The sequence below is a fragment of the Somniosus microcephalus genome, chromosome 1 (genome assembly GCF_052327205.1).
Source record: "Somniosus microcephalus isolate GS21.2 chromosome 1, FLI_Smic_1.0, whole genome shotgun sequence".
NCBI lineage: Eukaryota > Metazoa > Chordata > Chondrichthyes > Squaliformes > Somniosidae > Somniosus > Somniosus microcephalus.
Genome location: NC_140987.1, coordinates 409,893,958 through 410,028,474, shown reverse-complemented (window position 1 = coordinate 410,028,474; position 134,517 = coordinate 409,893,958). Strand labels below are relative to the sequence as shown.

The 134,517-nt window shown below is 47.3% G+C and overlaps 1 protein-coding gene across 2 annotated transcripts; it reads left to right on the top strand.

Annotated features, from left to right (window-relative positions):
- Positions 1 to 36,913: 36,913 nt before the first annotated feature.
- fdx1b (ferredoxin 1b) lies at positions 36,914 to 92,230 on the top strand. Of its 2 annotated transcripts, none has more exons than XM_085998881.1 (4): positions 36,914 to 37,288; positions 78,425 to 78,549; positions 79,004 to 79,133; positions 86,140 to 92,230. In XM_085998881.1, exons 1-4 carry the CDS (start codon positions 37,128 to 37,130, stop codon positions 86,249 to 86,251), a joined length of 528 nt encoding a protein of 175 aa, XP_085855007.1. In that variant the 5' UTR covers positions 36,914 to 37,127; the 3' UTR covers positions 86,252 to 92,230. The 2 variants fall into 2 exon arrangements, with proteins under 2 accessions (XP_085855007.1, XP_085854997.1); XM_085998871.1 differs by having other exon boundaries at positions 36,915 to 37,288; positions 78,422 to 78,549.
- Positions 92,231 to 134,517: the final 42,287 nt, after the last annotated feature.

The following is a 134,517-nucleotide window of genomic DNA, read 5'->3' as shown; positions in this document are numbered from 1 at the left end:
AACCCAAGACCAACTCCTAGAGAGGGTTCCATACTTCTTGATTAACTGCACTTTAGGCAATTTCACACCTGAATTAGGCTATGCAGTTTGCAGTGAAGCAAATCCAAAAGCATTTTGCATCAATGCTAACTGATGTAACTGCATCATACTGGGCTATAGTTAGTGTAGTGTAGCACAAAATTGTGCACTTTTTAAAATTAATTCTTGGGATATGAGTGTTGCTAGCAAGGCCAGCATTTATTGCCCTTCTCGGTGCTCTTGAACTGCTTTTTTGAACCATTGCAGTCAGTGTGGTGAAGGTAGGGAGTTCCAGAACTTGTATCACTGTTCTATCATGATAGCTGGATAAATGTCCCCAGTTCTTCACTGCTTATCTATTTGCCTGTCTTCCTGAATGTTTTCACCATCCTGTTTGCTCACCCACTTAGCCAAGGAGAGCTTCCTGGCCTGCCTATCCACCTACTCGACTGCCCTTCCTGAGTGTTTCCAAGACCTACCCCAGTGTTTTCCACCCTGCTGAGACATGAAAGAGGCGCACCAGAGAAAGGGGAAGAAGCAGAAAGAACTGGTGTAGAAGAGAGAAGTAGAGGGAGGGGGGTGAGAAGACAAATGAAGGAGACACAAGTGGAGGAGAGAAAAAAAAGTCTGAAGATTTGCTGGTGTTCTTGGCTAGAGTGATGTGAAGAGTTGGTGTTTTTTGGAGGGCTTCAGCCCCCCAAAAATTAACTATTCGATGAGTTTTGGTGAAATATGTTGCTTGTATGAGCTGTGAACTAAGGAGGGCTTAAAATATGAAAACTTATCTAATTCTGGAGTTTCAGGATTTTGCTCAAGATATTCGGTGAAACCACTCGGCCCCTCCCAAGGGTCTGGGCTCATTTAATTATGCTCATTTCCCCTCTAGCATCTCTGAAATGCACCCCATCTAAAAAATATCATAACCTCTTCTGCTCTGCCTTTCGTGCAATAACACTGCCTGACTCTTCTTCCTGACCATTGCTGCCGATTATGCTATACTCTACTGTGGCGTCCCTATTGTACTCCCAACTGGTAGCTGTGCCCTGTTCCAGGGTCTGGCTACTCCCGATCTGAGCGTGAGCATAGGCCAGTAGTCCCAATGTGAGCTTATACATAGGATCCAGCTGTGTGTCCCATCTTCCTCTGTTACATTACTAGGCCTCCCTGGTTCTACCCTCCATAAACTTGAGGTCATCCAAAACTCTCTCGCCCGTGTCCTAATTTGCACCAAGTCCTGCTCATCCATCTCCCCTGTGCTCACTGACCTACATTGGCTCCCAGTTATGCAACGCCTCAATTTTAAAGTTCTCATCCCTGTTTTCAAATCCCTCTAAGGCCTCACCCCTCCTGATCTCCGCAATTTCCTCCAGCCCTATAATCCCCTGAGATCTCGGCGCTCTGCCAATTCTGGCCTCTTGAACATCCCTGCTTTTAATCGCTCCGCCATTAGCGGCCGTGCCTTCAGCTGTCTAGGTCCTAAGCTCTGGAATTCCCTCCCTAAACCCCTCTGCCTCTCTTTTTCCTCCTTTAAGACTCTCCAACACCTACCTCTATGACCAAGTCTGCCCTAACATCATATTTGGCTCTGTCAAATGTTTTTGGATAACCCTCCTGTGAAGCGCCTTGGGTTGTTTTATTGAATTAAAGGCATGATCTAAATGTAAGTTGTTCAAAGTGCTTTGTGATGTCTCAACATAAGATACTATCAATATATATAAGCTGGCTGTATAAATGTACCTTTCAAGATTAGAAATGTTTAGAATTCTCAAGAGACTAGATAAGGTAGACCATGACTAGCTATTTTACCTTGTCCAGAGGACATGGCCTGCACTTGAAGTGGGGTAAATTCAAAATTTACAGAATCAGCGGCAGCAATATTTCAGTGAGCGAGTGCTCAATCTATGGAACAGGCTCCCTAGGAAACAGTGCAGGTAGTGTTGATCAGTTCAAATGCGAATTAGATAGATTTCTTTCAGAAAATTGTTGTGTATGTACCTTTAAGAGAATAACTGGTCTCGGACTGCAGTACCGGCAGTGACCACCCCTGTTATAAAAGGCGCTAGGGAGCCTCTGTTTCAGTTTCATTATTGACTTCCATCAGTAAAGATGTAATAAATAACATTTAGGAATACAGTATGAGTAATTTAAGACATGACATAGGGTAAGTGTAACGTGCTTGGGAGGAACTGGTGACTTTGGACCAATGGTTCCCAAAGCTCCACCAATGGGGATTTTGACATATAATGTCTGGGTCTGTTGTAGACTAATTGATGAGAGTAATTGCCAGGAGTAGTCAACAGCTCCATTATTATAGTAGCATGCAACTACCAGGATGGTAGAAGAACTAGATGGACTTTGGTCAGTTTTCATTTAGCAATTCTTATTTACCTATGTTCCTTTCAGTTTAATATTCTTTGAAACATGTTTTGTGTGAAGAACATTTGTGAAAGTAAATGTTGCTTGTTATCTCCGTCATGTGGTAAAAGAGTAATGGCAAGGGATAGTTTTCACTTTATTGAGCATAGAGAATGTGTCACTGCTTCAAACATTTTGGAGTCTGATTTCCACTGGCAGCACAATGGTTAACATGATTGCATAAAATTCTGTTGTGCACTGCTTAAAATCACTTCTTAACCTGTTTATTTAGACGTATTAATCAGTGCACTATCAGAGGAAGTTAAATTCCTTTGTTCTGGAATAAAACACTAATTTTCTTTGATAGCTGTGTGTGACCGTGGTATCAAGTGTTAGTGAAATTCCATCAGTTTTAAAAAGATTGAACAATATATTAGGCTACATGAGTGTGTATTTAGATTTAGACTGCTATCTCTAATGTCAATATTCCCCTTGCCTCATTGCCTGGTAGCGCTGACTTGCTGGAGTACTGTTCCACAGGCTGGGGAGACCAATTTCCACTTGCGATTTCCTGTGCCTGATCTCCCCTAGAAGTGCACCGGCTACCAAATTGGAAGCCAGCAATTTCTAGGTGTGCTTGGCGCCTGCCAGAAACTGGCATTAGGTGCCCTGCATATACAAATCGGGGTCCTAATGCTGGGTATAGGACCCCAAACAAAAAAAAATTGGTTAGCAAATCCGAGGAGCTTGTCGAGTATGTCGTTCCAGATCTTGAGTGGCCTAACTAACTGACCTTAAATGGGCTGCTGGAGGCTGCCTCAAACAGGTACGAACATGTTTTACTACTTTCATTTCTATGGAACCAGGAGGGGCAGGAGCTGCCCGCCTGGGCTTGTCCTCCTAGCTTCGCTTCCCCCTTTTTATAACTTATGCAAACAACTAGACAATCAGCATATCATTTTACTGAGAGGTGTGAGGAGAGGATGTGCAACTCTCCTGTGATAAGAGTCATAATCCAGGGGACACGCAGCAGCCTGCTGTGAGCACCAACCTCCGTGCTTGCTCACCACCTCACCACCTCCCCTCCACAACTCACATCATGGCTCAGGTGGGAAAAGAAGACAACGAAATTCAGTTCTTATGAACTGTAAATACCACTCTCAACTAATATTATACAGGACGAAAATACTGCAGATGCTGGAAATCTGAAATAAAAACAAAATGCTGGAGATAGCAGGTCAGGCAGCATCTGAAGAGAGAAAGTTAACATTTCAGGTCGATGACCTTTCGTCAGTTGTGACGAAAGGTCATCAACCTGAAATGTTAACTTTCTCTCTTCACAGATGCTGCCTGACCTGAGTATCTCCAGCATTTTCTGTTTTTATTTAATATTATACAGGACCTTGCTGTAGCTAAAGAACGAAAAGTTGATTTCTGAGTTGTCATGTAGTGACATCGGTGTTTCAAGACCTTTTATAATCGTTCTATGTCACCTACTCTTGTGTTGTCGCTTATCATTCGGTCAACTATTTTTGTTACCTATCGCAAAGGTGCCATTTCATGACCATGTGTGTGTATCATTGTCTAATAAAATGTAGGGGTCCCAATCCGAAGCTTTGCATGGGGCACCAGCAAGGCAATCGTCGCTCCTGGCCCTGACCGACAAGCTGCAACGGATACCCGATCGGTGGCCACAACCTGCCAGCTGCATGCAGATGAGGCCCAATTTTGATCAGGTTTTGGGCCGATGTCCTTGAGCGCGCAATCATATCACGCCACCGCGCCAGTTGAATTTCCCACCCCAGACCCGAGCCCATCACTTCTATTTCCACTTTTTTCTCCCCCTTTTTTCTTTTCCCATTACCCCTCCTAGATACCTCTGTCCTGTCATCACGCCTCCTTTCCTTTCTCCCCCCTCGGATACTCTGCCCTTCCCCCAACCCTTCAGCACTCCTCGATCTCCCTACTTACTTGTCACCGTCCCAGGCTTGACCCCCTCTTAAATAAATCTACAGCTTCCCTCTGTGCCTCTCTGGCATCCTCCAAAGGGCCATTCGAGGCACTCGTCACTGCCTCCTTACGAGCAGTAACCCCAACTGCCCCATCCTACTCTCTTGCTAACTTTCCTTTCCAGCGTGTTCGCTGGGGGCTAATCTTTACTATCTGCTTCCCATCCCACTCACCCCTCCCAATGCTGACCCTGTGGACACTGCCAGTGGATCAGCTATAACCACCCTCTCCGCATCTCCCTCCAGAATGTCTCTTTACTTGTGAATAAGGCCCTTGCCATCCATGAGCTTATTGTGGATGATTGGATTGACATCATAGCCTTGACAGCAACCTGGCTGAGAAGTGATGACACCTTTGTGATGAAATATTTCCATTCATCACTGCCTGTGACTGAGATCGGTTTCAGTGTCATTTCCCTTCCCCCAGACCTCATTGTATTGTGTGCTGTGTGTAGGGCTCCGCCCATACCTGGCCCCGTTTGTAAGCTAGCTTTCAGTCTAGCCCCAATCTCCAGAAGGACGACATCTCTCTCGCTTACGTGTTTCGTTCTAAGTTAATAAAAGCCTTGTTTTGTTCTGCTACCTTCGAGTCTCGGAATTATTGAGGCATATCAATTTTATTAACTTATTTTCAACACTATGGATCAACTCCTGAAACCCGAACGTTTGGATTTGGATCAACATGCTCCGGACGCATCAGCACGCTTCGGACACTGGTTTGATGTATGGAATTCTTCCTGGACAATTCCGCAGCCGTCAAAGACGCTACGGACGCTGCAAGGATGAGACTCGGAATTCTGCGGAATTGGGTAAGCCACCGGGTTTACCCCCTCATCCAAGACGCCGAGACGTACCTGGCCGCCTGCGACATCTTAAAGGCGCATTACCAGCAGCCTACGAATGAGGTGTATGCTAGGCACCTGCTCGCCACCCGCGCACAGCGACCTGGGCAATCGGTGGAGGAGTTCCTAAGCACCCTGAAAATGCTTGGCAAAGACTGCAAGTGCCGAGATGTAAAAGCCGCAGTGTACACTGACGAGCTTGTTCGCGATGCCTTCATCACAGGCCTCAGCTCCACTTACATCCGGCAAAGACTGCTGGAAAAAACGGGGTTGGACCTGAAACAGGCTGCGGACACCGCGCGATCCCTGGATGTGGCCCAGAGAAACTCGGACACCTACTCTTCAGCCCGCGCCGTCCACGCCGCCACGTGTGCACCGAGGGCGCCGCCATCTTGGAAGGCATCTTCCCCGCCCGACAGCCCGACACCGGCTGGGCCCCGCTCTCCCCCCAGAAGCCCTACGACAGCCGCGACGCGTCAGGGACCCAACTGCTACTTCTGCGGGCAGCCAAAGCACACCAGAAACCCGTGCCCGGCGAAAGGCACCACCTGCTTTAAGTGCAGTAAGAAGGGGCACTTCGGGAAGGTGTGCAGAGGGAACCCCGCCGGAAAACCAACCGCCGGAAAACCCGCCACCGCCGCGTGTGCGCCGTGGGAGCGGCCATCTTGGACGCCATCTTGTGAGCAGACAGCGTGGACGCCATCTTGTACCGATCAGGGCCCTACAGTGGCATCGGTCACAGTGGACCAGACCAGGCCGCACCCGCTATCCAGATCAATGGTGGACATCGAGGTAAACGGGTGCCGGGTTAAATGCTTAATTGACAGTGGAAGCACGGAGAGCTTTATCCACCCAGAACTGGCACAACAACTCTCCCTAAAGGTGGTCCCTACTCAGGGTACCATCTCTATGGCTGACAAAACCCAGACATCGACCATTCTGGGTTACTGCACGGTACAATTGTGCGTTAACGGAACTGTATATGATAATTTTAAAGTATTAATCATAGGTTCTTCATGTGCGAGCGTGATCTTGGGCCTGGATTTCCAGTGCAACCACCAAAGCATCACGCTCCAGTACGGTGGGTCCCAGCCGCCCCTCAGTGTGCGGTCTGGCTACCCTGAAGGTAAAGCCGCCTTCGCTATTCGCGAACCTTACCCCTAACTGCCGGCCAATAGCGACCAAAAGCAGGAGGTACAGCTGGGAGGACAGGCGGTTTATCGCGGCCGAGGTAGACAGGCTCCTGAAAGAGCGCATTATTGAACGCAGCAACAGCCCGTGGCGCGCCCAAGTGGTAGTGGTAAGGGGTAGCGAGAAGAAACGGATGGTGATCGACTATAGCCAAACGATCAACAGGTACACCCAACTAGACGCCTACCCGCTACCCCGCATATCAGAAATGGTGAACCAAATCGCCCAATACCGGGTGTTCTCCACCATCGACCTCAAGTCAGCGTACCACCAGCTCCCTATCAGACCAGAGGACCGCCCGTACACCGCCTTCGAGGCGAACGGACGCCTCTACCAATTCCTCAGAGTCCCCTTTGGGGTGACGAATGGGGTCTCGGTCTTCCAGAGGGAGATGGACCGCATGGTCGATGACCACCACTTGCAGGCAACCTTCCCCTACCTCGACAACGTCACCATCTGCGGCCACAACCAGCAGGATCACGACTCGAACCTCGAGAGGTTCCTGAAAACCGCACAAAAACTCAACCTCACCTACAACGAGGACAAGTGCGTTTACAACACCACGCGCCTCTGCATACTAGGCAGCGTGGTGGAGAATGGGGAAATCGGGCCAGACCCCGACCGATTGCGCCCCCTACGGGAGCTGCCCCTGCCCAACACTCCCAAAGCCCTGAAAAGGTGCCTGGGGTTATTTTCTTATTATTCCCAATGGGTCCCCAACTACTCCGACAAAGCCCGCCCCCTCTTGAAAGCATCCTCTTTCCCGCTCTCTGCTGAGGCCCACGCCGCCTTCAAAAGCATTAAGCAGGATATTGAGTGGGCCACGCTACAGGCAGTGGACGAGAACACTCCATTTCAAGTGGAAAGTGATGCGTCTGACTTTGCCTTGGCGGCCACCCTCAACCAGGCGGGGCGGCCCGTAGCTTTCTTCTCGAGGACCCTCCAAGGGCCCGAGATCAGACACTCCTCCGTGGAAAAGGAGGCCCAAGCCATCGTGGAGGCAGTGCGCCACTACCTAGCCGGCAAACGCTTCACCCTACTTACCGACCAGCGGTCGGTAGCGTTTATGTTCAATAATAAACAGAGGGGGAAGATTAAAAATGATAAGATTCTTAGGTGGCGGATCGAGCTCTCCACCTTCGAGTACGACATCATTTACCGGCCAGGGGCCCTTAACGAATCCCCTGACGCCCTCTCACGAGGGATGTGTGCCAGCGCCACCGGGGATCGGCTACAGACCCTCCACAACGACCTCTGCCACCCAGGGGTCACGCGGCTGTTCCACTTCATAAAGTCCCGTAACTTACCCTACTCGATTGAGGAAGTTCGGTCCCTGACCAGGAACTGCCGCACTTGCGCTGAGTGCAAGCCTCGGTTCCACCGCCCAGATAGAGCCCACTTAATCAAAGCTACACGGCCCTTTGAGCGGCTCAGCTTAGATTTCAAGGGCCCCCTCCCGTCCGTCGACCGCAATGTTTACTTCCTGAACATTGTGGACGAATACTCCCGGTTCCCATTCGCCTTCCCCTGCCCAGACATGACCAGCGTCACGGTCATTAAATGCCTCAACAGCCTGTTCTGCCTGTTCGGTATGCCGAGCTACATCCATACGGATAGGGGGGCGTCCTTCATGAGTGAAGAGCTACGCCAGTACATGCTGTCCAGGGGGATCGCCACGAGCCGTACCACCAGCTACAACCCCCGGGGTAACGGCCAAGTGGAGCGAGAGAACGGGACAGTATGGAAAGCAGTCACTCTAGCTCTAAGGACCAAGGGCCTCCCTATCTCCCGCTGGCAGGAAGTCCTCTCGGATGTGCTCCATTCGATACGGTCGCTATTGTGTACGGCCACTAATACCACGCCTCATGAACGAATGTTTGTCTTTCCCCGGAAATCCACCTCGGGCGTATCCATGCCGTCATGGCTCTCCACCCCAGGTCCGGTACTCGTGCGAAGGCATGTGAGGGGCCACAAGACTGACCCTCTCGTGGAGCCAGTACACCTACTCCACGCCAACCCCCAATACGCATATGTCCGGCATGCCGACGGAAGGGAGGACACCGTGTCCATAAAAGACGTCGCCCCAGCCGGCATCGACAACAACCACGGCAATAGCGGCAACGACGATCACAGCAACTCTTACCCACCCACTACTCTTTCATCACCCCCGGAAGAACACCGACCAACGGCACCCCCACCAACTACCCCTTCAACAACCCTGGCGGCACCCCCGGCAGAGACCCAGGAGGCTACCGGGGACACCCAGCCGACACCCGCGGCACCGCAACAGCCACGTCGGTCGCAGAGGACTATCAAACCCCCGAACAGACTAAATCTATAGAAGGGGTGAATGTGATGAAATATTTCCATTCATCACTGCCTGTGACTGAGATCGGTTTCAGTGTCATTTCCCTTCCCCCAGACCTCATTGTATTGTGTACTGGAATGTGCTGTGTGTAGGGCTCCGCCCATACCTGGCCCCGTTTGTAAGCTAGCCTTCAGTCTAGCCCCAATCTCCAGAAGGACGACATCTCTCTCGCTTACGTGTTTCGTTCTAAGTTAATAAAAGCCTTGTTTTGTTCTGCTACCTTCGAGTCTCGGAATTATTGAGGCACATCAACCTTCCCCCTAAATGAAGCCTCTCTGCCTGGCTATACCTACTAGTGCTTGCTCCGCCCAAATCGCCGCGGTGATGCTGTGGCTCTAATCACCAAAACACACCTTGGTCTGTCACCCATTTCCTCTGGCACCTTTTCCTCCTTTGAGCATCTCACCTTGTTCCATCTCTCTCACCTATCATTTAACATCCTTGTTTCTACCGCCCACTCAAGTAACATGCCAAGTTTCTCACCGATATTTTCACTGCTTTCCTCCCTCAGCTTCTGCACTGAGCGACTTCTCATCCTCGGTGATTTCAAACTCCATCTCAACTTATCATGCTGTCTCTCCTCTGAGTTCACTGCCCTCCTATCCTTCCTTAATCTCTCCCTCCATATAAACTCTCCAACCCATATTCATGGCCACCCCCTGGACCTTACCATCTCACGTGGTCTTGTTACTCCCATCATGTCAATTGCAGATAAGGCCATCTCTGATCACTTCCTTGTATTGCTCTCCAAACACATCCCCCTTCCCCTTCCCAACCCCATTTCCTTCTGTGTCCGCCCCTGGAAAAAGCACTCTGCCAAGTCACTTACAACTGTACTTTCAAATTCCCAACTCTCTAGCCTTTGGCCCGTCATTCACCACAACATTTCTGCAGCTACCGATCTGCTCAATCACAGTATTTCTCATATGCATGCTGCCCCTCAGTGACATCATCCAAAAACACGATGTCAGGTTCCACATGTACGCTGACAACACCCAGCTCTACCTCACAACCACCTCTCTCTACCTCTCCACTTGTCCAACATCCAGTTCTGGATGAGCAGAAATTTCCTCCAACTAAATATTGGGAATACCAAATGTCTTCGGTCCCCGCCACAAACTTCATTTCCTAGCCACCAACTCCATCCTTCTCTCTGGCAACTGTCTGAGGCTGAACCAGACTGTTGGCAGCCTTGGGGTCATATTTGGCCCCGAGATGAGCTTCCGAACACAGAGCCGCGCCATCATCAAGACCGCCTATTTCCACCCGTCTCTTCCCCTGCCTCGGCTCATATGCTGCTGAAACCCTCATCCATGCCCTTGTTACCTCCTAGACTTGATTATTCCAATGTTCTCCCAGCTGGCCTTCCATCTTCCACCCTCCATAAATTTGAGCTCGTCCAAAACTCTGCTGCCCGTATCCTAATTCGTCCCATTCACCCATCACCTCTGTGCTCGCTGACCTACATTGGCTCCCGGTCTGGCAATGCCTTAATTTTAAAATTCTCATCCTTGTTTTCAAATCCCTCCATGGCCTCGCCCCTCCCTATTTTTGTAACCTTCCCCAACCCTACAACTCTCGAGATCTCTGCGCTCCTCCAATTCTGGCCTCTTGCACATCCCCGATTTTAATCGCTCCACGATTGGCGGCCATGCTTTCAGCTGCCGAGGCCCTAAACTCTGGAATTCCCTCCCTAAATCTCCCTGCCTCTCTACCTCTCTTTCCTCCTATAAGATGCTTCTTAAAACTACCTCTTCAACCAAGCTTTTGGTCACCTGTCCTAATATCTCCTTATGTGACTTGGTGTCAAATTTTGTTGATGACGCTCCTGTGAAGTGGCTTGGATCATTTTAGCACGTTAAAGGCGCTATATAAATGCAAGTTGTTGTTATTGGGCGCGCGATCGCATCTTGCCACCATGTGAGTAGAATTTCTCCCCGAGTGTCACAGCTGAGCAAGATCCTGTCCTCATCCAACATCCATACACGTAGTGATCAGGGGCGAGAACCCAGGCTGGTTTGCTCTTCCCTATGTTCGGTCAATTGTAATGCCCAATTGCTGCCCCAGCACAGATCTTGGAACTTTCTTGTCTAGTGTTATAGTTTGCAACATTTGTATCAATGATTACAAATGACGTGGAGACGTTTTGCATTTCTCCTTCAAACCTGTGGGCAAGTTAGCACCTCAGAAGGCTCATTTGGAAAGTACATGCAACAGTATGTATTCTTAATGTTGACTATCAATCCAGTTTGCAATGCATCCAATGCATTAGCAGCAGCAGAATTTTACACATGCCACTTCTCTTGCCTGTGGACGTCTTGATGCCTGGTGTGTGTGGTGAGTTAGTTGTTAGCTAGGGTGGCAGCAGAGGCATTATAATTGGCTTCAGTGCCTTAGACTAGGAAGGGAAGATCAGCTGGGATTCCTGATTCTGATTGCTATCCAGTGACCCCTAGTGGTCTGCTCGTGTATGGATGTGAAGGCGAGCTAAGGACAGAATTGGGGTTGGCTTTGATGCCGCCCCACATTGGAATAGCCTACTGACACTCCCGTCTAGGCTTACAAGAGCAGAACAGGCAGATGAGGTATTGGAGGGCTGCCACCTCCTGTGGATCCATACCCCAGCCGATCTTCAGGAGGGAAGCAGAGAAAAGCTGTGCACAAGTTGTTCCTGCAGTGGACTGAATGTTCTCTTCCCAACCATTTCTTCTGGTTTCTTACACAATAAGTCATATTTATGCACCCATATGAATAATATTAAAAATTGAAAGTGTTGCTTTTAAATACAGTTTTAACTTGGTTACTCCCAAAACAGGAAATGATACAATGAAGCTTCCTCCAGACACAGTTCTGAAGTACAAAGACAAAATGGCGTCTTCATTGAGTTTAACATCTCAAAGGATCTATGTAGAATTTTTCCAGACAAACAACTTGGACACCAAAATTGTTTTTTAAGACTAACTCATCAAGAGTCTAAATGGAATAGAGGAGCAAAGGGATCTAGGGGTACAGATATACAAATCACAAAGTAGCGACGCAGGTTAATGTGCCATATAAAAAGCAAACCAAGTACATTTCTAGAGTTATGTTAACCTTGTGTCGAATCCTGGTTAGACTATACTTGGAGTACCGTGCACAGTTCTAGTCTCCATATTATAAAAAGGATAGAGTCACTGGAGAATGGGCAAGAAAGATTCACATTGATGATACAAGAACTGAGAGGATATACTTATCAAGAAAGGTGGAACAGGCTGGGGCACTTTTCTTTAGAAATGAGAAGGCCGAGGGGTGACCTGATGGAGGTCTTTAAGATTATGAAAGGGTTTGATAGGGTAGACCTAGAGAAGATATTTCCACTTCTGGGGGAGTCCAAAACTAGAGGTCATAAATATAAGATAGTCTCTGATAAACCCAATAGGGAATTCAGGAGAAACTTCTTTACCTAAAGAGCGGTAAGAATGTGGAACGCGCTACCACAAGCAGTAGTTGAAGTGAATAGCATAGATGCATTTAAGGGGAATCTAGGTAAACACATGAAGTAAAAAAGACTGGAAGGATATGCTGTTAGGATTAGATGAAATGGGGTGGAAGCAGGCTTGTGTGGAGCATAAACGCCAGCATAGACCAGCTGGGCCGAATGGCTTGTTCCTGTGCTGTAGACTCCAGGCAAGTTACATAGGGGGGAATTTTGCCAGCCCTGGGGAGGCGGGTATGGAGGCTGGACTGTCAGGAAAATGGCAGAAACTGGGAGCAGGTACTGAACCCGCTCCCAACCTGCCTCCGTGCCATCTTCCCGGGAGGCAGGTCCCCGACTCGCACAGAGACCCATCTCCTCAAGGCAGGAAGGGGATTACAGCCAATTATCCCCATGAGGCTTATCCCCATTTTACACGTGCAAGTGCGGGCTTCCCGATGGCTGCGAACTCGCCAGGGTCAGCGAGGTGAGCAGTGGGTTTGCGGGGGTGAGGGGGATTGAAAATTCCGCTGTGGAGGTGAGTGATGGGTGCAAGTGTGGAGAGTTAAGTATGCGAGGTGAGTGTAAAGTGTTACAAAAAGTTTACTTACCTTTGCTTCTTCCTGCAGACTTCAAGCCTTGGGGACCCAGAGGTGCTTCATCTCAACGGCAGAGATGACAGAATGGCTGCATTCTCAGATGCAGCATCCATCTGATTTCTGCTGAGGAAAGAGGTTTGGTGAGCCTTCAGCACAAGGGCTCACCATAGAACAGAGATTGTCAGTGTTTGACAGTTTCTCTAAGCTGTCAAACGCTGACAATTCATCTGTCAAAATTTTTTGACAGATGAAATGTCATATGCTGACTTCCTCTGTCACCGGCTTTCCCTTAATTGGCCAGCCAAGCCCGCAGGGTGGGCTTAACAAGGTCAATCAAGGGAAAATAGCGTGGGTTGGCCGGACGTCATTGGGGGCGGGACTGAAACCCAACAACCAGCAGTCCCGCCCCCAACGTGCCTCCATTGACAAAATCCAGCCCATAGTCACCAAGAGTATATTAGCAACAGTTAAAATTTGTAAGAAAAATATCGTGCACCGGATTGTAAATTTAGACTGGAATGAAAGTGAATAAGGAGGGAACGCATTCAGGTAACAAAGTAACATAAGGGGTGATTCCCTGATCCAGCACTCCCAGTGAGGAGTTGCACTCTCGGAGTGCTGGCTGAGACCAAGTAATGTGAAAGATAGCAGTTGAAATCCAGAAAGTATTTTGTTCGGAAACATCGAGGGATGGGCTGGGAATGTGAAAACCTTGCTGAGAACATTTTAAGGAGGTTACACGGTGGGAAGGCTTTGTATTATCAGCAAGTGAAATGAGTCAAATATTCACTTCCTTCCAAATCTCTGAAATGTTGAGTAAAGCTCAAAAGGATTTTTGACATTTAAGACAAGCTAGAAATGGCTGACACCTGACCCCTGACACACAACTGTTAAAATAAAAAGAACTGTCACTTCAGTCTTTTAGGAGAGTCTGCACTGTCTTAGCTCCTGTATGTAGTGCACCAACAATTTCTGCTGTCTGATTATCTTAATATTGGGGTAGATTCTGAGGTGCTGCAGGCACAGGGGAATCGCAGAACAAATCTCGTGCTCATTTCCGACTGGGCTGCAATTCTGTGGCCTACTGCTTTTTGGGCCTTAACTTCATTAAGGGACAGATTTAATGCAAATGGAGAGCTAGCACAACTCTGTGGAATGCACTCGGTTTACAGTTAATTTCTTGTATCGATTTGGTGTGGGAGAAGGGAATTTTGTGGGTGAAGTATCTCTTAAATTGCTATAGGCTGTCTTGTTTTGCACACTTTGTACAAAATAATAAATTGCAGGACAACGGAGTATTACAGTTTAACTCTTTTAATGAAGCATTAGGTCTGATCTGACTCTCAACAGCACAGTGGGGACAAGATGGAGTTAGGACCCTGGGTCTTCCAAAACAATAGCAGTCCTTACAGATGCCTGCAGGCCAATGACAACTCAGCATGTGATCACGTGAATATAATAGGTATTCCTTACAGATGCCTGCGGGCCAATGACAATTCAATATGCAAATGTTACATCCCCTTTTAAAAGAAAAATGTTATGCATTACTTTTAAACCTTTCTTCTACATAATGTTCTAGGTAGCATAAACATATAAGTAAACACAGCATTTAACTAGCGCTGAAAACATCTCAACGTTTCAATAACGATGTACAGTTTTTTAGGGCAGCGATCCACCTACACCCTTTGACAGTTCACAAGTCAAGGATAACTCTAGGCTTGACCTCTCGTCCCGACCTTGTGTGGTATGGAACTGAGCATGCACCTGAATCGGTCAACAATTCCGGTTCAGGTTTAGGTTCAGGTAAGTATGATGTGTTTTGTGTATTGCTCTGTTCACACTCTGTTGAACTGATCCTCTCGTCGGAATGACGGTGTTGTTCCTTGGTGTTCAGGAGGTGCCTGCGATTGCGGCGGTACACCTGTCCTTCTGGGGTGCGGACGTGATACGATCGCTCAGTGTCAGCTGGCTGGATGATGACTGCTGACTTCCAGTAGTCATGCTCCTGGATTCTGACGGATTCTCCATTGTGCAGTGGCGGCAGTAGTCTAGCTGACCTGTCATAGTATCTCTTTTGGCGTTGCTGTCTCTGTACACGTTTTGCATGCACTTGCTTGCAGTTGACGACCTCTGGCTGCAGCTGCTGGTTGGTGCTTGGAAGGATTGAGCGAAGTCTGCGGCTCATCAACAGCTGTGCTGGTGACTTGAAGTTGTCAACCTGAGTGTTGCGGTACTCAAGGAGACTGATGTAGGGGTCTCTTTTGTCCACTTTGGCTTTGTCCATGAGTGTTTTTGCAATCTGGACAGTTTTTTCAGTAAGGCCATTACTTTGAGGGTAATGTGGGCTTGATGTGTATGTGTGAAATCCCATGCCTTGGCAAACGACTCGAACTCTTTTGATTTGTATTGGGGCCCATTGTCTGAGACTAAGGTCTCTACAATGCCATGCCTGGCAAAGGCTGCCTTTAGCTTGTGGATCACAGCTGCAGATGTGGTGCTGTGAAGCTTGTCCAATTCAAAAAATCTGTTGTAGTAATCAACAGTCACTATGTAGTCCTCGTTGTTCCATGTGAACAGATCCGTTGCCGCGACCTGCCAGGGCCTGTCTGGGATACAGTGAGGTATCATGGGCTCTTTGACATTTGATGGGCGGTGTTCTAGACAAATGGAACATTTTCTGACAATGTCCTCAATGTGTTTGCACATTCCGGGCCAAAACATAATGTCACGTGCTCTTTGTTTGCATTTTTCCATGCCCATATGTCCAGTATGAATTTTTGTCAACATCTCTTCTCTGAGACTGGTAGGACTGATGATTTTCTCCCCTTTGAAGATGTAATGAAATCTGTTTGTCTTGATCCTGTATTCGTTTTGCACTCATGTATATTACCCTCCCCCACTGTGTATAGTTTCACTTCCTCTTTCCCGACTAACCTGGGAGGTTCCAGGTCTTGGCTCTTGGCTCCGCCCCTGACTTCTCTTACATAAAGATCCCAGGATCTGGATGACTCATTCCTGTGAACCAGTCGGCGTGTTGAGATGTTAGCTCTGATCTTAGTGATTAAAAGCCAACTTGTTTAAGTCTATAACTTCTAGTTTTGTGGTTATTGAAGGCCCATCAATTTTAATCACTAAAGAATACTAGGATGGATCGACTCCTAAAACCAGAGCGTCTGGACTTGGATCCACATTCTGCTGAAGCATCAAATCAATTTGGACACTGGCTCAAATGCTTCGAACTCTTCGCGGGGGCCTCATCTGCTAGCGAGGTAGATAAACTGAGTCTACTGACTACTCGCGTAAGTCATCGGCTTTATTCGTTCATCCGGGACGCCACCTCTTACACGGAGGCCATCACTATCCTGAAGGCCCAATACCAGAGGCCGGTAAACGAAGTGTACGCCAGACATCTGCTGGCTACACGCAGGCAGCGACCAGAGGAATCAATGGACGATTTCTTACAGGGCCTAAAGGACCTGGTCCGGGACTGTAACTGCAAGGCCGTGATGGCCAACGTGTACTCTGATGAATTGGTCCGCGATTCCTTCATCACGGGCCTCAAATCGAATTATATCCGGCAGAGACTGCTGGAGAAGGAGGTCCTGGACTTAAAAAAGGCAGTGGCCACTGCGCAATCGCTGGACGTGGCCCAGAAAAACTCTGACTCTTATTCTTCCGGCCATGCGGCCCTCACCGCCTCGTGCGCGCCGAGGGGGCCGCCATCTTGGGATCAGCCATCTTCCCCATCCAGGTCTCAGACCAGCTCTACGCCGCCGGAGTCCCCACACAGAAGTTCACCCAGGAGTCCTACTACAGCGGCAATGTCTCGAGGCCCGAAATGCTACTTCTGCGGCCAGGCCAAGCACCCCAGACAGCGATGCCCAGTGAAGGACGCTACATGCTTCAAATGTAAGAAAAAGGGGCATTTTAGCAAAGTCTGCAGGGGGAATCCGATTTCCAACTCAGTCACTGCCTCGTGCGGGCCGCCATCTTGGGATCCGCCATCTTTTCCCAACTCAACGGCCGTCCAGGGCCCAACAGTGGCTTCGATCACGGTGGATCAATCCAGGCCACACCCGTTGACAAAATCCATGATGGACATACAGGTAAACGGGAATTTAACTAAATGTTTAATTGACTGTGGGAGTACCGAGAGTTTTATCCACCCTAGCCTGGTACGGCGGCACTCATTAACGGTAACCCCTACACGGAGCAGAATTGCTATGGCTGCTAAGCCCCACACTTCGGACATTTTGGGCTACTGTGTGGTAACACTGACTGTAAAAGGCACGGACTACAAGGATTTTAAACTCCTCGTGATGCCAGAACTCTGTGTTAATGTAATCTTGGGCCTGGACTTCCAGTGCCACCACGAAAGTGTCACGCTAGCATATGGCAGGTCCCAGCCGCCACTCACAGTCTGTGGCCTATCAACCTTAAAAATCAGCCCACCCTCTTTATTCGCTAATCTCGCTCCGAACTGTAGGCCCATAGCGACCAAAAGTAGACGGTACAGTCTGGAAGACAGACACTTTATCAAGGCGGAAGTGGACAGACTCCTGCGGGAAGGCATTATTGAATGCAGTACCAGCCCGTGGCGTGCCCAAGTAGTCATAGTTAAAAATAGCGAAAAGAAATGGATGGTAATTGACTACAGCCAGACTGTTAATATTTATACCCAGCTGGACGCCTACCCTTTACCCCGCATATCAGAAATGGTCAACCAGATTGCGCAATACCGAGTCTTCTCGACTATCGACCTCAAATCCGCGTATCACCAGCTCCCCATTAGAACGGAGGACCGCCCATACACCGCCTTCGAGGCGAACGGGCGCCTCTACCATTTTCTCAGAGTGCCCTTCGGAGTAACAAATGGGGTCTCGGTCTTCCAACGTGAGATGGACCGCATGGTTGACAAGAATAAGCTACAAGCTACCTACCCCTATCTGGACAATGTCACTATCTGCGGGCACAACCAGCAAGACCACGATCTAAATCTTGCGAGATTTTTAAAAACTGCCCTAAAGCTGAATCTAACCTACAACGAAGACAAATGTGTCTTCAACACAACCCGTCTCTGTATCCTCGGTTGTGTGGTGGAAGATGGGGTAATTGGACCGGACCCTGACCGATTACGCCCCCTAAAGGAACTGCCCCTGCCACACAATCCCAAAGCTTTAAAAAGGTGCCTGGGATTTTTTTCGTATTATGCCCAATGGGTGCCCAATTTCTCTGATAAGGCCTGACCTCTCATTAAATCAACGTCCTTCCCACTATCAGCTGAAGCTCGGGAGGCTTTCACCAGTATTAAACAGGACATTGAAAGGGCTGCAGTGTGTGCAGTGGACGAATGCATTCCCTTTCAAGTCGAAAGCGATGCGTCAGACTTTGCCTTAGCTGCGACCCTCAATCAGGCTGGGAGACCTGTGGCCTTTTCCCGAACCCTTCAGGGACCTGAAATCAGGCACTCTTCTGTCGAGAAGGAGGCACAGGCTATAGTGGAGGCAGTGCGGCACTGGAGACACTACCTAGCCGGCAAACGTTTCACCCTGCTCACCGACCAGCGGTCGGTGGCTTTCATGTTTAATAACAAAGGGGGAAAATCAAGAATGACAAAATACTCAGGTGGAGGATCGAACTATCCACGTTCGACTATGATATTATGTACAGGCCGGGAGCCCTTAATGAACCCCCAGACGCCCTATCGCGGGGAATGTGTGCCAGCATTCATACGGACAAATTACAGGGTCTCCACAACGACCTCTGTCACCCAGGGGTCACCCGACTATACCATTTTATAAAGTCCTGCAATCTGCCCCACTCCATCGAGGAGGTCAGGGCAATGACCAGAGCCTGCCGCATCTGTGCCGAATGCAAGCCTCGTTTCTACAGGCCTGACCGTGCACACCTTATCAAAGCCACACGGCCATTCGAGCGCCTAAGTCTGGACTTCAAGGGACCCCTTCCCTCTGCCGACCGTAACGTATACTTCCTCAATATCATTGATGAATATTCCCGCTCCCCCTTCGCCATTCCCTGCCCAGACATGACCAGTGCCACGGTCATCAAGTGTCTCTGTAATCTATACTGCATGTTTGGCATGCCGAACTACATACACAGCGATAGGGGGACGTCATTCATGAGTGACGAGCTGCGCCAGTTCTTGCTCTCGAAGGGGATAGCCACTAGCAGAACCACTAGCTACAACCCCTGGGGTAATGGGCAAGTGGAAAGGGAGAATGCTACTGTTTGGAAGGCTGTCACGTTAGCCTTAAAGTCAAAAGGCCTTCCGACCTCCCGCTGGCAGGAAGTCCTCCCAGACGTGCTCCACTCCATAAGGTCTCTGTTATGTACTGCCACTAACGCTACCCCTCACGAAAAGATGTTCGTTTTCCCCCGGAAATCCACCTCGGGCATATCTCTACCCGCGTGGCTGACGTCTCCAGGGACAGTACTATTGCGGAAGCACGTGAAAGGCCATAAAACGGACCCCCTTGTGGAAAAGGTACAGCTCCTCCATGCAAACCCTCAGTACGCCTATATCGAATACTCTGACGGGCGAGAGGACACTGTTTCCATAAAAGACCTCGCTCCCTCGGGGAGCGGAGAGAACGATGGGAGACTACCCGATGAAGACCTACACTACAAAGAGACAGGACGCCCAGAGGTATCAATACCCAACTTTAACCTGGAGGACACTGCAGATAACCTGGAAGATACTGCGGAGGCCCGGACAGCGGAAGAACCAGAATCCACTCCCCTAGAGGCACCCCAACCGGCTTTGCGCCGATCACTGAGAACTGCAAAACCTCCTGACAGACTCACTTATACCAACTTTTAAGAAACATCACCCCGATGGACTAAATCTATAGAAGGGGTGAATGTAATGAAATCTGTTTGTCTTGATCCTGTATTCGTTTTGCACTCATGTATATTACCCTCCCCCACTGTGTATAGTTTCACTTCCTCTTTCCCGACTAACCTGGGAGGTTCCAGGTCTTGGCTCTTGGCTCCGCCCCTGACTTCTCTTACATAAAGATCCCAGGATCTGGATGACTCATTCCTGTGAACCAGTTGGCGTGTTGAGATGTTAGCTCTGATCTTAGTGATTAAAAGCCAACTTGTTTAAGTCTATAACTTCTAGTTTTGTGGTTATTGAAGGCCCATCAGAAGATGATTCCGTTGATTTGTGACGGTTCGTCTCTGTGGTTCCAGAATTCAGATATGCTCTGAGGGCATTTCCTCCTTTCCTCAGGCCATCCTTCATGTATGACTTTGCTCAACAGTGTGAGTTGTGCATCTTTCTCTGTTCCTGCTTGGATCTCCTTCAGTTTTGAGTCACTCACAGGTAAGCTGTTGTACACCATGTGCACCTGCACATCCATGCCTTCACTGAGGCTGCTGTCCTGGTAGCTAAGAGACTTTCTGGAGAGCGTGTCTGCGACAGGAATGTCTTTGCCTGGACGGTGAATGATTGTGAAGTCGTACTTCTGTAGCTGAAGGATCATTCTCTGTAGCCTTGGTGGGGCTGCGGCTAGTGATTTCCTCATGATTGACTTGAGGGGCTTGTTAAGTATGTGTATTGTATTGAACAATTAACACAAAGACTTAAACGTATAACTCAAACAGGTCTTTACGGGTTGGAGGTAGGGACTACACTGAATACAAGATTACTGCACAGTGCTTATATACCGGTGTGTTCACCCCCGGTATTACGTCTACAGCAGCCTGAGAAAGTAGTACATCTCTTAAGGTGGAACAGGCTTAAGCTCTCTTAAGGTGGAACAGGTTACATACACAACACTCCTCCCTTCTTAGCTTTATAGTCATCCCCCCCATTTAACATAACGTAATAACATATATACATATATAACTTCATGTTTAACGTAACATATCACAGATTCAGTCTCTGCGGAAAACAGTTCACAGATTCAATCTCTGTGGTGTAGTCGGTTCACGTTACTCATTCAATAGTCCTTTCATGGATTTAACAGCTTGAACTTCCGAACTGATTTGGCTCCGTTCGGAGGGACCACGTGTGTGATCTGGTAGAGGTGATAATGGTTCAGATGGGTCATCTTCTGTTTTTACTTTTCCTTTTCTGCTTCTTGGAGACTCTCTGGGCTCCATTGTCAGCTGCCACAGCTGCCAGCTGCATGCGCAGTTCCTCCTTCTCTTCCTCCTTTTTTCGTAGTAGAGCCACCTTCTCCCGATGTTCCGTAGACTTTCGGTGCTCCTCCATGATTTCTGTATGGTGGGAGTCGAAGTTACAAGTTGGGCAGGACAGGACATAGTAATATTCGGAGTCGTCCGACAGGTCAGCGAGAGGGTCGTCTATTTCCTCCATACCCAGCTGGACGTTAGCCAGCTCTTGTTCCAAATCCAGACATCTTTCCTGAAGAGACTTCTTCATGTGTACCTCTGCATCCAGCTTTTTCTGGGCTTTCAGCAAGTCGTTTACTAGTGACCTCATTTGTGATTTTAATACTTCAACTTCCTTTGGAGATTGATTGATCGGACTATGCAATCCCTCTACTGGAGCAGCTGTTTCAGCGGTCTGTTGTTCTACATTGACGTGAGTCAGCGTACTTTTGGCATCCAATGGCTGCTCTGTTGCAGTCGTTTCAGTCTGTGTCGTCACATCAGCCATCTCAATGACTTTTGAGAGCTCCGAACCCTTTTCCTTTGAAGATCGCAGCTCGTGTTCAAGTTTTTCCCATTTCAGAGTCTTGTCCCTCAGCATATGAAGAAGTTGGCTGACCGTTAACTCTTCTGACACCAGATTATGGCACGCACCTTCAGAGCCTGAATCAGCTTTGATTCGTTCGGCCTCCTCGCGCAGATGGTTGGTGTGCTCCTGCTCCATTTTCTCCATCAGTTGCTTCTGTTGCCTTTCCAGATTCTCCCACTCTGTAACAAAGAACTTTTTTATTTCATTCATCTCTTGCTCAAAACGGCGAATCATTTGTTCTAATCACAACAGAAATCACAGAAACCCCACAGTGCAGATAGAGGCCATTTCAGCCCATCGAGCCTGCACCGACACATATCCCACCCGATCCCCGTAATCCCTAAACCAACACATGTTCCACCCTATCCCCGTAACCCCACGTATTTAATCCCCCTAACACGAAGGGTCAATTTATCATAGCCAATCAACCTAACCCGCACATCTTTGGACTGTGGGAGGAAACCGGAGCACCCGGAGGAAACCCACGCAAACACGGGGAGAATGTGCAAACTCCACACAGACAGTCACCCGAGGCCGGATTCGAACCCGGGTCCCTGGCGCTGTGAGGCAACAGTGCTAACCACTATGCCACCGTGCTGCTGTTGTAGTTTGAAATGGAGTTGAGTTCGAGCCCAGTGTCCCTCAAAAATGTGCATATCAGTAGACTTGACAGACTCAGAATTCTCTGTTAAACTATGTTGTTGTTGCTCAGTGGAATTCTGTGCTGAAACTTTGTCTTTTGCACATGGGTTGGTCTTACCATCATCAGTTCTAGAGTCTGGGCTGATTATCTGCACCGAGTTCTCACTCTTTATGGCTTTTAGCGAATGCCAGTCCATATTTATGTTTCTAAACCACTCCCGGCCTAGTAGTGGTGGACCTCCCTCCGGTAGCACATATAAGTCCATTATTTGACTTCCTTCGCCCTTGTTGGCCACTGCAACCTTTATTGTCCCGATGGGGTACACTCTCTGCCCCGTGTAGGTTGTCAATATAATCTCCGTATCCTGTAGGGGAATATGTTGGAATAACCTTCTGTAATCTTTCTTATTCATGACCGACAATGCCGATCCAGTGTCCAATTCCATTTTTACTTGGACTCCTTCTATCTGAAGAGTAACCCAAATTGTCTGGAGGTCTGCACCCTTACCAACGTTGAGTACCCTTAAGCTAGCCAGTTCAATACTGCTTGCGTCTGAATCGGACTCCTGTTCGGCCACCTTGTGTACCTTTGCGTATTTCCCTTGCGGTGACTTCTTGTTGCTGGTCTTCTTCGCTGACCTGCATACTCTAGCTATATGTCCAAGCCTACCACAAGTTCTACATTCTTGGTTTTTAAACCAACACTGGTTCTGATCATGCGTTGTCTTTCCACAACGATAACATTTGCCAGAACTCACACCCAATTTGTGTGCACTGAGTTCCGGTGACCGTAGCTGCATTACTGCCGTGCCTCTCGCTGCGGCTTCGTGTGCTGCTGCCATAGTGACCGCCTTCTCAAGCGTCAGCTCATTCTCCTCGAGCAGTCGCTTTTGTGTATCCTGTTTAAATAAACCACACACAAATTTGTCTCGAAGTGCCTCTGTCAGTCCCGTTCCAAACTGACAATATTTCGCTAATTTACGCAATTCCAGCAAATATTCAGCATTGCTTTCATGCTGTAGCTGCCTTCTGTCGTAAAATTTAAATCGTTCCGCTAGCACCAGCGGCGTGGGGTTTAGATGATCTTTCAGGACAGTAACAATCTCATCGAACGTCTTATCCGCCGGTTCATCTGGTGATAACAGGTGTTTCAATTGCCCGTATGTCTTCGCACCCATTAAATTTAATAATGTTAGTGCTTTATCAGCCTCACGAATTTTATTGGCCTTACAATAATTTTTAACTCGTTCAACATATATGGCCCAATCTTCGATGTCACTATCAAAGTTGCTAATATTCCCGTGTTTAGGCATTGTAGTACTTTATCAGATTTGCAATTTCTCAGATTTTTTTTAAATTTTTTACTGCTATCCAAGATGGCGGCTTCCCGCTCTTGCCGTCGTCCTCCGCCCACAAAATGGCGGTTTTCCCGCGCTTGGCGGTCTTCACCCGTCCCCCGACGCCGTCTCCCTTCAGCCCCGAGTGTGGCCCTTATCTCCGCCGCGATCGATGGCCCGCGCTTTTCACCGCGGCTCTCACGCCTTCAGTGTCTGCCGACGCTGCGCCTTTCAGCCCGAGTGCGGCCCTTATCAGGGATTTCGATCGATCGCCCTTCTACCTCCGACTTCCCCCAGCCCTGTCTTGGCAGCCAACGCTGCTTGGCTTACCCACCACCGAGGTTGAAAAAGCTGCAGGATGTCTTCTGTCCTCCCGTTTTCAGTCGCTGATGGAGGCTTCAGGGTCCTAATGCCTGTCGCTTCCAGTGGGGTGGTGAGATTTGAAACCTCTCTTCAACGTCCTGTCTGTGGACGAAGCCGCCGTGGAATAACTGCCGCAGGGTAAGAACCTGACTCGTCGCCAGTGTTAAGTATGTGTATTGTATTGAACAATTAACACAAAGACTTAAACGTATAACTCAAACAGGCCTTTACTGGTTGGAGGTAGGGACTACACTGAATACAAGATTACTGCACAGTGCTTATATACCGGTGTGTTCACCCCCGGTATTACGTCTACAGCAGCCTGAGAAAGTAGTACATCTCTTAAGGTGGAACAGGCTTAAGCTCTCTTAAGGTGGAACAGGTTACATACACAACAGGGCTTGTGGTCGGATTCCACAATGATTTGTCGGCCATAGACGTACTGGTGGAAACGTTTACATCCAAACAGAATTGCATATAGCTCTTTCTCGATTTGAGCATAGTTGATTTCACTGTCTGAGAGATCTGGAAGCGTAGGCGATGGGCTTTCCTTCTTGCAGTAATACTGCGCCTAGTCCGTACTTTGACGCGTCCACTTGTAGTCTGAGCTCTTTGTTGGGGTCGAAGTAGGCAAGAACTGGTCCTGGTCCTCTGGTGATTAGGTCTTTCATTTTCTGAACTCTGAAACACGCTCTCTGGGTGGTGATTTTTGGTGTGCGTCTATTAACTGCGTGCATTGTCTGTTCACTCGAGCTGCTCGTGGCACCGGTTATGGTTTTCAACTGTGCTTGGGCTATCTCGTGCGATTTAGCTATGTCTATAGCTTTGTCCAGCGTTAGCCCGGACCCAACATTCAAAAGTTTCTCACTTTCACTGAATGTATTCCAAACACGATGCGGTCTCTGACCATCTCATCTTTATCTGCATATTCACAGTCATTTACCAGCAGTTTTAACTCAGTCACGAACTGTTCAAACGACTCACTAGCTCCTTGTACTTTCTCCTGAAACTTGTACCTAGCGAATATCGTATTTGTCTTGGGCATCACATATGCTTCAAAACGGTCAAAATAACTTTTCAGTACCTTTGCTTCATCCGCAGTGAGAGACCATGTGTTGAAAATGTCTCTCCCTTTTTCTCCGAACCACAGGAGTAGGTAGCTGCATCTTTCTTCCTCCCCTTTGCTTTTCAATGGACCCGAAAACATCAACTCCACGTGTTGCTTGAACTTGCGCCATTCTCTATGTAAGTTCAAAGATTCCCAATTCATTCGAGGTAAGGGAGCTCCAACGATGTCCATTTCAAATCCCTGTTCTGACACCGTGTCTTGTTTTGCACACTTTGTACAAAATAATAAATTGCAGGACAACGGAGTATTACAGTTTAAACTCTTTTAATGAAGCATTAGGTCTGATCTGACTCTCAACAGTACAGTGGGGACAAGATGGAGTTAGGACCCTGGGTCTTCCAAAACAATAGCAGTCCTTACAGATGCCTGCAGGCCAATAACAACACAGCATGTGATCACATGTGAATATAATAGGTATTCCTTACAGATGCCTGCGGGCCAATGACAATTCAATATGCAAATGTTACATAGGCTTTACAGCTTTTTTTGGGGCCATGTTTACAACAACAACAACTTGCATTTATATAGTACCTTTAACGTGGTAAAATGTCCCAAGGCGCTTCACAGGATAGTTATCAAACAAAATTTGGCACTGAGCCACATAAGAAGATATTAGGGCAGGTGACCAAAAGCTTGGTCAATGAGCTAGGTTTTAAGGAGCATCTTATAGAAGGAGAGAGAGCTGGCGAGATTTAAGGAGGGAAGTCAAGAGCTTAGGGCCTAGGCCCAGTTTACAATACTTTTAAGTACAGTGATTTTTTTATTAGACTTTTTTTCAAAATTTCTTGAAATCAGCTACACTAGCAGCTTATGCCGCAGATTGCTGTCACCCGATTGCAAATTGAAATCTATTCCCCCTTTTTTGTACCTGCCAACAAATATCACCCTCCTGCCACTTTCCTGCTCTGTGACACTGACACCATCCTGCTGCATGTCACACTCATCAGCATGCCTCACACAAATTCACAAGCCTTTGATGAAGTCGCACACTAATAAGCTTCCCTTGCGATTGGCAATCCCGACAAAATTGGTGCACGTCTGTGGCACGGGCACACCTGCGGCCACAGTGAGGGAGCAGACTGTGCCGAGTTTTACAATCTCAATTTGACCCCCCTAATTCAAATAGCTTCCAGGCACAAGAAAGGCTTGCCCGGAGAGCCTGCAGCACACTTGGCCGAGGAATAAAAAATCCAGCGAGGCAGTTGTTCTTAAAGGGCTGGACCTCACCATAAAAGGGGAAGTCACAAGCGGCGATCGAAAAGTGGATTCATTAAATAATGTAGCAGAGACATGTGAGCCAAAGTACCTCCTGTGTGAGAGAATTTGAAGCGGCATCCAAGCCATTCTATGCCATAATGTGTTACTGTTTGAACACCCTATGCTGCTACAGTATTAAAACTGTGAGAAATAGAAATACTTACAATAAGTCCTCAATTTCATGTGCTCCTCCTGCTTTCACCCTGATTCACAAATAAAAACATATTTGCAAAATTGTTTATCTGTAATTTTACGAATAATTAGAAGCCTGGAGCCAAGTTATATAGCAAACAATGTTCATTTTAGCGCCCCGAAAAAGTTAGCGCCCCAGCGCCGTAAAATCAGTGGTAGCGCCCCAAACAGGAGGTGGGGTGTTAGTGGAAGCACTCCCCCTCCTTCTTGGGGCGCTACCAGTGAATTTCACGGCTCTACGTGCCGCCGCGCGTGGCGCTGTTGCACGTAGAGCCGCGTCATTGCAGGCCTCCCTCCCCTGATTAAAGGGGAGGGGCCTAGTGCTGCGCGCACCAGGGCCCTGCTGGACCACCGGGGAGCGGGGTGCCGTGAAAACAGCCCGGCTCTCAAGGAGGGCCAGGCTGAACGATCGCTGCCGGCACCCCAAAGAAAAAAGGGGGAAGGGGGGCAGGTGCTGACAGGCGGCCAAAAATAAATGGCCGCCCAACACCCGCCCTTTAAATAGCGCCGCCACGGCTGCAAAAACGCCACCTTGACCCTGTCGAACATATCGTCTGGTGATAGGTCAGGAGGCGCAACCCAAGGTTGGGGCCGGGGCGCTGTGCACGGCGATGACGCCCCCGGGGACGAGAGGCGCAAATCAACCCAGTTTTTCCCCCATTGTCTTTTACCATCATTTCTAGTTGTTAAGTAACTGTACTCTATTATTTGTTGACAGTTTTCAAAGGAACACTGGTTTTTGAAAGGAAAATTCCCTAATCTTTGAAACACTTTACAACTCAAAAATTTCAGCTGGGCATGCAGGTTTTAGGAACTAAACGCTCAAATAATACTGGGCTCACTCAGTTAATCTTAAAGATTATTTATAGATAGGCTGTTGTTTTAAGGGAATTTCTCAGCCCAGTGATTTTATTTTTTACTATCTCTGCCAGCACCAGTTTTTTTTTCCTGTATCAACATACTGCGGCCGGAGACCACTGCTTTTTTGAAGATAGCATTTTTAACCTAGAAACATTGAGGCAACATCTGCAAGTTTCTAAGCAACAGAAACTACAATCAGTGATGCTTGGTGTGTGATCACTGAGAATGTTGGAACAAACCAGGTCCCAATATTCCAGGTCCCAATGATCTTTCCACGGATGCTGCCAATCTGATCTCGAGCCACCTACATGGTACATGATACTTATCTTGCCAGATTCTTTAAAGTGTGCCATTTTCTCTTGTATTGTTCCCAAGTCCTGCAAGTATTGTGGAGAGAGCCTGGCTGCCACCTCCTGAGTGTTATGGTGCATTGCCATCTTGTGGGAAGGATGCCTGGAGTGCCAAACAGCACAAAGCATCCTCATGCAACAGCATGTACAACACGCTGTATCCCGCTTCAATATCCCGATAAATATATTTATAAATTATATAAATATAAAAAATATAAATATAGCTGGAGCATCTAGAGCTAGGGGATCACAGTCTCAGAATAAGGGGTAGGCCATTGAGGACTGAGATAAGGAGAAATTTCTTCACTCAGAGGGTTTTGAATCTTTGGGATTCTCTACTCCAGAGGCCTGCGGAGGCTCAGTCATTGAGTATATTCAAGGCAGAGATTGATAGATTTTTTGACACTAAGGGAATCAAGGGATATGGGGATAGGATGGAAAAATGAAGTTGAGGTACAAGATCAGCCATGATCTTATTGAATGGTGGAGCAGGCTCGAGGGGCCATATGGCCTACTCCTGCTCCTATTTCTTATGTTCTTATGTTCTTAAATATACGTCAAGGAACCAGGTGAATCCCTAACCCCCTTCACTGTAGCTCCTCATTAAGGAACCCGTCTAGGGTTTACCGCCTAGCTTGTGTCAAGGAGTGAATGAGGCCTAAATTGGCTTGTTGAACTATATTGCATCATTCAGTTCAAATTGAATTTGAGTTTCCTTAACAATTCTCAATTAGGATAGCCACAAGATACTGAGTGAATGAATTAATCCTTTCTTTCCAAATCAAAAAAGAAGTCAGACGAATGGTTCACTAACGACTATTTATTGACCTCAAAATCCTGATTTGCAATACTTAAATTTAAACACTGACATTCAGATAATTAGTAGATAGGGTGAACTAACAAAATTAACAACAGAAGTTATGAAGGTAGATCAATGGCATCATGACAATTCAGCATTAAGTGGATCGCTACTTAGCAAATTTGCTTTGGAAACAGGTATCAAGATTAGTGAAGCCCAAGGCCCTCCTCTGCGGTTAGGGGGTTTCTCAGTGGGGTCACCAGTCATGCATGCAGAGCTTAGTCCTGGTTTCACAACAGATATCTCCCCTAGGCCATAGGGTTGATATAAGGAACTATGATAGCTACATGGGTGCCATCTGCAATTCTGTGCACTGAGGAAAGCCTACCACACACTGAAGCTGTGTGTCCTATCCAGCTCATGCATCCCTTCCACAAAAAAGTGACAAAGGTATTGCCCCTTGCAAATACAGCATCTATTACTTGCTTGATATGGGCACGCACTCCAAACTGCCTGACGCGACACCCGTCCCTGGAGAGGCTTGGATGGATCCAGTAACATGAAAGGTTCATCCTGTGGTAACCCTCACTTCTATGAGAAGAGTTGTCCTTGTTCCAGATATTACTTGCAAGTCATCCTGCTGCGGATGGTGTGACAGCCAGTCTTGTGAGGTTGAGGTGATGAGGGCAGGTCTCTGCTGGCATTTCCAAGAACATGTGGAGGAATCTATAAACGTGGGTCCTGAGGTAGTGATTGATGCGAACAAATCACCTCAGGCATTGCATCTACATTTAGCGGCTACTCATGAATACCTCTTCCTCACCTAAAGCATTCAACAGGTTTGGAACCCCAAAAGGAATACCCTTACTCATCACCTTGTATGGTGCTGGCAGCAACCAAGAATAATGAAGAGAAGCACTGGCAGGAAAAGAATCCAAAAACCTGCCCAAATGGCAGAATTCACAGCAAAAGCAACTAGAGCATGGATCAAAACACAGCAGTAATATTTGAAAAATGACAAAAAGAAGACGAGCACTTTCCTACACATTTATGTACGTTTAAGAGCCTGCTTGATCAGAGCAGGCCCCAGGAGCGCCAATGTACCAATCTTAAATGGTGTGCTGTAGGCAGTTTCTTGCCAGCCATTGGGAATTCTGGCAAGGGGCCACATTTAAATAATTATTCAATGTAAATGAGATCTGCGTATACCAGAAATGCTACTGAGGGAATCAGGCACATGCATCATGCCTGAGCTCTGCCCATTTGTCAGGATCCATGTTGCTAGCAAACATTGGGGGTTGGGGGTGTGTCATTTTCACATACACCACCTGGGCGGTAATCTGGTAGAGCGGTTTCCCCGCCTGTTATAAAACCAGGCTGATTTTCATTCCATTGAAACCAATGGTTGGTTTCTACAACGGGCGGGTGATCTGCTGTGCCATAGGCAAGGAGCGCAAGTCAACCCAAGCACCCCACCCACCCGCCCCTTCAACCACCGTCTGCCCCACCTGTGACAGAGACTGTAGGTCCCGCATTGGACTCATCAGTCACCTGAGAACTCATTTTTAATGTGGAAGCAAGTCATCCTTGGTTCCGAGGGACTGCCTAAGAAGAAGAAGATTGTCACCCAGGTAGTGAAGTTGAAAATGACGTCCGTAAAGTTTACCCTACATGTGTGCATTTATTTGTGCGCATAATTATGTTGAAATGTGCCTAAGATATCCTTCCAGGGGTAGGAATTTCTAAATTGCTGTATGTTGGCATAAAATGAGTATAATCATGCAAGCACCCAGCCTTTTAAAAAAAAAAAAAAAAAACTGCACCCAGCCAAAAAAACAGACTTTTTCTGTTCTATTTTCATTCTTCATAATTACTGGGCAACCAAACTCAAAATTAGAACATCCAGTGTAAGTAGGTTAAAAACAATGTTTTAAATGTTCAAAAAGCTCCACTAACCTTGAATTCTAAGGCTAAACCAATCATATACATAATCTTCGAAATACTCAGCAGGTCAGGCAGCATCTGTGGAGAGAGAAACAGAGTTAACGTTTCAGATCGATGACCCTTCGTTATCAGGTCATCGACCTGAAACTTTAACTCTGTTTCTCTGTCCACAGATGCTGCCTGACCTGCTGAGTATTTCCAGCATTTTCTGTTTTTATTTCAGATTTCCAACATCCGCAATATTTTGTTTTTGCATATACATAATCTTTATTGATTTTTCTCCCTCCCAGGAACAAGATACATCCTTTCTAAACAAGCACACACAAAAATCCCAGACATCAGCGTCTAAATTTCACATCCGTACAGTGCTGTTGACTTCACAGCACACTTAAGCATTCCAGTTTTTTATGATCGGCTAATTTAATAGTCGCAAAATATGAACATTGTAATGTTTCATGACAGGTTTTGCATTTGATAATAGAATATGTTACTTTCTGAGAAGCAACGAGACTGATTATGATGAGAAAAATGACACCCCTAAGTTAAGAAGGGGGAAAATCAGCTAGAGTTCCCTGCCTCCTGAATGTTTTTCAGTGATTCCTACTTTAAAGTGCATATGTGTGGATGTTGGGTTTGGTTGGGATGAAAGGGTAATTACTAGTCCTAGCCCCTTTAGGGCTACCCCAGATCAGGCGTATTCCCCAGACGTTCACTTTCAACTAAAGTTTGAGGTAGCCAAATCCTAAAGATGCTTAATTGGGTCTAAAGGTCTGGACCATCTCTCCCTAAAGGAAAGGAACAACCTGAAAATGTTACCGTCCTCCAGATAGCACTTATAATAAGTTTAGCTAGACTGTAACGTTCCGGATATTATGAGGGTCTGGAAACCTCCCCCAGAATTCTGCAACTCCTCACCAAAGAGTGTACAGAGATTGAGTTCGCAAGTTTGATACAGAAGTATTATGTGAGACAATTCTAAAAATATATAGATTTATTAAAGAACCAACATGTAATTACAGTAGGTGTTTCAATCACAACATTAACAGTTCCAAAAAGAGTAAGCTTTTACAATCTTATTATCAGAGATCCTTATTCTCAAATCTTAACTTCTCTACAGTTTTACAGTTCTTAATCTTATTCAGAATATCCACCAAAATCAAATACAATACTGTTGATCCCCAAGATACAAAGAGTTGTAGACTTACAGAGCCTGCCTCTGAAGCCTGAGAATCACTTTGCCCCTTTACAGTGAATCTATCATCCCATTTGAAAGTTCAATTTTTATACCCTTCCCATTGGTATTTCCTTTGAAGTTTTCTGCTGATGTAAGCTAATTATCTCTAGTCATTTTTCTGCTGACCCCTGCTATTCTTACTGTTAGATCAGCTGGTAGCTTTAAGAATTATGGGCTAGAAATTCAGTAGGCTTTGCGCCCAGTTTTTGCCCAAAGAGGGCTTTTGCGCCACTTGCTGAGCTTTTGCCGATATTCAGTGCTGCGGTAATGGCGGCGTTAGCCCGTAGCACTGCGCCGCCACCGATGACATCATCGGTGTGTGCAGTGCCCCGCTACCAGCCCGACCGTCATATTGAGTTGCGGCCGCCTCTTCCGCAGCGGCCGCAAACAGCGATCAGAAAACGGGGCCGTACTGTAGCGTTAGTGGGGCAAGTTAAGGCGGATGTGCGGCCGGCCGCTTTTTCGGCGGCCGCCTGCCCGCACCTCCTTCCCCGGCCTCCTCCACACCCCCCCCCCGCGGCATTGCCGGCTGTTTTCCGGGAGCCCGACACTTCTCCGTGGTGCCAGGCTCATTTGCCGGCACTAGCGAGCGGCGATCTCGCTGTTGCAGGCACCTCCCCCTTAAGAGAGGGAGGAAGGCCTGCAGTACCGCAGCCTGCCGCTCCGCAGCGGGTGGCGCTGCGGCACCTAGTGCGCCGATATTCAGTTTCAGCGCCCCAAGCGGGGGCGCCGAAACCCTTGAATAGCGGCCGGCTTCGACGTGGGGCGCTGAAACTGAATTTCCGGCGGGCGCAAGGGCTCCGCGCGCAGCGGTAACTTCTGGGCGCAAGCGAGCTAGCGGGCCCAAACTGAATTTCTAGGCCTATGTCTCTACCTCAGGTGTTCAAAGCTTATCATGAAAAATGGTGTAACAGCAGGTGCATCTATTTGATGTCAATTTTACCAAGGTCTTCTGTTTGTATCTTTTTACGATGTGTAAATTAAAACACCTCAACCAGGGTGATCTATGCAATTCTTAGTTACCTCAGCTGGTTGCAACACAGAATCATGTCTCCTGTGTTTCATTTGATGTCATTTTTACGAAGGCATATGTTTCTTCATTTTGTGTGTTTCTTTCTGGTGTAATTTAGGACACCTTAACAGGGTGTACCATTGTCTTTTTTCCAAAGATTCAGACGTCAGGAGCCTCCAACCTCCTGTTTCAACAAGGCTATTGATTCAGTGTCAACAACTTATCTTATCTCAATAGCCTGAATGCTGTTCACAGCTTCTCCATTGTTGAGGCTTCCAGATTTCCAGACCTAGTTTGTCATGTTTTAATAAAGTCAGAATTCTTTCATAGAATGATGTATTTTTCTGAATAGGTTATATTGCTTATTCCTTCACAGGGATGCCCTTTATTGTCAAATAGCTGGCCAATATCTCCTGATTAGACTCACACATGAAGAACGGACATTTGGCTGGTGTACTCACAGAACTGCGGAGTCATTGCTTTCAGTAAAAAAAACTGGGGAATAAAATTAGTTTTTATGACTGTGATGTCCTTTGTTTTAGTCAGTCAGAGAGTCGGACATGAATGGAAACACATCACTCTGTTAATCGTCTCCAAACCAAGCTACTAAAAAATCCACGTAGGTATAGTTTCTGTTGTTTGCTTAATAGTCAATGGACACTATTTCAGTGTAGGTGAAAGGATTGTTACTAGTCCTAGCCCCTTTCGGGCTACCCCAGATCAGGCATATTCCCCAGACGTTCGCCTTCAACCAAAGTTAGAGGTAGCTGAATCCTAAAGACGCTTAATTGGTTCTAAAGGTCCAGACTATCTCTCCCTAAAGGAAAGGAACGACCTGAAGATGTTACCGTCCTCCAGATAGCACTTTTAATAAGTTTAGCTAGACTGTAACCTTCCGGATATTATGAGGGTTCGGAAAACTCCTCCAGAATTCTGCAACTCCTCACCAAAGAGTGTACAGAGGTTGAGTTCACGAGTTTGATACAGAAGTACTATGTAAGACAATGCTAAAAAAATATAGATTTATTAAAGAACCGACATGTAACTTACAACTCAAATCAAATCAAATCAAATCAAATCAACTTTATTGTCATTGTTAGTGCACAAGTGCAGTACAACGAAATGTAGGCTTGCGGCTCCCGAGAGTGTACATTTGGATTAAGACATTTAAACATTCAACATACATTTGGCTTGTAGTATATTAACATAAATATGACCATAATAAAGTGCATTGGCAGATGTGCAGGCTTTAGAGTTTATTTGTGGAGTTCAGTAGGATGACAGCCCTGGGAAAGAAGCTGTTCCTAAATCTGGTCGTACGGGTGCAAATGCATCTGTAGCGTCTCCCAGATGGTAGGAGGGCGAACAGACTGTGGCTGGGGTGGGTAGGGTCTTTGATGATGGACCGTGACCTCTGTAGACAGCGTTTCTGGTATATGTGCTCTATGGTCGGTAGCCGGGTGCCGCTAATGCGTTGGGCAGTTTTGACTACCCGCTGCAGGGCTTTCCGGTCATAGTAGCTACAGCTGCCATACCATACTGTGATACAGTTTGTCAGGATGCTCTCTATAGTGCAGCGGTAAAAGTTAGAGAGGATCAGGGGTGACAGATTACATCCCTTCAGCCTCCTTAAGAAATATAGGCGCTGCTGGGCCTTCTTCACCAGAGAGGAGGTGTTGAGGGACCAGGAGAGGTCTTCCGTGATGTGGACGCCGAGGAACTTAAACTGGTGATTCAATCGCAACATTAACAGTTCCAAATACAGAAAACTTACAATTTTTATTATCAGAGATCCTTATTCTCAAATCTTAACTTCGTTACATTTTTTCATTTCTTAGTCTATTCCAGGATATCCACAAAATCAAATACAAGTACCTTTTTGATCCCCGAGATACAAAGAGTTGAAGACTTGCAGAGCTTGCCTCTGAAGCCTGAGAATCGCTTTGCCCCTTCAAGCGAATCTATCTTCCCATTTGAAAGTCCAATTTTTATACTCTTTTTCAGTGGTATATCCTTTGAAGTTTTCTGTTGATGTAAGCTAATTATCTCTAGTCATTCTTCTGTTGACTTCTTCTATTCTTACAGTTAGTTCAGCTCTAGCATTAAGACTTATTTCTCTATCTTTAGGTGTTCAAAACTTATCATAAAAACAATGTGATGGCTGTATCTATTTGATGTCGTTCTTACGAAGGTCTTCTGTTTGTATCTTTTGCATTTAGAACACCTCACTTAGGATGATCTATGCAATTCTTAATCACCTCAACTGGTTGTACCATAGACTCATGTCTCTGTGTTTCATTTGATGTCATTTTTACAAAGGCACATGTTTCTTTAATGTTCTGTGTTTCTTTCCGAAGTGTTGGTTTATAACACTTAACTAGGTATAGCATTGTGTTTTTTCCAAGCTGCAGACTTTTAGGAACCTCCAACCTTTTACTTCAATAAGGCTATTGTCTCAGTGTCAACAACTTATCTTATCTCAATATCCTGTATGCTGTTCACAGCTTTAGATTGTTAAGGCTTCCAGACTTCCAAACCCAGTATGTCATGTTTTAATAAGACTTTTTCTTTCATAGGATGGTGTATTTTTCTGAATATGGCTATTCCTTCACATAGGGACACACCACACTTACCTAGTCCAGATAGCTTAGGTACAAGTTGCTAACTGCCAAGATCGAGGGTTTCCCAATTGTATGCACTATGCAACTTACCAGTACAGAGCACTGGGAAGCTTGCCCATCTAGGACCACCCTATGTGTTGGGACATTGAGTTGAAGAGTTATTTGGAGCCAAGTGGGGAGAATTTCAGCCCCTGGTGACTGATCTACCCCCTCCGCATCCCATTAATGAACCCGGCTAATTGATCCAATCATCAATAGTGTCCTGGATTACAGTGGTCCTGCTTGGCTCATGTTTGGATTACTGAGTTGGCCTTGGAGTGTCAACTGTGTTCCAACCATCCATCTATTGCCATGTTATCTTGGAACCAATGTGATCCCACAAAAACTGCTTACTTCATGCTCCAAGGAGGATAGTCACTAGCTGGTCATTAGACAACTGTGAAGTGTGCCTTTACCATACTTCAGATACCAGGAACTCCTCACAAGTGGCTTGATGAATAGGATAACTCACCTTAAAAACTCCGATGCCCATATTAATTAGAAACTGACATTCAAACTTCTGACTTGCTCCACAGGGGAACATAACAATTATTTTTTAGAAACTGAACCCAGGTTTTACCTTTTGAAGCTGCTCTTGTCTATCCAGGTACCAGGAGACTGCTCGTGTATCTGCGTTACCCTTGTTTCTTCGGCATGCCCTTACTATCCACCATTCGGATGGGATGTAGAACGAAACTCAAGAGGAGATTAAAAAAAATGCTGTAAATCTGGCATAATGACAGTAAACATTGGAAGTGCACAGCAGGGCTGTCAGCACCTGACAAGAGAAAAGACAGTGACATTTCAGATGGATCCTAAAGATGTTCTGACAAAGGGTCCTTGAGTGAAATGTTAACCTGTCTTTTATCTTTTCATATGCTGATAGCTGCTGCTTATTTACAGCATTTACTCTTTTTAAACCGAAGTAAAACTGTCCTATGTCTAAACAAACCTTCATCTTCCCTCAGATTTTCAGTTTTCTCCACAGCACAGTTGACAGGAAGAGCTGGCATTTGGCCTGATGCCTTGTGTTGTCTGGAAACTTGACCTTGGACATTACTTTTGGAAAGTTTTGACTCTGGGCTGCAATGCTCAGCACTTGTTTCATTACTACTTAAGCTGAGGTTTTTTTTAACGTGTAGAGTCAATGACAGTAAAAAAAGTTCATGTAACGCCTTACCCTTTGTATAATAACATTTAAATCCACACACACCTTTTATTTAGTTCAAATCAAAATTGATAATGCTGGAAATACAGACCGGTCTGAATCCGAAAGAAAAGTTAATGAAAAGAAAAAAGAAAGAAAGACTTGCATTTATATAGCGCCTTTCATGACCACCGGATGTCTCAAAGCGCTTTACAGCCAATGAGGTACTTTTTGAAGTGGAGTCACTGTTGTAATGTTATGGATGCAGACCCCTAATCAGAACTCAGACATTTTCAGATAAAGAATCTCTACTTGAAGCATTAATCTGCCTTTTTTCTTTTCAAATGCTAACAGATTTTGGTGTGCATTTCCAGCATTTTCTGTTTTTATTTCAGATTTACAGCATTCAGAATTTTTTTCTTTTTACTTATCTGACTTTGGCAGCAGCACAGAATGACAGCGTGATAAAGAGAACAAACTATTACAATTGCAACACTTTCTAACCTTGGGGCAAATCCAACTGGCCCAGCCCCCTTTTTCAGGGTTATTATGTAAGCCTGTTTGCACTCATAGCAAGTCACAAGTGAAAGGAACCATAGCCGATCAAGTACAAACTCTCCAACATTCATCAATATGATGTTTCGTGGTGTTTTCAGGCTACAATCCCTGTACGGATTGCTTCGTGGGAGAGCACAGTACTTCAGAGCTTCAGTTAAAAGAGTTGAAGTTTGTCAGCCTGCTGTGAACCAACAGAAAAGATCCTTCAGCTTGTCAGCTGTATCCAAGGGCAACAGGTGAGGCAAAGCTCTAGTTGTTTTTTCCAAACAGAGTAAACAGAAACTAGAATGGGAACATTAGGCCAAATATAATTCTAGCACAGGATGAGATTTCTGTTAGTAAGTCATATTAAGCACTGGTGTGGAGATGGGGTCAGGTTGTGGAGGGGCTGGGTCTGGTGTTAAGCACTGGTATGGAGATGGGGTCAAGTTGTAGAGGTGCAGGGTTTAGTTACCACCCATTCAGGTTAGACTGGACAGTCCACTTTTTTGTGAGGTGTTCGGAAATTTCTAAAATGTAAGCTGGAGATCAAAAATTTGCTTTACAAACTAGAAGTCCGTTTTTTTTTTAAGGGCTGGAGCGCTTCAGCTATGAAGAGAGACTGGGCAGGTTGGGTTTGTTTTCCTTGGAGCTGAGGAGGCTGAGGGGGGACATGATTGAGGTGTACAAAATTATGAGGGGCATAGATAGGATGGATGCTGAGGAGCTTTTTCCCTTAGTAGAGGGGTCAATAACTAGGGGGCATAGATTCAAGGTAAAGGGCGGGAGGTTTAGAGGGGATTTGAGAAAGAACTTTTTCACCCAGAGGGTGGTTGGAGTCTGGAACTCACTGCCTGAAAGGGTTGTGGAGGCAGAAACCCTCACAACATTTAAGAAGCATTTGGATGTGCACTTGAAATGCCATAGCATACAAGGCTACGGGCCAAATGCTGGAATATGGGATTAGATTAGACAGGGCTTGATGGCCGGCGCGGACACGATGGGCCGAAGGGCCTCTATCCGTGCTGTATTACTCTATGACTCTATGACTCTATGACTTACCTCTGACTCAGAAGGTTGATTTTTTTAAAATTTGTTCATAGGATGTGGCGATCGCTGGCAGCCCCAGCGTTGATTGCCCATCCCTAATTGCCCTCGAGATGGTGCTGGTGAGCTGCCTTCTTGAACCGCTGCAGTCCATGTGGTGCAGGTACTCCCATAGTGCTGTTAGGTAGGGAGTTCCAGGATTTTGACCAAGCAACGATGAAGGAATGGCAATATATTTCCAAGTCAAGATGGTGTGTGACTTGGAGGTGATGGTATTCCCATGTGCCTGCTGCCCTTGTCATTCTAGGTGGTAGAGGTCGCAGGTTTGGGAAGTGCTGTCAAAGAAGCCATACTGCAGCCACAGTGCAACGGTAGTGGAGGGAGTGAATGTTTAAGGTGGTGGATGGGGTGCCAATCAAGTGGGCTGTTTTGTCCTGGATGGTGTTGAGCTTTTTGAGTGTTGTTGGAGCTACATTCATCCAGGCAAGTGGAGAGTATTCCATCACACTCCTGACTTGTGCCTTGTAGATGATGGAAAGGATTTGGGGAGTCAGGAGGTGAGTCACTCACTGCAGAATACCCAGCTTCTGACCTGCTCTTGTTGCCACAGTATTTATGTGGCTGGTCCAGTTGAGTTTCTGGTCAATGGTGGGGGGTTCGATGATTGTAATGCCATTGAATGTCAAGGGGAGGTGGTTAGACTCTCTCCTGTTGAAGATGGCCATTGCCTGGCACTTGTGTGGCACAAATCTTACTTGCCACTTATCAGCCCAAGTCTTAATGTTGTCCAGGCCTTGCTGCATTCAGGCATCGACTGCTTCATTATCTGAGTAATTGTGAATGGAACTGAACAGTGTGCAATCATCAGCGAACATCCCCACTTCTGAACTTATGATGGAGGGAAGGTCATTGATGAAGCAGCTGAAGATGGTTGGACCTAAAGCACTGCCTTGAGGAATTCCTGCAGCGATGTCCTGGGGCTGAGATGATTGGCCTCCAACAACCACAACCATCTTCCTTTGTGCTAGGTATGACTCCAGCCAATAGAAATATAGAAATATAAAAAAATCAGAAATATAGAAAATAAAGTCAGATAAATAAATCACTGTACTTAAAAGTATTGTAAACTAGGCCTAGACCCTAAGCTCTAAAATCCCCTCCCTAAACCTTTCCGCCACTCTCTATCCTCCTTTAAGATGCTCTAATTGACCAAGCTTTTGGTCACCTGTCCTAATATCTTCTTATGTGGCTTAGTGCCACAATTAAGTTTATCCTGCAAGCAAGACTGAAGTGAGAGAGTCTTGTGAGGTGCTTGGAGAAGGTGGCTGTCCTGGTAGAATAGCTGACAGTGTGTGTGTGAGCTGTGAGTTGTGGGCAAGTGAAATCTGTAATCAAAGCCAGATTATATTGTGTATGCTGAAATATTGCAGAGGTTGTGAGTTTAAATTGAATTACGTTACAACAGTGGCTACACTTCAAAAGTACTTCATTGACTGTAAAGCGCTTTGGGACATCCTGAGGTCGTGAAAAGCACTATATAAATGTAAGTTTTTTAAATAAAAACTGATAATTTTTGGGCGAGTTCCACTATTTGGTTGCTTCTTAATGTTCTCCAACTAGCCAGCCACTCAGTTGTTAGCGATGGGCAATAAATACAGGCTTACTGGCAATGTTCCCTGTACCCTGCACTTTGTTCTGCGCGGCCTGTTTTCTTTAGTGTGCGGTTCCTTTAAATTTCTGCGCATGCACGGTATTTACAATGTAAAAGCCAGAGAGCGGCCTGCGCGGGACCTTTCCCATTACTGTGCGGCCACGCAGCTCAGCGGGAACGTTGCTTACTTGTGTTGCCCAAATCCTGAGAACAAATAAAAAAATTCTTTGCTATGAAGGAATTATTTTTTTAAATGTTATGTTTTTAAATACTCTGGACATTTCTCTTCAAGTTTCATATTTATAGATCAATTGTCAAAATGGAAAATGATATTTTCAATCTAAATTGATTTAAAAAATATCATTAAAGATATGTTTTTAAATAATTTGAGTTGAAATGTACTTTTAAAGTAAGGTAAATTCATTTAACAAAATTGATGAATGTCACTGAATATCAGAGACTCTGCAGAGATCTGTTCATGATTTTAACGTACAGTGTCCTACTGTTAGCCCATAAAGGTACCAGAGGCAGTGAAATACCAGTTTCTGAGTAGGCCCGAGCAATAATAAACTACCTGCTGGAGCATAGGATTTGCCCTATAGATAACTCAACGTATCCGGCACAATGTTACACTGTTTCTGTTTTTAAGTCCTGGACTCTGTCATAAGGCTCGCAAGTCTGGTCTCTCATCCAGGTACAGAAGTTACCAGGCCAAATCGACAACTCATTGAATATAAAATTAATCCCTACTGCAAAAACTTAAATAACTTGAATTTTCAGTGCCAGAAGCAGAAGTGGGTTCTATGATCTCTGACGTAAGAAAACTACTAGGCACTTGGTCTAAGCATTAAACAAAGCTTTAATCAACTGTTTTACAACATGGAGGTCTAGTTGTGTCCTTCACTAGTTCCTGTTAAGAATGTCCTGCGCAAGCTGGGCCCATGCCCGAGTATTTATACTCTCCCTGGACAGCGCCACCCGCAGGCCGCTCAGTATTATTTCATAAGTCTTTCTTTCATGAGTGACTGATTCATGTCAATCCCCCTACCTCTATGTAAGCAAAATTTAATTATAAGGTACAGTGAATCGATGCACATTACATTTTATTACAGTAGTCACATGGCACTTTGGGCTAGAAATTCGGCTCCATAGCGCCTGTTTTTTCGGCGCTGCGGGTGCCGTTTTGTGTCCAAAATGCCATCTGCGTTGCGAACGCACTATTCTGGTGCGGGCCGCGCCGAATGCCATCTTGGTGAAGGCCAAACAGGAGTCGTCCTTTACTCACGGCTGAAGCAGGGGTGAGGCTATTAACATATGCAAATAAGGGGCCTAATGTCTGCTTCTGCTCCCTCTTGCAACTTTGTTTTGCGTCTGAGGCAGCCCGCACCAGTGCTGACTGCCTCTGGGAAAACCAATGCTAAACAGCACGGAATTAAAAAAGGTAAGTGTAATGTCCGTGTGTAATTGAGACACAGACTGCAGAAGTTGGTTATAACAGGTGTTTACTGAATGGAGACAAAACTGGAACTACTATACAAAGTTACTACACAGGCTTATATACAGGGGTTGTCACTACTGGTACTGCAGTATACAGGGGCTGCAGAATATAGTTCCTTCTTCAAGGTACATACACTACAATTCCTCCCCTTTTAGCTAAACAGTACATAACATTCGATTAATAATTAAATAACATATTTACAATTACAGTTGCTTTATACATTAGCTGAAGTTAATCAATTATAAATTCAGTCTTTGAGGAGGCTTCCTGATTCTGTCCGGGTAACGCCTCTTTGGGGTATCAGGTTCTTCTGGCAAAGTTGATTCGGGATCAACGTCGTTGTTTGGTTCGTCTGCTTCCAATATCACCGATTCTGAGGTAGATGCAATTGGTACTTCGGTTTCATCACCAGGTGTATAGGTTCGTGGTGTAGATTTGACGTTTTCCAGTGACTCTAGAATCTGGTCAGCATGGCGTCTTACAATGCTCTCTCCAACGTCCACGGTATACATTAGAGGTCCTTGCCGTGTGCAGATCGTTCCTGGCTGCCATTTCACTGTGCGGTAGTCCCGGGCCAAAACTGGTTGACCTATCTTGAAACTCCTGGTTGGCCTTTCATTCCTATTCTGAAACTGCCTGTTCTCCACATCTCTTCTGACGTTTGGCTTAATCAAATCCAAGCGGCATCTTAATCTTCGATTGAAGAACATCATGGCTGGAGTTTGGTTGGTAACCGCATGTGTCGCATTCCGGTAGGCAAACAAGAAGTTATCCACCTTGTGTTGTAGGGGTATGTCTTCATTACACATTACCTTGATAGCCTTCTTGAATGTTTGAACGAACCTCTCAGCCAATCCATTGGTGGCTGGATGATATGGGCGGATGTGTAATGCTTAACACCATTGTTCTTTAAGAACCTCCGGAACTCTTCAGACACAAACTGTGGTCCATTGTCGGAGCAAATCTGTTCAGGCAGCCCATTTCTGGCGAATACGGTTCGTAAGACTGTGATAGTTTTTTCTGTGGTGGTTGAGGACATTTTTATTACCTCTGGCCACTTTGAATGTGCATCCACCGCAATTAAAAACATCGAGTCCATAAATGGACCAGCAAAATCAATGTGTACCCTTTGCCATGGAGATGAGGGCCACTCCCATGGATGTAGAGGGGCTTGTGGTGGGGCGTTTTGGACCTTCTGGCATCCTGTACAGCTCTTGGTCATCTCTTCGATTTCTCTATCGATTCCCGGCCACCACACAAACGCTCTGGCTAAGTTCTTCATTTGTACCCCTCCCAGATGACCCTCATGAAGCTCATTGAGCACTCTATCCTTCAATTTGGGTGGAATTACTACTCTGGATCCACACACCAAGGTTCCTCGGCACACTGACAGCTGTTCTCTTCTCGGCGAGAATGCTGGCAACAGTGGTTCGCCATGTGCTGGCCATCCCTTCACCGTTAAATCATAGACCCTGGAGAGTGTCGGGTCATTTCGTGTTTCCTTTTCTATGTTTGCATTCGTCACAGGTAGACATTCAACTATGGTCGAGTGGAATATCTCCACAGGATCCACTGCAGGTGCTTCTTCCACTGTCGGCAACGGTAGGCGCGACAATCCATCAGCATTCCCATGCTGTTTAGTTCCTTTGTACTCGATGTCATATTGGTGTGCCCCTAGGAAAAGGGACCACCTCTGTAGCCGTTGTGCTGTCATTATCGGGACGCCCTTCTTAGGGTTGAAAATGGAGACAAGAGGTTGATGATCAGTTAGTAGAGTAAATTTCTGTCCGTGCAGCTATTGATTGAACTTCTTCACCCCCCACACCAGGCCGAGGGCCTCTCTGTCAATCTGGGCGTAGTTACGCTCGGCTGCAGTTAACGAGCGTGATGCAAAAGCAATCGGCCTCTCTGAACCATCAAGGGATTTATGTGACAGTACCGCTCCAACGCCGTAGGGAGACGCATCACACGCCAGTCTTATCGGTAGTGATGGATTGTAGTGAGCCAATACTTCTCTTGAAGTGATCAGGCCTTTACACTTCTGAAAGGCCCGCTTACATTCAGCGCTCCATTTCCATGCTACTCCAGTTTGTAGCAGGGTGTTCAGTGGGTGCAGAATTGTGGACAAATTCGGCAAAAACTTATGGTAGTAATTCACCAATCCGAGGAATGACCTCAGTTGCGACACATTTTCAGGCGCTGGAGCCTTAACTACCGCTTCAATTTTGTCAGGGGACTTATGTAACCCCTTTTCATCAATCACGTGGCCACAATACGATATTTGTTTCTTAAAAAACTCTCACTTGGGGCGATTGGCTCGTAGCCCATGTTCTCTTAGTCTAGTGAGCACCTGCCCTAGGTTGGCAAGGTGTTCACTGTCATTTTCACCTGTCACTAGGATGTCGTCCAAGTAACACTAAGTCCCCGGAAGCCCTTGCAGGACTTGTTCCATCGCTCTTTGCCATATAGCCGGAGCTGATGCTACTCCGAATACCAATCGATTATACTGGTAAAGACCTTTGTGAGTGTTTATCGTGAGATATTTCCTAGAGGATTCTTCAACCTCCATCTGCAAATATGCTTGCGCTAGGTCAATTTTTGTAAAACGTTTCCCTCCAGATAGTGAGGCAAATATCTTCTATCCTCGGAAGAGGATACTGTACTGTGTGAAGGACTGGGTTCACAGTCACCTTGAAGTCCTCACGGATGCGAACCTTCCTTGGCTCCTCAGACTTATTGTTTAACGTTTTCTTCATGACAGGAACGATGGGTATCGCCCACTCGCTCCAGTCTACCTTAGATAACACGCCTGCATTCTCCAGATTCTCCAGCTGTGCCTCGACGGCTCGGCGAATTGCATACGGTACCGGTCTTGCTTTGAAAAACTTGGGAATTGCATTCTCTTCTATTTTTATCGAGCGGTTACGCCTTTAAGAGTTCCCAGTCCTTGTTGAAATACCTCTTTAATGTTAGCTAAGATTTTTGACAATCGTCCAGGTGTGACGTCGTCATCCTTTTTACCAGCCACAATCAGTGTCTGAATGGAGTGCCAGTCTAAACTTATCTTTCTGATCCATTCACGTCTCAATAACGGTGGTCCACCATCTTGCAGTATGTAGATACAATTTCTGTATTTCCTTGCCGTTGTATTCGACAGGCACCCTTATTTTCCCTCTGGGGTATACTTTCTGCCCCGTATATGTCTTCAAGACAATGGATGTGTCTTTCAAGGGTATGTGTGAGAATAGCTGCTCGTAGTCTCGTCGATTCATGATGGTCAAGGCTGATCCTGTATCCAATTCCATTTTGACTTGGGACCCTGCTATCGTGAGGGTGACCCAAATGGTTCGGTGATCCTCTTTTGCGATTACGTTGTGTAGTTTGAGACAGCTTAGTCTCTTGTTCCCGGATTCACTATCGCTCTTCTGGTCTTCAGAACTACTGCCCGTCATCTTTTGTACTTTCCTGTACTTTTCCTTAGTAGTCTTTTTGTTGTCGTTAGTCTTCTTTCAGGACCTGCAAACTCGTGCAATGTGTCCCATCTTTCTGCATTGCCTGCATGTTTTGTCCTTGGACCAGCAGTCCTTCTGGTCATGGGTTGTTCTGCCGCAGCGATAACATTTTTCAAATCCCCGTGTCATTTCATGGGTGCCGTATTCCTGTGGCTTTTGCTGTATTTCCGCAGCTCCCCTTGCTGCTGCTTCGTACGATACTGCCACGCTGAAAGCCTTATCTAGCGTCAGCTCTTTCTCTGAGAGTAACCTCTTCTGGGTTCCTTCACTCAGGAGTCCACAGACAAATTTGTCCCGTAGGGTATCTGCCAGTCCTGCTCCGAACTGGCAGTGCTTTGATAGCTTGCGTAGTTCCGTAAGGTAATCAGCATTGCTCTCATCTTTATGCTGATTTCTCTTGTGGAATTTAAATCTTTCTGCTATCAGCAGCGGTGTAGGATTCAGGTGTTCCTGTAGCATATCAACAATTTCGTTAAAACTCTTCTCCATTGGTTTGACTGGAGTGATCAGGTTCCGCAATAGGCCGCACGTTCTTGCGCCCATTAAGTTTAGCAGTACCGATGCCTTTTTCTCATCGGCTACTTCATTTGCCTTGCAATATACTTCGACTCTTTCCACATACGTGGTCCAGTCTTCTATTGCATTATCAAAGGCAGTGATATTGCCAGTCTTCGGCATCTTGGAGATCTAAGATGGCGCCTCCCGCGCTTTGCCTTCTTCCCTGATTGAACAAAATGGCACCTCCCGCGCTTTGCCGCCTTCCCCGCTGGATTAAGATGGCGCCTCCCGCGCTTTCTGCCTTTTCCGCTGTTGCTAGCGCTGTTGCTGGCATTTTTATGCCTTGATGGCGACGCCCTATGGTCTTCGCGCGCTTCCCCCTGCGCTGCTGCCAACGCCACTCTCCGCGGTCCCCGTGGCAAACTGCAGCTCCTCGCGGCTTTCTGCGCTTCTAATTTCTTTTTCTTTTATTTTAATTACTGTTCCCGTCGTCAGAGCAGACCCTATGGGACACTTCCCTCCCTCTTCTCGGGTCTGTACGCTGCCCGGCTTCATAGCACCGGCCGCGCCCTGTGTGCTCCACCCTCTCTCTCTCTCTCCTCTTCCCAACAACGCTGCTCGGCCCCGTTGAAAAGCCACCCGATCGAGCTCTAGCCCGCCGCAGCCCAGGAAGGATCAGTGTACTACCTGCCACCAGCCCGATTAGCTGTAACACCATAGACTGGATAACTAAGCCCAGCTGTCGACAGCCTCTCCTGCAAATCTTCAAATTCGATGAATCAGAGGGCAGTTGCCCACGGTCGACGCCCGTTTCTTCTGTTTGTTTTTTTTCTTTTTGGATTTCTTCCTTCTGGCTTTGACCTCTAATAACTTCGCTTCAGGGATGGATCCCCGTGAGGTGGTGCAGAACTGTATGTAAGTTCGGATCTGTTCGTCGCCAATGTAATGTCCGTGTGTAGTGGAGACACGGACTGCAGAAGTTGGTTATAACAGGTGTTTACTGAATGGAGACAAAACTGGAACTACTATACAAAGTTACTATATAGGCTTATATACAGGGGTTGTCACTACTGGTACTGTAGTATACAGGGGCTGCAGAATATAGTTCCTTCTTCAAGGTACATACACTACAGTAAGTACTTACCATAATCTGACCTCCAGGCTCCACCCCAATCATCCCCTAACCCCCCCCCCGGCCTGACCTACTAGCCCCCCCCCCGCCGCCAACAGCACTCCCAACCCCCCAACAATACTTCAGACCCCTGTGATCGTCTTCCCTGACCCCTGACAGCCCTCCAATCGCACTCCAAGGCCCAGCCCAGTGATCTTACCCAACCACTTACCTGAAAATTGACACACAAGCCTGTACGGGCTCCGACCGCTGCACCATTTACATGATAATGAGCTCCAAGGCCCAATATTTATATAGCACCTTTAACATAGTAAAACATCCCCAATGTGCTGCACGGGAGCGTTATAAAACAAAATTTAGCGCCGAGCCATGTAAGGGGATATCAGGGCAGATGACCAAATGCATGGTCCAAGTGGTAACTTTTAAGGAACGTCTTAATGGAGGAAAGAAAGGTAGCTAAGCAGAGAGGTTTAAGGAGGGAATTCCAGAGATTAGGGCCTTGGCAGCTGAAAGCACGGCCACCAATGGTAGAGTGATTAAAATCGGAGATGCTCAAGAGGCCAGATTTAGAGGAGCGCTGATATCTTGGAGAAATGTAAGAAGTCACACAACACCAGGTTATAGTCCAACAGCTTTATTTGAAATCACAAGCTTTCGGAGCGCTGCTCCTTCATCAGGTGAAGTGGAGAGATGCATATAGGCACAGCTTATATAGTCAGAGAATACTGCCAGATGATTACAGGTAATCTTTCTAACTGCCCTTTATCACACCTCGGCAGAGAGATAATCACAGCAATCAAAGGTGTGAATGGTGTCCAAACAGGTCAGTCAGGAAAACATTACATCAAAGAACAATGAGGTGGGGTCACAAGGGGTCAAATGTTGCAGATGCTGGGGTCTGTATGAAAAACAAAAAACAAAACTTGATAACATCAACAAGTTCCATCCCACCATCAAACTCACCATGGACTACTCCTCAGAATCGGTTTCATTCTTGGACACACGAATCTCCATCAAAGACGGACACCTCAGCACTTCACTCTACCGCAAGCCCACGGACAACCTCATGATGCTCCACTTCTCCAGCTTCCACCCTAACCACATTAAAGAAGCCATCCCCTATGCACAAGCCCTGCGAATACACAGGATCTGCTCAGACGAGGAGGAACGCGATGGACACCTACAGACGCCATCGTAAGAATGGGATATCATGCTCGACTCGTTGATCGACAGTTCTGACGGGCCACAGCAAAAAATCGCATAGACCTCCTCAGAAGACAAACACGGGACACAACCAACAGAATACCCTTCGTCGTCCAGTACTTCCCCGGAGCGGAGAAACTACGCCATGTTCTTCGCAGCCTTCAACATGTCATCGATGACGACGAACACCTCGCTAAGGCCATCCCCACGCCTCTACTACTCGCCTTCAAACAGCCGCCTAACCTCAAACAGACCATCGTTCGCAGCAAATTACCCAGCTTTCAGGAGAACAACGACCACGACACCACACAACCCTGCCACGGCAACCTCTGCAAGACATGCCAGATCATCAACACAGATACCATCATCACATGTGAGGACACCACCCACCAGGCACATGGCACATATTCATGTGACTCGGCCAACATTGTCTACCTCATACGTTGCAGGAAAGGATGCCCCGGAGCATGGTACATTGGCGAAACCATGCAGACACTGCGACAACGGATGAACGGACACCGCACAACAATCGCCAGGCAGGAGTGTTCCCTCCCAGTCGGGGAACACTTCAGCAGTCAAGGACATTCAGCCTCTGATCTTTGGGTAAGCATTCTCCAAGGCGGCCTTTGAGACACACGACAACGCAAAATCGTCGAGCAGAAACTGATAGCCAAGTTCCGCAGTCATGAGGACGGCCTCAACCGGGATCTTGGGTTCATGTCACGCTACATGTAACCCCACCTGATGTAGCGTCATCCAGACTCGAGTCATCGTTGGTTTGTTCTCTCTACACAGATGCGGCCGGACCTGCTGTGATTTCCAGCAATAAAAATAGTATTTTGTTTGTTTTTTGTTTTTCATACAGACCCCAGCATCTGCAACATTTGACCCCTTGTGACCCCACCTCATTGTTCTTTGATGTAATGTTTTCCTGACTGACCTGTTTGGACACCATTCACACCTTTGATTGTTGTGATTATCTCTCTGCCGAGGTGTGATAAAGGGCAGTTAGAAAGATTACCTGTAATCATCTGGCATTATTCTCTGACTATATAAGTTGTGTCCTTATGCATCTCTCCACTTTACCTGATGAAGGAGCAGCGCTCCGAAAGCTTGTGATTTCAAATAAAGCTGTTGGACTATAACCTGGTGTGTGACTTCTTACATTTGTCCACCCCAGTCCAACACCGGCATCTCCACATCATGGATATCTTGGAGGGTTGTGGGGCTGGAGGAGATTTCAGAGATAGGAAGGGGCGAGGTCATGGAGAGATTTAAACACAAGGATGAGAATTTTGAAATCAAGGTGTTGCCAGACCTGGAGCCAATGTAGGATAGCGAGCGTAGTGGTGATGGGTGAATGGGACTTGGTGTGAGTTAGAACATGGGCAGCAGAGTTTTGGATGACCTCAAGTTTACGGAGGGTAGAACGTGGGAGGCCAGCCAGGAGTGCAATGGTATAGTCAAGTCTAGAGGTAACAAAGATTTGGATGAGAGTTTCAGCAGCAGATCAGCTGAGACAGGGACGGGGTCGAGCGATGTTCCGGAGATGGAAATAGGCGGTCTTAGTGATGATGTGGATATATGATCGGAAACTCATCTCAGGGTGAAATATGACACCAAGGTTGCGAACAGTCTGGTTAAGCCTCAGACAGTTGCCAGCGACAGGGATGGAGTCGGTGGCTAAGGAACAGAGTTTGTGGCGGGGACCGAAGACAATGGTGTCGGTCTTCCCAATATTTAATTGGAAGAAATTTCTGCTCATCCAGTACTGGAGCAGTCTGACAATTTAGAGACAGTGGAGGGATCGAGAGAGGTGGTGGTGAGGTAGAGCTAGGTGTCATCAGCGTACACGTGGAAACTGACGCTGTGTTTTCAGATGATGTCGCTGAGGGACAGCATGTACATGAGAAATAGGAGGGGGCCAAGGATAGATCCTTGGGGACACCAGAGATAACGGTGTGGTAATGGGAAGAGAAGACAGTGCAGTGATTCTCTGGCTATGATTAGATAGATAAGAATGGTACCAGGCGACTGCAGTCCCACCCAGCTGGACGACGGTGGAGAGGCGTTTGAGGAGGATGGTGTGGTCTGTGGTGTATGTAACCTGTTCCACCTTAAGAGAACTACCTTAAGAGATGTACTACTTTCTCTTGGCTGCTGTATACTGTAATACCGGTGGTGGTGTTGTGTAGGGATTTGCTGGGCAGTTCAGCCCTGACCTCCGAATAGTAAAGACCTGTTAAAGTTATTCTTGTGGTCTGTGTCCAGTGATTTATAATAAGCATAACTGGGACACACAGACTTAACAGTGGCGACGAGTCCGATCTTACCCTGTGGCAGTTTCACATCCAAGGCAGCTTCGTCCTCAGAACGGGCGTCGAGAAGAGGCATCCACCCTCATCATCCTGCTGAGCACCATCGCACGGGAGGCATCGAGAACCCGGGTTAAAAAGAAAAATTCTGACCACGAAGCCCTCCATCAGCGACGGGCAGTGATCATCCCTTCTACCACGGTGGTGGGTAAGCCGATCAGCGACACGAGCAGAAAGTCGGCCGCGTTGACTGTGGAGTGGGGGAGGGAAAACGGAGGAAAAAGGGCGGAGAACTCGACCACGGCCGGTGAAAAGGGCTGGGCTGCAATTGAGGCCGAGAGGCGCAGCGTCAGGGAATTGAGAACCGCTGGGGAGGCGAGAATGGCAGCAGCACGGCAATCGCCATTGCAGCCAGCGGGGGAAGAAGGCAAACGCGGGAATCCGCCATTGTAGTCGGCGGGGGAAGAAGACGAGCGCGGGAAAGACCGCCAAGCGCGGGAAGCCGCCATTTTAGTAGGCGGGGGAAGAAGACAAGCGCGGGAAGCCGCCATTTTGAGAAAAAGAAACATTTAAAAACTTGCAAGGATGCCTAAACATGGGAACATTAATACCTTTGATAGCGATATCGAAGATTGGACCACGTATGTAGAACGCATGGAAGTTTATTGTAAAGCAAATAAGGTACCAGATGATGAGAAAGCACTAACCTTATTAAGCTCAATGGGTGCGAAGACATACGGGCTATTGAAGCACCTTCTGTCACCAGATAAACCGGCGGATCAGACTTTCGCGAATATTGTTACTATCCTGAAAAATCATTTAAACCCCATGCCGCTGATGATAGCGGAACGATTTAAATTTTACAGAAGAACGCAGCTGAAAGACGAAAGCAACGCTGAATTTTTAATTGAACTGCGTAAACTAACAAAGTACTGTCCGTTTGGAACAGGACTAGCAGATGCGCTGAGAGATAAATTTGTGTGTGGATTGTTAAAAGAAGGAACACAAAAGCGACTGCTTGAGGAGAATGATCTTACGCTTGATAAAGCTGTCACTATTGCAGCATCGCACGAAGCCGCAGCGCGAGGCACTGCGGAAATGCAGCTACGGTCACCGGAACTCAGCACCAATCAAATGGTCTTGGGTACAGTAAAATGTTATCGTTGTGGAAAGACAACGCACGATCAGAACCAGTGCTGGTTCAAAAATCAGGAATGCAGAAAATGTGGCAGGTTTGGTCACATAGCTAAAGTATGCCGGTCAGGAAAGAAGACCAGCAACAAAAAGTCACCGCAGGAAAAGTACAGAAAGGTACACAAGGTGACAGAACAGTTCGAATGAACAGAAGTCAAATTCAGACTCCAGCAGTAATGAACTGGGTAGTCTAAGAGTACACAATGTTGGTAAGGAAGCAGACCTCCAAACAATCTGGGTCACACTTCAGATAGCAGGAGTCCAAGTGAAGATGGAATTGGACACTGGATCGGCATTGACGGTCATGAATAAGCAAGATTACAAAAGGTTATTCCCACATATTCCCCTACGGGATACGGAGATTGTATTGAAAACATACACGGGGCAAAGAGTATACCCCATCGGGAAGATAGAGGTAAAGGTGGTCCACAAGGGCAAAGAAAGCCGAGGAATGGACTTATATGTGCTACCTGAGGGAGGTCCACCACTACTGGGACGAGAGTGGATTAGGAAAATAAATATGGACTGGCATTCCTTAAAAGCACTAACGGTAGATTCCGGTAAAAAAGATGTCAAACCTAAACGATTGTCCAGAATATTGGACGATGCTAAAGAGGTGTTCCAACGGGGACTGGGAACACTGAGAGGAATTACGGCAAACATCAAGGTTGAAGAATATGCAAACCCGAAATTTTTCAAAGCCAGACCGGTACCTTATGTGATACGACCTGCTGTGGAAGCTGAGCTGGAAGGGCTAGAACGTTCAGGAGTACTGTCTAAGGTAGACTGGAGTGAGTGGGCCACGCCCATTGTCCCCGTCATGAAGCGTTCATCGCGCAACAAGCCGGGGGAACCGGGGAAGGTTCGCATCTGTGGAGATTTCAAGATCACTGTTAATCCGGTGCTTCACACGGTGCAGTATCCGCTTCCGCGGATTGGGGATATCTTCGCTTCGTTGTCTGGCGGGAAACACTTCACCAAGATAGACCTGGCGCAGACGTACTTACAGATGGAAGTTGAGGAAGAGTCACGCCAGTATCTCACGATCAACACGCATAGAGGCTTGTACCGGTATAATAGACTGGTTTTTGGAGTGGCATCGGCTCCAGCAATTTGGCAGAGGGCCATGGAGCAGGTATTACAGGGAATTCCAGGCACACAATGTTACCTGGACGATATTCTGATTACAGGAGATGATGAAGAGGAACACCTTGCAAATTTGGAACTGGTGCTCACCAGATTGAAAGAATATGGACTTCGAGTTAATCGCCAGAAATGTGAGTTCTTTCAGAAGCGGATCTCGTACTGTGGTCATGTCATTGACCAGGAGGGGCTTCATAAGTCTCCTGACAAGATCGAAGCTGTTGTGAAGGCTCCCGCTCCGGATAATGTATCCCAGTTGAGGTCGTTCCTAGGGTTGATTAACTATTACCATAAGTTTCTGCCAAATTTATCCACGGTGCTGCACCCGCTGAACGCTCTTTTGCAGAAGGGAGTACCATGGAAGTGGAGCGAGGACTGTAAGAGGGCCTTTCGCAAAAGCAAGGCATTGATCACCTCAGAGGAAGTGTTGGCTCACTTCAACCCAACGCTGCCTATTCGTTTGGCTTGTGATGCTTCTCCATATGGTATTGGGGCAGTACTCTCACACAAGTTGCCAAATGGCCTGGAGAGGCCAGTTGCGTTCGCATCCAGATCATTGACCTCCGCTGAGCGCAACTATGCTCAGATAGATAGGGAGGCTCTCAGCCTTGTGTGGGGAGTAAAGAAGTTTAATCATTACCTGCAGGGCCAAAAGTTTACGCTTCTGACAGACCACCAGCCGTTGGTATCCATTTTTAACCCTAAGAAGGGTGTTTCGGTGATGACAGCACAGAGACTCCAGAGATGGTCCCTTTTCCTAGGGGCACATCAATATCAGATTGAATTCAAAGGTACAAAGCAGCATGGTAATGCTGATGGGCTGTCGCGCCTGCCACTACCTACAGAGGAGGAGGCACCGACGGTTGACCCTGTTGAGTTATTTCACTCGACCATCATCGAATGTTTACCAGTGACCAATGCAAGTATTGAAAGAGAAACCAGGAACGACCCGACACTGTCCCGGGTCTACGAAGTGACAGTGAAGGGATGGCCAGCACATGGTGATCCACTGTTACCAGCATTCTCAGCAAGACGAGAACAGCTGTCCGTCTGTCAAGGAACATTGATGTATGGAACAAGGGTGATTATTCCTCCTAAGTTAAGAGAGAGAGTTCTAAAGGAACTGCATGAAGGTCATCTGGGGGGAGTCAAGATGAAAAGCCTTGCTAGGGCTTATGTGTGGTGGCCGGGTATCGACCAACAGATAGAGGATCTGACGAAAAGCTGCTCAGGGTGCCAAAAAGTGCAAAATGCACCTCCGATTGCACCGCTGCATCCATGGGAATGGCCTTCAACCCCATGGCAACGTGTACATATTGACTTTGCTGGTCCATTCATGGACTCCATGTTTTTAATTGCGGTGGACGCACATTCTAAATGGCCAGAAGTGATTAAGATGACTACCACTACTTCGGAAAAGACGATCGCGGTGCTGAGAACGATATTTGCAAGAAATGGATTGCCAGAACAAATATGTTCAGACAACGGACCGCAGTTCGTGTCAGAAGAATTCCAGAAATTCATGAAGAAGAATGGGGTGAAACATTATACCTCTGCCCCATATCATCCGGCTACAAACAGGTTGGCCGAGAGATTTGTACAAACGTTCAAAAAAGCAATAAAGGCCATGAGCGAAGATCAGATTCCACTACAACACAAGGTGGACAAATTCCTACTGGCATATCGAAACGCCACTCATGCAGTGACAAACCAAAGTCCTGCCATGATGTTCTATAACAGGAGGTTGCGGTCCAGGTTGGACTTGTTAAAACCAAATGTGCGGAGGGAAGTTGAAAACAAACAGTTCCAGCATATAAATAACAAGACCACTCGGAGTTTCAAAATAGGACAACCAGTGTTAGCCCGGGACTATAAAAACGAGAAATGGCAATCTGGAACAATTCGGGCCAGACAAGGACCCCTGATGTACACGGTAGATATTGGTGAAAATGTAATACGGCGTCATGCTGACCAACTGGTAGAATCGAGAACAAGGGTCGAACCTATGGTTACGGCAGAGACAACCGTGGAAGAAGTTAGTGAACCTGAAGCATCTACCTCAGAAGTGAATGTACCTGATGATGATGTCCAATCCATAAGAGACCAACTAGATGAGTCACCCCAGCAACGAGAATCAGAGACCCCTGAAAGGCGTTATCCAACTCGAATCAGGAGGCCTCCTCAGAGACTGAATCTTTGAACTGTTTTGCATGAAGTTGTATATATATATGTTATTATGTTATGTTAAATGGGGATATAACTGTTAAGCTAAAAAGGGAGGATTGTGGTGTATGTAACCTGTTCCACCTTAAGAGAACTACCTTAAGAGATGTACTACTTTCTCTTGGCTGCTGTATACTGTAATACCGGTGGTGACCACACCGGTATATAAGTGTTGTGTAGGGATTTGCTGGGCAGTTCAGCCCTGACCTCCGAATAGTAAAGACCTGTTAAAGTTATTCTTGTGGTCTGTGTCCAGTGACTTATAATAAGCATAACTGGGACACACAGACTTAACATGGTCAACCATGTCAAAGGCTGCAGGCAGGTCGAGAAGTACGGGGAGAGATAATTTACCTTTGTCACAGTCACATAGGATGTCATTTGTGACTTTGATAAGAACCGTTTTGGTACTGTGGCAGGGGTAGAAACCTAATTCGAGGGATTCAAACATGGAGTTATGGGAACGATGGGCACAGATTTGGGAGGCAACAAAACGTTCAAGAACTTTGGAGAGGAAAGGGAGATTGTAGATGGGGCGGTAGTTTGCAAGGATGGAAGAGTCAAGTGTTTTCTTTGAGGAGGGGGTGATGAAGGCAGATTTGAAGCAGAGAGGGGCAGTACCTGAGGAGAGAGATCCAGTAACAATACCAGCGAACATGGGAGCCAGGAATGGAAGTTGGGTGGTCATCAGTTTAGTGGGAATAGGGTCGAGGGAGCAGGAGGTGGGCCTAATGGACAGGATTGAGCTCGGAGAGGGCATGAGGGCAGATAGGAGAGAAACTTGAGAAAGATGAGAGTCTATAAATCATATTGCGCAAAGCCTCTTCATTTTGTCATGTTGTCAGACTGCTTGTACAATATCCTGTCTTGGATGAGCTGCAATTTCCTCCAGCTAAACATTGGGAAGATGAAGCCATTGTCTTCAACCCCCATCACAATCACCGTCCCTCACCACTGATTCCGTCCACCCCCTTGGCCATTGTCTTATACTGTTCGCAATCTCAGTGTCCTATTCGATCATGAACTGGCCTTCTGACCCCATATACTCTCCATTACAAAGGCCACCTATTTCGACGACCGTAACATTGCTCATCTGCACCCATGCCTCAGCCCATCTGCCTCTGAAACCCTTAACCTTTTCCCTGTCACGTTTAGCTCGACTATTCCAATGCTCTGCCTTCCATTCTGCAGCCTTGTATTCTCCATCCACCATAAACATCAGCTTATCCAATACTCTGCTGCCCACATCCTATCCCGCATCAAGTCCTGCTCATCCATCACTCCTGTCCTTGCTGACCTACATTGAATCACAGTCCTCCAATTCCTGAAATGTAAGATTTTTATCCTCCTAGAATCATAGAATGGTTACAGCACAAAAGGAGGCCATTTGGCCCGTCGAGCCTCTGCAAGAGCACTTCAGCTAGTCCCAGTCCCCCGCCCTTTCCCCGTAGCCTTGCAAATTTTTTTCTTTCAGGTACTTATCCAATTCCCTTTTGAAAGCCACGATTGAGTCGGCCTCCACCACCCTTTCAGTCAGTGCATTCCAGATCCTAACCACTTGCTGTGTAAAATAGTTTTTCCTCATGTCACCTTTGGTTCTTCTGCCAATCTCCTTAAATCTGTATCCTCAGGTTCTCAACCCTTTTGCCAATGGGAACAGTTTCTCTCTATCTACTCTGTCCAGACCCCTCATGATTTTGAATACCTCTATCAAATCTCCTCTCAATCTTCCCTGCTCTAAGGAGAACAACCCCAGCTTCTCCAGTCTGTCCACATAACTGAAGTCCCTCATCCCTGGAACCATTCTTGTAAATTTTTTCTGCACCCTCTCTAAGGCCTTCACATCCTTCCTAAAGTGCGGTGCCCAGAATTGGACACAATACTCTAGTTGAGGCCGAACCAGTGTTTTATAAAAGTTCATCATAACTTCCTTGCTTTTGTGCTCTATGCCTCTATTTATGAAGCCCGGGATCCAGTATGCTTTTTTAACCACTTTCTCAACCTGCCCTGCCACCTTCAATGATTTGTGCATATTATGAGCTGGATTTTCATTGAGGAGGTGTGTAGGAGGCAGGACTACAACTTTCGGGGTTGTAGTCCCACCTCCATCGAATTCTAGCCAACCCACACGATTTTGACTTGATTGACCTTGTTGAGCCCGCCCAGCGGGCTCAGCAGGCCAATTAAGGGCCACCCGGCAACAGGTGACGTCAGAGTGAAATTTCATCTGTCAAGACCTTTTGACAGATGAAATATCAGCATTTCACAGCTGTTTGAAGCTGTCAAACACTGACAATCTGTACTCCAAGTTAATTCCTTCCTCTCTGGATGATTTAGAGATCTCCCCGGAACAGAAAGCTGAATGCTGCAATTTTTGACAGCTCGCAGCCATTCTGCTTTCTATGCCAGTGAGATGAGGGACTCCCGAGATCTGAAGGAAGGAAGGCTGTAAAGGTATGTAAAACTTCTTTAAACACTTTACACACACCAAACACACTTACCTTTGCACTCATGCACCCATCGCTCACCTGAACACCGGACATCTCAACCCCTCCAAGCCCTTCATCCCGACAGTCAGCCTCCTCTAACTTGGCGTGGTTTGGAACCGTCGGGAATCCCACACTTCAACATTAAAAATAGGGATTAGGCTAAAAACTGCCTGTTAACTACCTGTTAACAGGCAGTTAATTGACACTAATCCCCTTCCCGCCTCGGGGAGGCGGGTCCCAGTGTGGGGCGGGTACCCGCCTCCTTTGAAACTGGCATGGAGGCGGGTTGGGGGTGGGATTGTGTCGGGACCCCCGATTTCAGGATTTTAACCCCCCACACGCCTCCAATCCCGCCTCCACGGCCCAATGAAAATCCTGCCCATTGTCTCTCTATTCATGCACCCCTTTAGAATTGTACCCTTTAGTTTATATTGCCTCTCCTTGTTCTTCCTACCAAAATGTATCACTTCGAACTTTTCTGCTTTAAATTTCATCTGCCACGTGTCCACCCATTCCACCAGCCTATCTATGTCTTCTTGAAGTCTATCACTATCCTCCTCACTGTTCACTATACTTCCAAGTTTTGTATCATCTGCAAATTTTGAAATTGTGCCCTGTACACCCAAGCCCAAGCCATTAATATATATCAAGAAAAGCAGTGGTCCTAGTACCGACCCCTGGGCAACACCACTGTATACCTTCCTCCAATCCGAAAAACAACCGTTCACCACTACTCTCTGTTTCCTGTCACTTAGCTAATTTCGTATCCATGCTGTTTAAATCCCTTCATGGTCTGGACCTTCCCTATCTCTGTAACCTCCTACAGCCTTACAACCCCCAACTCTCCGTTCCTTTGATTCTGGCATTTGTGCATTCCCCTTCTTCTTGCCCCAGCATTGGTGGCTGTGCCTTCAGCCATCTGTGCCCCACACTCTGGAATTCCCTTCCTAATCTCCTGTCTCTAAACCACCCTCTTCTCCTTTAAGGCCCTCCTTAAACCCTATCACTTTGGCCAAGCTTTTGGTCACCCCATAATATTTCCTTCTTTGCGTTGGCATCCATTTGTCTAATTTTCTCTGCGAAGCACTTTGGGACTTTTTTCGATGTTAAATATGCTGTATAAATGCTAGTTGTTGTTGCTGATGTTGTTCATTTTGCTCACTAATTTTGTGAGAATATATTTTATATTTATAAATGCCATTGATGGTGTTAAGTCTGTGTGTTATATTGAGAATTAATACACAGACCACAAGAGTAAAATTTAACAGGTCTTTACTAGTCGAAGGTCAGGGCGGAACTGCCCAATAAATCATTACACAGCACTTATATACTGTGTGGTCACCACCGGTATTACAGTATACAGCAGCCATGATAAAGTAGTGCCACTCCTAAAATAGTTCCCTTAAAGGTGGAACGGTTCTCTTAAAGGTGGAACGGTTACATACACTACAATCCTCCCTTTTTAGCTTAACAGTATATATTTCCCATTAAACATATCGGGCCAGAAATTCGTGAACGGGGCTTGCCGCGCGTGCAAGGTCCCGATTTGCACTTACCCGACGCGCCTGCCGATCACCTCCAGGGACGCCTGGAATTTGTGTTTCAAAAAGAAGAATCCCGGGCAGCGTATGACGTCACGCCGCCCAGGAGTGCAGCCAGCGCGAAGCCTGTAGCGTGCTGTGCAACTGAGACACGCCCCTTGAGGTCTCAGTTTAACAGGACAAGCCCCCAATGTTTCTGCCAAGCTGCTAAGCATTTTTACATGCAAAGCAGCAGTTTAAATAGGTTTTTGGAAGTTTTTTGAAGATTTTGGTAACTTTTATAAACTTTTAAAAACGTTTACATTATTTTGAAGAATCTGAAGTAGTTTTAAACAGAATTAAAGCAATTTAAAGAGTTTTAAAAGCCCTAAAAGAATTTTTTAAATTCCATTTATTTATTTAGCAATGTCGTCGTCATACGTGTCTTCACACTGTTCCCTTTGGGGAACTGTATGAAGTGGTGGAAGGATTTATGGCCGTGACCGTAACCATCTTTGAACCAGCCATTAGGGCGGTTAGTCCTATGGCGGGAGGGTTTTACGGGCTCCCACAAGCTATACAAGGAGGGGGGCCACCCACACCCATGGACGCAAATATCCCACTGGATGTCAACCCAGAATTTAGAGCCGGAGCTCCGACTCCACTTGCCGGGACTGTCTGGAGCGGGGTTCGAAACCCTACCCTGATCTGGCCCAGCGGCGGGGATCCTACCGCTATGCCAAAGGCCCAATCCGATTAGCAACGTGAAATGGCTGGAATGAGCACAATTCACAGCATTAAAAGAACTCACAATTGAACTGATGATGACCTCAGCAATCTCCTCAAGGAGGTGGAGGCGCAGCGCCTGCTCATCATTGGTAATGAGAAGTCAAAGGCGCCGCAAAAAGGGCAGATGATAGCTTGGTCTTTCAAGTGGCAGCATAGGGCTCCAGTCACGGGGAGGGAAAAGGCGCAGGAAACGTATGGGTGTCACCTTTTGTGCGGAGTGGGCCTTTTGCGTAGCAGTAAGCATCCCCGCCGCTGGGCCAGAAGGAGTAGGGTTTCGCACCCCACTCCAGACAGTCCCGGCAAGTGGAGTCGGAGCTCCAACTATAAATTCTGGGTGGACATCCAGCGGGATACTTGCGTCCGTGGGTGTGGGTGGCCCCCCCCCCCTCAGATGGGTTGTGGGAGCCCGTAAAACCCTCACGCCATAGGACTAACCACCCTAATGGCTGGTTCAAAGATGGTTACGGTTACGGAATGAGCGTTAATCACGGCCATAAATCCTTCCACCACTTCATACAGTTCCCGAAAGGGAACAGTGTGAGGATACGTACGACGATGACCTCCTGCGCAATGCACCTCCTTGGACCCTCAGTCGCAGATGCGAGGGGGCAAATCGTGCAATTGTTAAATTTTTCATTTTATTGACATGTAAAATGTTGGCCCAGTAATTCCCTTCCAAATGCGCGAGTACGGTCGGGGTACTTACGTGTCTGGCCGGAGGAAATGCCGGTTTTCAACATGCACAGCGCATGCGGGGAAAACCGGCATTTCCTGTCCTCTGAACGAAGGGGTTCAGAGGCAGAACGCGTGCGCAGTAAAATTCGCCGCTTTCATTCATGCTTTCAGTGAGGTCAAGTCCTTACAACTTACACATGAAAAAAGCATGGGTACAGTTGCTCCAGAGGCTGCGGAGGAAGATATTTCTTATTGTGGAACTTCTGAAAGTATGTGGCCTAGAAATTCAGTTGGCGCTGCGCCAGGGCTTTAGCGCCGGAAAGTTAGCGCCGGCGCTAAGTCCCCCTGCGCGCGCCAAAAATTCAGTAGCGCCGCGCCCAAACGGCTGCCGGCGCTACTGAAGGGTGTTTGCGCCTGAAAATGGGCGCTACCTGCCGCATTGCGGTGTTATTCCGGCGCTGCGGCGCCCGATGCGGTGCGGCAGGCTCGGGAAGTGCAGGCCTCCTCCTTCAGTTAAGGAGGAGCTGCCTGCACCCGCCCGCTGGCCGGTAAAATCTTCACAAAAATGAGCCCGGCACCTCGGGGAAGTGCCGGGCTCGCAGCCCAGAAGCATCTGTTCCGCGGGGGGGGGGTGGAGGAGTCCGGGGAGGGAGGTGCGGGCAGGCGGCCGGCGGGAAAGCGGCCGGCCGCCGCGTGTCCTTAATGCGCCGGCGCAAACTCCTGTAAGACTCGGTTGCCAGAGTCTTAGTTGCGGCTGCCACGGGCGAGGCGGCCGCAACTCAATTTCGGCACTGGGGCCCGTCACCACGGCAACCGGGACGCTGCGCACACCGATGACGTCATCGGTGCCGGCGCAGCGCAACCGGTCTACCGCCGATGGTAGGGCCCCAGGGAACTTCTGAACCGGCTGTAAGTCCAGCGCAATGACCTCTAGCGCCGCAAAATGGGCGCAAAGCCCACTCAATTTCTAGGCCTGTATGTCTGTATATATTCCTTTGCGTGTTATGTATATATTCCTTTACTTATGTGTATGAATGTATTATTTAATTATGACTTTCAGAGAAAGTAACTTATTGAAAAATCATAATTAAAAACATACATTCATACACATAAGTAAAGGAATATAAAACATACATACATATACGTAAAGGAATATATGCGGACATACATACATAATTAATTATTACTGATGAAAAGTTTCTTTCTTAAAAGTGCTGGAAATGTTACATTACTCATTTTAGAACACTCATTTTCACATTCCATTCACACAGCCACAATTGCTCCTTCTACCTACCGTTCTGAAAACCCGTTTAAAAGAAAAAATTTAAACTTTAAAACTTACTTAAAATTTCTTAAAATAACTTCCCTCCCTTTCCCAAACAAAAATATTGCCTTTCAGAAGCTCCACGATAAAATATATCTTCCTTCGCAGCCTTGGAACAACTTTACACCTGCTTTTTTCAAGTGTAACTTGTAAGGACTTACCCTCACTGAATCCATGAATGAAATCTACGAAGTTCACTGCGCAAGCGCTGCCTGTGCAGTCGCACGCGCTGTGCCTATGAACCCCTTCGTTCTGAGGTCTGGAAATGCCGGCGTTCCCCGCATGCGCTGTGCATGCTGAACGCCGGCATTTCCAACGGCCAGATGCGTGAGCACCCCGACCGTACTCACGCATTTGGTCACGAATTTCTGGCCCAACATCATAACATATCTACACAACTTCATGTAAAACAGTTCACAGATTCAGTCTCTGCGGTGGCGCCTCCTGCGCTTCCTGACTCGGTCCGGATAACGCCTCGGTGGTGTAGTAGTTCTCGGTGGTGTAGTAGGTTCTCGTTGCTGGGGTGACTCATCTAATAGTCCTTCACTGGACTTAACAGCTTGAACTTTCGTAACTTCAGAAACAGCCTTGCTGACTTCTAAAGGCTCGAGTACTTTGGGAAGTTTTTCTACTTCCAGACTGATTTGGCTCAGTTCAGAAGGACCACGTGCGTGACCTGGTAGGGGTGATAATGGTTCAGATGAGTCATCATCTTCTGCTTCTTCTCTATTGTCTTCTATTTCCTCCATCACTTCAGCTTTTGCCTCTGCCACCAATTCCCTGAGTGGCTTATTACTGCTGACACTGCTCACAAAAGGGTGCTCTTTCTTCTTAGCTTTCAACTGATCGATGAATTTGACATATTCCCTTTCTTGCTCAGCTTTGATTCGTTTGGCCTCATCGCGCAGACGGTTTGTGTGTTCCTGATTTATTTTCTCAATCAGCTGCTTCTGTTGTCTTCCCAGATTCTCCAACTCTGTGTCAAAGAACTTTTTCTTTGCATTCATCTCCTGCTCAAAATGGCGAATCATTTGTTCTAATTGCTGTTGTAGTTTGAGATGGAGTTGAGTTCGAGCCCGGTGTTCCTCAGAAATGTGCATGTCTGTAGACTGGACAGACTCAGAATTCTCTGTCAAACTAGGTTGTTGTTGTTCAGTGGAATTCTGTTCTGATACTTTGTTCCCTTCTGACGCATTTATGCACTCCTTCGTTTTTCCATCATTAGTCTGCAAGTCCATTTTAGGCTTGTCTTTTGCACATGGGCTGGTCTTACCATCATCAGTTCCAGAGTCTGAGCTGATTGTCTTCACCGAGTTCTCACTCTCTGCTTGGTCACTGTCACTGCTGCATATGCCCTCATCCAATATACTGGACAATCGTTCAGGTTTGGCATCTTTTCTTTTTCCAGAATCTACCGTCATTGCTTTTAGGGAGTGCCAGTCCATATTTATTTTCCTGATCCACTCCCGTCCCAGAAGTGGTGGACCTCCCTCAGGTAGTACATATAAGTACATTCCTTGGTGTTCTTTGCTCTTGTGTCTCACCTTGACTTTTATCTTTCCGATGGGGTATACTTTTTGTCCCGTGTATGTCTGCAATACTATCTCCGTATCCCGTAGGGGAATATGTTTGAATAACTTTTTGTAATCTTGCTTATTCATGACCGTCAACGCCGATCCAGTGTCCAATTCCATCTTCACGTGGACTCCTGCTATCTGCAGTGTGACCCAGATAGTTTGTCGGTCAGCTTCCTTACCCACATGGTGAATTCTCAGACTACCCAGTTCCTGGCTGTTGGAGTCTGAATCCGAATTCTGTTCATCCGAACTCTTCTCAGCCACCTTGTGTACCTTTCTGCACTTTTCCTGCGGTGACTTTTTGTTGCTGGTCTTCTTTCCTGACCGGCATACTTTAGCTATGTGACCAAGCTTGCCACATTTTCTACATTCCCGGTTTTTAAACCAGCATTGGTTCTGATCGTGTGTTGTCTTCCCACAACGATAACATTTCGTTGTACCCAAAGCCATTTGATCTACGCCGAGTACCGCTGCCTTCAGCTGCATTTCCGCAGTGCCTCTCGCTGCGGCTTCGTGCGATGCTGCAATAGAGACAGCCTTATCAAGTGTAAGATCATTCTCTTCAAGTAGCCGCTTTTGTGTTCCTTCTTTCGACAACCCACACACGAATTTGTCTCTCAGTGCCTCTGTCAGATTTTCCCCAAACTGACAGTATTTCGCTAGCTTACGCAGTTCAATTAAGTACTCCGCGTTGCTTTCCTCTTTCAGTTGCATTCTCGCATAAAATTTAAATTGTTCCGCTAACATCAGCGGTGTGGGGTTCAAATGATCCTTCAGGACAGCAACAATATTAGCGAAAGTCTGATCCGCCGGTTTAGCTGGTGATAGAAGATGCTTCAATAGCCCGTATGTCTTTGCACCCATTGAGTTTAGTAAGGTTAGTGCTTTATCTTCATTTGATATTTTATTTGCCTTACAATATATCTCTATGCGTTCTACATACGTGGCCCAATCTTCAACATCGGGATCGAAATCGTTGATGTTACCACGCTTAGGCATCCTCGCAATCTCTTGAGAAACAAAAAGAAATTTTTCTTTAACTTTTTTTTTAAATGGCGGTTTCCCGCGCTTGTCTTCTTCCCCGCCCTTTTTTTTTTTAAATGGCGGTTTCCCGCGCTTGTCTTCTTCCCTGCCTGCGAAAATGGCGGCTTCCCGCGTTTGCCTTTCACCCCCGCTGGCTGTCTCTTGTCACTCCCGCTCGCTCGGTCTCGGTTTCCCTCGCTCGCTCGGTCTCCCTTGCTCGCACGGTCTCCCTCGCTCGCTCGGTCTCGTTCTCCCTCGCTCGCTCGGTCTCGTTCTCCTTCGCTCGCTCGGTCTCCCTCGCTCGGTCTCGGTCTCCCTCGCTCGGTCTCCCTCACTCGCTCGGGCTCTGTCTCTCCCGCTGGCTGTAATGGCGATTGCCGTATTGCTGCGTTCGCCCTCCCCAGCGGTTTTCAATTCGTGGCTCCCAGCCCCTCTTGCAGTCCGGTCCTTTCCCCCCCCCAGCTGCGGCTGAGTTCTCCGCGGTTTTTTTTATTTTTATTTATTTATTTTTTTATTTTCTCCCGCGCAAGCGGTTCTCGAATCGTGCCTCCCAGCCCCTCTTGCAGTCCGGTCCTTTCCCCCCCGGCTGCGGCTGAGTTCTCCGTGTTTTTTTAAATTTTCTCCCGCGCCTTTCGCTGTCCCGGTCGCTGCGCCTCGCGGCCTCGGTAGCTGCCCGGCCTTGTTCACCGGTCGCGGTCGAGCTTGCTCTCGACGCTGTTGCATCTCCCAGCCCGCTTGCAGCCCGGTCTCTCACACCGGCTGCGTTTGCATTCACCGCGGCTTCCGTGCCTTACGCTGCCCCAGTCTCAGCGCCTCTGGCCCCGACTTCTGTGCGGCTCTTTTCCCCCGGCCGTGGTCGAGTTCTCCGCCCTTATCTCCTCCGTTCTTCCCTCCCCTATTTCACAGCCAACGTGGCCGACTTGCTGCTCGTCGCTGATTGGCTTACCCACCACCGTGATAGAAGGGATGATCACTGCCTGTTGCTGATGGAAGGCTTCGTGTCAGAATTCTTCCTTTTGCTCTGCAGACTCGAGTCTTCTCTCAGCAGAATGATGAGGGCGGATGCCTCTTCTCGACGCCCGTTAAACTGCCTTGGATGTATCTCTGCCGCAGGGTAAGATCGTACTCGTCGCCACTGTTAAGTCTGTGTGTTATATTGAGAATTAATACACAGACCACAAGAGTAAAATTTAACAGGTCTTTACTAGTCGAAGGTCAGGGCGGAACTGCCCAATAAATCATTACACAGCACTTATATACTGGTGTGGTCACCACCGGTATTACAGTATACAGCAGCCAAGATAAAGTAGTGCCACTCCTAAAATAGTTCTCTTAAAGGTGGAACGGTTACATACACTACAGATGGCAGTCACGCAGCACTCCTACCATCAGTGACCTTCTCTAATACAAAAAAAAGAGGACTTCTGGACAGCACCTGGGACCCAATTCTTGGTGTCTGCCCCATCATTTTTTAAATGTGCGCTACTGTGTTGTGTGGCTCCTGTGCTCAGTGACAGGATTGGAAAGAAAGATTTGCATTTGTATAGTGCCTTTCATGATCACCAGACATCTCAAAGCGCTTTACAGCCAATGAAGTACTTTTTAAAGTGTTGCTTTAAAGTTTAAAGTCACTGTTGTAATGTGGGAAACTCGGCAGCCAATTTGCGCACAGCAAGTTCCCACAAACAGCAATGTGATAATGACCAAAAAATCCGTTTTTGTTATGTTGGTTGAGGGATAAATATTGGCCAGGACACCGGGGAGAACTCCAGCATCCGCACTCCTATTAGCCGCACTGTTGACGATGGCTGTGGCTTAATTTTATGCAACGTAATTGAGTGTTTTTCATTGATTTTTTTCAGTCGCTGGTAGAATTTACTGCCCATGAATCTTTGGTGCTTAGCTTTGGGTCCAGGAGACCAGCTGTCAGCATTTTATTTTCAAGAATATTTTTAAAATGGAAAACCATGGGTTTTATTTGCAATTGCTGGGATCTAAACTGACCAATCAGAACTCTCCATCTCAGGCTAAATTAGGCGACTCTCAATTATTCACCAATTTCTTTCACCTCCCAGGAGTGATTCCCCTGCATTGTGCCAATAATCAGTAAACAGACACCTGATTATCTAACATTTTGCTGCAGTAATCAATTATTTTTATCTCTAAACCCGGCAGGAGCCAAAACTGCTACTGAATTAATAGTGGGTGACTATGCATTTCTGTTAAACAAGTGCATGGGTGACAGAACCAAAGAAGCTGTGTCTTTATTTATTTCTCCTGACCAGGCAAGTGATTTGGCACATAAAAACAGAAAATGCTGGAAATACTCAGCAGGTCAGGCAGCATCTGTGGAGAGAGAAACAGAGTTAACGTTTCAGGTCGATGACCCTTCATCAGAAGTGATTTGGCACAGTGTTAACATCCACAAGTCATACAAATTTCTACACTTACAAGGTGTCACTTAAATTGTTGCCTGAGTACTATAATTTTATATAAAAAGTTCCAGAGGTAGAGAAAACTTTCCATTTTGATCTATTTAACTATTTTTACAAGTGTCATTAAGATAGTGTCAATAATTGCCTTGTGATTTCTCAGAAATGCTTACAAGTAAGTATTTTTCAAGCTTTCATAACTAAGAGAAAGTAAATAAAGACAGACTTGCATTTAAATAGCACCTTTTCATGTCTCTCAGAAATGACTTCACATACAATGCATTTCTTTGAAGTACAGTGACTGATGCTATCTCGGCAAATGTGGCTGTCATTCTGCACTATCATGACTCTCTTATGGTTCCACGCTCGATCAGCTCCGATGGACGGGCCACATCGTCCGCATGCCCGATACGAGACTCCCAAAGCAAGCGCTCTACTCGGAGCTCCAACATGGCAAGAGAGCCCCAGGTGGGCAGAGGAAACGCTTCAAGGACACCCTCAAAGCCTCCTTGAAAAAGTGCAACATCCCCACCAACACCTGGGAATCCCTGGCCCAAGACCGCACAAAGTGGAAGGCGCTGAACACCTCGAGTCTCTTCGCCGGGAGCAAGCGGAAGCCAAGTGCAAACAGCGGAAGGAGCGCAAGTCAACCCAAGCACCCCACCCACCCGCCCCTTCAACCACCGTCTGTCCCACCTGTGACAGAGACTGTAGGTGCCCCATTGGACTCATCAGCCACCTGAGAACTCATTTTTAATGTGGAAGCAAGTCACCCTTGGTTCCGAGGGACTGCCTAAGAAGAAGAAGAAGATGGTTCCACAAGCAGCAATGGCATGAATGATCAGTTATTCTGTTTTTCTAGTGATGTTAGTTGAAGGTGAAATATTGGTCAGGACACCAGAAGAACTCTCTGAGCTTCTACAAATAGCACCTTGAGATTTTTAACGTCCACTTAAACTACCAAAACAAGCAAATGGGACCTTGGCTTGACATGTCATTCAAAGCATGGCACCTCTGATATAGCAACATTCCCTTAGTCTGCACTGAAGTTAACATAGATTATTTGCTCAAGTTCTACCTGCCAACACTCACTTTCTGGGCTCACACATGAACAATGGCCACTTTGGTGGGGTACTAGAGGGTGCCTAGTGCCCTGTGCCCATTGAATTGTACTTCAGCAAGGAGACAGTCTTCAGGAGAGGAGAAAACTGGCACAATAAAAAGCATAATGCTATATAAATCAGTTATTATTAAACATGTTTTAACATGGCAGGGGGTTGGGAACCTGTGCAGGGAGACAGAGGAAAGGGAAGCAAGGATAGAAACAAAAGACAGGAAGAAGAAAAGCAAAAGTGGAAGGCAGAGAAATCAAGGGTTTAAATCAAACAGGGCCACAGTAAATAATAATTCTAAAAGGGCTAAGAGTTTAAAAAAATCAAGCCTAAAGGCTTTGTGTCTTAATGCGAGGAGCATTTGTAATAAGGTGGATGAATTAGTTGCGTAAATAGATGTAAACGGATATGATATAATTGGGATTACGGAGATATGGCTCCAGGGTGACCAAGACTGAGAATTCAACATCCAGGGGTATTCAATATTCAGGAAGGACAGGAAAAAAGGAAAAGGAGGTGGGGTAGCATTGCTGGTTAAAGAGGAGATTAACACAATAGTAAGGAAGGATATTAGCTCTGATGATGTGGAATCTGTATGGGCAGAGCTGAGAAATACCAAGGGGCAGAAAACGTTAGTGGGAGTTGTATACAGACCCCCAAACAGTAATGCTGAGGTTGGGGATGGCATTAAATGGGAAATTATAGAAGCATGCAATAAGGGTGACCTGTTAATAAGTGTTATCATGGGTGACTTTAATCTACATATAGATTGGGCTAACCAAATTAGTAACAATACTGTGGCGGAGGAATTCCTAGAGTGTATACGGGATGGTTTCCTGGGCCAATATGTCAAGGAACCAACTAAAGATCAGGCCATCTTAGACTGGGTATTATGTAATGAGAAAGGATTAATTAGCAATCTTGTTGTGCAAGGCCCCTTGGGGAGGAGCGATCATAATATGATAGAATTCTTCATTAAAATGGAGAGTGAAGTAGTTGACTCAGAGACTAGGGTCCTGAATTTAAATAAAGGAAACTACGATGGTATGAGGCATGAGTTGGCTAGGATGGATTGGGGAATGTTACTTAAAGGGTTGATGGTGGATAGGCAATGGCAAACATTTAAAGACCGCATGGATGAACTACAGAATTTGTTCATCCCTGTTTGGCATAAAAATAAAACAAAAAAGGTGACTCAACCATGGCTAACAAGAGAAATTAGGGATAGCATAAGATCCAAAGAGAGGACATATAATTTGGCCAGAAAAAGCAGCAAACCTGAGGATTGGGAGCAGTTTAGGATTTAGCAAAGGAGGACAAAGGGATTAATTAAGAGGGGGAAAATAGAATATGAGAGTAAGCTTGCAGGGAACATAAAAACTGACTGTAAAAGCTTCTATAGATATGTGAAGAGAAAAAGATTGGTGAAGTCAAGCGTAGGTCCCTTGCAGTCAGAATCTGGGGAATTTATAATGGGGAACAAAGAAATGGCTGACCAATTAAATACATACTTTGGTTCTGTCTTCACAAAAGAGGACACAAATAACCTCCCAGAGATGTCGGGGAACATAGGGTCCAATGAGAGGGAGGAATTGAATGAAATCAGTATTTGTAGAGAAATGGTGTTAGGGAAATTGATGGGATTGAAGGCCGATAAATCCCCAGGGCCTGATAATCTACATCCTAGTGTACTTAAGGAAGTGGCCCTAGAAATAGTAGATGCATTGCTGGTCATCTTCCAAAATTCTATAGACTCTGGAACAGTTCCCATGGATTGGAGGATAGCTAACGTAACCCCACTATTTAAAAAAGGAGGTAGAGAGAAAATGGGGAATTATAGACCGATAAGTCTGACATCGGTAGTAGGGAAAATGCTAGCACTCATTATAAAAGATGTAATAGCAGAGCACTTGGAAAACAGTGACAGGATCGGACAAAGTCAACATGGATTTACAAAAGGTAAATCATGCTTGACTAATCTACTGGAATTTTTTGAGAATGTAACTGGTAGAATAGATAAGGGAGAACCAGTGGATGTGGTGTATTTGGACGTTCAAAAGGCTTTCGATAAGGTCCCACATAAGAGATTAGCATGCAAAGTTAAAGCACGTGGGATTGGGAGTAAGGTACTGTCTTGGATAGAGAACTGGTTGGCAGACAGGAAGCAAAGAGTTGGAATAAACGGGTCTTTTTCCGAGTGGCAGGCAGTGACTAGTGGGGTACCGCAGGGATCGGAGCTAGGACCCCAGCTATTCACAATATATATTAATGATCTAGACGAGGGAATTAGATGTAATATCTCCAAGTTTGCAGACGACACAAAACTGGGTGGGCGTGTGTGCTGTGAGGAGGATGCAGAGAAACTCCAGTATGATTTGGACAGGTTGGGTGATTGGGCAGATGCATGGCAAATGCAGTATAATGTGGATAAATGCGAGGTTATCCACTTTGGTGGCAAAAACAGGAAGACAGATTATTATCTGAACGGCAATAGATTGGGAAAAGGGGAAGTGCAATGAGACCTGGGTGTCCTTGTGCACCAGTCGCTGAAGGTAAGCATGCAGGTGCAGCAGGCGGTTAAGAAGGCAAATGGCATGTTGGCCTTCATAGCGAGAGGATTCGAGTACAGGAGCAAGGATGTCTTGCTGCAGTTGTACAAGGCCTTGGTGAGACCACACTTTGAGTATTGTGTGCAGTTTTGGTCGCCTTATCTGAGGAAGGACGTTCTTGCCATGGAGAGAGTGCAGCGAAGATTCACCAGACTGATACCTGGGATGGCAGGAATGACATATGAGGAGAGATTGGGTCGATTAGGCTTATATTCACTAGAGTTTAGAAGAGAGAGGGGATCTCATTGAAACTTACAAAATTCTAACAGGAGTAGACAGACTAGATGCAGGAAGGATGTTCCCGATGGTGGGGGAGTCCAGAATCGGGTCACATTTAAGACTGAGATGAGGAATTTCTTCACCCAGAGAGTGGTGAACCTGTGGAATTCTCTACCACAGAAGGCAGTTGAGGCAAATTCATTAAATATATTCAAAAAGGAGTTAGATATATTTCTTAAGGCTAAAGGGATCAAGAGATATGTGGAGAAAGCAGGGACAGGGTACTGAATTTGGATGATCAGCCATGATCTCATTAAATGGCGGAGCAGGCTCAAGGGGCTGAATGGCCTACTCCTGCTCCTATCTTCTATGTTTCTAAACTGTACAGTTTCCTCTAAACTACTTTTATCAATCTGTTTTTGATTTATATGGGAAAGACATAATGACCATGGCATCTTTCCTTGACTGTTTATGTATTTCTTGACCAACTTTGATATGTGTCACCAATATATCTTACAAGCAACCTTGCAGATATTGAACGCATTGCTTTCAAGACTGTGGGTCATGGTTTTGATATGAAACTTATCAGGATACAAGGAGAAACTTCAAAATATAACAAAAAACAAATTTGACATTGATAAAGAGTTACAAGTTGTCCTTACACTGATGATACAGTTCACCTTCATTCTTAGCCTTCCCCTCGCATATCTGTCTGCCCTTGTTTTCTAATGACGTGCAATAATTGACACTATCTTAACTACACTCATCAGTAATCCTCCTGATGGGTATACATACTGTTGTACAAAGCCATACAAACTGGAAGATTTGAGGCTATTTTCCCAATCTGTGCCTAGATTGGTGGTCTCACCTGGGTGAAAGGTATGGCACTGTTGTGACAAAAATGTATCATTTGCATTGGCTTCTTTCTCTCTGTTATGATACAAATTAGGTTAATAACCAGATTCACTCCCAGAAAATGGGCCAACTTGTTTTGATGCAATGATCCTAGAATATAGAGCTTGTGTCTAGCCAGGTGCCTGAGCGAGAGGAAAGCACTGCATTTAAAATCAAGCCTCTTGTGGGTTTTATTTGTGTACATGTTTGATTGGCTGCTCTTTTTGACCCAAGAGACATAATTGAATTTAGTTTGTCCCGATCTGATTTTAAAGAAGTATTTCTCAGCCTGTCTGATTCAAGTTGAGAAGTCTATCTAAAGCTATCAGATAGAGGTAAATAGGCCAGAGTGGATGGTCAGTAAAAAAACACAATGTAAAGGTTAGTATTGCACTTTAGCACAGCCGATGTGCCTGTTTGTTATTTATCCTACTTCCAGGGAGGAATAGTTAGGCCTGAAACTATTATGTCCATGTATAATTGAGACACGGACTGCAGGAGTTGATTATAACAAGTCTTTACTGAATGGAGACAACCTGGAAACTGAAACTACAGAAGCCTGCTAGGGCCTTTTATACAGGGGTGGTCACTGCCGGTACTGCATTCTGAGACCAGTTATTCCCTTAAAGGTACATACACAACAATTCCTCCCCTTTTAGATAAACAGTACATAACATTCATTTAACAACTAAATAATAACTAATTACAATTACAATTACGGTTGCTAGATACATTGGTTGAAGTTAAGCAATTATAAGTTCAGTCTTTGAGGAGGCTTCCTGATTCTGTCTGGATAACGCCTCTTTGGGATATCAGGTTCTTCTGGCACGGTTGAGTCGGGATCAATGTCGTTGTTTGGTTCGTCTGCTTCCAATATCACCGATTCTGCGGTAGATGCAATTGGTACTTCGGTTTCATCGCCAGGTGTATCAGATCGTGGTGTGGAGTTGCCGTTTTCCAGTGACTCTAGAATCTGGTCAGCATGGCGTCTTACAATGCTCTTTCCAACATCCACGGTATACATTAGAGGTCCTTGCCGTGTACATATCGTTCCTGGCTGCCATTTCTCTGTGCGGTAGTCCCGGGCCAAAACTGGTTGACCTATCTTATAACTCCTGGTCGGCCTTTCATTCATATTCTGAAACTGCCTGTTCTCCACATCTCTTCTGACGTTTGGCTTAACCAAATCCAAGCGGCATCGTAGTCTTCGATTGAAGAACATCATGGCTGGAGTTTGGTTGGTAACCGCACGTGTCGCATTCCGGTAGGCAAACAAGAAGTTATCCACCTTGTGTTGTAGGGGTATATCTTCATTACACATTGCCTTGATAGCCTTCTTGAATGTTTGAACAAACCTCTCGGCCAATCCATTAGTGGCTGGATGATATGGGGCGGATGTGTAATGCTTAACACCATTGTTCTTTAAGAACCTCCGGAACTCTTCAGACACAAACTGTGGTCCATTGTCAGAGCAAATCTGTTCAGGCAGCCCATTCCTGGCGAATATGGTTCGTAAGACTGTGATAGTTTTTTCTGTGGTGGTTGAGGACATTTTTATTGCCTCTGGCCACTTTGAATGTGCATCCACCGCAATTAAAAACATCGAGTCCATAAATGGACCAGCAAAATCAATGTGCACCCTTTGCCATGGAGATGAGGGCCACTCCCATGGATGTAGAGGGGCTTGTGGTGGGGCGTTTTGGACCTTCTGGCATCCTGTACAGCTCTTGGTCATCTCTTCGATTTCTCTATCGATTCCCGGCCACCACACAAACGCTCTGGCTAAGTTCTTCATTTTTACCCCTCCCAGATGACCCTCATGAAGCTCATTGAGCACTCTATCCTTCAATTTGGGTGGAATTACTACTCTGGATCCACACATCAAGGTTCCTCTGCACACTGACAGCTGTTCTCTTCTCGGCAAGAATGCTGGCAGCAGTGGTTCGCCATGTGCTGGCCATCCCTTCACCGTTAAATCATAGACCCAGGAGAGTGTCGGGTCATTTCGTGTTTCCTTTTCTATGTTTGCATTCGTCACTGGGAGACATTCGACAATAGTCGAGTGGAATAACTCCACTGGATCCACTGCCAGTTCTTCTTCCACCGTCGGCAACAGTAGGCGCGACAATCCATCAGCATTCCCATGCTGTTTAGTTCCTTTGTACTCGATGTCATATTGGTGTGCCCCTAGGAAAAGGGACCACCTCTGTAGCCGTTGTGCCGTCATTATCGGAACGCCCTTCTGAGGGTTGAAAATGGAGACGAGAGGTTGATGATCAGTTAGTAGAGTAAATTTCTGACCGTGCAGGTAGTGATTGAACTTCTTCACCCCCCACGCCAGGCTGAGGGCCTCTCTGTCAATCTGGGCGTAGTTACGCTCGGCTGAAGTTAACGAGCGTGACGCAAAAGCTATCGGCCTCTCTGAACCATCAAGGAATTTATGTGACAGTACCACCCCAATGCCATAGGGAGACGCATCACACGCCAGTCTTATCGGTAGTGATGGGTTGTAGTGAGCCAATACTTCTCTTGAAGTGATTAGGTCCTTACTCTTCTGAAAGGCCCGCTTACATTCATCGCTCCATTTCCATGCTACTCCCGTTCGTAGTAGGGCATTCAGCGGATGCAGAATTGTGGACAATTTCGGCAAAAACTTATGGTAGTAATTCACCAATCCGAGGAATGACCTCAGTTGCAACACATTTTCAGGCGCTGGAGCCTTAACTACCGCTTCAATTTTGTCAGGGGACTTATGCAACCCCTCTTCATCAATCACGTGGCCACAATACGATATCTATTTCTTAAAAAACTTGCACTTGGGGCGACTGGCTCGTAGCCCATGTTCACGTAGTCTAGTGAGCACCTGCTCTAGGTTGGCAAGGTGTTCACTGTCATCTTCACCTGTCACTAGGATGTCGTCCAAGTAACACTGAGTCCCTGGAATCCCTTGCAGGACTTGTTCCATCGCTCTTTGCCATATTGCCGGAGCTGATGCTACTCCGAATACCAGTCGATTATACTGGTAAAGACCTTTGTGAGTGTTTATCGTGAGATACTTCCTAGAGGATTCTTCAACCTCCATCTGCAAATATGCTTGTGCTCGGTCAATTTTTGTAAAACGCTTCCCTCCAGATAGTGAGGCGAAGATATCTTCTATCCTCGGAAGAGGATATTGTACTGTGTGAAGGACTGGGTTCACCATCACCTTGAAGTCCCCACAGATGTGAACCTTCCTTGGCTCCTCAGACTTATTGTTTAACGTTTTCTTCATGACAGGGACGATGGGTGTCGCCCATTCGCTCCAGTCTACCTTAGATAACATGCCTGCATTCTCCAGATTCTCCAGCTCTGCCTTGACGGCTGGGCGAATTGCATATGGTACCGGTCTTGCTTTGAAAAACTTGGGAATTGCATTCTCCTCTATTTTTACCGAGGCGGTTACGCCTTTAAGAGTGCCCAGTTCTTGTTGAAATACCTCTTTGGCATCAGCTAAGATTGTTGACAATCGTCCAGGAGTGACGTCGTCATCCTTTTTACCAGCCACCGTCAGTGCCTGAATGGAGTGCCAGTCTAAACTTATCTTTCTGATCCATTCACGTCCGAATAACGGTGGTCCACCATCTTGCAGAATGTAGAGATATAATTTCCGTATTTTCTTGCCGTTGTATTCAACAGGCACCCTTATTTTTCCACTGAGGTATACTTTTTGCCCCGTATACGTCCTCAAGACAATGGATGTCTCTCTCAAGGGAATGTGTGAGAATAGCCGCTCGTAGTCTCGTCGATTCATGACGGTTAGAGCTGATCCTGTATCCAATTCCATTTTGACTTGGGACCCTGCTATCGTGAGGGTGACCCAAATGGCTCGGTGATCCTCTTTTGCGATTACGTTGTGAAGTTTGAGACAGCTTAGTCTCTTGTTCCCGGATTCACTATCGCTCATCTGGTCTTCGGAACTACTGTCTTGTACTTTCCTGTACGGTTCCTTAGTAGCCTTTTTGTTGTCGTTGGTCTTCTTCCCAGACCTGCAAACTCGTGCAATGTGTCCCATCTTTCCGCATTGCCTGCATATTTTGTCCTTGGACCAGCAGTCCTTCTGGTCATGGTTTGTTCTGCCGCAGCAATAACATTTTGCAAATCCCCGTGTCATTTTGTGGGTGCCGTATTCCTGTGGCTTTTGTTGTATTTCCGCAGCTCCCCTTGCTGCTGCTTCGTACGATACTGCCACGCTGAAAGCCTTATCTAGCGTCAGCTCTTTCTCTGAGAGTAACCTCTTCTGGGTTCCTTCACTCAGGAGTCCACAGACAAATTTGTCCCGTAAGGTATCTGCCAGTCCTGCTCTGAACTGGCAGTGCTTTGATAGCTTGCGTAGTTCCGTAAGGTAATCAGCATTGCTCTCATTTTTATGCTGATTTCTCCTGTGGAATTTAAATCTTTCTGCTATCAGCAGCGGTGTAGGATTTAGGTGTTCCTGTAGGATAGCAACAATTTCGTTAAAACTCTTCGCCTTCGGTTTGGCTGGAGTAATCAGGTCCCGCAATAGGCCGTACATTCTTGTGCCCATTAAATTTAGCAATACCGATGCCTTTTTCTCATCGGCTATATCGTTTGCCTCGCAATATACCTCGACTCTTTCCACATACGTGGTCCAGTCTTCTATTGCATTATCGAAGGCAGTGATATCGCCAGTCTTTGGCATCTTGAAAATCTAAGATGGCGCCTCCCGCGCTTTGCCTTCGTCCCCGATTTAACAAAATGGCGCCTCCCGCGCTTTTCCTTCTTCCCCGCCGAGTTAAGATGGCACCTCCTGCGCTTTCCCGCCGCTGCCGCTGCTGCCAACGCTGTTGCTGGCGATTATATTTATTTTACTATCCTGTAATGGCGACGCCCTTTGGTCTTCATGCCTCCCCGATCGCTGCTGCCAACGCCGCTCTCCGCGGTATTTTTATTTTTCTATCGCGCTTCAATATTTGCTCCGTTAATTGAAGAACCGTTCCCGTCGTGGAGCGGACCCTCTGGGACACTTCCCTCCCTCTTCTTAGGTCCGAACGCTGCCCGGCTTCGAAGCACCGGCCGTGCCCTGTGTGCTCCACCATCTCTCTCTCTTTGCTTCCCGACTCGCTGCCCGGCCCCGTTGCAGAGCCACCCGATCGAGCTCTAGCCCGCCGCAGCCCAGGAAGGATCAGTGCACTACCTGCCACCAGCCCGATTAGCTGGGAAACCACAGACTGGAGAACCAAGCCTGGCTCTCGACAGTCTCTCCTGCACTTTTCAATTCGATGATTTGGAGGGCAGTTGCCCACGGTCGACGCCCGTTTCTCGAGTTTCTTTGGATTATTATTTTTTTCTTTCTTCTGGCTTCGACCTTCAATAACGTCGTCTGAGGTGCTGCCGAGTTGCAGGTAAGTTCATTTCTTACTCGTCGCCAGTATTATGTCCGTGTATAATTGAGACACGGACTGCAGGAGTTGATTATAACAAGTCTTTACTGAATGGAGACAACCTGGAAACTGAAACTACAGAAGCCTGCTAGGGCCTTTTATACAGGGGTGGTCACTGCCGGTACTGCAGTCTGAGACCAGTTATTCCCTTAAAGGTACATACACAACAGAAACTGTTGTAAATCTACAGTGTGCCATTGCTTCTGGTCACTTATCCATTTATTGGTTCATAAATCTGTTTGGCAGTCTATAGCTGAAGCCATGGTCTAGTGAAGTCAAGGAAGATCATGTGAGGGAACATGATATAATCAGTAGCCAAAATACAGTACAGGAAACTTTCTTTTATCCGGCACGGACGGGACCGACGTGGTGCCGGTTCATCAACAATTCCGGATAATCGAACGCTATAGTAAAAGATACGGAGCTGAGAGCTCCGTATAAAGCAACAAACCCTGTTGCTTAGCAACAGGTTTGCGTGGGTTTACTCCGGGTGCTCCGGTTTCCTCCCACAGTCCAAAGATGTGCGGGTTAGGTTGATTGGCTATGATAAATTGACCCTTAGTGTTAGGGGGATTAAATACGTGGGGATAGGGTGGGATATGTGTTGGTGTAGGGGTTACGGGGATCGGGTGGGATATGTGTCGGTGCAGGCTCGATGGGCCGAAATGGCCTCTATCTGCACTGTGTGGTTTCTGTGATTTTCTGTGATTTTCTGTGAAAACAATGGCCACAAGTTGCAAGCATCTCTGTAGCTTAGCAACAGCTGCAGCCACACCCTTGCACAGCAACACATGGAGCAAGGCAAGTAATAAAAGTTACCTGAATCTACTCCTGAATTTTGCCGGTTAACTGACATTTCCAGTTATTTAGGGGCCGGTTAATTGAAAGTTTCCTGTAACTAAGGTTTTCTATTTGATCTCTGGCTTCACTACAAATTACCTTCATATTGAGTAGATAGGTAAAGGCACACTCTACGTCAATGGGATGAGGGTTTGTTTATGGGAGTGGTCGGAGATGCTGAGGCAAAGAAAAATATTTAGAGTAAAAATACAAAACTGTAACAGCTACACTTTGTCTAGCACTCCAGGACTGGAGAGGGGAAAAATCAATTAGGTCTTGTTCCTGATCACTATCCAGTAACTCAGCTGAAAAGTACCCATTTATGGACATTATTAAGTGAGATCAGGATCAGGTTTGGCGGCAATGACTCCCGTGATCAAATAGTCTGTTGACCAGCCATCGTGGGCTGCACTTAGGGAAACCAACCCTAGGGATCGCCTGCAACAAAGAAGGTAAGTAACTTACCTGAATGTGGAACTGGGAGTAGCAGGAGTGCTCCTCTTGACACCACATTTAAAGAGCGGGGGCCTTTGCTGGCCACCGCTACCCCGCCCCAACCCCCCAACCTCCATGGCTACCAATCCCGCACCCCAGTCTGAGCTCTACCTCCCCAGCCTGATCTCTATTCCTCCAGCCTGATCACTAGTCCGCTGACCCTATCTATCTCCCCACAACTGGCCCGCGATCTATCTCCCCTCCGGCCTCCAAGTTCTCCCCTCTCCTGTGCACCGATCCCCCTGAACTGATCCTCACTTAGCTGAGAGGCACTGCAGCATTCTTAGCACCTCGCCAGCTTGATGTTAATGGGGTCTGAGGCCCAATATCGGGGGCGCCTTGGGCCTCCCCATTCAGGCGCAGGGGAGATTGTACAAGGTCTATGGGAAGAACAGGCTTGATGGAATGAATGTGCTTTTCTTGTTCCATATTTTATCATGTTCCCTGTAATTATAGAATTTAAATGAATTGCTGAGTACAACATTTAGCTTTGGTTCGACTAGAGATTTAATTGTTTTCTTGTTTAATGCTCCAGCAGGTCAGATGATAAACTGACAGTGCACTTCATCAATCGAGATAATGAAAAATTAACTGCAGTGGCAAAGGAAGGTGAAAGTCTGCTTGATGTTGTGATCAACCACAACTTAGATATTGATGGATTTGGTGAGTGTCCAAAATACAGAATGTCAATCTCATACATTACTTGTATTCATATTTCAGACAGTCAATGGGCTAAGTTGTCTGTGCAGTTTTCAAAGCTGTACTTCATGCAATTTTCTCTTCTCCTGCTCTGAAGGCGCTGATTTCTGCTGAGATACGGTTCCACTGGCAACAATTGTCCTCCAGTACTTTGCCTTAGTGACCATCCTTCCTGCTTGAGACATAGCAGTGAATGCCACCAGGCATCCCACCATAGATCAGGCTTGGCTGTGTTGCTCTCCATGATCAAATAGCCGGCTGACATTCCTTGTACAGGCTTATAGATGAATAAAGGCCACCTTGGTAAGGTACTGGAGAGCTGGCAGTGCCTGCGGAACTATGCCTTAGCAAGATCAGAGCCTTCAGGAGGGAGGGCGGGAAGAAAGCAAAGTAAATCTAACTTTTGTTATTGCTGCAGGTGCCTGTGAAGGAACCCTGGCTTGTTCAACATGCCACATAATCTTTGACAAGGAGATTTTTGAAAATTTGGATGCGATCGCAGATGAAGAATTGGACATGTTGGATTTAGCCTTTGGACTGACTAACACGTAAGAACTGCTTTTCCAGCTAAGATTGTGTTCTAGCTGTAAGTCTATTGTGTATAATTGCAGTCAAATTCCTTTCAACTACAATGTTTTTTTTAACAACATCCCCCCTCCCCTCCACCAAAGGCACTGAAGGACAGCTTCATGGGGTTCACTAGCTGCCTTGTACTTTACCCAGGTAGTTCTTCTTCATGTGTGAGCCCAGAGAATGAGTGACAGCACATTATTCAACCATGGAGGGATCATAGCTGAGCCAGGCCCTGTCAACCGACATCCAAACATTTTTCCAGTAGGAATCACTGGATAACAATCAGGATCATAAGATAGTTTATGTTGAGGAAGGCCATTTAGCCCATCCATTCAGAAAAAAACCTACAGTGCCCTCATCACAGCACCTGACTGTTTGCTTCTTAAATGATTCAACAAGAACACAGGCTGAATGTTTTGCTCTCCTGGGGCCAGGGATAGTGAGGCACGTACCTCTACCCACCAGCTGATCAGCTCATTCAACACAGGCTGGGAGTTGAAACCAGAATCTTCTGCTTTTTGTGGTTTTCACATATGGCTTTAGCCACCTGAGTTATTCGGGGCTATAGAGAAAACAACCTAAACGAATGGCCCTGTGTTTCCTCCAGTGTAATTCCGATGGGAGTCCAGTGCAACCCACCTGAAAAAGGCAGGGGCCTAGAAATTCATCTCGGGCGGTGGCTCAACGCGGGCGGTATTGAATCGGCCGCCTGTTATGCTCAGTGCCTGGTATTCAGCTCCGTTGACTGCAGTGGAACTGACTATCAGGCGCTGCGTGTAACAGGTGGCCGATCCGATACCGCCCGGTTTGTACCACCGCCTGAGACGAATTTCTAGGCCAGGGACTCAGTCACGCTGAGTTCTTTGCCGACTCCAGTCTTTCTCGGTTGCCTTATTCATTTTTCCCTTTTCCCATCCTGTTCAGAATCCACTGTTTTCCCCTTCTGACATTAAGTGCTTTGATATGTCTTGCTGCACCTGAAGAGCACTTGTTGTTGCTTACTGGCAATGTCACTTAGAGAGACCACGGATGGCTGATGTGCATAGTGAATAAATGTCATACTGATGCAGTGTGTGGTGCTCCTAAGAGGTTAGGACATAGCAGAGGGGGCTTCACTGTACATCTAGCTCATACTAAAACTGAGCTGAGAATACTCAATGCTGACACTAGCTGTATGAAATGCAAAGCCTTATGTTTCCCAGTACTAACATCCCTCACCTTGATAAGCATAAAAAATAGAAACTTGGACCACCCTGTGTGCTACTTTAGCTTATATTAGCAGATGAAATTCACCCTTGTCCTTTCAAGTAGTATTAAAGGTCAATGACTGTTGAGGGACCTTGAAGCTATCTCTGCAGCACTATTTCAAAGGGAATGCTAATAGACAAGAGCTCCCACATGGAAGAAAACTGACTCATTCTAGAAATGTCCTCTCGGTCAGCTGAAAGCAGCAAAATGCCAGTGTCTAGAGCATGACTGGATCCATTTGATCTGTGAGCATCACAAGGACCACAGATGTGAGCAGAGTCTTTCATGTGAGCGAATTGAGCCTAGTGCTGCACTATTACTATCTCAATATCCTACTTATTATATATACATCCACTGCAATTATTGTGAGGAGATGTCTAAACGCAAAATGTAAATAGTGCTTAATGTGCTCATTTTGGTTGTTCCCATGCTGAAGAGAATCGTAATCAGTTTTCCTACATTTCCGCTTCTCCTGAAGGCCGTAAGGTCCGCGGCACCCGATGCCCTCCAGTATTTTGCCTAAGTGGTTATTGTTCATGTGAAACCTGACAGTGAGTGTCAGCAGGCTATTCTACTGTGGGAATATCACAGCCAAGCCAAATTGTGTCCTTACCTGATGCATAATATTAAAGTTTAACTGCCATTTGATGGCATTGAGCAGAGCTCTGTGAAAGCATAGATGTACCCAACTCAGACTATGTAACCTGAGTCTGTCGCTTTCACATTGTTCTCAGCTATGTGCATTTATCAACCAATTCAGAAATATTGGGCTGTCTAAGAAAGATCTGATCAGGATCTGAGAATACTGATAAATGTGCTGGTGGTACTGAAAGCTGTAGAACAACCCCAACCAGAATATTTACTTTGTGACTCATTTGGTCAAGTAAAGATCAGAAGCTTTTATTTTAAATGAGATGTGACCTTCAGCATTTTAGATCAGATATTTTTGCCATGAAATTATTTCTGCTTCGAGATCAATCTTTGCACTTTTGCATCAGATAAAATCTAGACATACCTAATTCAAAGTATAACAGTCCCTAAAGTCCAGCCACCAATTCTGGCTAAATGACAGCCTTTTGACAAATCCAGAACTGGACAAGGGGCAAGATCAGGTGGGATCACGGTTTGTGTTCTTTGCTGGTGATAAAAATTAGTTGAACCTTAGTAGCCTCAATAATGAACAAACAGTATAAAAAGACCAGGCTAGTGCGAGCAAGCACTGAGTGCGAGTCAGCAGAGAGTGCTGTGAGTTTGGGTAAGTGTGTGAGTTAGGGTAAGTGGGGTGTTAGGTGCTCTTTTCAAACTTCAACTCTGTGGGTTGTAGTTAATAAGGCCTTTCTGGTGCAGAGTGACTGTTGGTAAACCATTTAACTGGTGTAATTAGAGGGATTGATTTAAATTAAATCCAATTAATTAAAGGGGATACTAGCATCTATAATCGGGCAGAGGGTGTCCATAACTAACAATAAAAAATTTAATTAATTACATAGAATAGAGCAGGTGATGTGTTACTGTTGCGAGATGTGGGAGCCGGTGAACCCCATTGAGGCTCATGGTGATTACGTCTGTGACAAGTGTCTGCTGCTACAGGAACTCCAGCTCCGTGTTGATGAGCTGGAGTCTGAGCTTCAGACACTGCGACACATCAGGGAGGGGGAGAAGTACCTGGACTCTGTGTATCAGGAGGTGATCACACCTATGAAGTTAATTAATTCAGATGTAGCCCATGGTCAGGGACAGGACAGTGTGACTACGAGTGAGGCACGTACGGGGATCCAGGAGGTAGAGCTGGAGGAGCCGCAGCCCTTGCTCTTGTCCAGCAGGTTCGAGGTTCTTACTCCCTGTGGGGACGGGAGCAGGGACTGCAGGGAGGATGAGCAACCTGGCCACAGCACCGTGGAATGGGGGGCCATTCAAGAGGGGGGAGTAACTCAAGAGGGGGGAGTAACTAGAAATGTTGGTGGTAGGGGATAGTATTATTAGGGGGATAGATAGAGTTCTCTGCAGCCGAGAGCGAGAGTCCCGAAGGCTGTGTTGCCTACCTGGTGCCAGGGTTAAGGACATCTTCTCTGGGCTGGAAAGAAACTTGCAGTGGGAAGGGGTGGATCCAGTTGTCGTGGTCCATGTTGGTACAAACGACGTAGATAGGACTAGGAAGCTGGCTCTGTTAAAGGAGTATGAACAGCTAGGAGTCAAATTAAAAAACAGAACCTCAACGGTTTTTACCTGAGCCACGAGCGAATTTGGCTAGGACAAATAAAATTAGAGAGTTAAATGCGTGGCTCAAAGACTGGTGTGGGAGAAATGGGTTTTGCTTCCTGGGACACTGGCACCAGTACTGGGGCAGGAGGGAGCTGTTCCGTTGGGATGGGCTTCACTTGGCCAGTGCTGGGACTAGAGTCCTGGCGAATCATATAACTAGGGCTGTAGAGAGGGCTTTAAACTAACTAGTGCGGGGGAGGTTCCTAGAGAGCAAATAATAAAAATGACAACAGAGAAGGTCATAGACTTAGGTAGCAGTGGGGAAATTAAAAACCAGAGCGTGTCAGGAAGGGGCAGAAGGTATGGAGTAAAAGGTAAAGTAATAAAAAGGGTAAAAGCAGGAACTAAGTGTCACAAAACATATTTGAAAGTTCTCTATCTGAATGCACGTAGCATTCGTAACAAAATAGACGAGTTAATGGCACAAATAACTACATATGGGTATGATCTTGTGGCCATTACAGAAACATGGCTGCAGGGTGACAATGCCTGGGAATTAAACATACCAGGTTATTTAACGATCAGGAAGGACCGGCAGGAAGGAAGGGGAGGTGGGGTGGCTATGTTAATAAAGGAAGGAATCACTGTAATACAGAGAAATTATGTTGGGTCAAAAGATCAGGATAATGAAACAGTTTGGGTGGAGGTAAGGAATAATAAGGGGAGAAAAACACTAGTGGGCGTAGTCTATAGGCCTCCGAACAGTTGCAACTATGCTGGATGGAGTATCAATCAGGAAATAGTTGAGGCTTGTAATAAGGGAACATCTATAATTATGGGGGATTTTAACTATCATATTAATTAGACAAATCAAATTGGGCAGGGCTGCCTTGAGGATGAGTTCATTGAGTGTATTAGGGATGGGTTTCTTGAGCAGTATGTAACTGAACCGACCAGGGGGCAAGCAACCTTAGATCTGGTCCTGTGTAACGAGACAGGATTAATAAAAAATGTCCGAGTAAAGGATCCCCTTGGAATGAGTGACCATAACATGGTTGAATTCCATATTCAATTAGAGGGTGAGAAGGTTGGATCTCAAACAAGCGTGCTAAGCTTGAATAAAGGAAACTATGAAGGTATGAGAGTGGAATTGAGTAGAGTGGATTGGGAAAATAGATTAAAGGGTAAGACGATACATGATCAGTGGTGTACATTTAAGGAGTTATTTTACAACTTCCAAAAAATATATATTCCACTGAGAAGAAAAGGGTGTAAAAGAAAAGACAGCCATCCGTGGCTAAGTAAAGAAATTAAGGATAGTATTCGACTAAAAACAAGGGCATATAAGGTAGCCAAATCTAGTGGGAGGATAGAGGATTGGGAAAACTTTAAAAGACAGCAAAAAATAACAAAAAGATTGATTAAGAAAGGGAAGATAGATTATGAAAGTAAATTAGCAAAAAATATAAAAACAGATAGTAAGAGTTTTTATAGTTATATAAAAAGAAAAAGGGTGGCTAAAGTAAATGTTGGTCCCTTAGAGGATGAGACCGGGAAATTAATGGTGGGAAATATGGAGATGGCAAAAACACTGAATGAATATTTTGTCTCAGTCTTTACAGTAGAAGACACTAAGAATATCTCAACACTGGACAAACAGGGGGCTATAGGGGGGGAGGAGCTAAACATGATCAAAATCACTAAGGAAGTGGTACTCGGTAAAATAATGGGACTCAAGGCGGATAAATCACCTGGACCTGATGGCTTACATCCTAGGGTCTTGAGGGAAGTGGCGGTAGGGATTGTGGATGCATTGGTAATAATTTTCCAAAACTCCCTGGACTCAGCAAAGGTCCCAGCAGACTGGAAAACTGCTAATGTAACACCCTTATTTAAAAAGGGCAGTAGACAGAAGGCTGGAAACTATAGACTGGTTAGCCTAACATCTGTGGTAGGTAAAATTTTGGAGTCCATTATTAAGGAGACAGTAACAGGACATTTGGATAATCATCATTTAATAGGACAAAGTCAGCATGGTTCTATGAAGGGGAAGTCATGTTTGACAAATTTGCTGGAGTTCTTTGAGGAAGTAACATATAGGGTGGATAAAGGGGAACCAGTGGATGTAGTGTATTTAGACTTCCAAAAGGCATTTGACAAGGTGCCACACAAAAGATTATTGCTTAAGATAAAAAATCACGGGATTGGGGGTAATATTCTGGCATGGATAGAGGATTGGCTATCTAACAGAAGGCAGAGAGTTGGGATAAATGGTTCATTCTCAGAATGGCAATCAGTAACTAGTAGTGTTCCGCAGGGGTCGGTGCTGGGTCCCCAACTCTTTACAATCTATATTAACGATTTGGAGGAGGGGACCGAGTGTAACATATCAAAGTTTGCAGATGATACTAAGATGGGAGGGAAAGTAGTGAGTGAGGAGGACATAAAAAATCTGCAAGGGGACATAGACAGGCTAAGTAAGTGGGCAGAGATTTGGCAGATGGAATACAATACTGGAAAGTGTGAGGTTATGCACTTTGGCAGGAAAAATCGTAGAGCAAGCTATTATCTTAATGGCAAGAAATTGAAAGTACTGAAGTACAAAGGGATCTGGGGGTCCTGGTGCACGAAACTCAAAAGGTTAGTATGCAGGTGCAGCAAGTGATTAAGAAGGCCAATGGAATGTTGGCTTTCATTGCTAGGGGGATAAATTATAAAAATAGGGAGGTATTGCTTCAGTTGTACAAGGTATTGGTGAGACCGCACCTGGAATACTGCATACAGTTTTAGTGTCCATACTTAAGAAAAGACATACTTGCTCTCGAGTCAGTACAAAGAAGGTTCACTCGGTTAATCCCGGGGATGAGGGGATGGACATATGAGGAGAGGTTGAGTAGATTGGGACTCTACTCATTGGAGTTCAGATGAATGCGAGGCGATCTTATTGAAACATATAAGATTGTGAAGGGGTTGGATCGGGTGGATGCGGGGAGGATGTTCCCGATGATGGGTGAAACTAGAACTAGGGGGCATAGTCTTAGAATAAGAGGCTGCTCTTTCAAAACTGAGATGAGGAGGAACTACTTCACTCAGAGGGTGGTAGGCCCATGGAATATGCTGCCCCAAAAAGCTGTAGAAGCTACATCATTACATAAATTTAAAACAGAAATAGACAGTTTCCTAGAAGTAAAGGGAATTAAGGGTTACAGGGAGCGGGCAGGAATTTGGACATGAGTCTAGGTTCGGATCGGTCATGGCCCTGTGGGTAGCGGAGCGGGCCCAGGGGCCGTGTAGCCTGATCCTGCTCCTATTTCGTGTGTCTAATTCTGTTAGATTCAGGAGATGGTTCTGTGATAGTAGATTGGCGGTTAGGATCAGATCAGCCATGATCTTATTAAATGGTGGAGCAGGGCCGAGGGGCCGATTGGCCTACTCCTGCTCCTATTTCTTATGTTCTTATGTTCTCATTCCCTCAAGAGGAGAAAACATTTTTTTTAATGTTCTCACAGCACTAACCATTCTCATTTCCAGATCCCGCCTGGGTTGTCAGATTTGTCTAAAGAAGTCTTTGGATGGAATAACTGTGAAGGTACCAAAGGAAGTGTCTGATGTCAGAACATCAGTCGATGCAAAAGAACAGTGATGTGGAACATTTTACAATGCCAACATATCTTGGCAGAAATCCTGTTATAGAAGAGACAACACTACGCCACACTATATTAAGAAACTTTAACTAGTTCTCAGTAAAGTCTAACCGTGGCATTGCCAATGAAGATGTCAGTGATGGACGGGACTTGTAATGGATAAACATTAAACTGATTTGATAGTGACATCATAACAAAGTACAGTAGACCAATCCCGGTAGAAATTTACTGTTTCTTTTTGTAAAGTTTGTGCTCAGGAAGTGATATAGGGAGTGAAACACTATCCCTTTCTTCAGCCAGTATCAACAACAAGCATCTCCAGGTCAAGCCATATAGCTCAATTTAGATACAGAGTAAAGCTTATAGGGGTACGGTAGCATAGTGGTTATGTTACTGGACTAATAATCCAGAGGCCCGGACGAATAATCCAGTGACCTGAGTTCAAATCCCATGACGGCAGCAGGGGAATTTAAATTCAGTTAATTAAATCTGGAATAAAAAGCTTGTATCAGTAATGATGACCACTGGATTGTTGTACAAAACCCATCTGGTTCACTAATGGAAGAAAATATATGTGACTCCAGACCCACAGCAATGTGGTTTGACTCTTAACTGCTCTCTGCGGTTCAAGAAGGCGGATCATCACCACCAAGGGCAATTAGGGATGGACAATAAATGCCAGCCTTCCCAGCGACGCCCACATCCCATGAACGAATAAAAAAAAACAGCCATAATCTCAGAAGAACAATGCCTACTGCAGCAATATTACTATTTTCACCAGGAACAGTGTTTATCTTGCAGGGGCCCTGTGCAAAGATTCGGTTCGGGGCCCTTACATTTTACTAGACAATAATCCTGAATACTGCCTACTCAAACTGGTGTCAAATACGCACATGTACAATTGTGAAAAGGCATGTTTGCAATAGGTAATTACATAAATATAGTTGACAAAATGATCAGGGATCAACTATTGCCTTTCACTGGATCTGCTCGGGCCCCTGTGCAATTGCATGGGTTGCACGGTCCCAACCACACCACCCCCCTCCCACCCCACCTCACCTCGCTCTTATTTCCACGTCCTACAGCAACTAATCTGTGACCTCGGAAAAGAGATTGCCACATAAGTAACAAATTAGGTGCAGTTCTGTGGTGTGGGCTGAGATGGCCCAAACTCATTTCACAGCTAGCTTCAAAGGAAACATTCATCCCGTCAGTCTGAAATGGCTTTGAGCCCAGATCCCAGAGGTGAAAGGTTAGTGTCTATATCACCGCACCATTATGTGCCCTAAGGAAATATTGTTATTTTATAACTCTGTACATCATAGGCCTGATTCTTTCAACAGGAAACAGTGACTGCAAGTTATAAATGTGGCTTAAGGTTAGTGGGTCAAAAGCCGATTCTGTGCCTCCAGTGACAGTCACTGTTCTCATTCTCAGTTTCTCGCTCCCCTCCCCCACTTAGTACCTGATATGTAACACGGAGCCCACAAAGTTTGGCTCTTCCTCACTTCTGTGAATTAGTGCACTCTGTTCTTAGACATTAAGGAGATTTTAAGAGAAAAATTTGGACACTTTACCAACGATATTGTCCATCCTTATCTGAAGCTTTGTGTGGCGACCAGTTTTGCTGTTTATGTTCTGCCAGGAGTCACTGGACAGTAACCAGGAAAGCTAACTGATTTTTCTCCCTCCCTAGTTTAGGGACCCTGAAGGTAATAGTAGTACCCAATTGTTATGCAGGAGTGATCAGCTAACTTAGCATTGACTGGAAATTGAACCTAGGACCTTCTGGGTTGTATGGTACTAGCTTTACCAGCATAGGGCATGCGGCTGTCATAATCTTCATTCTAAATTTATCTGGATGCAGATGTAAAATTTAACATTCTACTATAATACAGGCCCAAATAATTAGGCCATATTTTAGCTCAGTGGTAGCACTCTCACATCTGAGTCAGAAGTGATGGGTTCAACTGCCACAGCAGAGATTTAGCACATAATTTGGCACTGAGAGATGTAGATGTTAAAATGAGGCCCTGTCTGCCTGCTCAGGTGGACGTGAAAAGTCCCATGGTACTACTAGAAGGTGAGCAGGGGAGTTCTCCTGGTGTCCTGACTAACTTTTATTCCTCAATCAACAGCAATAAAACATATTGGCCCAGATTTTATGGTCAGCGGCAAAGGAATAGCGCTCTTCAGGGGGAAGGATCGACAAGCAACGTAACCAGCCTTATTATAAACAAAACAGGAAAAGAGCATAGTAAGGGAGGGAGGACATTGATGGCAAGGGAATAAATAGAGTTATAGAACAGGAGTCTAAAAAGATGGTTAAACATAAAGTGAGAGGAAATTCTATTAAAAATGAGTTAAACTGTCTGTACAGCAATGCACACAGTGTCCATAATAAAACAGGGGAACTGGAGGCAATCATGCGTTGCAAGGAATCAGATATAGAAGGGATTACTGTGACATGGCTACAGAAAAAAACAGGACTGGGAATTAAACATTGCAGGGTATAATATATTTAGAAAAGATAGAGAGGGAAAAAGCTGTACTTATTAGGGATAACGTAATGGCAGTAGAAAAAAGTGACACAGCTATCAGCAAGACAAAAATAGAATCCATATGGTTAGAGATAAAAGATAATAAAGGATCAATCACACTAATAGGTGTAGTCTACAGACCACCTAATAGTGGAAGGGTGGTGGAGGAAGAAATATGAAGACAAATTAGGGAAATGAGTAAAAAATATAGAATAATAATCATGGGGGATTTCAACTACCCTGATATTAATTGGACAGATGAGGTAGGTAAAGGGGATAAGGGAATGGAGTTCCTACAATTTGTACAGGACTCCTTTCTAACCCAATATGTAAAAAGCCCAACAAGGGAGGATTCACTATTGGATCTAGTAATGGGGAATGAACCAGAGCAGATAAGAGAAGTAAAATTGGGGAACATCTAGGCAATAGTGACCATAATATAATATGCTTTAAGGTGATAATTGAGAAGGACATAAGTATGACAAAAAACAGGGTAATAGATTGGAGAAAAGCTGATTTTGAGGGGCTGAGAATAGAACATGGGAAAATAAAATGGGCAACAATATTGACAAACAACGATGTAGAACAGCAATGGGAAACATTTGAAATGGCGTTCAACAGAGTGCAGGAACAATATATTCCGCTAAAAGGAAAGAACAAATTAAACACTAATGAGACTCCATGGATGAATAAAGTCATAAGGGAACAATTGAGTGTAAGGAAAGAGGCATACATTAAGTACATGGACTGCAGGGGAAAGAATGATAAGGGAGAATATGAAGAGATTAGGAGAGAAATCAAAAAACAATTAGGAAGGCAAAGAGGAACTATGAAATTAAATTATCAAGGAGCATAAAACAAAATAGTAAAATATTTTACAGGCGCATCAATAAAAAAGGAGGGTTGGGATGGAAATAGGGCCATTAAGGGATAGACAGGACAATACCACAGGTAACGATAGAGTGATGGCAGAAACATTAAATTATTATTTTGCTTCAGTATTTACCAGGGAGATAGAACAGGTGGACATGACATTGATGAGATTAGTAATGAGATAAGTGCATTTAAAATAAAAAAAGGGGATATATTAAATAAACTAATCAAACTCAAAGAGAATAAAACCCCTGGTCCGGATGGATTGCATCCACACATTTTAAAAGAATCTAGGGAAGAGATAGCAGAGTCATTACTACACATATTTAATAATTCATTAGAAAAAGGTGTAGTGCTAGAGGACTGGTGGATAGCTAACATAATACCTATATTTAAGAAGGGGGATAGAACATATCCAGGGAATTATAGACCAGTCAGCTTAACATCGGTGGTAGGAAAAATAATAGAATCCCTATTAAAGGAGAAAATAGAAGAACATCTAGAAACCAAAAACATAGTAATGAATAGTCAGCATGGATTTCAAAAGGGAAAGTCTTGCTTGACTAAACTCATTGAATTTTTTGAAGAGGTAACAGAGAGAGTAGACAATGGTAATGCAGTAGATGTAATTTATCTAGATTTTCAAAAGGCCTTTGATAAGTAAGGTACCCCATAATAGACCGATAAACAAGGTCAGAGAATGCAGAGTCAAGGGACAAGTAGCAGAATGGATAGCTAGCTGGCTTCAAGACAGAAAGCAGAGAGTAGGGGTAAAAGGTAGCTATTCACAGTGGCAGGAGGTGGGTAGTGGTGTTCCACAAGGATCAGTGCTGGGACCACTGCTGTTCACAATTTACATTAATGATTTAGACTTTAGAATCAAAAACACAATTTCTAAATTTGCAGATGACACCAAATTGGGGGGGATAGTCAATACTGAGGAGGACTGCAACAAATTACTGGAGGACATTAATAAACTTGCAGAATAGGCATATAATTGGCAAATGAAGTTCAACACAGATAAATGTGAGGTATTACATTTTGGTAGGAAGAATAGGGTCACTTATTACTTGGAGGGTGCGAGTCTAGGTGGGGTAGAGGAAAAAAGGGATCTCGGAGTACAAATACACAAATCACTAAAAGTTGTGACACAGTTGCAAGGCCATAAAAAAACAAACCAAGCACGGGTTTATTTCTAGAGGGATAGAATTGAAAAGTAGGGAAGTTATGCTAAGCCTGTATCGAACCTTGGTTAAACCACACTTAGAGTACTGAGTACAGTTCTGGGTGCCATACTATAAAAGGGATATAAAGGCACTGGAGAGGGTGCAGAGAAGATTTACAAGGATAATACCAGAAATGCGAGGGTGTACATATCAGGAAAGGATGAACAGGCTGGGTCTCTTTTCTCTTGAAAAAAGAAGGCTGAATGGGTGACCTAATAGAGGTCTATAAAATTATGAAAGGCTTTGATAGAGTGGATATAGAGAGAATGTTTCCACTTGTGGGGAAGAGCATAACTAGAGGCCACCAATATAAGATAGTCACCAAGAAATCCAATAGGGAATTCAGAAGAAACTTCTTTACCCAAAGAGTGGTGAGAATGTGGAACTCGCTACCATAGGGGGTGGTTGAAGCGAATAGTATTGATGCATTTAAGGGGAGGCTAGATAAGCATATGAGGGAGAAGGGAATAGAGGGTTATGCTGATAGATTTAGATGAGGAAAGACAGGAGGAGGCTTGAGTGGAGCATAAACGCCAGCATGGACTGGTTGAGCTGAATAGCCTGTTTCTGTGCCGTATATCCTATGTAATCCTATGTCGTTCACCTCGCTGACAGCTGCCCACAAAGTTTTTGCAGGCTTTAGAGCGGAGACTTGCTCCAATCTTCTAAAGGAATGAGACTCCACACTTGTAAAATTAATTTTTCAGGGCCAGAGAAGTTGTTCGGCAGTAATTATCATTTATCACACCATTAAAAACTCACTTACTCCTGAATGCAACAATCCTAACTTTTTCAGCCGTCTTTAGTGAGGAACTAGTGGGCAAGAACAGCAAATTCAAGCTGTTGCATTCATTTCAGTGCCGGGTCTATCGGAAAGAACTGTTACAGCGCACCCTGTGGAGGAGTAGGGTATCTCTGACAGTAACCTCTGGATTTCCACATTTAACTGCGCATGTGCAGATGCCAGAAGTTGTTGTCTGATTTACCCTGTTATAACGGTGAGTGCTGTCAGCCTCACCATTATTCTTATTACAAAATCCGGCCTATTATCTAGTCACTTATCTCATTGCTATATATGGGACCTTGCTGTGTACAAATTGGCTGCTGTCTTTGCCTACCTTACAACAGTGACTGCACTTCAAAAGTACTTAATTGGCAGTGAAGTGCTTTGGGACGTCCTGAGGATGTGAAAGGCACCGTATAAATGTTAGTTCTTTCTTACTCTTTCATCTATACTTGGTCATTTAATAATGTTTAAAATTTAGGCAGACAGTTTCAACACTAGAGCTGTGCTTACTGAATATAATGAAAACTTTCATTAAAAGCTGTGTTGCCAGAAGCTGTCTTTAACCTTCTTCTGAGAATGACATATGCATAAAGAGAAAAGAGCAAAAAGACTTACTGACGCTGATGTTAGGAATTATGCAACGATCCTAAGACAAGTTTTGAGCACTGGTGTCTAAGAATAAGCAGGAAACACAGAAATGCAGCTAGTTCCTGCTGACTAAAAGGACTGTAAGTGAAGTTTCCATCTGTCCAATTTTCTGTGGGCATTCTGGAAATTCATAAAAGGTAAACCAGACACCAAAATCTGTTCTCTAAAACAGAAGTCTGTTTATTTCACTGACTCCAAAGATGTGGAGATATTAATTCAAAAGGCTTACAATGAATTTTCAGCACCAAATAAACAAATATCAAAATTCAGGCCATGGCCCCAGCTCAATATTCCGGGGTACAGAATCTTCAGGCGAGACAGAGGGGGAGGTATAAGAGGAGGGGGTGTCGCAATATTAATTAAGGAGTCAATTACTGCAGTAAGGAGGGATGATATATTAGCAGGGTCCTCTAATGAGGCCATATGGGTGGAGCTTAAAAACAAAAAGGGGGCAAGCACTTTGCTGGGAGTGTACTATAGGCCTCCAAACAGTCAGGGGGAGATAGAGGAACAGATATGTAGGCAAATCTCAGAGAAATGTGCAAATAATAGGGTAATAATAATGGGGGATTTCAACTTCCCCAATATTAACTGGGATAGTCAGAGTGTGAAAGGCTCAGAGGGTGTAGAATTCTTAAAGTGCATCCAGGAGAGCTTTTTGAGCCAGCATGTAGAAAGTCCTACAAGAGAGGGGGCGGTACTGGACCTAATTCTCGGGAATGTGGCCGGCCAAGTGGAAAAAGTGCTAGTAGGTGAGCACTTTGGTGATAGTGACCATAATATGGTAAGATTTAAGGTGGCCATGGAAAAGGACAGGGATGGGCCGGAAATAAAGGTTCTAAATTGGGGGAAGGCCGATTTTAATAGGATAAGGCAGGATCTGGCCAAAATGGACTGGGATCAGCTACTTGTAGGAAAATCCGCATCGGAGCAATGGGAGGCTTTCAGAAGGGAGATTGAGAACATACAATGGCAACATGTTCCCGTAAAGGTCAAGGGTGGTTCCAAAAACCACAGGGAACCTTGGATGTCAGGGGATATACGGGAATGGATTAGGAAAAAAAGGAGGGCTTTTGGTAGATACAAAAGGCTAAAGACGGAGGAAGCCCTAGAGGAGTACAAAAAGTGCAGGGGGATACTTAAAAAAGAAATTAGGAGATCAAGGAGGGGCCATGAAATAACACTGGCAAGCAAAATAAAGGAAAATCCGAAGATGTTTTATAAGTATATTAAGGGTAAGAGGATAACTAGGGAAAAAATAGGGCCCATTAGGGACAAAAGTGGCAATCTGTGTGTGGAGCCGGAAGATGTAGGAGGGGTTCTGAATGAATTTTTTGCGTCTGTTTTCACTATGGAGAAGGACGATGTAGACATAGAAATAGGGCGGGGGGACTGTGATATGCTCGAACATATTAACATCGAGCGGGGGGAGGTATTGGCGGTTTTAGCTGGCCTAAAAATGGATAAATCCCCAGGCCCAGATGAAATGTATCCCAGGCTGCTGTGTGAGGCAAAGGAGGAGATTGCGGGGGCTCTAACACATATATTCAGGACCTCTCTGGCCACAGGGGATGTGCCAGAGGACTGGAGAACCGCTAATGTAGTACCATTATTCAAGAAGGGTAGTAGGGAAAAACCGGGGAACTACAGGCCAGTGAGCCTAACATCAGTGGTAGGAAAATTATTGGAAAAAATCCTGAGGGACAAAATGTGTCTCCACTTGGAGAGGCAAGGATTAATCAGGGATAGTCAACATGGCTTTGTCAAGGGAAGATCATGTCTGACTAATTTGATTGAATTTTTTGAGGGGGTGACTAGGTGTGTGGATGAGGGTAACGCAGTGGATGTGGTATACATGGATTTCAGTAAGGCCTTCGATAAAGTCCCGCACAGGAGACTGGTCAAGAAGGTAAGAGCCCATGGAATCCAGGGTGCCTTGGCACATTGGATACAAAACTGGCTTAGTGGCAGAAGGCAGAGGGTGATGGTCGAAGGTTGTTTTTGTGACTGGAAGCCTGTGGCCAGTGGGGTACCACAGGGATCGGTGCTGGGTCCCTTGCTGTTTGTGGTCTACATTAATGACTTGGATATGAATGTAAAGGGTATGATCAGTAAGTTCGCGGATGATACAAAAATTGGTAGGGTGGTAAATAGCGAGGAGGGTAGCCTCAGTCTGCAGGACGATATAGATGGGTTGGTCAGATGGGCGGAACAGTGGCAAATGGAATTTAACCCGGAAAAGTGCGAGGTGATGCACTTTGGGGGGACTAACAAGGCAAAGGAATACACAATGAATGGAAAGACCCTAGGCAAGACGGAGGGTCAGAGGGATCTGGGTGTGCAAGTACACAGATCCCTGAAGGCGGCGGAACAGGTGGATAAGGTGGTAAAAAAGGCATATGGGATACTTGCCTTCATTAGCCGAGGCATTGAATATAAGAGCAAGGAGGTTATGATGGAGCTGTATAAAACACTGGTTAGGCCACAGCTGGAATATTGTGTGCAGTTCTGGTCGCCACACTACAGGAAGGATGTGATCGCGTTAGAGAGGGTGCAGAGGAGGTTCACCAGGATGTTACCAGGGCTGGAGCGCTTCAGCTATGAAGAGAGACTGGGCAGGTTGGGTTTGTTTTCCTTGGAGCTGAGGAGGCTGAGGGGGGACATGATTGAGGTGTACAAAATTATGAGGGGCATAGATAGGATGGATGCTGAGGAGCTTTTTCCCTTAGTAGAGGGGTCGATAACTAGGGGGCATAGATTCAAGGTAAAGGGCGGGAGGTTTAGAGGGGATTTGAGAAAGAACTTTTTCACCCAGAGGGTGGTTGGAGTCTGGAACTCACTGCCTGAAAGGGTTGTGGAGGCAGAAACCCTCACAACATTTAAGAAGCATTTGGATGTGCACTTGAAATGCCATAGCATACAAGGCTACGGGCCAAATGCTGGAATATGGGATTAGATTAGACAGGGCTTGATGGCCGGCGCGGACACGATGGGCCGAAGGGCCTCTATCCGTGCTGTATTACTCTATGACTCTATGACTCTATGACCATGCCCCATTCCTACCACATTCCCACTCCCTCCCCAGGCAACCTTTGACTTGCTAACCCTGACTATAGGAACTGTGACAACATCACATGTTCAGAAAGAGTTAATTGATACCTAAACAAGCCCAAAGCCAACTGCCTTAAAAACACAAAGGCATAAAAATTCAGGGGTTTAGCGCCGGTCATTAAGGCCTGTTTTGAAGAGAAATGGCTGCCAACTCGCTTCCGGCCGCCTCCGGCGGGTCCCACAGCAGTCGCCATTTTGGGAAGGTCAATAGTACTGCTGTTGCCTGCTCTCGCTGCAGTTATTTAGATTAGGCAGATCGTAACGTCAATGAGTGTGCAACACTGATTTGATGCACGATCTGCCATTTGGTCGTCGCCGCTCCACTTACCACCCTCTCCTAACCACGACCAGCTGAGCAAGCGTTCAGGAGCAGGAAGGAGCCCCCAGCAGTGCTATTTAAAGGGATTGTGGCAGAGCCACCAAGGGACTCTTATATCGATGTACATAATTATCTGTAACAGAATGAATCGGTACCTGTATTCGTTTTACTACATGTAAATAGCGTGGTCTCTAAAGGGTTAAGACCAAACGCGATGACGTCACCACGTGGGTCACGTGACGTTCCCAACAGCGGGAAATGTGATGACGTCATGACGTCAGAGGGAGGAGCTCTCTCAGTCCTCGTGGAGCCAGCATTGAGCATAGACCTGTTTGTTAGTTCTCCTGCGTTTGATTGTTACTTCTGCAAAACAGTATTAAACTTCGTTTGGTTAACAGACTGACTCGATCTCAGCCTTTTGATTAGGAATCTGACAATTCCTACAGGATCATCAACAACTTGCAGCTGACATGCTTATTCAGTTCTACTGGCTCTGTCTAAGTTTCTGCAATTCTTGGAACTTTCTAAACTTGTTTAAAGTTACTGAGGTCACAGGGAGTGTTGCTGCAAGTGCAGATGGCCATGCTTCTCATTTAAAGGATTCTGCTCACACCACTTGCTCCCAGTCATGGGGGCTCTACTTGCAGTCCTCCTTGTGCTCGAGTATCATAGGGAGATGGAGCAGAGGCAGCGAAGAACAGGACAAGATGCTCGCAGAGGGAGGTGGAGGGCCAGGAGGGCTCTCAGCAGGAGGTTTCTGGAAGCAGATCTCCTACCTGCACTTAAGCCAGGAGCAGTGTATTAGGAGGCCCCGCTTCACCAAGGAGGTGGTTCACAGAACTCTGCCATCTCCTGCAACCAGACCTGCAGCCTCAGAGCAGGGCGACGACAACCCTCCCAGTGGCCCTCAAGGTCATGGTGGCCCTCAATTGTTTTGCCAGTGGATCCTTCCGGTCTGCAGCAGGAGACATAGCTAACATCTCGCAGCTCGCCATCCATCACTGCATCTGGGAGGTCACAGGGGCTCTCTACATCAGGAAAAGGGACTTCATTGTCTTCTGAGCAGAGAGAAGCACGCATGTAGCTTTACCAGGATAGCGGGCTTCCCTATGCTGCAGGGCGCCATCGATTGCACACACGTGGCTTTGTGGGCACTGTGTAACAATGTTAAAATTTCCCATAATCACAAAGGCTACCACTCAGTTAATGTGCAGTTGTTGTGCGACCAAGCCCAGTGCATCATGATGGTGAATGCTTGCTATCCTGGCAGCAGTCATGATGCCTTCATCCTGCTCCAGTCCGGTGTGCCAGTAATCTTCCAGCCACCACATCAAACCCGAGGGTGGCTGTTGAGAGACAAGGGATATCTGCTCTGCACCTGGCTGATGACTCTCCTCCGCAACCCCACCACTCGTGGCCAGCAATCATATAATAACAACCATGCTGCCATGAGGAACGTCATCGAGCAGACCATCGGGCTGCTCAAGCAATGGTTCTGCTGCCTTGACCGCTCGGGAGGAGCCCTCCAGTACTCACGGGAGCGGGTTTCCCAATTTGCGGTGATCTGCTGCATGCTCCACAACTTGGCCATCATGAGGGCCCATCCCTTGCTACTAGGGGTTGTGGGACCACCTCAGGAGGAGGAGGATGAGAAAGGGAGGAGGCAGGCAGCAAATCCCCATTCTAGATGGGCTGTACGTGAGCACCTCATCAGACTCCCATTCGACTGAATGAAACCCCAGATCCCCGTTGCTCACCACTTCCCCATCTTATCATCCCTCTGTCATGGAACATCACAGCACCCTCCTGGGCACAAAGCTGAATTGAGAACCACCACAAAACACACATTTCAAACAGAGTTCATAAATTTATAAAAATCCAATCACAATGACAATATCAACTATTCTAGTGTCCTAATGGAGTTGTCCATCATTTCCATCCTGGAGTAGGTTCAGGTAACTTTTATTACTTTTATTACTTTTTTTACTGTGCAAGGGTGTAGCTGTGCAAGGGTGTAGCTGCAGCTGTTGCTAAGCTACAGAGACGCTTGCAACTTGTGCCGATTGTTCTGAAGCTGTTTAACAGGGTTTGTTGCTTTATACGGAGCTCTGAGCGCCGTATCTTTTACTATAGCATTCGGTTATCCGGAATTGTTGATGAACCGGCACCACGTCGGTCCCGTCCGTGCCGGATAACAGAAAGTTTCCTGTACTGTTTTTAAATAAGTTTTGTTTTCCTGGGACATTGGAACCGGTTCTGGGGGAGGTGGGACCAGTTCAAACCGGACGGTTTGCACCTGGGCAGGGCTGGAACTAATGTCCTAGGGGGAGTGTTTGCTAGTGCTGTGGGGGAGGGGTTAAACTAAAATGGCAGGGGGTTGGGATCCTGAGCAGGGAAACAGAGGAAAGGGAAACAAGGATAAAAGCAAAAGATAGGAAGGAGAAAAACAAAAGTGGCAGTCAGAGAAATCAACGGTTTAAATCAAACATGGCCACAGTAAATAATAATTCTAATAGGTCTAAGAGCGTTAAAAAAACAAGCCTGCAGGCTTTGTGTCTTAATGCGAGGAGCATTTGTAATAAGGTGGATGAATTGGCTGCGCAAATAGAGGTAAACAAATATGATTTGGTTGCGATTACGGAAACGTGGCTCAAGGATGGCCAAGACTGGGAACTCAACATCCAGGGGTATTCGATATTCAGGAAAGATAGGCAAAAAGGAAAGGGAGGTGGGGTAGCATTATTGGTTAAAGAAGGGATTAACACAATTGTAATGAAGGATATTTGAGACCGTCTTTTTAATCAATTAGATTAGGTGAAACATAAACATTCCACACGGGTGCCCATAGGATGGTCCTGCCAGGCTAGTTATCTGTTGTTTGTAAGTTAGGGTTTTGACTTTGTTACTGTATCTTTAATTTGGCCAGTATAGCCCCAATCTATGTCATTATTACTAATAACCATATTATAATCTCCACAGATAGAATTTGGAGTTTTGTTTAGCAGAACTGCTTGTGAAGATAATTAAAAGTTAATTAGGAAAAGACATAGAGTGAAAAGAATTTGAGGAGGCTAAGGCATTTGCTAGATGAAGGTGAGATAGCCCAAACAGCTGCAAGTTGCTATGTATTTTTGAAAGGGAAAAAAAAGTATAAAGCAACAGCTATTGAACACTGAAAGCTGCGCAAAACCATAATTCATGGGAATGTAAAATAGTCAGAGAAAAGTTCACAGCAGAAAAAGGGAGTAAATCATAGACCTTACTTCTGAAGGTCAGAATGGTGAGATAGCGACTGGTTAACGTGCGACCGCTCTGGCTGGGGCCTTGTACTTGCTGGGTTAAGGAGAGAGAGTAAAACAAGATAAGATGGATTCCAATGGAGGAACCTTCAAAACAAGGATGAAGTAATGAGACCCTCTTTTGGGGAGGGCTTTCATCCAAACACCAAGACAAAGAACTTGAGCTGTCATTGGTTGATGAAGTTTTGGAGGAACCTCTATAGGTTAAACGGTCTTGTCAATAACTTGGCCTCAGGCCCACCCCTAAAAAGAGAATAAAAAGTGACACCCCAAGGGCTTTCACACAGACTGTGGAAGGGAGAGCCGAACAGAAGTTAAAAAACGTTAGTGGGAGTGGTATATAGACCTCCAAACAGTAAGGCGGAGGTTGGGGATGGCATTAAAAGGGAAATTAAAGAAGCATGCAATAAGGGCACAGCAGTCATCATGGGTGACTTTAATCTACATATAGATTGGGCCAACCAAATTAGTAACAATACTGTGGAGGAGGAATTCCTGGAGTGTTTACAGGATGGTTTCCTGGACCAATATGTCGAGGAACCAACCAGAGATCAGGCCATCTTAGACTGGGTATTATGTAACGAGAAAGGATTAATTAGCAATCTTGTACGAGGCCCCTTGGGTCGGAGTGATCATAATATGTTCGAATTCTTCATTAAGATGGAGAATGAAGTAGTTGACTCAGAGACTAGGGTCCTCAATTTAAATAAAGGAAACTACGATGGTCTGAGGAGCGAGTTGGGTAGGATTGATTGGGGAATGGCACTCAAAGGGTTGATGGTGGATAGGCAATGACAAACATTCAAAGACCGAATGGATGAGCTACAGAATTTGTTCATCCCAGTTTGGCATAAAAATAAAACCAAAAAGGTGACTCAACCGTGGCTAACAAGGGAAATTAGGGATAGCATAAGATCCAAGGAGACGACATATAAATTGGCCAGAAAAAGCAATAATCCTGAGGATTGGGAGCAGTTTAGGAGTCAGAAAGGAGGACAAAGTGATTAATTAAGAAAGGGAAAATAGAATATGAGAGTAAGCTTGCAGTGAACATAAAAACTGACTGTAAAAGCTTTTATAGATATGTGAAGAGAAAAAGATTGGTGAAGTCAAGCGTAGGTCCCTTGCAGTCAGAATCAGGGGAATTTATAATGGGGAACAAAGAAATGGAAGACCAACTAAATACATATTTTGGTTCTGTCTTCACAAAGGAGGACACAAATAACCTCCCAAAGATGCCGGGGAACATAGGGTCTGATGAAAGGGTGGAACTGAAAGAAATCAGTACAGGTAGACTATCCTTTATCCGAAAACCTCGGGACCAGCCGTGTTTCGGTTTTCGGAAAATTTCGGATTTCGGAAGGTGGGTCGTTGGGGGTCCGTGGGGGGGTCGGCGTGGGTCCGCGGGGGGGTCGGCGGGGGTCGGTGTCGGCGGGGGTCCGCGGGGGGGTCGGCATCGGCGGGGGTCCGCGGGGGGGTCGGCGGGGGTCGGGGTCGGCGGGGGTCGGGGTCGGCGGGGGTCCGCGGGGGTCGGGGTCGGCGGGGGTCCGCGGGGGGGTCCGCAGTCGTGGCTTGTCCATCGCTGCTAGCCTGGAATGCAATGAAGTTCCGCATTTCCACCAACAGGTCGTCGTGCTCGGTCGGAACAGGGGCCGGCACCGCCGCAGGCTCAGAGCTCTCGTTGCTTTCGAGCCTTTGGAAGAGAGTCAGGTGGTTCCGCGGGGGGCTTGGCGGGGGGTCGTGTGCACGACTTACGCTGACCCTCTGCTCAGCGTAAGTCGGCGGGGGTCGGGGTCGGCGGGGGTCCGCGGGGGTTGGGGTCGGCGGGGGTCGGCGGGGGGGGTCCGCGGGGGTCGGGGTCGGCGGGGGGGGTCGGCGGGGGGTCGTGCGCCACTCTGGTCATGTCGTGCGCACGACTTACGCTGAACGAAAAAACCTTCGGTTTTTAGAGGGTTTCGGTTTTCGGAAGTTCGGATAAAAGGTAGTCTACCTGTATTTGTAGGGAAATGGTGTTAGGAAAATTGATGGGACTGAAGGCCGATAAATCCCCAGGGCCTGATAATCTATATCCCAGGGTACTTAAGGAAGTGGCCCTAGAAATAGTAGATGCATTGCTGGTCATCTTCCAGAACTCGATAGACTCTGGAACAGTACCCATGGATTGGCGGGTAGCTAATGTTACCCCACTATTCAAAAAAGGTGGTAGAGAAAAAGCAGGGAATTATAGACCGGTAAGCCTGACATCGGTAGTGGGGAAAATGCTAGAGTCCATTATAAAAGATGTAATAGCAGAGCACTTGGAAAGCAGTGACGGGATCGGACAAAGTCAACATGGATTTACAAAAGGTAAATCATGCTTGACTAATCTACTGGAATTTTTTGAGGATGTAACTGGTAAAATAGATAAGGGAGAACCAGTGGATGTGGTGTATTTGGACTTTCAGAAGGCTTTCGATAAGGGCCCACATAAGAGAATAGCGTGCAAAATTAAGGCACATGGGATTGGGGGCAAGGTATTGACTTGGATAGAGAACTGGTTGGCGGACAGAAAGCAAAGAGTTGGAATAAACGGGTCATTTTCCGAGTGGCAGGCAGTGACTAGTGGAGTACTGCAAGGATCGGTCCTAGGACCCCAACTGTTCACAATATATATTAATGATCTGGACGAGGGAATTGGATGTAATATCTCCAAATTTGCAGACGACACAAAGCTGGGTGGGAGGGTATGCTGTGAGGAGGATGTCATGAAACTCCAGTACGATTTGGACAGGTTGGGTGATTGGGCAGAAACATGGCAAATGCACTATAATGTGGATAAATGTGAGGTTATCCACTTTGGTGGCAAAAACAGGAAGGCAGATTATTATTTGAATGGCAATAGATTGGGAGAAGGGGAAGTGCAAAGAGACCTGGGTGTTCTTGTGCACCAGTCGCTGAAGGTAAGCATGCAGGTGTAGCAGGCGGTTAAGAAGGCAAATGGTATGTTGGCCTTCGTAGCAAGAGGGTTCGAGTACAGGAACAAGGATGTCTTGCTACAGTTGTACAGGGCCTTGGTGAGACCACACCTTGAGTATTGTGTGCAGTTTTGGTCACCTTACCTGAGGAAGGACGTTCTTGCCATGGAAGGAGTGCAGCGAAGATTCACCAGGCTGATATCTGGGATGGCAGGAATGACGCATGAGGAGAGATTGTGTCGATTGGGCTATAAAATTCTGTCAGGCCTGGACAGACTAGATGCAGGAAGGATGTTTCTGATGGCCGGGGAGTCCACAACCAGGGGTCATAGTCTAAGGATAAGGGGTAAGCCATTTAGGACTGAAAAGAGGAATTTCTTCACCCAGAGAGTGGTGAACCTGTGGAATTCTCTGCCACAGAGGGCGGTGGAGGCCAGTTCATTAAATATATTCAAGAAAGAGTTGGATATATTTCTTAAGGCTAAAAGGATTAAGGGATATGGGGAGAAGGCAAGGACAGGGTACTGAATTTGGATGATCAGCCATGATCTCATTGAATGGCGTAGCAGGCTCGAAGGGCAGAATGGCCTACTCCTGCTCCTATCTTCTATGTTTCTATGTTTCAATGGTTTCAACTTCTCCACTGGCCACGCACTCTGTCACTGCCCCGCCAATAATTTGAAAGATGGATTCCTCGAGGTCAGCCAGGGTCTGAATCCTGGCTTGGCCACCTCTGGTCTGTTGTTGCTTTCTTTGGTTGTGAGCCACCTCGGCCTGCAAGCGAAGGGGAAGTGTGTCAGTGAGTGTGGTGCAATGTGTTTGGGTGATGTGCCTGCCATGGTTGAATAGCTGTCAGTGTGTGCAAGGTGTGAGATGTGGGTGTGTTGCAGCAGTGGTAAGTGTGTGAGGGTGAAGTGACCAGCCATGTGAGTTCATTAAACCTTTTGCGGCACTGGATCCATGTCCTGGGGACAACGCTGGTGGCTGTGATGGATTGTGCAATCTCATTCCAAATCCTTCTGGTGATGAACTTCGATGGCCTCTTGCCTCCCTGCGGGTAAAGGACAGCCTGCCGTCGTTCCACCCCCAGGACCAAGGCCTCCAGTGCAGCATCGGAAAAATGTCTTGCTCTCGCTCTTCCCTGTTGGGCCATTTTGTCTTCCCATCTGACAATGAGGTGCTTCTGCAGCAAAGCACGTCCCCTTTAAATAGTACAGAGAGCCTAGGCCAAACTTTATTTTGGTCAGTAGACTGCACCTGATATTGGCCGACCCCGTTGGGGGCTAAGCCAACAGCAGTGCGTTTAGCGCTGAGATCAGCACTCCAATTCTGCGTGCTGCCTGCACCACTTAGAAGAGGCGAAGGCAAATAGCGCTGTCCAGTGCCCCCGCTGTTATCCAGATCACCCTGTTTAGGCTTAGTGGTTCCCATGCCGACCGAGAGCAGGAATGCTTTCAGCGCTATGCCTTCCAACGGCCCCAGACAAGGTGAGGAGCATAGGAAATCAACCCCAGAATGGAAAGCCTGTGGGAAAATCATTTTTCTTTATACTTCAATCTCAGGTCTGATAAGGCCTCTGGCTCCACTCCAATTTTTTGGCCTCTCTTTGGGGCAGCTGCCTCTGTCGCATCTCTACAGGCGTGGGCCACCCACCTAAAAATTAAAGTGATCACCTGCCTGGGATTTGGGACCGAGTCAATGGCCTTGCCAAGTGGCAGACGAAAGGCCCTGTGCTGCTGCACTTCTAGTGGCAGAGCAGGAATCCGTCAATTTTGGGCCCAGGCCACTAATTTACAAATCGGCCTCTCCTATAGCGATTATCTCCTTGGACAGGCCCATTGCAATTTCTGTCCCTCACCTCTCAACCCCCACCCCCCCAGACCCGGCACATCCAAACTAAGGAATTGATGGAGCTGGGTCTGTGTATCAGCTTGCTTACATCATGACATTATTTTGCAGCAAGCTTATTAACTGAACCAAGATGAGTGTGTTCAGTGGGCCAGAGGACTAGTCTGTTATTCCAGCAGCAGATTTAGGGGGGCACATGAAGAAGTGGGTGCTTGCTGCAGTTGTTCATGTTTAGGTCAGTAACTTTATAATTGCCAGTGCTGTGCACATCAGGAGTTGAGAACACTGCATTAATGTAACACTGCCTTCTATTCACTCCCTTAAATTGCTCCAATGTCACCAACAGTGACAGGCCGATAACCAGCAGTACATTACGGCAGTGTTTACAATTCTGGATTACAGGGAATATTTTATTCTGGAGACTCTAGCTGGCCAGCAGGGGGCAGCATTGCTATTGACTGTTGCTAAGAGCTGCCTGTGGCAGTTGCCACCTTTGACAAAACCAGACGGATAGCGAGCTGGGGATGGGGAGGGGGCGGGGTGGTAGGGTGCTTGTGGCTCGGAGTATGGCTCAGGAAAACACTTAAAAAAATGATATTAAGGCAATTTTTTTCAACTATTGTGTGAGCTCAGCTAGTAAGGGGATTTATCTACTCACTCAATGCAGTCTCTCTCTCATGACAGGATTTCCTGGCTCTTGCCTGTTTACCAGCTCTTTGCTTAGGCGCTGCAGATTTAGATGCAGTGCCATCAACTCCCGCAACTGGCTGCCCCTCTCCTTGGTGGTGGCACTGTGCTTCATTGTGAGGCCCTGATTCTGTAAAGTCCACGCCTCAATAATACACGGACTTCGGGAGAACAATTAAACAGGTATTTTACTGAACAGAGGGTACTCTTTTTAGTTTGGACCAAAAAAACCCCAAATTGGACTGTAAATTAACAAAAGTTCAACTAAAACTTAACAAATCAAATTAAAATTTGGTTTTCCGGGTTGATGATGCACTCCAGTCCCCGCGGCGCCCACCGGTCGCGGAAATACTCAAGCGTGCCGGCGGACACCGCGTGCTCCATCTCCAGGGCCACCCGGGCGCGAGCATGGCCGCGGCAGAGAGGCAGGCAATCCGGCTGGATGACCCCCTCGACCGCCCGCTGCCTGGACCAATTGATGGCTTTTTTTAGCCAGGCCCAGGAGCAGGCCTACAAGGAGGTCCTCCAACCCGCCCGCTCCCCTCCGCACTGGGTGACCGTAGATCAAGAGCGTGGGACTGAAGTGCAACCAAAAATCGAGGAGCAGCCCCTTCAAGTAGTGAAAGAGGGGCTGCAACCTCTCACACTCCATATATACGTGAAACACGGACTCCTCCAGGCCGCAGAAAATACAGGCGGCCTGGGAGTCCGTGAACCTATTTAAAACCATATTGCACGGGACCGCTCCATGCAACACCCTCCAGGCCAAGTCCCCGATGGAACAAGGGAGGACTCCCGCGTAGAGAGCCCTTCATTGGGGACCTCCGCCTCCGCTGGTCGGCAAGACGCCACGCCAAGGCGTGTCCGGACGGCAGACGAAGATGGCAAAGTGGAGAGTGTGCAGGAGCAGCCCGTACAGGAAACCCCTCCGCGCGGAATGAAAAGGCACGGAGGGTATTTCCTCGAGACGGCTCAAGTTGTGAGGCGCCGGTTCCTGAGGGGAGTTTCGGGGCCGGGCGCCGATGAGGAATTCCGTCCGAACGGGGGTAAGCTCGGACGGGATCGCCCCACGTGCTTGAGCTGCCTCGATACACCTAGTGGAGCCGGGGCCCAGTGCCACTTTCACCGACTCGATGGCTTCGACCGCGAGCTGGATGTTAGCCCAGGACAGGCGCCGCGCCAGCTCCTCCGGCGCCATCCAGCCCGCTCCTCCGCCATCGAGCAGGTCCCCGACTCTGGTCACCTTGCCAGGCACAGCCCTGTGCTCCGCCAGCCACCCAAACCCGCGGTCGTGGAGGTGCGGATTCCTGAGCAGCGGCTCCCGAAGGAGAGCCGCCGCTCCTGACGGGGGAGAGCTCCGCCTGGAAGCGACGTAGTTCCAAACCCATAGCAGTTCCAGGTAGAAGACAGGCAGCTCCCGCAGGCTGGTACGCCTGTCGCCCACTTTCACAAACAGGAGCTGCGTGTCGTATTTGAGGCTGTGCAGCTGGCGGAAGAAATACGTCGCCAGCGCACACCATCTCGGAGGATTCTCGACGTACAGGTATCTCTGCAGCGTCTGAAGACGGAAAGTCACAGCCTGGGTGCGAAGGCACACCAGCGCCTGACCGCCCTCCCTAAGCGGGAGACTCAGAACCGCGGCAGAGACCCAGTACTTCCTTTTGTCCCAGAAGAAGTCGATGAGCTTCTTCTGCATCTTGGCGACAAACGCAAGGGGAGGGATCAAATTAACCAACCGGTACCACAACATGGCGGCCACCAGCTGGTTTATGACCAGTGCTCGACCCCTGTAGGACAACACTCGGAGCAGTCCTGTCCAGCGTCCTAGGCGAGCGGTGACTTTGGCCTCCAGCTCTTGCCAGTTCGCCGGCCAGGCGTCCTTGGCAGGGCTAAGGTAGACTCCCAAATAGAGGAGGTGCGTGGTGCTCCAGGCGTAAGGCCTGAACTCCTCCGGCAGGGAGTCCACCCGCCACTGACCCACCAGGAGTCCGGAACATTTCTCCCAGTTGATCTTGGCGGAGGATGCGTCCGAGTAAATCTGCTGGCATTCCCGCATCCTCCGCAAGTCAGCGGGATCTGTGACCGTGAGGAGCATGTCATCGGCGTAAGCCGAGAGGACCACCTCCACGCCCGGCCCTTGCAAAGCCAGTCCCGTCAACCTCTTCCGCAAGAGGCGCAGGAAAGGCTCCACGCAAACAGCGTATAACTGACCGGACATACGGCATCCCTGACACACCCCCCTCCCGAAGCGAAGGGGCGCCGTCAAGGACCCGTTAACTTTAATCAGACACTCCGCAGCGGCGTACAGAAGTCGGATCCGGGCGACGAAATGCGTCCCGAACCCGAATGCGCGCAGAATCCCAAAGAGATTCTCGTGATCCACCCTGTCGAACGCCTTCTCCTGATCCAGGGAAAGGAAGGTGACCGACAGACCAGCCCTCTGGGAGTGGTGGACCAGGTCCCGGACCAGATGGATGTTATCGTGGATGGTCCGGCCCGGGACCGTGTAGGACTGGTCGGGGTGGATCATGTGGGCCAGCACGGTGCCAAGGCGAGCAGACATGGCCCTGGCAAAGATTTTATAGTCCGTGCTGAGGAGGGAGACCGGGCGCCAGTTCTTAAGGAGGCGGAGATCGCCCTTCTTAGGCAGCAGGACAATGACCGCCCTGTGCCAAGAGAGGGACATCTCCCCGGTCGCCAAACTTTCCCCCATGACCCGCGCGTAGTCACCCCCCAAGACGTCCAAGAACGCCCTTTGGAACTCCACGGTCAGCCCGTCCAGCCCCGGGGACTTTCCCCTGGAGAGCTGGCGGAGGGCGCCGGTCAGCTCCGCCAGGCTTAGCGGAGCGTCCAATTTTTCGGCGCCCTCCGGGCTGACCTTCGGCAGGTCCTCCCACAAAACTCTGCGCGCATTCTCGCTGGACGGATCCGGAGAGAACAGAGCCCCGTAATAGGCGCGGGTCTCCGCGCTGATTCCCTCCGGATCTGAGACCAGAGATCCGTCGTCAGCCAGCAGCCCCACGAGCTGCTTACGGACCCCCCGTCTTTTTTCCAGCGAGTAGAAGAAGGGGGAGCCGCGGTCCAGGTCCCCCAGGAGCTGGATCTGTGACCTCACGTACGCGCCTCGGGACCCGACGAGCTGCAGGTCCTTCAGCGCGCCCTTCTTCTCTTCGTACACCTTCCGCAGGGCCGGGTCCTCGACGACCTGACCGAGACGGGACTCCAGGTCGAGCACCTCCTTCTCCAACCGCCCGACCCGTGCCTCCCACCTCTTGGTCGACCCCTTCACGTACTCCTGACAGAAGAGGAGGGGAAGCCCCCCCGCTTCCTTCTCCAGTCGGCCCAGAACCGACGAAACGAATCCCGGAACCGCGCGTCCTCCAGCAGCAGGTTGTTAAAATGCCAGTACGCGGACACCCCCGCGCGCGCAGCGGAGCGAGCTCCGCCCACACCAGGTGGTGGTCCGTGCACGGCACCGGCTGCATGGAAGCTGCCGGAGTGCAAGAGACGTACGCCCGGGAAATGTAGAGGCGGTCGATTCTGGACCTTCCTCCCCCAGACCTCACGCCAATGAAGGCACTGGAGTCGGGGTGGAGATTTCGCCAGATGTCCACCAAGTCGAAGGACCCGACCAGGTCCCTCAACTTCTCCATCGCCGCCGGGCTTCGCGGGGGACCCGAACGGTCCCTCGCCTCGAGGGTGCAGTTAAAATCCCCCTCGAGGATGACGCACTCGCCCACGTCGATGGAGCCCAAAAGAGCGGACACTTCCTTGAAGAAGCGCACTTGCTGCGCACCGGTCTGAGGGGTGTACACGTTCACTAGATGGAGCAGCACGCCCCCCAGGCGAACAGTGACCTGGAGCAAGCGGCCCGGCACGTGCTCCTTGACCCCCAAGATCTCCGGCTGAAAATGCGGGGCCAGCAAGATAGCCACCCCGCTTGTATTGTTGGAGAGGTGACTCATGCTGACCCCTCCTTGCCACTTCAGGAGCCACATGGCTTCATCTCCCGGAACAGTGTGGGTTTCTTGCAGGAAGCACACCGCATACTTCCTGTCCCGAAGGACCGAGAAGTTATTGAATCTGCGGCGCGCCTCCCTGCTGCCGTTGATGTTGAGGCTGGCTATGGTTATCTTCATGTCAGAAGCATAGTGCAACCTCTACCTACACCTAACGGGGGGAGGGAGCGCAGCCGCTAGCCAGCCGCCACTTCCTCAGCAGCCCAGTGAGGAACGTTCTGAGCCGACGCAGCTCGAGCGGGTTCACGCCCTCGTCCGCGCCTATGATTTTAACGGTGGCGCGGACGGACATGATGAGCAGCGCCAGCGCCGACCACCTGTCGAGGGCCAGCTGGATCTGATTGTGCCGACCCAGGCACGTGGCCATAAAGTCCCAGAGTTTCCCTACGGGAATGAGGGGAGACTCGGTGAAGGGCACGAGGTCATCTAGCGCCTCGTCGGCGACGGAGTCCAAGTCATCCTCCGCGCCCGTCACCGAGTCCCCGTCCTCCTCTGGGGGGTCGCCACCAGTGGCCGACCCGTCCGTCGTGCAGGGCGCGGCGAACGGCTCGGCCGCACCAGCCGGCCCCGCCTCCGCCCGGATCCCACCCCCAGGATCGGCAGCAGAGGATTCCTCCCTGGGCTCCTCTAGGGGCGCCGGGCCAGAAGACGGCGGCGGTTCGGAGTCCCCCTCCGCCTCAGACGCCAGAACGACCGGAGAAACCGGGGAGAGAACAATTCCCAGCTCCCCCAGTACGTCCGGCACCAGAGACGCAGCCAGGAGGCCATCCTCCTCCCCGCCACCAACCTCCGACCCAGCGGATGGGGTGTTTTGAATTAAAACCTCTACCAGGTCGAGCAGCCCCTGGGAGATGTCCGGGTCGCATTGGGCGAGCTCATTTTCCTCGAGCTCGCCCGACCCAGGCCCCAGGCCGCCCGACCCAGCGAGGGGTAACGGCACCGATAAAATGTCAATCTCCGCCGCAGGTTGTTCCGCGCCCACCCCCACGGGCAGGGTCTCGTCCCCACCCCCGGGAGGCACGTGTCGGACAGACACATCTGCCTCAGCCTCCCGAGGGACAGGCGACCCCTGCCGATCGCTGGTGATGATGACAGCAGGGGGGGGGGGCGCAGTACCCGCGGCGGGCGACGACTCCCCCTGCTCGGAGGGACCATCCTCCTCCCGGTCCTCCTCCTCTTCCAGGGGGTCGCGCCTTCTTTTCAGCACGGAGGGAGCGATGGAGACCTCCATGTCTGCAGGGGCCTCCTCATCTGCTCCCTCCGGCGGAGCAGGTTTGTCGGGTTCCTCGGGCCCGAGCCCGGCCGCAGGTATTGGCGTTTCCGCTACGGCGGTCGCGGCCACAGGCTCGGGCACGAGGCCCCTCCTGCCCTCGTCTGCCCCGATCAACTCCGCAAGGAGCGCGGGTGTAAGGGGCTCAAGGGGCAAGGGCTGGCCCTCCACGGGGGGACCCGCCCTAAGGTGTTTAGTTTTTTGCCGCGCCTTCTTTCCGGCCGGACGCGCTCCCTCCCCCCCGCCGGAGGCCTTGGTGGCATCGGCCCCCGACGTCGACCGCGCATCAGATGTTCGCGGCGCGCGGGCAGATCCGGGGGGAGGAGCGGCGGCGGCGCCAGCCTCAGCCGCATGAGATGATCTGGCGGCTTTGGAGGCGGGGCAGTTTTTCCTGATGTGCCCCACCTCCTTGCAGGCGTGGAACCGCACACAGTCCGACGTCCAAAAGATGCGATAGGCGGCCCCCTCGTGGAGGACGACGAACGCCCCGTCGGTGTCCTCCTCCCGCGCCAGCTGGATAAACAGCTGGCGCCGGAAGGAGAAGACGTGGCGAAGGCTGGCCTCCCGGAAGCCGAGCGCGATGGGCGTGATCCCCGACCTCACCTCCCCAAGTTGGCGCAAATGTGGGAGGAGGAGCTCACCAGGAACATAGGGCGGGATGTTCGAGATGACATTTCTCTGTGCGGTGGCCTCGAGAGGATCCACCGGCAGGAAGGTCCCGCCCACGGTGAGCCCCTTGGCGACGGCCAGGGACACCGCCCGCTCCGACCCCAGGAAGAACATAGCCTTCCTGTACATTTTTGAGGCCGCGACGATGGCTGAGGGGCCGACAACCCCAGCCATGGCTTTAACGCAGGCCTCAATGGTCATAGTGGGGTGAGTGTAGCTCTTCACCCCAAGCTTTTTGGTTATAAGTTTAAAGGGTGACGGGGCAGCAGAAGCAGCGGGAGCAGCTGTGGCTGTGGCTGCCACTCCTGCATAAGTCCTGGCTGGCACCGCCACCGGCGAAGATGCAGTCGCCATTATGGGGTGTTTTTATAAGGGCTACACCACCCCAAGTCACAGGCCTGAAGGTGTTAATGGCCCCAGGTATTTTTTTTGTCCTCTATTTGAGCAGAGGGAGCTGTTTAGATTGAAGGCACACCTCTCCCCTTATTGATTAGAATTTGGGAGAGGGGCCTTCTCCCCTCTGCTCAATAGGCAATTAATTAATAGATATGAAATTGAGGTGCCTCAGAGAAAGAGGCAGAGAGAGACAAAGAGAGAGACAGAGGGGGTGGGAAGGAGGGAGGCCGCAAGGGCAGGGTCGCCACTCAGGATTGTGGGTGGGTGGGTGTTGGCAGGGGTGCACTCTCCGATGGAAAATTTAAAGTCTTTGGTGGTCTTCTGGCAGGGGGAGAAGATGTCTTCTCCTGGGAAAGCTGGAGATGCCCCAGGCTCAGTCCCACACCAGGTCTTAACGATGTTAAAGTGAATTGGACTTCACCTAGGCAGCTCCAGCTGTCCCAGGTCAGGCAATAGAAGGGGTGCTTATTAGTGGTGTGTGTGGCCTAGTTTTTAGCAAGAGCCACACACACACACAGACACCCCTGGATGTTCTGGCCTTGTTATTTCTTCTTTCCTCCCCCTACCTGCAAAACAAAGTCTTTGGGAGAGTGCACCAAATAACACCCACCTGTAGATGTTCAAGGATGATGTTCATCCCTCCTTCCAAACAGTTGGTGTTGATGGTGGTTTCTCTCCCCTCTCTCCCTCTCCTGAAGTGGAGGCCAATTGGGGAGGCAGTGATAGGAAAGGCCTCTCCCCTGGTTGGTGTTGTTTGCTGGCCTCCTTTCTCCTTCTCCTCCTCTGTCCTCTCTCTCCAGGCACCTCAGTTGTTGTGATGATGGTGGAGGTGGTGGTGGTGGTCTTTCATTGTCCTCCTCCTACTCCTCCTGGTCAGGAGACCACCACTCTAGTCCACTCTCCACTCTCCTGGTTTGGCTGCTCTTTCTCCTTGTCTGCTCCTCCTGCTGACTGAGGCAGCTGCACAGCCAGCAATGCTGAGAATGAGGGGGGTGGTCACTGCCGGTACTGCAGTATAAAATCAGTTCTTCTCTTAAAGGTACATACACAACAATTCCTCCCCTTTTAGATAAACAGTACATAACATTCATTTAACAACTAAATAATAACTAATTACAATTACAATTTTCTCGGTACTATATACATCAATTGAAATAATCATTTATAAGTTCAGTCTTTGAGGAGGCTTCCTAATCCTGACTGGAAAGCGCCTTTCTCGAGTATCTTGTTCTTGCGGTGGAGTCGATTCTGGCTCATTGTCATTGGTTGGTTCGTCAACTTCCAATACCACTGCTTCTGAGGTAGATGCAATCTGTACTTCGGGCTCATTACCAGGTGCACATGCTCGTGGTATAGGTTTGGCTTGTTCCTGTGACTCTAGAATCTGGTCAGCATGGCGTCTCACGATGCTCTCTCCAACGTCCACTGTGTACATTAGTGGTCCCTGCTGTGTGCATATCGTTCCTGGCTGCCATTTTTCTGTTCGGTAGTCGCGGGCCAAGACTGGTTGTCCTATCTTGAAGTTCCTGGTTGGCTTCTCGTTGATGTGCTGGAATTGCTTATCCTCAACATCTCGTCTTATGTTTGGTTTGAGCAAATCCGGGCGACATCTCAGCCTTCGGTTGAAGAACATTATGGCTGGAGCTTGGTTGGTGACTGCATGTGTCGCATTCCGGTAAGCAAACAAGAAATTATCTACCTTGTGTTGTAGTGGTATGTCGTCATTATACATCGCCTTTATTGCCTTTTTAAAGGTCTGAACAAACCTTTCAGCCAGTCCATTTGTGGCTGGATGATATGGGGCAGATGTGTAATGTTTCACCCCATTATTCCTCAGAAACCTCCGGAAATCCTCGGACACAAACTGTGGCCCATTGTCGGAGCAAATCTGTTCTGGCAAGCCATTCCTGGTGAAGATGGTCCGTAGGACTGCAATAGTTTTCTCCTTGGTAGTGGAGGACATTTTGATGACCTCTGGCCATTTCGAATGGGCATCCACGGCGATTAGAAACATTGAGTCCATAAATGGACCAGCAAAATCAATGTGTACCCGTTGCCATGGAGATGAGGGCCACTCCCATGGGTGTAGAGGGGCCTGTGGTGGTGCATTTTGGACTTTCTGGCATCCTGAGCAGTGTGGTAAACCACTTTATCGTTACACTATAGTTATCACTGTTGTATTGTTATCACCGTTGTATCACGATACGAGGTCGCCTCTTGTCGCGCTGTTATACCTGGGCTGACCACCTCCGACTCCGCCCATGGCTCCACCTACCTGCCCAGGTATAAAGGTAGTCGACTGGCTGGTATTCCTCCTTGTTGGACCCGATCACCCACGAGGGTGGGCTCTGTTATTTAGTCAATAAAAACCTTTAGTTACGTTCCTAACTCGTCGCCTTTTATTGGACGAATTGATAGGTATATCAATTTTATTGACTAAATTTTAAAGATGTCTACTACTGGCCAGCCAGAAGCCCTCCCAGAAGCACAGCCACACCAGCCGGCTTGGCTGCAAGCCCTCAAACCACCGTACCTGGATCTAAACCCACAGGCAGCAAACGCAGCCCTCAACTTCAAACACTGGCTGGACTGCTTCGAATCCTACCTGGAAGAATCCGGCGCCCCGCAGAGATCCAAACTAAGACTTCTGAACGCCCAAGCGAGCCCGAGAGTATACGCACTCATACAGGACACGACTACGTACGAGGCCGCTATCAACCTACTGAAACAGCAGTACCGCAGCCCGGTAAATTACATGTACACCAGGCACCTCCTAAGATCCCGCCCGCAACAGCCAGGAGAGTCTGTAGCTGAATTTTTACGGGCGCTAAGAGCACTCGGCAGGAACTGTGACTTTAAAGCGGTGACGGCTGTTGAAAATACGGAAGATAATATCCGCGATGCCTTTGTGAAAGGCCTACGGTCCGACTACTCACGGCAAAGACTGCTTGAAGCTAAAGACCTCGACCTGGACAAAGCTGAAGCCCTCGCTCTCTCCCTGGAGGTGGCCCATCAGGACCAGGAGGCGTTTTCCAGGTACTGCTCGCGACCCTGGGACTCGGGCCCGACCCCTACCGCAATACCCTTCGCAGCGCCGCCCCCGGGACCTACCTCAGCGTCGGCGTCCCGGACCCGACCGGGCCCGCCACCCCCGGTACCGGCTCCGACATCGGGCACCCGCGATCGGGCCGCCGGCTGCTTCTTTTGCGGCCAGGAGAAGCACCCGAGGTCGCGCTGCCCAGCCAGGAACTCTACCTGCACAACCTGCAGGAAGAAAGGCCATTTCTCTAAGGCCTGCAGGAGCGGATCTTCAGAGGCCAGCAGTGCCTCATGCGAACTGTGGGGGCGGCCATCTTCTTTCACGGCAACTGAGGCCAGTATCCCCACACGTGAGTCATGGGGGTGGCCATCTTTGATCAAGGCAACCGACCCCAATAGTGCCTCATGTGAGTTATGGGGGCAGCCATCTTCTCCGCCATTTTGTCCTACCTCGTGGGAGACGCCATTTTACCCACCACGCCCGACTGCCACCGGGCCCCCGGACCCGACGACCGCCTCGCCCGCAGACGACAACGACTCGCTTACCTACACGCTAGCCTCCGTCACTCTGGATCAAGCCCGCCCACACCACCTGTCCAAGTCGATGATGGACATCAAAGTAAACGGCCACGCCACGACCTGCCTGTTCGACAGCGGAAGCACGGAGAGCTTCATCCACCCAGACACGGTGAGCCACTACTCCCTCCCTGTCCTGCCAACGCGCAACCGAATCTCGATGGCATCGAGGTCCCACGCCACGGACATTAGCGGCTACTGTGCTGTGACCTTGTCGGTTAAGGGTACAGAGTATAAAAACTTTAAACTCCTCGTCCTCCCCCAGCTCTGCGCTGCCGTCCTACTAGGGCTGGACTTCCAATCCCACCTCCAAAGTGTAACCCTAGCATACGGTGGACCCCTCCCCCCACTCACAGTCGACAACCAGCGAAGGTTAAACCGCCCACCGCGTAACACCTGCAGCCTATCCACCCTCAAGGTGCCGCCACCTTCCCTGTTCGCTAACCTCACCCCCGACTGCAAACCCGTCGCTACCAAGAGCAGGCGGTACAGCGCTGGGGACAGAGCTTTCATTTGCTCTGAGGTGCAGCGTCTCCTGAAGGAGGGCATCATCGAGGGGAGCAACAGCCCCTGGCGTGCCCAGGTCGTGGTCGTTAAGACCGGCGATAAAAATCGCCTGGTCATCGACTACAGCCAGACCATAAACAGATACACCCAGCTGGACGCATACCCCCTTCCCCGCATATCTGACATGGTCAATCAGATTGCACAATACCGCATATTCTCGACCATCGACCTTAAGTCGGCCTACCACCAACTCCCTATCCACCCCGAGGACCGCCAGTACACCGCCTTCGAGGCGAATGGGCGCCTATACCACTTCCTTAGGGTCCCCTTCGGTGTCACCAACGGGGTCTCGGTCTTCCAAAGGGAGATGGACCGGATGGTTGACCAGAACGGACTGCAGGCCACATTCCCCTACCTAGATAACGTCACCATCTGCGGCCGCGACCGGCAGGACCACGACGTGAATCTGGAGAAATTCCTCCGTACAGCCCAACGGCTGAACCTCACCTACAATAAGGAGAAATGTGTGTTTAACACCTCGCGCCTTGCCATCCTTGTCTGTGTAGTAGAGAACGGACTCATCGGCCCCGACCCCGAAAGAATGCGCCCCCTCATGGAGCTACCCCTCCCCCACTGCCCTAAGGCACTTAAGAGAACCCTGGGGCTCTTCGCCTACTATGCCCAATGGGTGCCCAATTATGCGGACAAAGCCAGACCCCTCATGAAGTCCACATCCTTCCCCCTTACGGAGGAAGCGTGCGCAGCCTTCTCCCTCATTAAGGGAGACATTGCCAAGGCCACTATGCACGCAGTGGATGAGTCCATCCCCTTCCAAGTCGAGAGCGATGCATCCGACTTCGCCCTAGCCGCCACCCTTAACCAGGAGGGGAGACCGGTGGCCTTCTTCTCAAGGACCCTACAGGGCCCTGAGATCCGACACTCGTCGGTCGAGAAGGAGGCCCAGGCGATTGTGGAGGCGGTACGACGCTGGAGGCACTACCTGGCAGGCAAACGATTTACCCTCCTTACCGACCAACGTTCGGTCGCTTTTATGTTTAATAACAAGCTGAGGGGCAAAATCAAGAATGACAAGATCTTGAGGTGGAGAATCGAGCTCTCCACCTACGATTATGATATCTTGTACCGGCCAGGTAAGCTGAACGAACCCCCCGATGCTCTGTCACGAATTACATGCGCCAGCGCGCAAAGTGATAGACTTCAGACCCTCCACAACGACCTCTGCCACCCCGGGGTCACCAGACTTTACCACTTCATTAAGGCCCGCAACCTGCCCTACTCCATCGAGGAGGTCAGGACCATAACCAGGAACTGCCAGACCTGCGCCGAGTGCAAACCGCACTTCTTTAGGCCGGACAGAGCAAGCCTGATCAAGGCCACCCGCCCCTTCGAGCGCCTGAGCATCGACTTTAAGGGGCCCCTCCCGTCCTCTGACCGTAATGTGTACTTCCTCAACATTGTTGATGAGTACTCCCGTTTCCCCTTTGCCTTCCCCTGCCCAGACATGACCAGTACCACGGTCATTAAATGCCTGAACGACCTCTTCGCCTTGTTCGGGTTCCCAAACTATATACATAGTGACCGGGGCTCCTCTTTCATGAGCGAGGAACTCCGTCAGTTCCTACTAGCGAGAGGTATTGCAGCAAGTAGGACCACCAGCTACAACCCCCAAGGGAACGGCCAGGTGGAAAGAGAGAACGCGACGGTATGGAAGGCCGTCCTCTTAGCCTTAAAGTCTAAGGGCCTCCCAACCTCCCGCTGGCAGGAAGTCCTCCCGACAGCGCTGCACTCCATCCGGTCACTACTTTGCACTGCCGTTAACGCCACCCCCCATGAACGAATGTTTGTTTTCCCCAGGAAGTCGACTACGGGAACCACTCTACCAACCTGGCTGACCTCTCCGGGGCCCGTCTTGCTGCGAAAGCACGTGAGGGCCCATAAAACAGACCCCCTGGTCGAAAGGGTGAACCTCCTGCACGCCAACCCCCAGTACGCCTACGTGGCTTACCCAGACGGGCGGGAGGACACTGTCTCCTTACGAGACCTCGCACCCTCGGGCACTCCGGAGACACCACCTTTACCCCCCCCCCACCACCCCCCCAATTCCAGCCCAGGTAGACGGCATGCCGGAACCCCACGAGCCTTCGCCGACCACGCAGACACCAGCACTAACACCGGATAATGCAGCACCGCCGCTGCGACGATCGGAGAGGCTTACGAGGCCTCCGGACAGACTGACATACCAGAACTGGTAGTACACTTCACCCCGCCGGACTCAAATCTAAACAAGGGGTGAATGTGGTAAACCACTTTATCGTTACACTATAGTTATCACTGTTGTATTGTTATCACCGTTGTATCACGATACGAGGTCGCCTCTTGTCGCGCTGTTATACCTGGGCTGACCACCTCCGACTCCGCCCATGGCTCCACCTACCTGCCCAGGTATAAAGGTAGTCGACTGGCTGGTATTCCTCCTTGTTGGACCCGATCACCCACGAGGGTGGGCTCTGTTATTTAGTCAATAAAAACCTTTAGTTACGTTCCTAACTCGTCGCCTTTTATTGGACGAATTGATAGGTATATCAATATCAATATATCAATCTTGGTCAGGTCCTCGATTTGTTATCGATTCCCGGCCACCACACATAAGCCCTGGCTAGGCTTTTCATTTTTACCCCTCCCAGATGACCTTCATGAAGCTCATTGAGCACTCTGTCTCTCAACTTGGGTGGAATTACCACTCGGGATCCACACATCAAGGTCCCCCGGCACACTGACAGCTGTTCTCTCCTTGGCGAGAATGCTGGCAACAGTGAGTCGCCATGTGCTGGCCATCCCTTCACCGTCAAACCATAGACCCGAGAGAGTGTCGGGTCATTTCGGGTTTCCTTCTCTATACTTGAGTTTGTAACAGGCAGACATTCGACTATGGTCGCATGGAATATCTCAACAGGGTCCACTGCAGGTGCTTCCTCTACCGTAGGCAACGGTAGGCGCGACAGCCCATCAGCGTTTCCATGCTGCTTCGTACCCTTGTATTCTATGTCGTACTGATGTGCCCCTAGAAAAAGTGACCATCTTTGCAGCCGTTGCGCCGTCATCACCGGAACGCTCTTCTTTGGGTTAAAAATGGAGACCAGGGGCTGATGATCAGTCAGTAGGGTGAATTTCTGCCCGTGCAGATAGTGATTGAACTTCTTCACCCCCCACACCAGGCTGAGGGCCTCCCTGTCAGTCTGGGCATAATTACGCTCGGCTGAGGTTAACAAGCGCGATGCAAAGGCTATTGGCCTCTCTGAACCGTCAAGGAATTTGTGTGATAGAACCGCTCCAATGCCGTAGGGAGACGCATCACATGCCAACCGAATCGGTAGTGTTGGGTTGTAGTGGGCCAATACTTCTTTTGAAGTGATTAGGCATTTACATTTCTGAAAGGCACGCTTACACTCATCACTCCATTTCCATGTTACTCCAGTTTGCAGCAAGGCATTCAGTGGGTGCAGAATTGTAGATAAATTCGGCAAGAACTTGTGGTAGTAGTTCACCAACCCGAGGAACGACCTCAGTTGCGACACATTTTCCGGTGCTGGAGCCTTGACTACAGCCTCAATCTTGTCTGGCGACTTATGCAACCCTTCCTCATCAATCATGTGGCCACAATACGAGATTTGTCTCCTGAAGAACTCGCATTTGGGGCGGTTGGCTCATAGCCCATATTCCTGCAATCTAGTGAGCACCTGCTCCAGGTTGGCAAGGTGTTCACTGTCATTTTCGCCCGTCACCAGGATGTCATCCAAATAACACTGGGTCCCTGGGATCCCTTGCAGGACTTGTTCCATTGCCCTCTGCCAAATAGCCGGGGCTGATGCTACCCCGAATACCAGTCGATTGTACTGGTAAAGGCCTTTGTGAGTGTTTATCGTGAGGTATTTCCTAGATGCTTCTTCCACCTCCATTTGTAGATACTCTTGGGCCAGATCAATCTTCGTAAAGCGTTTCCCTCCAGATAGTGAGGCGAAAATATCTTCTATCCGTGGAAGTGGATATTGTACTGTGTGCAGGACTGGGTTCACAGTTACCTTGAAGTCCCCACAGATGCGAACCTTCTTCGGTTTCCCAGGCGTGCTGCTCAATGATTTCTTCATTACAGGAACGATGGGTGTGGCCCACTTGCTCCAATCCACCTTGGACAGCACACCCGAACGCTCTAGACTCTCCAGTTCTGCTTCGACGGCTGGGCAGATCGCGTACGGCACCGGTCTGGCCTTAAAAAATTTTGGGTTTGCGTTACCTTCGATTTTTATCATTGCCCTTACTCCTTTTAGAGTCCCAAGTCCTTGTTGGAACACCTCTTTCGCGTCAGTTAGAATTTGTGACAGACGTCCAGGTGCGACGTCATCATCCTTTTTGTCTGTCACAGTTAGCGCCTGAATGGAATGCCAATCCAATTGTATTTTTCGGATCCATTCACGTCCCAATAATGGTGGTCCTCCATCTTGTAGTATATATAGATACAGTTTCTGTGTTTCCTTGCCGTTATATTTAACTGGCACCCTTATTTTTCCTCTGGGGTAGACTTTTTGCCCCGTGTATGTCTTCAATACAATGGACGTGTCCTTTAAGGGTATGTGTGAGAATAGCTGCTCATAGTCTCGTCGATTCATGACAGTTAGGGCTGATCCTGTATCCAATTCCATCTTTACTTGGGACCCTGCTATCATGAGGGTGACCCAAATGGTTCGGTGATCCTCCTTTGCGATCACGTTGTGTAGCTTTAGACAACTTAATTTCCTGCTCCCGGAGTCGTTATCACTCTCCTGATCTTCCGAACTACTGTCTGTCATTTTTTTTTACTTTCTTGTACTTTTCCTTAGTAGTTCTTGTAGTGTTGGTTTTTTTTCCCGACCTGCAGACTCTTGCTATATGTCCCATTTTCCCGCATTGCCTGCATACTTTGTCCTTAAACCAGCAGTCCTTCTGATCATGGGTTGTTCTGCCACAGCGATAGCACTTTTCTGCTCCATACGCCATTTCGTTAGTGCTGTATTCTTGTGGTTTCTGTTGTATTTCCGCAGCTCCCTGTGCTGCTGCTTCGTAGGATACTGCCACGCTGAAAGCCTGTTCTAGCGTCAGGTCCTTTTCCGAAAGTAGTCGTTTCTGGGTTCCTTCACTCTGGAGCCCGCAGACAAACTTATCCCGTAAAGTGTCTGCCAGTCCTGCTCCGAACTGGCAGTGCATCGATAACTTGCATAGTTTGTAAGATGGTCAGCATTGCTCTCATCTTTGTGCTGGTTTCTTTTATGGAACTTGAATCTTTCTGCTATCAGCAGCGGTGTAGGGTTTAGGCGTTCCCGTAAGATATTAACAATCTCCTCAAAACTTTTCTACATTGGTTTGGCTGGGGTAATTAAATTCCGCAATATGCCATACGTTCTCGCGCCCATCAAATTTAATAATACCGACGCCTTCTTTCCATCGGCCACCTCATTTGCCTTGCAGTACACTTCAATTCTTTCCACATACGTGGTCCAGTCTTCTACCTCGTTGTCGAAAGCAGTGATACTGCCACTTTTCGGCATCTTGGGTGATTTAAAATGGCGCCTCCCGCGCTTTTTCTTCTTCCCCAATGGAATAAAATGGCGCCTCCCGCGCTTTTCCTTCTTCCCCAATGGAATAAAATGGCGCCTCCCGCGCTTTTCCTTCTTCCCCTTGCTGCCACGCTACTCCTAGCGTTCTACAGGGTAATGGCGGCGACCCGCGGCTTCGGCGCCTCTCACTTTTCCTTCCCCTCGTTTATTTTCTCTCCGCTGCCCGGTTCTTGAGCACCGACCGCGCCCTGTGCGCTCCACCCTCTCTCTCTCTCTTTCCTCCTGGCGACGCTGCGCGGCCCCTTTTGCAGAGCCGCTCGATCGAGCTCGAGCCCGCCGCAGTCCGGAAGGGTCAGCGCACTACCTGCTACCAGCACGATTTGCTGGAACACCTTGACTGGGGAGCCAAGCTCAGCTCTCCACAGCCTCTCCCGCAATTCTCCGAACACCGATGGATCCTTGGGCGGTTGCCCGCGGTCGACGCCCGTTGCTCTGACTTCGACCTCCAAGAAACTTCTTCTCAGGGAAAGGTCCCCGTGAGGTGATGCAGTACTGCAGGTGAGTTCGAACTTGCTCGTCGCCAGTGTAAAGTCCGCGCCTCAATAATACACGGACTTCGGGAGAACAATTAAACAGGTATTTCGCTGAACAGAGGGTAACGTCAGACTGAAGTACAGAAGCCTGCTAGAGCCTTTTATACAGGGGTGGTCACTGCTGGTACTGCAGTATAAAATCTGTTCTTCTCTTAAAGGTACATACACAACAGATTCTGCAGCCACAGGAGTACAAATTGGTTTGTTTTTGCTATTTTGTTGCGAGCTCCACAATACTGACAAAAGAAAACTGCCACAGACTAGATTAAAAACCTGGAAAACCAACGTTTTGCTGGCCAGTTTACATAAAAATAAGAAATGGTCAAAAAACAGATGGATGTCTACTTCCCTCCTCCATTTCTATTGTGGAGCTTTGATGATTCTACGTTCTTACGCTAACAAAGCTGGAGGCTTAAACGCTGCTATTTCAGCTCATGATCAATGAATGTGACTGTACATTATATTATGAGTAATAAAACTTAGAATTTATCGACTTCACTGTACAAGTGAGCAATGTAGTGTTCCGTTAAAAAAAGAATATAAGGGATTTGAGGAACATGAAAAGGCCATTAAACAAAACTGTGCTTCTCACCATATCCTCAATCCCTTCTGTGTCCGGAAATGTACAGTTGTTTCTTAACCTTTTCATACTGGCTGCTTCAATATTCTTCTCTGGTAGTTTATTCCACAACTATTACCCTTTGGGTGATAAGCTTCTGCCTGACTTCCCTTCTTACTCCTAGATTCCTAATTTTTAACTTGTGCCTGCAGTTATTTGAACCAACTACCACAGTGAACAATTTGTACAGATCAATTTTGTCAATTCCCTCAAAATCTTGAAAACTTCAATTCGGCCACGTTAATGTCTGTTTTCCAAATAAATAAACCCTTAACTTTCCCTCATAACTTGAAAAATTCCAAACTTTCCTAGTATTTTTAAGTTTAGTTATAGTTTCCTGATCTATTTCATTCTTCCCCAGGACCGCTCAGGTACTGATGCGCACAAACATGGGAGCAAGGGCGTATAAATTAAAATTGGTGAAAGGTCAAATTAAGATTAATGTCGGGAAGAACTTCTTCATGTGAAGAGTAATCAACGCTTGGAATGGTCTTGACAGCAGGTTAGTGGAAACTAAAACCTTGGACTCATTGAAGATCCAGTTGATGGGAGAGGGGGTGGGTGGCGGGGGACACTATTTTTTTCCTGGATGAATGAACTAAATTGGACCAGATGACTACCTCATCTGAATTTATCTTCTGATTCAAAGTACTTAATCTAAAGAAAATGCCACATTCTCTAGAAATAGTTCGGCCCAGAAATCCCACAGGTCAGTCATCTTGGTGCTTATGCCAGGATGTCGCCCACTGGTGACCTCTGCCATTGACCCCACCCTGAAGTATGCAGGGGTCAGGAGAGGCCACCTACTTTGAATGCAGGCAGCCGGCATCCACCCCACGATGAGGTCCCTGCCAGCTCTGGAAGCCATAAGTACTAGTGTATAATGCCAGTTCCCCCATCCCAGGAAAGAACCAATTATTTCCCCCATGGCTCCTTTTATAAAGAAGTTGAAAATTACTTTGTGATTCCCTTTCATCTTCGGGAGTCCTGGACCCAGAGCTCGAAACCCAAGGTGGACCCCACTTCTACCACTGAAGAGGCCACTACACCATTTCCTTCTTGTCATGCCAGCCTCCAAAGATGTTTCTAAGAGGCCAAGATTGCGGAAACTCCCAGCCTAGGGCATCCTTGCCCCTGCCATGGTCTTGGCCTTTTACGGGACAGGTGGAAGCTGCACCTCTTACAAAGCTTTCTGGCGACTCCCAACATAGGCCAGGACCAGGACCCAGCCTATTTTCTGGCCCTATCACCACACTCCTGTCGGAATTGCAGCAGGTGTGCACTGAAGATTTTTGTCCCTTTGTAACTAACACTATTTTTGTTAATCTCCCTCCATCAATTTTCTCCCCTCATCTGTATAGTTTAATACTTCAGCTTTTCTCACTGAGCCATTGTAGCAGCATTCTCCCCCATTTTACATGGACCTTCGACTAGACTAGCCTTTAGAACCTCCAGTTTTGTGATGATTGTTTCATTTCAGGGGTGCTACAAATGGCCTCAGTGTCTCGGCTAGAGTGCGAGGAAAAATAGCCAGGGTTCCCACTTCTAATTGCTATCTAACAATCGCTACTTAGAGGATAAAATTGGAAAAAGAAAATCTAAGATTACAATATAAATTCAGACAAATTTTGCTTCACTTGATCTCATTTTGCTAGAGTACTAAACCTACCTTCATTCCATTACACTAATTAGCTGTTTCTTAAATTAGTCCAGTGTCCTGGCCTCAACCACCCTTCCTGGCAACCCAATACCAGCTTATGATCAGCCTGTGTGTAAAGAACTACCTCCTGACATCTGGCCTAAACTTGGCATTCACAAACCTGAGCCTGTGCCCTCTCTTCTGCTGCTTTGGTGTATCTGAAAATGTTGTTGCTCGTTTAGTTTCTATATCCTAATTAAATGTCTTTTAGACTTCTATAAGGTCCCCTCCGAGATGTCTCTTTTTGAAGCTGAAGAACTCCAACCTATTGTTTCTCAAAGTTCTTCCCACTAACACTGAAGAAAGGCCTTGCTTCTCTATATATAGATTCATAGAAATTGCTTCACAGAAGGAGGTCATTTGGTCCATTCTGCTTATTCCAACTCTTCAACTGAAGCTATGAAGATTTACAAAAATGATTCCAGGGATGAGGGACTTCAGTTACGTTGATAGACTAGAGAAGCTGGGGTTGTTCTCCTTAGAGCAGAGAAGGATGAGAGGAAATTTGATAGAGGTGCTCAAAATCATGAGGGGGCTGGACCTAGAGAGAAGAGTTGAGAACCAGAGGACACAGATTTAAGGTGATTAGCAAAAGAACCAAAGGCGACATGAGGAAAAACTTTTTTACGCAGTGAGTGGTTAGGATCTGGAATGCACTGCCTGTCAGGGTGGTGGAGGCAGACTCAATCATGGCTTTCAAAAGGGAATTGGATAAGTATGTGAAGGAAAAATATTTGCAGGGCTACAGTGAAAGGGTGGGGGAGTGGGACTAGCTGAAGTGCTCTTGCAGAGAGCCGGCATGGGCTCGATGGGCTGAATGGCCTCCTTCTGTGTTATAACCATTCTATGATTCTATGTACTCTAATCCCAATTCCCTATCCTTTTATATTCTTGACTTTCAAATACTTATTCAATTCCCTGTTAAATTATATTATAGTCTCATTCTCAGTCGGAAAGGAATCCATTATCTCATAACTCTGTGGAAAAACTTTTCTCACATTGTCCACACATGCAATCTTTCCAGTAAGGGGGTCATTGGACAGCAATCTGAAGCAGGAACTCTGGTTGAAAGAAAGAAAGTCTTGCATTTATATAGCGCCTTTCACAACCACCGGATGTCCCAAAGCGCTTTACAGCCAATGAAGTACTTTTTGAAGTGTAGTCACTGTTGTAATGTAGGAACTCATAATCCAATGTATTCCGGTTAATTGACCTAACTGCTGCTTTGGCTGTTATCAGCTCACTCAGGACGGAGCTGTGACTGACCTGGCCCCTTCTAATCTATAGGGCTCAGTTATTTGTTCAGTTTATCAACTATAACAAACTTGACTGAGTTCTTTGATGAAGTAACGGAGAGGGTTGATGAGGGTAGTGCGGCTGATGTTGTGCATCTGCAATTTCAAAAGACGTTTGATAAAGTACCAAATAATAGACTTGTTAGCAAAATGGAAGCCCATGGGATTAAAGGGGCAGTGGCTGCGTGGATATGAAATTGGCTAAGAGACAGAAAGCACAGAGTCATGGTGAATGGTTGTTTTTCAGACTGGAGGCAAGTATACAGTGGTGTTCCCATGGGTCAGTAATAGGGTTACTGCTCTTTTTGATATATATTAATAACCTGGACTTGGGTATACAGGGCATAATTTCAAAGTTTGCAGATGACACGAAACTCAGAAATGTCGTAAATAAGAACATAAGAAATAGGGGCAGGAGTAGGCCATTTGGCCCCTTGAGCCTGCTCCGCCATTTAATGAGATCATGGCTGATCTGATCTTAGGCTCAGCTCCATTTCCCTGCCCGCTCCCCATAACCCATCACTCCCTTATTGTTCAAAAATCTGACTATCTCCACCTTAAATATATTCAATGACCCAGCCTCCACAGCTCTCTGGGGCAGAGAATTCCACGGATTTACAACCCCCTGAGAGAAGAAATTCCTCCTCATCTCAGTTTTAAATGGGCGACCCCTTATTCTGAAACTATGCCCCCCAGTTCTAGATTTCCCCACGAGGGGAAACATCTTCTCTGCATCTACCTTGTCAAGCCCCCTCAGTACCTTATATGTTTCAATAAGATCACCTCTCATTCTTCTAAACTCTAATGAGTATAGGCCCAACCTGCTCAACCTTTCTTCATAAGTCAACCCCCTCATCTCAGGAATCAACCTCGTGAACCTTCTCTGAACTGCCTCCAATGCAAGTATATCCCTTCTTAAATAAGAAGACCAAAACTGCACGCAGTACTCCAGATGTGATCTCACCAATACCCTATACAGTTGTAGCAGGACTTCCCTGCTTTTATAATCCAACCCCCTTGCAATAAAGGCCATTTGCCTTCCTGATTACTTGCTGTACCTGCATGCTAACTTTTTGTGTTTCATGCTTAAGGACCCCCAGATCCCTCTGTACCGCAGCATTTTGTAATCTCTCTCCATTTAAATAATAATTTGCTTTTTTATTTTCCCTACCAAAGTGGATAACCTCGCACTTTCCCACATTATACTCCATCTGCCAAATGTTTGCCCACTCACTTAGCCTGTCTATATCCCTTTGCAGATTCTTTGTGCCCTCTTCACAACTTGCTTTCCCACCTATCTTTGTATCATCAGCAAACTTAGCTACATTACATTCGGTCCCTTCATCCAAGTCATTAATATAGATTGTAAATAGTTGAGGCCCCAGCACTGATCCCTGTGGCACCCCACTAGTTACCTTTTGCCAACCAGAAAATGAACCATTTATCCCGACTCTCTGTTTTCTGTTAGTTAGCCAATCCTCTGCCCATGCTAATATATTACCCCCAACCCCATGAGCTTGTGCAGTAACCTTTTACGTGGCAACTTATCAAATGCCTTCTGGAAGTCCAAATACACCACATCGACTGGTTTCCCTTTATCCACCCTACTCATTACATCCTCAAAGAACTCCAGCAAATTTGTCAAACATGATTTCCCATTCATAAAACCATGCTTACTCTGCTTGACTGTATTGCGATTTTCTAAATGTCCTGCTATTGCTTTCTTAATAATGGACTCCAGCATTTTCCCAATGACAGATGTTAGGCTAACTGATCTATAGTTTCCTGCTTTCTGTCTCCCTCCGTTCTTAAATAGGAGCGTTATATTTGCGGTTTTCCAATCCACTGGGACCTCTCCAGAATCCAGGGAATTTTGGTAGATTGCAACCAATGCATCCACTATCTCTGCAGCCACTTCTTTTAAGACCCTAGGATGCAGGCCATCAGGTCCAGGGGACTTGTCCACCTTTATCACAGAATCACAGAATCCCCACAGTGCAGATAGAGGCCATTTCGGCCCATCGAGCCTGCACCGACACATATCCCACCCTATCCCCGTAACCCCACGTATTTAATCCCCTAACACTAAGGGTCAATTTATCATAGCCAAATCAACCTAACCTGCACATCTTTGGACTGTGGGAGGAAACCGGAGCACCCGGAGGAAACCCACGCAGACACAGGGAGAATGTGCAAACTCCACACAGACAGTCGCCCGAGGCCAGATTTAGTCCCATTATTTTACCAAGTACTTTTTCTTTAGTGATAGCGATTGTTTTAAGTTCCCCCTTCCCTATAGCCCCTTGATTATGTATTATTGGAATGGTTTTAGTGTCTTCTACCGGGAAGACTGATACAAAATATTTGTTCAAAGTCTTTGCCATTTCCCTGTTCCCCATTATTAATTCCCCAGCCTCATCCTCTAAGGGACCAATGTTTACTTTAGCTACTCTTCCATTTTATATACCTGTAGAAGCTCTTACTATCTGTTTTTATATTTCTTGCTAGTTTACTCTCATAATCCATCTTCTCTCTCTTTATTATTTTTTTTGTCGTCCTTTGCTGGTTTTTAAAAATTTCCCAATCCTCTGGCCTCTCACTAATCTTGGCAACCAGGAAAGGTGATCCAACCATGGCAACAAAAGAAATTAAAGCTAGTATTAAGTCAAAGGAGGAAGCTTATAAAGTTGCCAGAAAAAGCGGTCAGCCTGAGGATTGGGATCTTTTTAGAAATCAGCAAAGGGGGATCAAGAAATTGATAAAGAAAGGGAAAATGGAATATGAGCACAAACTAGTGAAAAATATAAAAACGGATTGTAAAAGCTTCTATAGGTATGTGAAAAGGAAAAGACTGGCAAAGGTAAATGTAGGTCCTTTACAGTCAGAGAAGGAAGAATTTATAATGGGGAATGAGGAAATGGCAGAGAAATTAAATAAATACTTTGTTTCTGTCTTCACGGAGGAAGACACAAAAAAACTCCCAGAATTACGAGAAAACCAAGGGTTTGGCGAGAATGAGGAACTTAAAGAAATTATTATTAGTAAAAAAACAGTACTGGCAAAATTAATGGGACTAAAAGTCGATAAATCCCAAGGACCGGATGACCTACATCCTAGGGTTTTGAAAGAGGTGGCCATTGGAATAGTGGACGCATTGGTTGTCATCTTCCAAAATTCTATAGATTCTAGAATGGTTCCTGCAGATTGGAGGATAGCAAATGTAACCCCGCTATTTAAGAAAGGAGGGAGAGAGAAAACGGGGAACTACAGACCTGTTAGCCTCACATCAGTAGTTGGGAAAATGCTGGAATCTATTATAAAGGATGCAATAACTGGGCACTTAGAAACTAATAGTAAGATTGGGCAGAGTCAACATGGATTTATGAAAGGGAAATCCTGTTTAACAAACCTATTGGAGTTCTTTGAGGATGTAACTAGTGGAGTAGACAAAGGGGAACCAGTAGATGTGGTGTATTTGGATTTTCAGAAGGTCCCACACAAGAGGTTGGTGAACAAAATTAGGGCACATGGAATTGGGGGTAATATACTAGCATGGATTGAGAATTGGTTAACAGACAGAAAACAAAGAGTAGGGATAAACAGGTCTTTTTCAGGATAGCAGGCTGTGACTAGTGGGGTACCACAAGGATCGGTGCTTGGGCCCCAGCTATTCACAATCTATATCAATCATTTGGATGAGGGGACTAAATGTAACATTTCCAAATTTGCTGATGATACAAAGCTAGGTGGCAGTGTCATTTGTGAAGAGGATGTGAAGAGGCCTCAAGGGGATCTCGACAGGCTCAGTGAGTGGGCGAGAACATGGCAGATGGAATATAATGTGGATAAATGTGAAGTTATCCACTTTGGTAGAAAAAACAGAAAGGCAGAGTGTCATAAATCGCAACTTCTACAAGAAGTAACTCAGGAAGTACTACTGGACGGCCAGCTGAGGGCGCCGTCCGAGGAGTATAAATACTCAGGCGTGGGCCCAACTTGGCCAGAGACAATCTGGAAACAGGGAGCTAGTGACTACTAACTAGACCTCCATGTTTTGTTACAAGTCGATTAAAGCCGTGCTTTATGTTCAACCAAGTACGTAGTGAGTCTTTATTATGTCAATTTAATCGACTTGTTAGCATCTCCAAGCTTTGGGTGATTCGGAACAACCAGCTGCAACTCGAACCGCAGAAAGGAACTTGGGCAAGAAACTGATCCATCATGGAAAAACTCCTTAGACCCGCTCGTCTCGACCTGGACCCAAACGCACCTGCGGCAGCGAAGGTATGGAAGCATTGGTTTTGTACCTTTAGCAACTTTCTTGAAGAATTTGGGGCGGATGCCCTTGATAAGTTACGAATGCTTATTAACTTTGTATCCCCTCATGTGTATGATTATATTGAGGACTGTATAGACTACGACGCTGCTATCCAAATTTTACAGCAGCTATACATCAAGCCCCCGAATGAAATCTTTGCTCGACACCTACTGGCCACAACTCGGCAGCAGCCTGGCGAATCACTCGATGAATTCCTCCAGAAACTTCGCAGGCTCAGCAAAGATTGTAACCTTAAAGCGGTATCAAGAGGAACTAATCCGCGATTCCTTTATCAATGGGATTGCGTCCCCTTTTATACGTCAGCTGGAAAATAAATCCCTCAATTTACGGGCTGCTTATGACCAGGCGTGTTCCCTGGACTTGGCCAAGAAGAATGCAGACACTTATCTCCCACCACGTGCACGGGCGGCGGCTATCACCTTTAGTGAATCTTTCGATAGGTCTCGGGCGGATGCCCCCGCTGATGATGACTCTACTCTAACAGGCGATGACCCTACCCTAGAGGCCTTCGCTGATGACGACCCCGCCCTAGCAGCATCCTGGCAATCAGGAAGAAAGTGTTTCTTTTGTGGAGGTACATTCCATTGCAGAAAATTTTGCCCCGCTCGTAATGCGATCTGCAATCATTGCAGCAAGAAAGGACACTTTTCCAAGGTATGCCAGTCACGGGCCTCTGCTAACAAGAAAGGCCGCTCTGTTGTGTATGTACCTTTAAGGGAATAACTGGTCTCAGACTGCAGTACCGGCAGTGACCACCCCTGTATAAAAGGCCCTAGCAGGCTTCTGTAGTTTCAGTTTCCAGGTTGTCTCCATTCAGTAAAGACTTGTTATAATCAACTCCTGCAGTCCGTGTCTCAATTATACACGGACATAATACTGGCGACGAGTAAGAAACGAACTTACCTGCAACTCGGCAGCACCTCAGACGACGTTATTGAAGGTCGAAGCCAGAAGAAAGAGAAAAAAAAAATAATCCAAAGAAACTCGAGAAACGGGCGTCGACCGTGGGCAATCGCCTTCCAAATCATCGAATTGAAAAGTTGCAGGAGAGACTGTCGAGAGCCAGGCTTGGTTCTCCAGTCTGTGGTTTCCCAGCTAATCGGGCTGGTGGCAGGTAGTGCACTGATCCTTCCTGGGCTGTGGCGGGCTAGAGCTCGATCGGGTGGCTCTGCAACGGGGCCGGGCAGCGAGTCGGGAAGCAAAGAGAGAGAGAGAGAGGGTGGAGCACACAGGGCGCGGCCGGTGCTTCGCAGCCGGGCAGCGTTCGGACCTAAGAAGAGGGAGGGAAGTGTCCCAGAGGGTCCGCTCCATGACGGGAACGGTTCTTCAATTAACGGAGCAAATATTGAAGCGCGATAGAAAAATAAAAATACTGCGGAGAGCGGCGTTGGCAGCGGCGGGAAAGCGCGGGAGGCGCCATCTTAACTCGGCGGGGAAGAAGGAAAAGCGCGGGAGGCGCCATTTTGATCCATCGGGAACGAAGGCAAAGCGCGCGAGGTGCCATCTTAGATTTTCAAGATGCCAAAGACTGGCGATATCACTGCCTTCGATAATGCAATAGAAGACTGGACCACGTATGTGGAAAGAGTCGAGGTATATTGCGAGGCAAACGAAATAGCCGATGAGAAAAAGGCATCGGTATTGCTAAATTTAATGGGCGCAAGAACGTACGGCCTATTGCGGGACCTGATTACTCCAGCCAAACCGAAGGTGAAGAGTTTTAACGAAATTGTTGCTATCCTACAGGAACACCTAAATCCTACACCGCTGCTGATAGCAGAAAGATTTAAATTCCACAGGAGAAATCAGCATAAAAATGAGAGCAATGCTGATTACCTTACGGAACTACGCTAGCTATCAAAGCACTGCCAGTTCAGAGCACCACTGGCAGATATCTTACGGGACAAATTTGTCTGTGGACTCCTGAGTGAAGGAACCCAGAAGAGGTTACTCTCAGAGAAAGAGCTGACGCTAGATAAGGCTTTCAGCGTGGCAGTATCGTACGAAGCAGCAGCAAGGGGAGCTGCGGAAATACAACAAAAGCCACAGGAATACGGCACCCACGAAATGACACGGGGATTTGCAAAATGTTATCGCTGCGGCAGAACAAACCATGACCAGGAGGACTGCTGGTCCAAGGACAAAATATGCAGGCAATGCGGAAAGATGGGACACATTGCACGAGTTTGCAGGTCTGGGAAGAAGACCAATGACGACAAAAAGGCTACTAAGGAACCGTACAGGAAAGTACAAAAGATGATGGGCAGTAGTTCCGAAGACCAGATGAGCGATAGTGAATCCGGGAACAAGAGACTAAGCTGTCTCAAACTTCACAACATAATCGCAAAAGAGGATCACCGAACCATTTGGGTCACCCTCACGATAGCAGGGTCCCAAGTCAAAATGGAATTGGATACAGGATCAGCTCTAACCGTCATGAATCGACGAGACTACGAGCGGCTATTCTCACACATACCCTTGAGAGAGACATCCATTGTCTTGAGGATGTATACGGGGCAAAAAGTATACCCCAGAGGAAAAATAAGGGTGCCTGTCGAATACAACGGCAAGAAAATACGGAAATTGTATCTCTACATTCTGCAAGATGGTGGACCACCGTTATTGGGACGTGAATGGATCAGAAAGATAAGTTTAGACTGGCACTCCATTCAGGCACTGACGGTGGCTGGTAAAAAGGACGACGACGTCACTCCTGGACGATTGTCAACAATCTTAGCTGACGCCAAAGAGGTATTTCAACAAGAACTGGGCACTCTTAAAGGCGTAACCGCCTCGATAAAAATAGAGGAGAATGCAATTCCCAAGTTTTTCAAAGCAAGACCGGTACCATATGCAATTCGCCCAGCCGTCGAGGCAGAGCTGGAGAATCTGGAGAATGCAGGCGTGTTATCTAAGGTAGACTGGAGCGAGTGGGCGACACCCATCATTCCTGTCATGAAGAAAACGTTGAACAATAAGTCTGAGGAGCCAAGGAAGGTTCGCATCTGTGGGGACTTCAAGGTGACGGTGAACCCAGTCCTTCACACAGTACAATATCCTCTTCCAAAGATAGAAGATATCTTCGCCTCACTATCTGGAGGGAAGCGTTTTACAAAAATTGACCTAGCTCAAGCATATTTGCAGATGGAGGTTGAAGAATCCTCTAGGAAGTATCTCACGATAAACACTCAAAAAGGTCTTTACCAGTATAATCGATTGGTATTCGGAGTAGCATCAGCTCCGGCGATATGGCAAAGAGCGATGGAACAAGTCCTGCAAGGGATTCCGGGGACTCAGTGTTACTTGGACGACATCCTAGTGACAGGTGAAGATGACAGTGAACACCTTGCCAACCTAGAGCAGGTGCTCACTAGACTACGTGAACATGGGCTACGAGCCAATCGCCCCAAGTGCGAGTTTTTTAAGAAACAGATATCGTATTGTGGCCACGTGATTGATGAAGAGGGGTTGCATAAGTCCCCTGACAAAATTGAAGCGGTAGTTAAGGCTCCAGCACCTGAAAATGTGTCGCAACTGAGGTCATCCCTCGGATTGGTGAATTACTACCATAAGTTTTTGCCGAATTTGTCCACAATTCTGCATCCACTGAACGCCCTACTACGTACGGGAGTAGCATGGAAATGGAGCGATGAATGTAAGCGGGCCTTTCAGAAGAGTAAGGACCTAATCACTTCAAGAGAAGTATTGGCTCACTACAACCCATCACTACCGATAAGACTGGCGTGTGATGTGTCTCCGTACGGCATTGGGGCGGTACTGTCACGTAAATTCCTTGATGGTTCAGATAGCTTTCGCGTCACGCTCGTTATCTTCAGCCGAGCGTAACTACGCCCAGATTGACAGAGAGGCCCTCAGCCTGGTGTGGGGGGTGAAGAAGTTCAATCACTACCTGCACGGTCAGAAATTTACTCTACTAACTGATCATCAACCTCTCGTCTCCATTTTCAACCCTCAGAAAGGCATACCGATAATGATGGCACAACGGCTACAGAGGTGGTCCCTTTTCCTAGGGGCACACCAATATGACATCGAGTACAAAGGAACTAAACAGCATGGGAATGCTGATGGATTGTCGCGCCTACCGTTGCCGATGGTGGAAGAAGAACTGGCAGTGGATCCAGTGGAGTTATTCCACTCGACTATAGTCGAATGTCTCCCTGTGACGAATGCAAACATAGAAAAGGAAACACGAAATGACCCAACACTCTCCTGGGTCTATGATTTAACGGTGAAGGGATGGCCAGCACATGGCGAACCACTGCTGCCAGCATTCTCGCCGAGAAGAGAACAGCTGTCAGTGTGCAGAGGAACCTTGATGTGTGGATCCAGAGTAGTAATTCCACCCAAATTGAAGGATAGAGTGCTCAATGAGCTTCATGAGGGTCATCTGGGAGGGGTAAAAATGAAGAACTTAGCCAGAGCGTTTGTGTGGTGGCCGGGAATTGATAGAGAAATCAAAGAGATGACCAAGAGCTGTACAGGATGCCAGAAGGTCCAAAATGCCCCACCACAAGCCCCTCTACATCCATGGGCGTGGCCCTCATCTCCATGGCAAAGGGTGCACATTGATTTTGCTGGTCCCTTTATGGACTCGATGTTTTTAATTGCGGTGGATGCACATTCAAAGTGGCCAGAGGTAATAAAAATGTCCTCAACCACCACAGAAAAAACTATCACAGTCTTACGAACCATATTCGCCAGGAATGGGTTGCCTGAACAGATTTGCTCTGACAATGGACCACAGTTTGTGTCTGAAGAGTTCCGGAGGTTCTTAAAGAACAATGGTATTAAGCATTACACATCCGCCCCATATCATCCAGGCACTAATGGATTGGCCGAGAGGTTTGTTCAAACATTCAAGAAGGCTATCAAGGCAATGTGTAATGAAGATATACCCCTACAACACAAGGTGGATAACTTCTTGTTTGCCTACGGGAATGCGACACATGCGGTTACCAACCAAACTCCAGCCATGATGTTCTTCAATCGAAGACTACGATGCTGCTTGGATTTGGTTAAGCCAAACGTCAGAAGAGATGTGGAGAACAGGCAGTTTCAGAATATGAATGAAAGGCCGACCAGGAGTTTTAAGATAGGTCAACCAGTTTTGGCACGGGACTACCGCACAGAGAAATGGCAGCCAGGAACGATCTGTACACGGCAAGGACCTCTAATGTATACCGTGGACGTTGGAGAGAGCATTGTAAGACGCCATGCTGACCAGATTCTAGAGTCACTGGAAAACGGCAACTCCACACCACGATCTGATACACCTGGCGATGAAACCGAAGTACCAATTGCATCTACCGCAGAATCGGTGAT

Excerpts from the sequence above, each read along its gene's own strand:
- fdx1b (XM_085998871.1), top strand. The coding sequence starts at position 37,128 with ATGATGTTTCGTGGTGTTTTCAGGCTACAATCCCTGTACGGATTGCTT. Across the intron at positions 37,289-78,421 it reads GCTGTATCCAAGGGCAACAG|CAGGTCAGATGATAAACTGA; the intron begins GTGAGGCAAAGC and ends TTAATGCTCCAG. Across the intron at positions 78,550-79,003 it reads CTTAGATATTGATGGATTTG|GTGCCTGTGAAGGAACCCTG; the intron begins GTGAGTGTCCAA and ends TTATTGCTGCAG.